The sequence below is a fragment of the Hirundo rustica genome, chromosome 4 (genome assembly GCF_015227805.2).
Source record: "Hirundo rustica isolate bHirRus1 chromosome 4, bHirRus1.pri.v3, whole genome shotgun sequence".
Taxonomy (NCBI): Eukaryota; Metazoa; Chordata; class Aves; order Passeriformes; family Hirundinidae; genus Hirundo; species Hirundo rustica.
Window position 1 is genome coordinate 35,630,721 of NC_053453.1, and position 143,043 is coordinate 35,773,763.

Sequence of the window (143,043 nt, forward strand, 5' to 3'; positions counted from 1 at the left end):
GAAGTTTTAGGGAAATAAAACTGTTGAAACAATATTTAAATGCAACTATCTGTAGTATCCCGTTGTATCAGAGGCATCTAAAAACTCAAAATGTCCACATCCAGACCCCTCTTAGTTCATGAGAGGAACTTCCACATCATATACAACATACAAGAAGGGATGTATGTAAATTATGAGGCTACTTGCTTAAAAGAGATATGTAATATTGTATTTCTGTTGAATAGGGTTCCTTCCAGTATGGTATTCTGGGGAAGGGGGCAGACCCAGACCCTTTCTCCCATACACTGACTCCAGCTCATTTAAACTCTTATGACTTGACAAGACCTTCTCTCTCTTATTCACAGAACAAAATTCTTGTGAGACTTAAATATGGATGCCTTGTACATTCTGTAAAAAAATTAAAAAGTTGATAGTTGATTTTGGTTATAGTTACTCTGTGAAATGGGAAAGGAACTGTGGGGTTATGCTGGAAACATGTCTCCAGAGAAGCAGGAGGGAAGTCGAGTATGTGAGCTTCATATTTGAATTTATTTGGCTACAGTATACATATTTATAGGCTCCTTGAAAGACGATCTGGACACACCACTTGAGTAAGCAGGGGAGAAAATACACTCAGGTGGTAATCCCATGTAAACATACCTGGAAACCTTCCCAAGATAATCACATGAAATCAGAGAGCTCTGACTTCAAGATAGAGTTGGGTGTTGGCAACATGGTAAAAATCACAAGGAGTGTAAAAACTTAATCTCGGTGAAATAACTGAAGTCAGCTTTGATACTGGGTAATCATGCAGCGTTATCTCATTTGGAAATTACACCACCCTCTAATGTAGCCAGCATAGTCATGGTTAAATGAGAGTATTACTGCATATAGGAGTGTTCAAAATGATAGATTGTTTCTGTGCCAGGTGCTTGCAAGTTAAAACAAGCCAGCCTGTTTGGCAATATTTGAGTTACATGTGACAGAATCAGTTTTTTTTTTTTCCTCCCCAACCTGCATAAAATTAAAAGATAAACTTGAATCGCTGTTCACAAGGTCTGTTTAAGCCAGCCTGGACTAGTAATAGTCTGGTAAACACAGTTGTGGGTAAAAGTCAGTACCAAAGATCAAACCCTTCATGAAATTAAACCAGCAGTAAATCTCTCGTTAGCATCAGTAGCTCAAAATCAGAGACTACCTGTCCAAAACTGACTGCTGGGGTTCTCAGCACTGCAGTTGGCAGTGACCCTTATGAGGAAGCGACATACACATAGAAGCCAACTGCTCTTGCTGCGAGAAGCATTATTCTCCTCCCAGTGTAATTTTGGATTGTCCATTCAAAAGTATTCATTAAAGTCAGCACTTGAGCATGGGATTTGTGGAGAAAAACCCGCAAGTCTTTAGGTGAGCTCCGCACCCGTGATCCCAGCCGGGAGCTGGCTGGGGCTCAGCGGTGCGATGCTGAGAGCAGCCGCGTTGCCCTCTAGTGACAGGCACAGAAATCCCTGCCACAAGCCACAGGGACGAACAACTCTCCACGCAACAGGTAGGAACCACCCTAAGACTGGCGCTTCACGGACGCAGTTGAGATAGGTAATGGCAGCAAAAGGATCTTCTGGAAAATTTTGTGGTTTTGGAGAACCGTTCACAGAGGAGGCCTTGGCATCTGAAATCTTAATCAGTGTTTTGTCATCTTTCATGCAGGATTCCTGCTCTTTCCAAAGATCTGGAAGAAAAAATAGGTGCACTACATTATAACTGAAGTGTCAAAATAGTTTTGGCTAGAAATTCAAAAAGAGGTTGCTAACAAAGATTAAATTTCTAAGAATCACCCCTGCTATCAAAACTCTCATCTGAAATCGTGTTCTAGACATACAGACTACAGCTACATGTTCTTTACCTTGATGTAACGTTAAGGACCTGACAATCAGATTTCTCTGGGGGGAAATCACAAGATAAAGGCTTTCTCAAGTGAGTTCAGTACAAGTGATGACACAGAACATGAACCTGGTAGGACAGCACAGTCCTGGATTAGCATAAATCCAGATACAAATCACCTGAGTAAACATCACTGAAGACATTCTGGTGTATAATATCTGCGCTGATGAATTAACTGGCTGATATTAGTATGGCACAAAATAGATTCCCTGCAAGAAAGAGAACTGAAGTATCAGAAATCTCTCAAACATTCACCAGCTGATTAGTGGTCTTTACCACACTGACAGTTCTCAGCATATTTGGTTCATAAATCTCCTCCCCTCCATCCCAGCATGAGAATTACCCCTGGAGAAGAAAGAGATGCCCTGCTGTGTCTGGTAATCTGCAATTAGAAAATTATCCCCAGGGGAACTATTAGCAGCTGGTACTGTTTAGAGCTGTCCAGACAAGCACTGCTTCAGCTGGAGAATCTGGAACCACAACCAGCTGCTTGACAATCCTCTCACTCATCCCATCTTGCAAACAGCAAAATCTGCATACACCAGAGATTTTGAGCCACTGTATGACAACGTGTTGTCATGCATTATGGCAGAACAGGTCAGTTCTGCTCCAAAGGGGTTGAAAAATGGCAACATGATCTCATTCAAGACAAAGGTCTTGAGTGTTGTGTCTTGGGTATTGTAATACAATTGTAACATTTTTCAGCTTTATCTTTCTCCTCATAAATTGGCTTATACTTGTCCTTTCAACAGTCCACACAGAATTAGATGTAATTTGAAAATAAATAATCCTTGGAATGGCAGGACCTAATTTTTCACCTGAGACACTATGTGTCCCTGGGTAGGTAAGAGCATGAGACTAGGAATAAGAAAAGCCAGAAAGGTTTGGTGGGAAGTTCAGTGGCCTACGGACAGATGCATCTCAGAGAAGTAAACAAAAAGAAGAAGGAAGGTGAGAAAAGTCCACAGAGGTCTTTAGGAGACAAGAGTGGCCTGGAAGGTGAAAGGGTCATAGATACTGTGGCTGAGAAAAAGCAATTGAGAAGATTTGGCAGGTGAGCTCATAGGGAAAAAGACTGAAAGTAGTCTTTCTGCTCAGTAACATCTTGGTAATCTGACCTCAGGGTAACAAAATTTGAGGGATTTAAGATGTTGATATAGCATCTTGTCAGGTCTGCTAATTTGTATATGAAATGCATTGCAGTTAATACCATGGAATTTACAGAGATCCTTAATAGCTGATTTCTGGTTGATATTAAGCAATACTTTTGAGCAATCTGAAGATTATCCCAACAGCTGCACTCATTTCAGCTTTAGCCATTTGGAAAATTTGTCAAGCTTTGAAATAGCATTTTGCCATTTTTGCTAAATACCTTCAAATCAAAATGTGTTTTAATTGCCATTGTCAAGAACAATCTAACACTCTTACTCACAATGATGGCAAGTCTGTCTCCTAAAAACAAAATTCCACCAGACCACTTAACATATCTGTTTCAAGAAATGATGGTGCCATTTCTTGAACAGGAAATTAAGAGCCTTTGCGGAAAATTTCATTGTGTAATAAAACACTCCTTTATTTCTGTGCGCTGATTTATGCATAATGGGTGTCTACACTGACAACCGAGTAAACAGTGTGCACTGAAATATCCTGTCAGTGAAAAGCACACATTGTGATGTTTTGCACTAACCTTTTTCCTTTTGGGAAAGAAATGAAAAGGGAGCTTTCCAGATATAAAATAGCTATGAATTTGCTGATTTGCAGTTTAAAAATGAATGCTTAGCGGTGCAATAAACAAAGATGCCACTTGTTTGACCGCAGTGAAAGCAGATTGCAAGACTTCTTGGATTAACCTGTACTGGCTGTGCACTGGTTAAACTGTCCTTTATTAAACTGTGCAGCTCTGTGTAGGCTCCATTTCTCTGAAGATAAGGGTATGGTTTTGTAACCATCTTAAAGCAACCTAAAACTGAGTTGTACTTGAGAGAGGCCACCCTACTATCTCCCTTTTGCCAGTGTAAGCACTTGAGCAGCTGTGTGCTCAGTTGGATTGGGGTACTGGTGCGTCTGGAAGCTAACCCAAACACACGCATACACCATCTAAAGAATCTCTGTTTTCACCTGGCTCAGCTGCTTAATCCATACAGGCACTGGCCTTTGCTGGGGGAGCACAAGAGCCAGATGGCTCCTGGAGGGAGAGAGTGAACTGAGGGTGAACTGCTGGCTAAGGGGAGGTACAGATGGGATGCCACAGGTCAAAAGAGAGTCTCTCTGGAAGAATAAGCTGAGCTTATAAGAGAGAAACTGTTGTGCTCTGCCTCTCTTCTGGCAATGACTCGCTCCCTAGAGACACATGAAGTGCTGTTACTTTCCTCCCCCACTAACGATATGGGAATATTAATGCTGAATTTATTGTATATAGATTATTAGTGCTATAGATTAATTAGTGCTTGTCAAACAGTCTTGTAAAGCCAACTAAGCAGAAATTTGAGTAAGAGAAGCCTCTTACAGATATGGAAACCTCTGCTACCCTTAGTCTGATACTGTTGCTTGTTTGGCATATAAAATGATGATATTATATGAATAGCTGCTCCATCCACATGAGCCTTCCAAAACAACTGTCATGACAGAAACATTATTAAGGTTATCTTGATACAGCTAGTATTTACAAACACAACAAAGCCTGCATAAATAGCACTGAAAATCATAACTTTTATTCACAAATGCTTAAAAGTGAAAGAAAAGCTGCTCCGATGGTGGCTACGGAGGCTGGCTAAAGAGCAGCCCTTATCAAGGCACAGCCTGTAGAGAGAGGACCTTTCAATACTAAGGATTTGAAGGTAGTTTATTTGCGGTCAAGAATATCTTAATCAGAAAATCCTAAATCAGGATGAAAACAGTTGTTTTGCTGACAGCAGGGAATTTTTTCCCCGCTAGTTCATCTTTTACAGAATTATTAGAAAATTATAAAAGTAGGGAAGACTTTATATGAAGCAAGAAAGACCAGGTAAGCTTTAATTTTGTCTTAGTTCACTGAATTTGTATACAATTAAACTTCCAATGTTATTTGTTTACAAATACTTTTAAGTGCTTTCTTGCTTTGTACTTAAACTAGATCACGAAAAAATAAACTTTTTTTTACAACAATGTTTTCCTAAAAGTAACCCCTCAGCAATTTTCCAGCCAAACCTACACACAGAGAAGATATATAGGATAAGGTACGCTTTAGCAGTCTTGGCAAATCTTTGGTTTGGATGTTTCAAAACAACACATTGCAGCAGGCTTAAGCAGACTCATCAGGCACCAAACTGAGACCTGAGCAAGCCCCAGATAGCAACAATTTCCTGTACCAGCTACAGGAGGAGACAAGTCTTCAATGGGTATCAGTGTCTTCATTTTTATTTTGCTAATATATGGCTGTGTAAATATAATATAAGATTCTCCCCTGGGAATGAAGATTTCAAGTGTTTATGAAAGAGTAGCCTCATCTCATTTGTATTAGTACGCCTTGTTGGCAGTCTCACACACCGGAAGCCTGAAAATACACAAGAAAAACTTTAATTCCCCAGGGAGCCTGTGGTAAGGAAATCTCTAAATTAAGATAACTTGAAAAATATTCTCATTTCAAGGCATGTATTCAAATCCCTTTAACAGATAGCAAGGCTGAACATAGCATGGACTGCAAAGACTGACAAAATCTTTTCAGTAGTTAATTGGTTTTATATAATTTTAATTATTATTCATCCTACAGGGGTTTTAATGGATATTTATGGAGCCTCAGTCTTCTGTTTTCATTATGCACAAAGTAGCTTTTTTGAGCATCTCCTTTGCGTGACTGCTCCCATGCAAGCCCAAATTTGTGGGTGAATGTCTTTGATCAATGATTGAACTGTTGAGGGAAGTATTTGGTCTTTAAAACTATCTTGTTGTGGGCTGACTGTCCTAGGGTGACTGAGTATCCCCCAATAGTCTATCGGGTGCAAAGGGGAGGGGAAGAGCGTTTGTTTTTCCCCAGGAAAACTCTGCTCACTGGAGTGACCTTGAAGCGGGGGAGCTGGAACACTGCAAGACGAAAGAAGCTCTGTTGTTTTTTCCCCGGCAGTTAGTTAGTTTAGTGCTAGCGTAGTGAGACCCTGTAGAATAGCTGAAGCTTTTTTTCCTTTTTTTTCTTTTTTCCTCTTTTTCTTTTTTTGCCCTCTCCTCGGAACTGTTCCAACCTCTCCGGACTAAGGACCTGGGGAAGCACCGGGGGCCTCCATAGGGGACCCACCCCACCAAGACCAGCCCTGCACATCTCCTTTTCTCCCAACGTCAGCGGAGACGGAGCGGTGGAGCACAGTGACTATCTTCAAGAGGAGACTTTCTTTAAGTTTGTTATCCCTCCGTAAGCGGCACGAAGCTCTTGTCATCGGGTATTGTGCTGGGAGTGCTTTGCCTGTTTAATAAACAGGTTTTTTCCACTTCTCTCTGAGGAAGTCTTTTCCCGAACCGGTTGGGGGAGGAGAGGGGGGCCCCGTGGGAGGGTTTCTCCCAAAATCTGCCTGAAACCACAACACTGACACTTCAAATTCCATTGTATATTTCTTCCATAAACTGCCATGGATATAGTTATTTGATAATTAAAAAATTTACATTTGCCAGCTTTGAAGATTAATTATTTCACCTTGTCCTAATATTCATAGATCTGGTGTACTCCAGGATTTGCGATTATTGTAAAGTAACTTTTCACAATTACAAATGTATTACAATGTAAGCCTAATCTGATTGCTGTTTTACAGATTCATGGAACAGACCTTAGATTAATGGTGGAAGATAGATGTTTTACAGGACTGGAATGTTAGCCAGTTCTTATGTGAACTGAAGAGAGTCCTTGTTTTAATTTTAACTATTGTAATTTTAAAAACTCGACTTATAGAAGAATCTGAGTTGACAGAACTTGCATTTTCTTCTAATCCTATGATGTAAGTTTGTCTTGGTTTGAAAGACAGGTATCTGCTAGGGAGAGGCAGGGCCTCTCTAGGAATGGGGAATTCCAACCCTTTCCCTCCAAATTGTTATAATTTAGAAGATTAAAGAGGCTTTTGAGTCAGAGCTATGGGGAAAGGAATAACAGTCCTTTACTAGTAACTATAACAGGACAGACAAACAACAACAACTACAGCAATAGTAATAATAATAATAATAATAATGATAATAAACAGAACCAAGAACCCTGAGGGGCTTTGTTTCACAAGCCCAGGGAGTCTGATCTCCTGGGACCCTGAGAGCACCAAGCTGGAGCAGTGGAAACTCGGCGCTGATGGCTGGAAACGGTGGGTTGTCCCGGCAGGCAAAGTGAGCAGTGCTGAAGAAGCCACGACAGCTGGGCAGGGCTGACCCAGCTCCAGCAGGGCAGGCAAAGGGGCTCCGAATTCCTGGGCGCTCCAGCAGATGATAGAATTCCCTGGACCGGACCCTCTGTTAACCGTGGACTTTTCACACAGCCAGCAGTCGCTGACCGTCCTCTCCGAAACAGAGAGCAGAAAAGACCACCCTCAGGTCCCAAAGCCCCTGAGCCTTTCCCTCCCCCCCCCAAACTAAGTGATCTACCACCTTCACCGCTTCTTTTGTGCAGGTCAAGTACCCTTTAAGCATCAGTATTTAGTCTCTTGGCAACTTATGGAGGGGAAAAATTCTATAGGGGAAGAAAAAAACCCCACAAAACTAAACTTAACGCCCAACAAAGTTATATTAATGTAAACTGAGTTTTCCTATTTTTCTTGGTTCCCTTAGATTCATAATTTACAATACTGGACCTCTACATTTTGCCTTGTAGTCTAAATGTAACCAAAAAGTGTGGTCACTTTTTTGTTTTTGTCTTTAAACAAAGGATTATTTCTTTTCCCTGCATGTGAAAACACTAAATATATTATTCCTTGTGTAAGTTTATATCTAGGACATGATTCCTTATAAGAGGACCAAAATTTATTTCTTCCTCTCCAGCCAGTGTTGTCCTAATTACCCTTGGTAATTCTGGTACTTTTGTCTAGATCTAGAATTACAAAAAAGATCTCTATCTCTATGTGTCGTCCAGCCTTTACCCAGCTGTAAATAGAGAATCTGAGCCAGTAAATCAAACAACCATATGTTCAACAACTTTAAACTTATGCCAAGGTTGTCTTGATTTCAATTACAGTTAAGATGATATGTACTATCTTGTAGGAGATAGAATAGGCTTGAGAGCTTTCATAGTTGGGACTTCTGTTCTTCCAGAAATGTCTACCTTCTGTAGAGCTTACATAATTTTATATTAAAACAGAAATGATCCATGGACACAAGCATCTGTAAATTTCTGTTGTGTTTTCTTTTAATGATTTGAGCTCACAATTTTGACCATTATTTTCTCCCATACGCTTTTGAAACAAAATTTTAGTGAGTTGCTAGGCCAATAGAGATTTATGAACTTTTGCTGTCACATAGGAACATATTATCTATGATATTATAAAAGATAATATCAAAGTTTACTCTTGTTTTAAGATTTTTCTCTGTTTATGTTCTATTCAGAACTGATTGACATAGAAAAAAAATCTTGGTCCAGTCTCTTTTGAGAATTAAAGATTTTTCTTTTGCTTCATTCAAGATTCTAGACTCTCTAGACTCAGTTTTGCATTGTCCTATGCTGTAATTTATGTATATGGAACAACTAAAGAGTGTGCAAAAGTGATAAATCAGCATTTCCCATACATTTGGCAATGATCTATTGATTGGGCTGCAGAGAATATGTCTACTATCATTTGGCAATCTGCAAAGATCGTGGCCAAGTAGTAGCTGGTACAGCGCTGTGGTTTGGATTTAGTAGGAGAATACTGTTGATTCCTCAAGGATGTTTTAGTACTTTCCCTACTTTAAGTCAAGGATTTTTCAGCTTTCCATGCCCTGTCAGTGAGGAGGTGCACAGCAAGCCATGAGGGAGTATGGCCAGGACAGGTGACCTGAACTGGTCAAAGGAATATTCCATACCATGGAATGTCTTGTTCAGTATATAAGCTGTGGGGAAATTGGACAAGCAAGGCTGATCACTGCTGGGGGACTGGTGGGGCACTGGTCAGTGAGTGGTGAGAAATTGCATTGTGCAACACTTGTCTTTCTTGGGATTTATTCCTCTCCGGTTTCTTATCTTCCTTTTCATCATCATCAATCATCATCATCATCGCAACTACTAAAGTGTTCCCTCAATGCACAAACCTTACCTTTTTACCGATTTTCCTTTTCTTCCCACCGCAGGGGACATAATCTGTGGGGGAGACACCTCCCTTCTCCTCCAGTCTAGTTACTACAACTCTTGCGAATTTCAAATATCCTTGGGATGTTCAAACCAGCAGTTTTATTGCTATGACTTCTTACTGTATTCCAAGACTTGTTGAACTATTAAAAAAACAAAACAAAACAAAAACAACAAACCACCCAGAGATCTGCACTGAGATTGGACAGCTCTGAGTGAATGGGTGTGTGGGATAGTGTGGGCAAGTGCCTAGGACAGTGGGCACCTCCAGCATCTTGGAACTTCCCCCTGAACAAGTGCAGGATCCAGAAAAACTGGGATGGGAAAATACTTGGGAAAAGGATGTCATCAACCTGGCAATTCCAGAGGGACACAGATCACTGCAACATGCTGGGTCCTGGCCAACCCAGCCCAGTTCAGCACTATTCAGGATCCTCAGGGGAAAAGAATCTCTCTGGATTTGATGACAAAGTGACAGGAACTGCAGCTGCTCCAGTCTGAACCCAGGGCCTGTGGCTGAACCGGAGCACCAACCCCTGCCCGTATCAGTCACCCCTTTTCACCAGAAGAAATGGACACAAAAGAGCTTGTTTAGTTAGGAGAACACAGCAGGGCCATGGCAAGAACAGGAGGAAGAGGTGGAACAAGAGGGAACCACTCAATCCCTATCTCTGAGAGGGATATGCAAAAAGATTTCAGCCATCACCCAGGTGAACAGGTGATCACCTGAGTGCTTGGATGCTGGGTAACAGGGCTAGGAGCCTGGAATTAGAGGGTGGGGAGCAAAGCAGCTGGGATCCCCTTCTAAGGAGGGGGTCATTGACAAGGCAATTGGCAGAGGGCCTCAAGTCCTCAGCCTTTGGGAGGTGACTTCTGTGGAGTGTGAAGGAAAGTCCAGGAAAAGGCTGCATAGACACTTTAGTTTTCAATGTTATCCTTTTAATGAAGGGACTTTTAATCTAATTTTCCACATGAAAAATCCAACCGAGGAACAGGTGTTCTGTCCTGTGAAGTGTCACCTTTTGATGACATGGTTCATGACTAATAACCTAAGCTCCTCGTTGTTACTTATTCCTTATTTGCACAGAAAGCAGTTGGTCAAATACAACTTTCCATAAATGGAAGCAAGAGCCCTCAAGTTCCTGGAACATATATACACTTATGTAAGGCCTGAAGTAAATTGAAACAGATTAGGCATAAGTTTCGTAAGGAAGGAGATACTAGGAGTAGAAAGTATTTGTATTAAATACTAGAATATATAGACTGGCTGAATGTATGTGGAAAAATGACATCAGGATACTAAAGTAAAAATACTTAATTATTAATGAAGGAGAAATACTAGAATATTAAAACCAAAGGGAAATAGACTTAATTTTTTGCTATGTCATGGAATTCAGACCCTGAGACTAAATGCATTCTTGGAACTGGCTATCTTGGCTCATCCTTTTCTCTGTAAAAAGGACAAACTCAATACATCCTACTTCAAAATGACTCAAAACCTAGAACCTTAGATTCACCTCTAGTTAAAACACCCAGGCTGTGCATGAGGTAAATTGACAGATTTTACAAACAGCAAAGGTAGAACAAAAGAGCCTTTCAGTAAAATTTCCTATAACTAACTCTCCTATCACAGAATGATACTGTCAGTTCATGACACTCAGAAAAGACTTTAAATTAAATCATCAGAGAAACTGCTTGTCCCACTAGTGTAAGATTGCTCCAGGACAGAGAACAGAGTTTGAAGCAGCCTTGTTTCACCTTTGGCTCTTTCAGCTTGTGATATAAGCAAAGATCAAAATTGCTGTTTGCTTATAACACATTTTACGAATATTTCAAAATGATCTGCCCAATGCTTGGGAAAATGAGACACTACATTATAATACACAAGAAGCACATGTGGTCCTTAAGTCTGTTCATAACTCTGTGGTTACATCCTGCAAACGAACACAGAAAAAGAGAGCCCTGCATGGAGTGCTGAAAACGCCGCTGTTTTGCCTAAACTGCCATGTATTCAATTTGGTTTTTTCTTACAGGTACTCTGCACTCTATTCTGTAATAAATGCCGTAGCTCTGCTGATGTTACTGTAGCTCCACAAGTGGTAAGGTAAGGCAAAGAAAGAAAAATGCAGACAGAGGATTTAAAAGGTATGAACATATTAATCAGGAAAATTTACTAGTTTTAAAATATTGTTACAACTGCCAAAAAGTGTTGTTACAATTGAGAAGGCGATTTGCCCAGTAGTACAGGATAAGGCCCTGCCACAGAAGTTTAAGGTGGCCCTTCACTTTTCCTGTGAAACAGATTGTTAAATCCACTGTTAGGTCATGCTAAGACTGCTGAAGAGAACTTGGGAACACCAGGCTCTTGCAAACTACGGTGCAAATAATTCTGAATAATGAACACTTTGAGTGAAGAGTCACAACATTTGTCCCTCATCAAACAATAATCATCTCTATCTACGGTGGCTTGTGGGCTGCCTCAAGCTGATCCTAGGTATTGCATATCTTTGTAATGACGAGGACTCTCTAGATAGCCTTTTGAACAAATTTCCTGAGCAGACTGACACGTGAGGCTCCCATACCCTTCACTAGCAGCCTTTTCAAAATCACCCTGCTCTGCAGGGGTATTTATCAATGTTCTGAAAGATTTAATATTGTCTGTAAGCCACTAACACAGCACCATTGCCTTCTGGTATGGGCTGTTACTGTGTTAGTCCTCTGTACTCACAGAAATAAGCTACAGTAGGGCTTTTGTCCTGTCTTTCTGGGACGCACATCACTCCAAGCCAATCTTGTCCTTTCACTTTGCTATCTGGACTGCTCTGAGGTCTAGGACACTGCAGTTTTGTTTCAATTTCTCTGACTATATGCTTTGTGATCCTGTTTCCCACCATCACTGCCTTTCCATTCTGGTACACATGAATTTGGCCTTAGAATTTTTTTTCAGTTGAAGGGAAAATTCTACAAAATGTGTCTTGTATCACCACCTTGCTGGTCTGAAAAGCGACGATGATCGGAGAAGTCTGTGACTCCATGAGAACGCACTGCAGGGACAGCCCATGGCACGTGGTTCGCTGTCCCCCGTCTGACAGCAGGCGCTATTTCCAACATTCCACACGCGGTGTTACTAAGGGCAACCAAAGCTTCCCCTTCCAGTGGTCTGCAAACGTACGCTTTGTCACTCACAAGAGCAGGAAGGATACTGCAAATATCATTTTAGCTAAAAGCTTCTGATGAGGACTGAGCGGAGGATCTCCTAGGAGTTATCTTCTATTTCCTCCCCGGCCCTGTCCTGTAATGACAGCTCCTGACCTGCGGATGGCCGCTAATACCGAGCACCAAAATCAACTGCTCCTTGGGCTAAGCAGTCCATTGTTAGCATCAAAACAACTTGCACAGCTAACGAAGTCATTATTACAATTAAAATGACCACTGTAAAAGCTCCGTTTGAAAATGCCTGCAGCTGTGGGAAGCCTCCGTCAGGAGAGATTCCAGGGATTCCCGCCATGGCTGCAATATGAGTTATCTCTAATTTCTGGAAAGGTGCCTAGCCAATGAATCCAGTAAAGGTAGGATGTTTTAGCAGGTACCTCAGTAGTTCAGCAGACAGCTAAAGGCATTAGTTTAAAGTTAACAAACAACTGCCTCAACTGATGAAGTTTGATGGTAATTTCTATTCCTATTGTAACAATAATCACGATCCTTCACAGAGATTATACTACAAATAGAGAATTTTTAAACCCTTTTTACATTGCAAAATTGATGTACACTACTTATTAATTTCTAAACAATCTATAAAGCCACATATGATTAAGTTAAAATACAAGCAATTATCTTACAGCTGTAGGTATAAGATTTGACAGATATTCTACACTGATTTGCAATTTAAGACAACAATATCAGGATAGTAAAACCATCCAGAAAGTTTTCTCTTGCTCTAATCTATCTTGACAGATAAACAACAAGATTAAAACAGTACATATTTTGGGTTACCACAACCTGAGCGAGCAGGTCAATTCTCAGTTGTATGACCCCAATGGCAACATACATTTCTTTTAATATTGTCGTACATTTCTAACAACAGTTAGGTTCTTTTAGCCAAAAAACCCAAACCAAACCGAACTAAAACACCAAAAAACAAACCACAAAAACAAACAAACAAACAAACACAAAAGCCAAAATCAAAACAAAACAACACCAAAAAAAACCCACAAAAAACAAACAAGAAACCAAACGAATCAACCAACCAAAGCCCAAAAAAATCCTCCAAAACACAGACTTTAGTTTTGATCATGTATTTCCTTTCATAAACATTTTCATCACTTTCCTTTCATAAACATTTTAAAATATTGCCAATATAGCCCAATATATTATAAAGTGACTTTCTTTTCTAATCTCAATGCTACAAAACTACACATGATGCTACACCAAGTACTTTTTACCATTATAAGCATTTCTAACTTTAATTAACTGAGTCACCTTTTCTTTTTCATAGTGCTATCCCCACGGTTCTCTCAGCTCTTTACCACTTCAGAATCAACAGCGTATATTTGAGTTCTCATTTTAAATGTCTCTCTTTTCTTTCCACTGGTTATTTTGCAGCTGATGTACACACTCCTCTCAGATCTCATTTATGCATTTATTCACATATTTGATTGAAAACATATTACTGATTTTCAAAATGCTACTGTCAATAAGCTTGAACAATTTTTTTTAATTGTAGTAACTCTCAGATTTGCTTACTTTGAACCCTTCATTTTAATTGCCTTAAAATTGCTAACAAGTGGGAATGTTTTTGCTCTCTTTTTCTTCCAAAGCTTTTTGGAAGCCATGTTACAGATTCCATTAATACAAAAATAAATCAGCAAATAAAATTATTTTTTTTTAAAAAAGAGACCCCAATAAAAATAAACACTTCTCTTTCTTCCATCTACCTTTTTTTTTTTTTTTTTTTTTTTTTTCTTTTTTTTTTTTTTTCCCCTGAGATCAGAATAGATGTATTGTATCCAGATTTCTCCATCATGCTGCTGGATAAGTCAATATCTGGCAGCTAATAATAAAAAGGATCCTAATATGCAGCAGCTTCCAAGGACTTCTTGTTCAGTTCTCACCCCAAAATTCCAATAGAACGGTGAACACTTAACAGTGATTAAATTTTTGCTGTGAAGGCCCCAGGCAGATTCTTTGTATAAATTTCAGATAATTCCTTTCTCTGGAGGTTTTCTTTTACAGGCTTATATTTCTCCAGGCTGGTATAGCTTTCCATGTTCCTGTTGGTAGTTTCTCACATGGTTTCTCTCTTGTGCCTTTTACTCCAAGAAAAGGGAGTAGAAAATTCATTTTCTTGTCCTGAAAGGTCTGTGTGTTTGGTGGAAGACAGCAGCCTGGTCAGCTCAGGAACAAGCCTGACCTTTCATATGAACTACTCGTACTGATCCCCAGCTGATTGCTACCTAGCTGTTTCCTGGGAACTCAAAGTTTCTAGTTTAATTCCAGCAGCAGCAAAGGGATAAATGGGAAACAGATTTCTAAAACTCACAGTCTCCATAAATTATGAAAGACACATTTTTAATATATAATTGGAATGCTGATGATCTTTTTATGTGTATATATACATTTAATGAGGTGTGCTTTAATTTGACAAAACCTCCCCAAATACTTATGTTTTGACTTTTGAAGCTAATTCTATCCCCATCCAAATAAGATATTTTATTATTCATTGTCTCCCTCTCAAACCTTCAAATACACATGCAGCATCTGTTACAATGCCTGGACTTTACTGTCTCGGTAAAGAACAGGGACTCACCCAGTTCAGAGCTAATGGCTTTCTATACTCTCTGGACAGCATCTCTCAATCTTCTTCCAATAAATCTTCCTCTTCTGTCTTTTTGTCACAACACACACAGTTGTGAGGAACATAAGATATCATTTTAGTTGATATATCTCTAGTTCAAAAAGTTCTGACAGCAGACATAACTGTGAAACTGTTCCCTGGAAATAAATTTCACAGCATGAAACTGTTCCCTTGAGATAAATTATAACTGATAAATTAATAAAGATTTCCAGTCTTACTGGAATGATGAGCAGCATTCAGGGGAAAAAAAAAAATTGCAATCAGGTTTAAAAACCAAGAACAAAGTCAAGGCCTGTTTTTGTTTAGTGGACAGATCCAGATCTGGATTACAGAAGTTCTACATGTTGATGTTGGAGTCATGAGAATGTTGCCCATACAACATTATCCATGCAGTCATGACTATAGGTTATTTATCTTTTTTAATGAGATACAGATAAAATGCATTCTTAGAGAAACTAACTTGATGGATAAGACACAAATAATTTAAATGCTCTAATGTGATGGTTCTTCTGGCTTTATTTGGAAAAATGCCATGAACTGTGCTTCTGTGATCACATGTCTCTTTGGTTTCCGAAATTCCTCATTCCAAAGTCATGGAGGTAAATCTGACACAGCCTGTGGAGGCTGTTTCTGCTCTGCCTTACCAGCAGTACCTGGGTGGGCTTGGCTTGTTTTGGTTTGTCTGCTGATCTCCCTGTAGTGTATATATATATAACTCCTTCTAACACATGGTTGTGTTATGGACAGTCACAGTGATCTTGTTGAAGGGGGTTTTTTCCTCTGTAATGTCTGACGTGACTCTGGTGATTCATCAGCAAAACTGAGGTCAAGAGAACTTCCTCTAAATGATAATGTACAGGAAATTATACCATCACATAGTAAAACCAGCCTTTAGACTGCTGCTACACTTGGCAGCCGAAGCAAAATAAAGCCATTTTCTGTTTCATGCACAGCTGGAGGACTCCAGGTGGGCTGTGTGGCCTTGGGAGACATATCCTGCCAGGGTCAGATGCCTCTAGATAGCCATTTACCTCCAGAGATTTAATCTAAATCCTCCAAACTAGAACAGCTGGTGCCTCAAGACCTAAAAATGCCATCAACAAGAAGAATGGCTAATCATAATTTCAAGCAAGATGGCTGCCAACAAGAGCAGCAAAGCCCAGCTGAAAAAAATTACTGTAGTCACTTTGGAAATTAAAAAACAGCATCCAACAATGCTGTTAGATGTTACTTCAGTTAGTTCTTCTTGGCAACACTACTGGGATAGACGAATGAACCTCAAGGGGGATATTTGTGGTGGAAAACGGATTTCAAGAGAACCCTGCCCAGATCCAGAAGTCTTCAGACAGATATATCCCCTGAACTAGCCAAATCCCTCAGCCCACAAAGAAAGACAAACCTGTTGGGGAGGATGAAGCCAGAAAGCCCTATAAATATGATTGCCTCTATTCTGAGAATGTGAAACCTGTAACTGAGATAGAATTGAAAGTAAGTTTTGATGTTTGAGATGTATTAGATACTGGATCTCTGGGAAAACAGTTATGTGACCATCTGAAAGTTACCTGCAGCCAGACCCAGAGGTCCAATGGAATGTTCTGTCTCACCCCTCAATGTATGGTTCATCCCACACCTGTACCCCTCCCCTGAAGTATCAGGTATCTGTAACCCCATTGGCCCAAGGCTTGTTCCAGCCCACCTTGAAGACCCCTGATAAGGGGTCCCAAGGGGGCTGGACGGTCTCTTTGCTCTTTGCTCTCTTTTTGCTTGCACCCTTCCCTGAGGACTTTCCTCTCTTGGAATTTCCTCTCCCTACTTCTCCCTTCCCCCACTTTCCTAGGCCTTGCCACGAGCTGCAGCCTAGCAGCTCAGAGCAAGGCCTCACATCCCTCACAATAAACCTCATCTTCTAAAACCTAACTTCAGAGATCTCTCGTCTACATTCATCTACACCGTCCGGGAGTCCTCAGCAGCAGGAAGAGGCATATTTCTACACAAACCCTTGAAGCTTGTCTTCCTGTTCCTTACAAAAGTGCTCAGATGCCTAGTAGGTGGTGAATTTAAATCCAGAAAACTTCTGCACCTGGCTCCAATTGCAAATACCTTGTACTGATATACTCTCAAATTATCAGAGTAAAAAAATACAAATCTGTCAAAAGAATTCTTTTGGGGATGCCACATTAAAAATAATAATTTCCTTTAATTTAACAAAACACATTATGGGAGTGTAATCACCCTTCTAAAAAGTAGGAAATCTGCCAGGTGGCAAGGACATAAACTTCTTAATGAAGCTTCCAGTTCAGCTCTACTTTCAGATCAGTGAGGAGCTGCATCTCTTCCAAAAGCTACTGGTTGCAAGTCTTTAACTTTCAACAGCTCACCTTCTAGAAACAGGAGAGTTACTTCTATTTTCAGTAAGACATCATTAAACAATGTTAAATTATAGCTCCAGCAGTCAACAGAGTGGAAGAAGAGATCAGCACATGATTCACACCATCTATACAATCCCCCACTAACCTATTTCTATTCTTCAACTGCCTGTGCTTTCCTATCTCCCCTTTCTCCCTCCCTTCTTTCTTCCCACATGCTCTTCCCTCCCACAGTTTCCACCACCCCGCCCTCCCTTTGATTTAATCCCTTATTCTCTATGCTTCTTTGCTCAGTTTCACGCACCACATGAATCCAGACCTCCCATACATGAACCTGGAGTGAAAAGTCTGTAATAAAGAATCAGTCGCTGGACTTAATTGTCCGTGCTTTTTGCTGCAAAAGTTTACAATTTTTCCCAGAAGTTACATTTTTCCCCTGACAGTTGAACCTTTGCTTTGCATGGCAGAAGGAGAGAGGCTTCCTGCTTATGAGGAATGTGGAAGGAGGACTCTGATGAAGCCTCCCACTCCCCCAGCACATAACATCTCACTGAGAACACAAGGATGTTGATGAGGGTATTCAGTCTGGAAAATGATAAATCACAGAGACAACATTAATGGCCAGACACATCCTCAGGGAGCCCGCCCAGCAAGTGTGGATGTATTTGCACAGTGTGATCACCACCAGAGTGCTCAGCACCCAATGTGCAGGAAGTGTCCAGGGGTAGCAAAAATGCCAGCGGAAACGGGGAGTGCTGCCCAGGTGGGCATCCAGCTCAGCTCCAAGAACTGTTCCCAGAAAGCCGTTTGTGGTTTAATCAGTGCCACAGCAAGTGGCTCTCACCAATGTTGCCTTCTTTGACATGCAAGACTCTGACCCTTCCTCCCTAGCCAGCAGGTTCGGCCACGCTGTCGTGTTTGTCACAGAGATTGCGCGGAGCAGAGGATGGGGAGGAAGGTGAGCACACTTATACCTCTGGTACGCTTTCTGTCTCCTTATAGCCTCTTCCAGTTGCCTGCAGCTGGTGCTAGTGGCCACCCCCACCCTTCCACACCCCTTAGTGTCCTTCTTCCCAGCTTTCTCCAGCTGTCCCACTGCTGCCGGTGGCAAGTCTCAGCCACTGTCTGGAGAAACAGCAGCTGGTGAGAACTGGTCTCTCTCCAGTATCATAGGAATTGCCTCTAGGGCAGGTTCCCTTCCCATACTGGCCTTATGGCTCCTGTATTGCTCGTGTACAGCCAACACACAGACAAGTTGCATTCTGCCCACAAACCCAGGCTCTGTCTGGGTACTCTCTTAGGCATCAGAAACGATTAATTCTTACATTCACAGGAACACAGACTCAACAGGAAGGTGGAGTAAGTCACAGATTAGTGGTTAGGCAGTCTCTAAAAGAGATGTGAAATAGGAGTTTGTTAATGCTCCCAGGACAGAACTGCAGCTCTGGGGCAGCCCTGTGGAAAAGGGGTCATGGTGTCACCATGATTTAAATGGAAACAGTAGCCAAGACTGCCTACTGGCGCATGAGAGAGGAGGCTTTGAGAGCAGACCAGCAGACACAGCTCAGCAGAGAATCTCTTGTTTCTGAATTCTGATGAGGTACAAGCAGCTCATGCATAAGACAGAAAACAAATTACTGAGCCCTGTCAAAATTGAAGTGTTTCTGCAAACGTCCAGAGGCTGAACCTTCGGAACCTTTGAAAAGCCAAGGATTTTAGAGGCCTCCCAGCTGAGGTCGTATGTGAGCCCTGGTCTGGAGGGTAACAATTTGTGTGCGGGTGTTCATGGTACACTGTGAATATCAAAGTTCTTCATATCACAGCCTTAGGAACTGATGTGATCTTCAACAGATGATGGTTCAGGTTTGAAAAATCCAGGGCAAAGTACAACACCACATTTGAACTCATCTCAATTATGATTGAAAGAATATGTTGCTGCCGCAGAAATTAGTTACGATTTGGGATGTATTTTGGCTTTGCTACTGGGTTGTATCTTGAAACTCTGCTTCTGTGAAGAGTAGTGGAATTGCTTAGGACTTTTGGACACTCTTTGGAGTGTATGGTATTTAGCAACACACAGTTGAGTAAACTACGAGAAAAACTTGAATTAGAGTTGCCTGGGTCTATAGCTGGGATTAATATACCTACAAGTAAGTGGGACTTTCTGATCTCTCACAAATAGTCCTTACAAATACAGTGAATATACGTGTAAGTGAAACACCCCCACGTATTTATAGTAAAATTAATTGTTTAAAATTGGAGTATTTGGGTGTATTGAGACTTGGTTATGAGCATTTCCCACATCCATACTGTTGAGGTTTAAGTCTCCTGTAGCATTTTTTCCCCCTCCCAAGTTGCTAGGAGACTAAGTGCTGAGTGCTTAACCTGGACAAAAGAACTGATAACTTAGTTTTGGGGGAGGGAAAAAAGCTGCCGGAGAGAGCGGAGGGTGGGGGGATCTCGCGGCTTTTCTTTTCTTCTTCCGGGGGGGAGCACCGATCGGGCCACGGCTGGCTGCTGGAGTCCACGGTTAACGAAGGAGTCTGGTCCTGGGAATTCTACCATCTGTTGGAGTATCCAGGAATTCGGAGTTTCTTTGCTGTCCTGCTGGATTTTGGGTGAGCCTGGGTCCAGCCGCTGCGGCTTCTCCGGCACTGCCACCTCTGCCTGCCGAGGACACCCCCTGCCTGCCGAGGACAATCCGCCGCGCCCGGCTTCCAGCCATCAGCACCGGAGCTTCCACTGTTTGCCCTCGGGGTTCTTGGTTCTGTTCTACTATTGTTATAATTGCTGTTGTTTTTTTGTCTGTCCTGTTATATTTACTAGTAAAGGACTGTTATTCCTTTTCCCCATAGCTCTGACTGAAAAGTTTTATTTTTAATCTTCCAAATTATAATAACACAGAGGGAAGGATTCAAATTCCTCATTTCCTAGAGAGGCCTGCCTCTCCATAGCAGACACCTGTCTTTTCAAAACCAAGACACATACAATTTTGGAGTTTACAAAAATAAACAGCAATGTTGAATTTATGGAGTTACATTTTCGGCGCAGGCTGCCAAAGTTGCCACAGTTTCCAAGGTTTAAATGCTGTATGCATGTCTTCACAACCTCTCTAAGAGTCTACCAAAAGTCATCAGTCACCAAAAAATTTCATTCAGTTCTGAAAACCCAATCAGTAGATGAAGAGATAGAGGGGTGTCTTACTGCATGGAGGTATGGTAAGGGATTGCAAGTTAAGGGGTGTGGAAATAGTAAACACTGTTTTCTAGGGAGCACTGCAGTGCACTTGGAAAGAGATGGGATTTTTCTGATGACTTTCCTTTACTCTCAGCTGCTCTTAGGAAGGTGTTTCAGGAGGACTGTGCCTCCTGAACCATTGAGACTGGCACCAACAGATCCACACATTTAAGCATGAGTTTCTTGACTCTGTTTTGCTCCCCTTTCACAAGGACAAACTAATTTGTAAGATCAAAACACAGTCGAAATGTTGGTGTCAGTTGCTTTCTCTAAACAAAAGATGCCAAGCAATATAGCTGAAAATTCTGCTGAACTTTTGCTCTGCTCAGAAAAAATAAGATGCATGGATGGATGGATGGGTAGACAGATGCAATAAACGTTTCACCCCGCACTTGAAAGCTAATGAAAAACACATTTTGTGGGTTTGACAAATTAACAGAGCAGAGCAACCTAGTTTTATATCTTATTTCCTGTTTTTCTAGTGAGTTTTGGCTTGGAAAGCAAACAGACTTGTGCACAGATGAATAATGTGTTTAGATTTAGATTTGGCCAGAAAAGGAAGTCACGGAAGACCTTTTTACTTGGATGGAAATAATGTATGTTACTCTGATGTTACTCTGTGGGATTCAGTTCTGTTGCTGCTTTCATAGCTGATTGCAGTGTGCTGATGTCCTAGCGCCAAATCTCAAATGGCTCAGTGAAGTCAGTGGGAGTTTTGACCAAGTCAAATCTTAATGACATCTGAAGAAGGATGTTAGGATTTGCTTTTTCACAAGATCTTCACTGGCACCCTAAAACCTTTACACCTTGGGGGGAAAAAAAAAAAAAAAAAAAGTATTTTGGAAGAGTATTAAACACCCTCTAACTGTGTAACTGAGATGGTTTCTGGAGCACAGACAGGCACTCAGGAAAACAGCTGTAGGACCATTTTCCAGTAACCCCACCAAATCACAGTGCAAAGAGCATTTCAAGGACAGACTAGAGTTTTACACACTGCACACGGCATTGCTGTCAGGCAAGCTCTCAGGGTGCACAGAGTAGCCTGCAGAAGACTGTCCATGTCAGACCCATTCGTCTTCTCATGCTGGCCCCTTTATATGACTCAGGAAAGAGGGATGATCTGTACAGCAGGATCAGGAATTCAGACAAAATCATCAGTTTTATTCTCAGCTGAGATTCCTGTTAATAAAAAGCAGAAACTCCTGCTTTAGCTTTTGTGGGTTTAATTATCACCTTCTGTAGAAGATATTGATCTGGGGGGAATAAAACTCCTGAGCCTGACTCTTACCAGGGCTCTTTTACAGTGTCAAAACCCTATTCATCAGTATAAAACCAAGTTCATGGTTTTATGGGATTATACAATGGCCTCAGTTGCTATTTATATGCTTTTTAAGTAGTTGCATTTTTCAAAAGATTTCAGGCCTGTGTAGCCAGAAAATGCCAACTGTATGGATTTAAACTAGTGTACGAACAAAAAGAACTTTTACTATTTTTAATTCCCCTATTTTTAAACTGCTCTCGTGAATCATCATGTTCTGGGGTCTCTGGGGCTTTGAAGGGTTGCAATTCACATCACTTCCCAACTCCAGAGGGTAAGAACGGTTCAGTGTTCTCTCCTTGAAATTTCCATTAAGTATAAAGATTAGCATTAGACTGCTATGACAGCTTTGTAATCAGAACTTCCTTTCTTGAGAAGCTGTCTGGAGCCACAGATGTTTCTCGTATTACACATCATAAAATACTCACCTGAATGTACAGATTATAGCCTTTTTTAGACAGTAATCTGGTTTGGGTGTTAGCCAGCTGGACATTTTTGAGGCACTCTGTTTGATCAACAGTCCTCTGCTTTCTCTTTACCCTTCCACAAGTATATATACTTATACACATACAGAATTATGTATTTTAGCTGTTCTGTTAGCCAGATTACTGTCTAAAAAAGGCTATAATCTATAGCATAGACCATGTGCAGGTTGACCCTGGCTAGATGCCAGGTGCCCACTGAGGCCGCTCCATCGCGCCTTCCTCAGGCTCGTGGGTAGAGATAAGGGAGAGATCGTTCACTCATTACTGTCACAGGTGAAACAGACTTGGCTTTTGGAAATTTATTACATTTATCACCAATCAAATCAGAGTAGGATAATGAGAAACAAAAGCTAAACCTTAAAACACTTTCCCCAAAATCCTCCCTTCTTCCAGGGCTCAGATTCACTCCCAGTTTTTTACCTCCTCCACACTGGCAGGGCAGGGAGATGGGGAATGGGGGCCGTGGTCAGTTCATTACATGCTGGTTTTGCTACTCCTTACTTCTCAGGAAGACAACTCCTCACACTCTTCCCCTGCTCCAACATACAGTCCCTCACACAGGAGACATTCCTCCATGAAATTCTCTACCACTGGCCCCTCCCACAGGCTGCAGTTCTTTGTGAACTGCAGCAGGGTGATTCCTTCAGGAACAAACTGCTCCAGCATGGGTCCCCCAGAGGGCCCCAGGTCCTGCCAGGACCCTGCTCCAGCATGGGATCGCCAAGGGTTCACAGCCTCTTCGGGCATCCACCTGCCCTGGTGTGGGGTCTTCCGCAGGCTGCAGGTGCATCTCTGTTCCACCATGGCCCTCAATGGGCTGCAGGGGCACAGCCTTTCCTACCATGGGCTACACCACAGGCTGCAGGGCAATCTGCTCCTGTGCCTGGAGCACCTCCTCCCCCTCCTTCTCTGACCTTGGTGTCTGCAGAGTTGTTTCTCTCGTGTATTCCGACTCCTCTCTGCTCTGACTGCAATTGCTCCTGTGCAGTTACTTCTTTCCCCTCCTTAAACAAATTATGTCAAAGCTACTTTCACTGCCGGGCTCAGCCTTGGCCAGCAGTGAGTCCATCCTGGAGTGGGCTGACATTGACTCTGTTGGACATGGAGGAAGCTTCTGGCAGTTCCTTCAAGAAGTCACCCCTGTAGCCCCCCTGCTACCAAAACATTGCCTCACAAACTCCATACACACCAGTACATGCACACACATTTTTCACATTGAGGGAAGTTAAACAACAGAACAGATTTTCCAGAGATGCTGGGCAGCCTCCATCTTTCAAAGTTTTCAAGACCCAGTGGAACAACCCCTGAGTAACCTTTTATGAACTCATGGCTCATATTGCTTGGAGCAGCCCCCGGGCTGCAGGCTTCCTGACATGTCCTCCAGTTTCAGTTATTGAGTAATCCTGGGGTTCTAGGACTAGATAGTGGATTGTTAGAGACATATAAAACATTTTTTTCAATGCTTTGGGGATAAATATTAAATAATCTACACATTGTTACATTATAAATAATGGTTGTGTAAACCAACGAAAACAGTTCAATATCCTTGTTTTCCTTGAAGTTACAATATTAACTATTCCAACTAACAATGAAGAGAGTTTAAATATTTTTACAAAGTATCTTTAAAAATACACATTGCAGTTATCCTTCCTCCCCACCCACCCTGGAATGCATAGGGAAAACATTTCAGTCTCTCCAGCTATTGTAATTGCAAGCTTCCAGTATACAGGACTACGAACGCTTTTAGAGGAGAAGTGTACCTGTTCAAGCACAGAAGGGTAGAAGTACAGGCGATATACCGAAGGGAAATCAGAACAGACAAAAGAATGATGAATGCAAGAGAGGGATAAAAAAGCCATTTGGTGATGTCTTCCCTCAGTTCAAAGGTTCCTTGCTGTCCTGAGTCTGTTGCCGGCCACAGACACAGCATACAACTCCTACTGATTCTCTTACAAAGCATTCCATGACATGTTTGCTGCATTACCCATTGTTCTCAGGTTAATATTCCTAGCTTCTTCTGTTCCTTTCCACTGCCTTACAAGGACAGAATTTTTCTAGCTCCTCAGTTTACAGCTACTCAGAGTTCACACCCTTTTCATCCTCTCTCTCATGAGCTTTTGCAGTGCCCTTTCCAGCAAAAATAAACTTTCAGATTGCACAGTGATTAGAGAGATTATCCACATTAAGTATTCCCCTTGCGAGCGGGAACACAACAAAAGCTCATTTGAGAAACTCAAGCACTCTGCTGTAACTGGGAAAGGTATTGCCTATCTCCTGCAGAAGTGGCCTTTTTATTCCCCTGTTAGATTTAATTAACCATTTGTGTCTATCATCTCACCAAGAAGCTATTTTGCTTCCTGAGGTTTGCATCAATTTCAAAAGCTGCTGCTAAATCACCAGAACTATTATATTAGTTTCTAGGGGCTTTTTAGGTTCCCTATCTGCTTATCTCATGCTGATCTCATCTCTATTCTGAGATCCAACTAACAATTAAAAGCTCACACCTATTTTTCAGGTTGGTAAAGCATTACCTAAAATATCTGAAAGCAAACAGAAAGGTCTGCTGTTTCTTCTGGATATCCCTCCCTGATGTTCCTCCTACCTTCATCCACACAGACACTAAAATGACACAATATAAAATAGAACCTGAAGAAATGTTCATTTTCTTGGAGATTTTACTCCAGTGCAGAGAACTGGGCAAGTCATAAATCTTTTTTACATAATCACCCCCCTTTCCCAGCCAAGTTTTCTGTTGTTCCAGCAAATTATCTACAGGACACAGTTTGATCAAATATTTTGTTTCTAAGATAAATATTTTGATATTTTCTCTCCTTTCAGAAAATACAGGCAATGAGTTGTTTTCAATTAAGGCTAAAGAGTTTACTGAGGATTTGGGAGATGCTTTTGAAGTTGGATAAAAAAACAGTTGAAAACTCTGATTGCTTTGGCGTAGCACCAAGCATTACAAAAGCAAAACCCCCATGTGACTGCCCTTTACTGCCATCTCCAAATGAAAGTGTTATATTGAAGTCTTCCCTCCTCATTTCTTAAGCTTTTGTGTTGAGTGAATGTGCTTCATTATGGCAGTTAAAGTCATCATAGCAGGTGTAATATCAACATACCTACAAGAAAACAGTTATCTACTGAGTACTTAAATGTTGGAATTCCCATAAAAATCAAAGAAAAATTAATAAAAAATGCCTGTAGTTCTCATATAATTTATGGTCAATATCGTCAACATATTAGGTAATATGTAAAATCAAAGAATTATTATAAAATTACTATTTATGTTAAGTGCACTGAACACAATAGAAAACATTTAGAATGTCTTCTATTTTACAAAAAGAAAAAAAATTTCCTAGATTAAGAAATATCTTTGACTGCATATGAAAATGTGTTTGTTCCCCATAATAGGAAAGAGAACAATTTTCATTTTGATCTGTGGTCCACGTTTCCTTGAACATATAGGTAAAAAAAAAAAAAAAATCACTTCTTATCAGATTAAAACCGAGCCAGCAGCTCAGTACACAAATTTAGCTCTTAGAAAACATTTTAAAACATAAGACTTTAATTTTATACCAGTTTTGCATAGGTGTTCTATTCCCACAAAAGAAGTATAAAGGACAATATTTTTTCTGGCCTCAAATGAAGAGAAAGCCGAAGACATAAGTAAAGATCAGGGATAAGCACTCTCTTAATTAATTTCTTTTTTAGGAAGTAAACTGTAATGCGATTTTTCAGGGTCTAGAAAGGACACATGCAAATAATGTGTTTAAAAAATTATATAAGTAAATTAAAATTAATTTTCCCCAAAGCAGAATTGTTAATCTGAGTCATCTGAGAATCTTCAAGGGGTCAAAAATAGAGAGTTATGCTGCCTACCCATATGGAGTTGGTAATGAAGAATTTTTTTGGTTTTTTTCAAGTCTTTTCATAACCTCACAGAACTTGTGGAAGAAATAAAAAAGCTTAATATAAGTTTTGGCACAGCAGACTCAAACAGAGATTCAGCACATACATAGCAAGCCTGTTTCAGTTTGTAAATATGTTATGGTCAGATGAAAAGAATACTTTTGGCTATAAAATTAATATAACCACTATTACAAAAATATATTTTCAAGATTATTCTTTCAATTATATATATAAAGGTCTTATTGTAAACTATAAATGCTTAGAGTTAAAGCAGTACCCCTGGAACTAAGGATTCTTATACTTTTTTTAATATTTGTGGTTTCATGGTGTTAACAGTATCATCTGATAAATGAGTTACATATATAATGTTTCAGTGAAATATATTTTTAAAATTATAGCAGCCCAAGAAGAACATTCACACTGTTTGAATTAAGGCACCTGTTTCAGGAACCTCCTGTTAATGGAATGAGTAAAGTTCCTCTGAAGGTTAACAGGGAATTGTGCTTAGAAGCCTATTACCAATAATTATGCAAAGAGCTTAAATATGAAGTATATGACACTTGTGAAACTACAGTGGACATACTTTCCTTCAATATTTTCATTGCAATTTTTTATTTTAAAATAGTCTTTGATAACTGCTCTTTTTGGAATAAAATCCATGCCTGCAGTTTGCACTTATCTAGATTCACTCTTTTACTGTTTCAACTATCTATCTTATCCAGGCCCAGATGTTTACTGTGTCAAATTGTCTTGAATAGTTGCTTATTTGAGGCTTCCTGTGTGATTGTTTATGCCTCTAAGAAAAAATAAATCAGTCTTAAGAAAAAAATAGATTATGAATAACAGTTCTGAGTTCCTTCTTCACATGGAAGTGTGCTCTCTGTTTTCATTCTGGCAATCTAGTGTACCCCAGTGCAAATGAATCACAGAAGATTTAGCTTTTGGAAAGGCTTTGTGAAGTGTTTGCCAAATTAATAGTATTCCTAACACAGCAATATCTTGTTCTCCCTGACTTTCAGATTTAGCTGTTGTTGTCTTAAAATTCTTTTTGTTATACTAGAAAAAAACACGTCCTTGTGTTATAGGAAGTATTACCAGCAGCGTAATTAATTTGATGAACACAGACATACAGATGCCAACAAAATATGGTAAAAAATACCAGAGTCCTTTCTGTATTTCTTTTGAACTCTAGGAAAAAACCTTACACCTCAAGATCTGATTTTATCTTGGCTGTGTATTAGTGAAGAAACAAAGGTCCATACATAACCAAAATTATCCAGAAGAAAGTGATGACCCTAATGGAATGCAGTTGCTGCGACAGCTTTATTTCAGTATACACTGGACAATAAAATGATACATCATGGGAAGATCATCTCATGCTTCCTTGTGGAATTCTTCCTCCGCTCCTCGGAGAGATTCAGCTTGTCTTTCAAATATATTATCGAGCTAGGAAATTGATTTATTTACAGTTCTATGATTTTTCTCAATAAACCAGAAAGAAATTTAATAACAAGAAAGAGGTTTAGTAACAGCTAAAAATGCCTTAAGTTAGTCTAACCATCTTTATTTTGGATATCCAACATTAAGGCCTTTTCCAAAGTATACATGTCTTAACAGAAACAATCACTTTATACCACGTCTTCATTCTGTAAAACACCTGAATAAGCTAAATAATACTGTAGAGGAAAGTGCACTGTTTTCTTCCAATGGGATATGCAGTACCAAAACATGCTCTGTGCATGTCTGAGATAAAGATATATTCCATATATAATGCAAGTCTCCATTCTAACACAGTTCCCTGTGTGAATGAGGTGAAGTTATTTGGTCCCTCTCCTCTTTGATTTTTTGTTTAGAAATATGAATAATATTGCTATTCTACATCCTGGGATATTATGAGAGCACAACCAGTAAAACCTTTGGCTCCAATATTAGGAAGATAGTGTCAGATATATAATTCTAGCTCAGAAAAATCCTATTAATGTGTAAATAACAAGTACTTGCATCCTTCTAGGCATGTACGTTGCAGATAACAGCACAAAATTGTCACAGAAATTAATAAAGAAAACAAGATGCATGTATTTTCAGGCGAAATATTAAAAGTAACAAAAAACTTCTCCACATTGAGAAACGCAAGATGGAAAAACTATTATGTAAATGCATGATTCAGAGTTTTCCTAAGGAAACAATTTGACCTGAAAAATCTAAAACTGGAATTTGGCAACAGCACAGATGCATGCCAAAAGCCTGATCTTTACTCCTTGTTGGAGTGTTCTTTAAAATTGCTCAAAGAATACTATATAGAGGTTTGTGAGATCCCCAGTCCAGACGACTTACTTATTTGACTTAAGTTACAGTGCCATCTACTGTAGTAATAGACACAGAGAGTCCAGATCTATTCTAAAATTTCCCTCTCCTGAGCTTATTTTTCATTTATATTCCACTGTAACTGTAATCAAATCAATCTATGAGCTTACAAGCACTCAAAGTCATATCATATATGAATATGTTCAGAAGTTCAGAATTACAACAGCAAAGATAGAATACAGTCTTAGAAACCTGACAGACAAACAAACTACAATGAAGACTTTTTGAGGGTGTATAAAACTTGCTTCAGAGTACCGGATGACCAAACAGAAGGATTTTTTCCTGTACTCTGCTCCTTTGAATGTACTTTCTGATAATCTTAAATACCCTCCTGTTGTAGCGCATTAATTGGGTTTATATTGTGTTTCATTTTTATATTGGGGTTTGTCATGTTTTTCTATTGTATCCCCTGTTCCCCTTGGAAACTGTATCACGTGGTTTGTCGCTGCTTGGCAGTGTCCATCCCCCACACTGGAATGTAACCCAACTCTGTTCCACTCCCACCTTGTCCCTGATTAGGCAGTGGCTTGTCCCTGCCCCTAGGCCCGTCCACCCTGGGAAAAAGCCCCGGGACGGCCAGGGCCTCAAGCTCTTTGGCATCAGAACAGGGACAGGGAAGGAGCTAAAGGAGCTCTGGACCAAATAAAGTGATAATTCCCACCTGGACAAAGAGCAGACTCTTGCCTTTTGCCATCGACGGTCGTCTGGGTCTCTCAAAAGAACCACCACACCCTCCTACCAAAAGAGATGCCACAGAGTTGAATTCTGTGCCCATTTGCTAGAGAAGGGATGCAAAGTTGTAAATTTCCATACACAGAAATCCCAATGCTCCAGTACAATGAGTACACATGAAATATTCCAGTACATTAATATTGCAATCTCAAAGACAGAACTGGACATGAAAACCTTGTCATTTTGTAGCTAACTGGAACACACTGAAAGGACAGACATCAGTCAGAGAGAGTTCTCCCGATTCAAGCAAGGTAAAGACAGGTAGAGAGTAGTCTTCAGAGATATTTCAGGCATGTGAGTATCATGACTGGGACATAATCAGCTCTCAGGACAGGTGCAGTTGACACACAACTCATGATTCTGCTGCCCAGGTTCATTCTGCTGCTGCAGTCTGGACAGCCCTGCAGAGTAATCAATGATATGCAATCATCTCATTTTTCTACGTGTTTGTTAAATCAGAGGTAATTATATTTCAGAGACTCTCATGCAAATGTGTAAATACGTCACATACCAGAATGAAGTAAAAGGTGATATTTCTGTATCAGGCTATAGTTTTCTAGATGCAAAGAATGAAACAATGACTCTGAAAAGTGAGGTTTGTAGGATATAATTTCTGTTTATACTCCAGATCACATCCGCTAATTTACTGGACCTGCAGCCAAATGGTATTTCATATTATCTCCTGACTTTGCTTCCAAGTAAAGTCAGGAGAATTCACATCCAAAATGCACCTGGTTGCACCACCAAACATCAAATTTAATACAAGACTATACTGCTTTGTGTCTTAGACTGATGGGGTTCCCTTCTCTCTGCTCTCTACTCCTTCAGCCTGCCCTTCCTGCTGATTCCTCAGACCTGTTGGCAGCTGATGGTTGCACGGCAAAGGCTGCAGAGATTTACAGCTGGTTAATTCCCTCTTTCCAGTGAACTGCATTGTGCACCCTGCTCCTTTTCACTTGTATTGTGAATGATTCCCCATATCAGCTGGTTTGACGCTGGGCTTTTTAGTAAGCTGGTGTGAAATATGTTACTTCTTGAAGGCACATCTGTTTGCAAGTCCTCTGTTCAACATGTTTATAGCACGTACACCTTAAGGAAACAGAAAAACAAATTTTCACTGGCTGTAGCACCAGAACTGAGGAAAAAAACAACAAAACTTCAACAAAACAGACAAACAAGCTAAGGTGCTAAGCAAGGCCTAATTTTCACAGTTGTTTGGAATCATAAACCAGGATCACCACTGAAAGAAGTCACCCTGCCCTCCCCAGACTCTTGCGTGTGCAGCCCCCACCATCCCCACCTACTCACACAAAGGATCCTAAAGCCGCATGTCAGCTTTATTCTTTGTACCCTTTTGAGTCAGATCAGAGCTGTGACCCAGTTCACCATGGTCTACACTAGTTAGGACTTTACTGCTAATTAAGAGAATGTCAAGCAGCGCAGAGGGACTCGCAGCTACTTTCTTTACAGCTGGTCCCCTCTTGAGGATGTCTCCTTCCTCTCCACAAACCCCTGGCCCTTGGTCTTGAACAGTTCACACATAGTACCATTGTGGCTCCAAGTCACAAATGCTCTTTTGTCTGCTTTTCCTCAGTTCGAAGGGTCTGAAAGAATGGGAGGGCCATGTTGCAGCTTACCAGGAGAGGTTTTTTTATTGCTTGAAACTGTGAGCATGTGTTGCACGCTCTGTGATAACATGGGCAGAGAGAGCATTGATAATAGGATAGAGGGACGCAGAATTAACCAAGTCATATCTGTCCGACGCAGTCAGGGGCATTCAGGACTAAACTGTACGTGAGCCAGCCAACGCACACAGGGAGGGTGCAGGCAGAGGAGGAGGGGTTGCAGAAGGCAAGCTTCCCTTCCTCCAGTGGCAGTCTCCACTTGAGTGCTTAGAGGACTTCAGCTGCTCTTGGAAGGATGCTGTGAATCTCATAGCAATGATGTTTAATAAACTTATAATCTTTAAGAAAGGGTATGTAATTCCAAGGAATTAAAAAATGCTGAGTTGGCTTTGGCTAATGTAAAAGATGGGTGAGCACTGGTGGGAATCAGTTCAGAAAATAAATCACTTGGTTTCAGTAAATCTGGCCTCTACTGCTCAGGGCAGGGCAATTGAGTCTCTATCATGGATGCAAGCCTGTCAACTAAAAGCTGTTGCAGTTCATCTGTGCAAAATCATATAGTGGTGATACTGAATCTTTACATGTTCAGCCTTGGGGCAGAGAATATCATTTGGAGTGTGTGGCGTAGACGGTAACCTTACTGCCTCTGCTAAAAAAATATACTGAGATTAACTTCAGAGCCATTCATTTTTAGTTGCCATAGAAACAGCCATTAGAGCCATTTTATATCTGGCTGACAAATCCCACATTTTCTGATATATATTGCCCTTTTTCTTTTTTTTTTTTTTTTTAATTCTTTCATGCCTGATTTTTAATTCAATGCAAAATGTCTGACAGAGACATAACTCCTACCTGAAACAGATACAATTTTTTTTATTTTTGTCTGTGAAATTCTCTTTTGCTCCTAATATATATGTGCTCAGTTCATAATAAAATTATATATTTCTACTTGAAAATAAGGAAAAGGAATAAAGACATATATAAAACAAAATTACAGTTTTAAGTACTGAGGTTTTTTCTCTTGCAGTAAAGTATCAGATTAATATTATGATGAGATCTTTCTTCTAATAGATTGCCAATTGTTCTCCTAGCTTGCTTCTCTTCAATTATCCCAAATGGATTCCAGGCACAAACCAGGAGTTTATATTTAGTTACTTCCATTTTAAATTAGTCAAATTACTTTTTTTTTTTTAATCATTTTTATAGATTGAGGTGTTCTTCCACTAATTCTGAAATTTTGTAGGTTTGGTTTGTTGGGGCATTTTTTTTGGTAAAGATATCTTGTGACCTCACACCTGCAGAAAGAGAAAATCAATATTTTTTTAAATGTACATTCATTTTGAGCAACTCAAGTATATAAAGATGCTAAATTTCAAAACTGTTTCCTGACTACTGATGATACTGCAATGACTGACATTCTAGATGTCCAATTCTCATAAACTCAATGGGGGCTTTTGGACATTTGAGCTCAAATGTCTCCTTTTGATTAAAATAAATATCATGGCATTCTTACCTAACTTACAGAGAGACAGTTAATGAATAAATCATAACACTTGTAAATTATGCAATAAATTCAGATTTAAAATGTTGGAAAAATGCTAAATATTTATGAGTATTTTGTGTATTTTCTGTAACTCAAAATGAATTTGGGCTAATTCAGAATGAGACCTTCTATTCCAGAAATATTACATAATCCTAAGATACCCTTAAAATTCCTAAAGAAATAACCCTGTTGAGAATAAGGAATACTTTTCTGCCACTAAGCTGTTAATAGGAAAAGCATGTTCTGTTCAGACCCGCGAAAGCAATGCTGAAGAAGTCCTTGAGAATGGCCTGGGAAACCATAACTTTGCTGTATAAGACGCAAGTATTCTGACAGTAAGCCTGGTGGTATCAGCTCAGTGCACAGGGCTTTCATTGACTCATATTCCGCTTCCCTTTGTGGTGGTTAAATTTAAACCTCTGTCCTGTAACAACTGTAATCAGTGCACACATAATTGTTTTATGGTATAGGCAGCAGCTGACTGCTCCTCCTCTGGGGTGAGTCTCTCATTTGTAGGGCAGCAAGAAGCTGCCACAGTATTTACAATGGTTATTTATTCTGCAGCATCCTCAAGATCAACCGCCCTGGCTCTCTGTACAGCCTCATGTCCCTGGCACTCTTAGGGATTGTTGGAAGGAAAACCTGACCCTTTGTCCCTCCCTGCTGTCTCTGTAGGCAGGATGGTCCCTATGAAAGCTGCAGATGAGAGTGATCCCTGCTCCCTGTAGCACTGCTGCTAAGGTGCCTGGCACAGCCCATCTTGCTTCACCTGCCTGCCGTACCCCAGCACAGCCACTCCTGAAAATGTCAGTGGTACAAACGGGACAGCCTCTCCTCCAAATCCTGGTGACGCAAATGAGACACTCAGCTTTTCCGGTGCAATCCCAGCAGTGGAATAGGGGTTGGCACCTGCTATACCACCCCTGTAGCAGGAGTGATGAGCTCACGGAGGGCCCAGGCAGGGGCATGCCCTCTCTGACCCTTGCTGTGTGCTCACGTGAACATCGCTCAGCAGAGCTGCAGAGACGTGGATCGGGGCCAGAGTGAGAAGGTTTGCCTGCTCTTTGAATAAGATACATTGCTTTCCAGTTCCAGACTAATTCTGTTTATTTATAACATGGTAATGAGAGATACTGCCCCTCCTGAAATCTGGAAGTGTTCAAGTTCTTAAAAAAATAAAACCTGAGTATGATGGAGGAGGCTTCTCTTCTCTGAAACTCTATTTCTAAATAGCTGAGCTTGACAAAGAGGAAGCCTGGAGAACAGACTTGTGCCAGCCTGCACTCAAAGCACTAAGGCACGTACAACGCGTGAGTGAGCAGTGAAGATTGTATCCAAATTCAGAGTGACTCCTGGTATAAGAAGCAAACAGAAACTACGTAACAAAGTTATCCTTGAGCTTAAATTCTTTGAAATATCAAAGAACATCTTAAAGTGGTCTTTGTGGTGCTGTTCCTTTATTTGGCGTATAGCCAATTCAGAGAAAGAAAGATGTGTTTAATGCAGTGAACAGGTTTAGGAGGTTTCGATCAATTTAGAAGAGGAGTTGAACTGCAGAAAGGTATTGCAAAAAATAGATTAGTGACAATCTTAAAGGTAAAAATGAAATTTTGGAGACAGGTTTTTAAAAAAGGGAAAGGGAAGCTATCAAAAAATAGGATGTGATATTAAGCTGGAAATTCAATTTCATACTTTTTCTGAAGGTAACTGAGACTCTGATTAGCAGCTCATATGAAAGTGGATTCAAATTTGGAGGCAATTGAATTTATTATCACCTTTTGCACTATACTTACCCCCTCCAATACACTTTTCTGCCTTGAGGTTTAGAATATGCATACCATTGGCAAACCATATCCTGATTAACCATAATTTTCACCCTGGCTCTAAACCACAGAGTGAACAGTTGAACCAAGAGATCGGCAGACTGACAGGCACTTATAGAGGGGGGGAAAAAGCTGGAACAATGCTCACATGTATGATCCCAAAACAATAGAATACCTATAAAAAGACAAATCTGAGCAAGCGATGAATAATGCCAGCTATTTTCCTACAATAGCTATGTCAGTAGGAGTTCTTGTAGATGCCCTTTGGAGGCAGTTTTATATTACACTTAATCCAATCTAACTGTGAGCTGCAACCAAAAGATGAGGTAATATTCCTTCTTTCCCAGCACAGGCTGTTGCTACCTTTGTTGGAAACACAATTGTCTCTTTACAAGTCAGCCTGCAATTACACAAGAGTTAACAAAACCTGAAATTTTGGCCTCTGAAAGCAAATATGCAGATTTGTGCCTATTTGCCATCTCGTTTTGAATGCAACATTTTTTTCTCATTTTTGTCTGTGGAATTTTATAAACTAAGGCGTTTCAGTGGAAAAGACAATTTCTTACAGCTTAGACTGTACAGACTTTTACCATCTGGATTATTTTACTGGGAGAAAAACAATAAAAGGGCCTGCAGAGTCACTCCAAGAGGATTAGGAAAGATCAAAGCCCTCAGGACTACAAGTAAAGGAACAAAACATATTCATTGCAGTTGGACTGACATAGCTTGGACATAAGTGCATACAACAAAACATACACTGCACTTCTCAATCCAGCTGAGGTCTCTTCGAATTTTGAGCACTATCCTGATTAACATAGCACTTTTTAATAGCTTATCTTTTCACTTTGTTGCCTTTAACATTACTGCAAGAACAGTTTCTGCTGATATTGAAATAAAAGTCTATTTGAAAATTCCTGCACCGTTCTCAGTCTTGATTCCTCAGGCAAATTCTACATAATTATTTTTTTTAATATAAATATAAATATATATTTTTGCTATGTTAATATTGGGGAAAATAGGTTAATGTTTAAAACTCCTACTATATTGAAACTGATTCTGCCACTCTTAACCAAAGTAATATATTTAAATATTTTTGAGATGATCACATACAATACAAAAAGGGTGGGAAAACAGCACACTTCCCCTTTGTCTTGCAGCAGGAACATTCTAATAGAAAATGGTCTGAAATGATTTGAAGAGGAAGGCATGGAGAGTTCTGTTGGCAAATAAAATGTGTGTCACAAGGTCCTCAGAGAACCAGCTGCTGCTTTTATGTTCAAAATTAGGATTATATCTGAATTTGCATCATTAACAGCACAAGAGACCAAAAGGAACAATATACAAAAAACCAGGCTTTTGTGTATCCATGAGAAACAGGGACTTGTAGGCCACCTTCTTAGGCAGAACTGCTACAGTCCCTTTTCCCCTTTCTTTTGCTATTAAGGGAGCTCTAGCTGTTGTCATCAAATGACAGAACATCCCACAGGACAAAAAAAGAACTGAAGGAAGACACCAATTCATCTGCTGCCATTTGTTCCCATGGTTGGCTAAGGGCTTGGAGGGTGTGCAATTACTTCATGAGTAGTGGCTCCTGCTGTCCCAACAAAACTTAGGAGCACACTTCTCCAAGACCATGTTGTCCTGCCAGGAATTCTTTCTCTCATGATCACACTTGTGTTTCAAGCCCTGCCTCATGTCAGCCTCCTACATTTTGACAAAATAATTTTAATGTGTACAATACAAAGAGCATTAACATTTTCACTGGAGTGGATCAACTCTGAAGTTGCTCCCTTGAGGCAAAGTAATTTACAAAGAAGCTATTGATGACCAGAAGAAAGAGGAAGACACATTTAGTAAGGCTACTCTTGGAAAGAATGAAAACACAACAGAAAATAAATAGAACAGCTTGCATAATATTTAGTCTCCTGCACTGCCTACAGAATTTGCTTAGTAATACACATACAAGAATAAAAATTATCATAATCTGTTCTGTAAATGACTGTGGACAATACATCTAGCAAGTCAAACTATTAAAAAAGATTCGGAAGTGGAAAAGCCCCGAGTATGAAATGCAGTCCAAGGGCTTCACCGATCATCTTTCATTATCGCAAAGAGCAAAGCAGAAGCTGATGTCTCTTCCTGCCTCTTCAAAGGCCCTGGATGAGATAGTTCACATGCTAGTGGCAATCCCTGAGGTGGTTCTGAGGTGGTGACGATGACATTTTCATTCATATTTCATTTCCTCGACCTTTTAAAACTATATATGGATAATACTCAGATGCATATAAAACATACAGTTGCACACAATCTACTATCTGCTGGTTTTTTAAATCTGATAATTAGAATAGTAAGGCTTAGATTTTCTTGATTTCAGCAAGTTTATTTAGCATGGCCAGGAGTGGTAACTGTCACAGTGCTTCACTTTATTCTCTAGAAGACTAGATACTAAATCAGTTCACCATTAGGCAAGTACATGAAGTCAACTAGATCTCATTACTTCAACAGTACCTGTATGGGACTGTGAGAAATCTAGAAAAGTGAATTCTCCTTGCAAAACCAATCAACCATTTCATTCACCAGCAACATGTGCATTCATAGATGTGAACATGTACTTTTAATCTGTGACCAAATGTAGTAGTGTAAATCAAAATTGCAACCAACTCTGGAAGTTTGATTAAGATGTCTTGTTTGTTTGTTCCTAACTAACACCTGTAAAACGTTTTTTTTCAGGTGATACTCTGAACTTTACCAAAGCACTCACAATCTGCTAGTTCGTCTCACCAGGGAACTCCAACAAAAAACCCCTTAAATACGGTATTTCTGTCTTCCGGAATTAACAGCAGGAATGACACAAGATCTGCAGCTGATAAATTTATCATGTCACAAGCTGGATAAAATCACTAGGAATAACCCAATCATCTCCATACCTGAAATATATCTAGACTGTCAGCGGGTGTGCTCCACAACGCATCTCTTGTTTTGGATCTCTGTTTTTCAGCTATTTTTTTGTCTATTCAGATTTCTTTTCCATGGACACTTCAGCGTGGGATTGCAAGATAGACAGGGATGATCTGCACACAAGTCCAGGACCCAAGATGAAGTCAGGACACTTTGGATGCTGATCCACACACTGCGAAGTACTCCCAGTCATGAAACAAAAAATTTGAGTCAAGCTAAAAGTAACATTTTTATTCATTGCAGTGATGTCTTTACATTATTTTAATTCTGTCTGAGAAGTACAGGCTTCTTATTGTCAGCTTGTGATAAAGTAAAAAACCCACAAGTTTATTTTTGGATATGGAACATAACGTTCAAAGCAGAACATAATCTATTATGTAGAGCATTATGTGCACTGTGCTTCATGTGCCAGGAGATGGTGTTTCCAAAAATCACCTGGAGCTTAAACATGAATCTGGGTAACAGAACACTCATTCAAAATTTATTTGAAGCTGTCTTGCGACCGTAACAGTTCTGAACGCACAACAAAAACAAACAAACAAAAAACCTAACAACGCTCGAATCGACACTAGTTATCTTCACTTTGTGATGTTAAAAATAGAGCTCTGCAGCATCACAGTGGAGAGCCCTAGCTAAATGCAGATCGGCGTGTGCCTGTTTTGTGTCCTTTCCGCACATTTTACTGCGCTCCTGAGCCCAGCGCGCCGCTGTTTCGAAGACGCAGCACGGCGCTCGTTTTTCAGCCGATAATTACGATCCTTGGCTATGGAGCGCCCAACGCGCTGTGACTGTGCTGGAGCTCCCTTCCTCGGAGCGAGGCAGCGCGGCACACAAGCCTGCGCCGCGCTCACCACGGGGCACAGGCCAGCACAGCACAGCCCCCGAGCCGGGCCGGGCCGGGCCGGGCCGGGCAGAAGCGTGAGGCGGCCCCGGCGGGCGGGGAGTGCCCGGGGCGGGGCGTGAGGAGAGACCCGGCGCCCGCCGCCGGCGGAAGCCCCCCCGCACCGCCGCGGAAGTGACGCTGAGCTCCGCCTCCCCGCTCCCTCCCCCTCCCGGCGGCGGCTCGGGAGCCGGGCGCGGCTGGCGGCGGCCCCGGGTGGGACCATGGCGGACGGCGTGGACCACATCGACATCTACGCCGATGTGGGCGAGGAGTTCAACCAGGTACGCGCGGCCCGCGGGCGCGGCCTCTCCGCTCCGCTCCCCTCCCTTCCCTCGCCCGCCTTCGTAGCCGCGCCGCCTGCAGGGCCCTCAGCGCGACGGCCGCGCCGCCGCCATTGTTCGGGCGCTCCCGCCGCCGCCGAGCGCGGGGCTGCGCGGGCCCGGGGCGGGCGCGGCCTCACGCCCGGGCCGCGGGTGCCGGCGGCGGGCACGGCCGGGCGGAGAGCGCGCCTGGCGCTGGGAGGCGGCTGCTGCCGGCGGGCTGGACGCGCCGGGGGCGAGAGCCTTCCTTCCTTCCCTCGCTTTTTCGCCTCTTGCCAGCCTTCTTCCCTCTCTGCCCTTGGTCCGCAGGGGCCGCTCCAGAAGGCCCTCCCGCGCCGGTTCGGCGGACGGGACCATCCCGGATGCGGCGGGGCCAGCGGCCGCTTCCCGCCGGCGGCGAAGGGGAAGCGCTGCCATTGTTCGCAGATGAATCAAAAAGCCGCCGAGCGGTGGCTGTTTCTCGGCCGCGCTTTGCGGGGGAGGCGGAATTAGTGCGGCTTTATTCTGCAGCGCTGGAGAAAGTATCCAGCTTTTTATGTTTTCGTTTTTTGTTTTTCTTTTTCATCATTATCTTCTACTTTAAAAAGCGGCGCAAGCGTTTTTTAAAGGACGGCTTCATATTTTGTTGAGGAAATTTGGATGACATAAACATCTTCTCTGGATTATAAGTAGTCCATTTCTATAGTGTTTTTTTTGTTGTTGTTATTGTTGTGGGGTGGTTTTTTTGTTGTCGTTGGTTTTTTTCGGCTTTTTTTTTGTTTGTTTTGTTTTGTTGCGATGTTAGTTTTGCATGCCATCTGTCCCATTAGCGAGTATTCTCCAGGTTGAGTTGCCCCAAATTGCTTTGTTCCTGCCCTAGAGCATAAATAACCGGGAACAACTGCACTTTCACACACTTACGGGGCACAGCTGTATGCCGGCTTGCCTTACAGAGAACTGGGAAATAGGTAATGGCTTTGGAATTCACAGGTAACTTTCTCAGTAACTTGTAGCTTTCTCAGAAGACAGTTTCTTCAGATATTGATTAATAGAGTAATTCTAGGTATTAATAATCTCCTAAAGGTATGCTATGAAATAATGCCATATGAAAAGGACTTTATGAAAAGCACTGATTTGCTCTTAGTTTGTCTGCATGTGAAGGCTTCTGCCTTACAGTTGAAGACCCACGATGTGAATTTAAATAGGAATGAACCCTAGGACAGATGCCATTTAGCAGAAGATTACATTTTTTTGAGATTCTGAGATAACTTGAATTTGGTTTAATCAATTCTAGATAAAACTGATAAAACCGCAAAATTTTCAGGGAAAAAACCCTTGCTTGAATCTGTTAGTGTTTGTGTAAATTCATATGTGCAGAAGCCCTCAGAGTTATGTGCTGTAAGTATAGTGTAAAGAGGTAGTGCCAGAACAAAAGTGATGGGGATGATCTGTTTCACTCACATGGTCCTGGTCTACTCAGGTAGATTACTGTCGATATTCTCTATAACCATGGTGCTGTGAATGAGGAGAGCCTTGTGATAATTTAGCTTAGCTTAATCCAGCAAGGCAGGGAACCCTTTCGCTTTTTTTCACTCTATTCATCCCAGTTGTTTTCCTGTTGGGTTTGCGTTTCTGCAGTGTGTTGCTTCAGTTCATAAATCTTGAAAAATATAGGACAGAAAGGTGAGGTTAGTGCCCTTTTTCCATCAGCTTGAATTTGGGGGTTTTATTTGTTTTAGGTGGTTTTCTTCTGTGATTTTGTCTGTCACACACCCCCCAAAAATTGCTGTTTGTTTTCCAAATTTCATTTCTGCGACTTTCTATTTAAAATAATATTGTTGAACTGAGAAAGTCTTGAGACAATATTAAAGTTTTACTATGAGAAATTGACACCTCTGCACTTCCCCATTTCCTTCTGTCATATATGAAAGAAGGTGAGTTGTATTAGTTTACTACCTCTTAATTCTGACATCCTTGAGAAAAGTTGTCTAGAAACTTTTATTCATCAGTTGCTGTTCCTGATTTGAAGCTGACAGCTTAAATGGATAAGATGGAACATAGTACTTCGGATGTGTGAAGATGACAATTAAGAAAATGCTTTAGGAAGAAAGTGATTTGCATTATTAATTTGTTTATGTAGAGGGCATTTGACAGAACATATTTGGAAAATAATTTTGTCTTCATCTGTTAAATGAACTTTTTTTTTTTATTTTGTTGCTCTACATTAATGTCACTTTAATATTTTTTAAATTGAGCTGTAGAAACCCTTGCCACTGGTTTTGGCAGTAATAGGGACTGAAAAATAGACCGTGGAGCTTGCTGTTCTTTTGGATGCAGGACATAACTGTATTTATACATAAGCTGGGACAAAACTTTTGTTTGCATCTGGAGTTAACCCTTCATTTAGGACTTGTGACTGGATAAACTTCCCTTGGTTGTTTTGTCTTGTTCTGCACCTCAAGGTGTAGAACCTTGAGGCCGTTCTGGCATTTTTTAAATGCCTTTTATTCCCAAGTAGGAGGAGGGTAGGGATGTTCCGCTTGATTAGCACTAAATGAACCATAGATTATAAAGGTGAAATAAAGACCACGGAGCCATGGGTTTACAAGCTGGCTAAGATGGATGACAGCTGTAAAATGTCTCGGGTTGTATTTAGTTTTGGTTGCAGTGGGCTGACTAACTTGATATCAGATCTTTTGAATGAAAATGCATCTTTCCTATTCCATCTGAAGCTCATCGTCTGTCAGTGTTACCTCTTACTCTTTTATTAAATTATTGTTCATCATAAAAATATTTTTTTGTCCTTGGGCTAACAGCTTTAGTCAATTTGGCTCTGACCAGTTACATTCTTGTTTATATTGTGGTTTCTTTTTTTTTTCTCTTTTTCTTGAAGAACTTGGTTGAGTAATTTTTCATTTTTTTCTTCTAAGCTGACTTCCCCATCCAGCAGTCTTTTCTATTTATTTAAAGTCTCATTTTGAGGTGATAGCCTCATAAATGTAGTAGTTCCTGCATGCATTGCTTGTGCCCTGTTAGAAATGGGTATTGCATGGAATATTTTACCTTGAGCATCTCCCTATGTTACACATCTTGCTCTTCAAGAGAGGGAGACCTGTGATGCTTGTTCGAACTGTCACCTGCATACAAATAGCTGAGGGTGGCGTTCTCTCAAGGGCAGAAGACCCCTCAGTAAGGTTGGGGTGCTTTAGCAAATATTAGGCTGTGGTTTTATACACAAAACCCTAGAATATTGCTGTGTGGTACAGAGATAATAAGGAGCTTGTGCAGAAGGCCAGTTTGGGTCTGACTTGAGGCTGCCTGCCAGTTTGGCCAGCAAACTGGGTTGGTTTTTTATGCTCATGAAGATTTGACCGTGCTTGTCAAGTTTCCGGAAGCGCTTTGCATTTTTGAGCTTCGGGATGTTTTCCACTTGTGCTCATGCGTGTAGTTAAACAGTAAAAACTTTTTATACATAAAAAAAATCTTTCTGATCAGAAAGAGGATGCAAAAGAATTTAAGGATATAATATTTTAATGCTGTGGAAAATGTGTTTGCTTTATACTCTTAATGAGTAAACTTGGATAGTTGCATTGTGGCTATGTCTAAACATGCATGTAGTGTTCTATTTTGATATTTAAATGCTAGCAAATTAGGGATTAAAGACTTCACTTTGTATTTTATAACTGAATAATAAAACTGATTTAGATGGAATAAGCAGTTAAGAGGCTAATTTTCTGAAAACTGCAGTATCTTAGGAATGCGTTAGTTACTGTCTTGACTTCAGATCTGTAACACAAAGGAATTTTCTGTGTGTGTGATAAATAATAAAAGCTAGCATTTAGTGGCCAATTAAAGCCAGTTATTAAAAGCAGCCTTTATATTGGAAAGACAGGTGTCTTATCATGGGATGGAATGGACACATTTTGGTATAATAAAGTTCTCATTAGGGCTGTCCTGGTAGGAAAATCATAAGCTGGCAGGCCTGCATGTGCTATACAATATGTCTGCAATACATGACAACATATGCATTTTGTCAGTTCTGCTGAAAGCGGCCCTGGGAAGACATAACTTCTGCATATTGGTAAATATCAGAAAAACTTCAGACCTGCTTATCTGGCACCTGTGAACAGTGATACTACGTATGTTTAGTTAGTGTTTTTGGCTACTTGTGAATTTGTAACTCTGTAATTACTCCGTAATTTTTAGTTACAAGGGATCCGGTTGCTTAAATTTTAGGGCTGGACTGGTTGTAGGGCCAAAAGCATTTGGACCTGTAGAGTAAACGTGAATCCTATGGTCATACAAACTTGTCCACTTCTGCCATAGGCTGTTTGCTTTCTTAGAAATATTAAATGCTGCCTTTTTTGTTAATGTTCCTATTAAACTATAACTAAACTATATTCAGACAGCTAATCAAGACCAGAAAGATTTTTTTGTTTATGTCTGTAATGGTTTTAATTTAATAAAACCAGGCAGAAACACCAATTAATGTAGGGGTTTTAGTGTTAATATTTTTTGTGGGAGGGAGAGATTAGGAGAAAAATAAAGCAGGCTTAAGCTTAAAAATGTACAAAAAATAGTTTTATTAACACACATTAAAAGAATAGAAAAAAACAGAAGGCTGGAAAAAAACAACTAAAACAGAATGAATCAAAAAACACGCTTCTTTCCTCTTACAAACTATTAACTTTCTTATTGAACAACATAGAAAGACACAGCTTAGGGTTTTTCAGTCACCACTTAGACATAACTACACATTACTTAGGAGAAGAGTCCTTCTAAGATCTTTTATGAAGACTTTTGCTATAAGACAAAATAGTCTAATGCTCTCTGTTACACATTCTGCTGCTGCCCAGAGTTTTCGCAGACTGTGATGTTCTATCCGCAGAGCTTCTCAGTGTATCTGGGGTATTATTTACAAATACTTCTTCTGATCTAAAATTATCTTTGTCTCAAAGGGCTGAGACCTCCTTTTTGACCCAGGAGTGGGGGTTTCAAAGTTCCCAAATAAATCTCCACTACCCCAGTCCTTAATTTTGATTAGAATAGCATTCTACCCAAATAATACTAAGATGCTGCAAAGAACAGTTCATTTCTTCATAATTTACCTTAGAAAAGTCCAGTCAAAAAATGTCCACTTCTTCAATCCTATTCCAATATTATTAGTTCTTTCACTTCTCATCTAACTGACTTCATGCAGTGTCTGTTTCATGTACCTTCTGTTTTCTTCTTTATTCTTTCTCTTGAGGAAGAATTGTGCTTTAAAAGTTCTGTGTTGCTAAGAAAGGGTAAAATTTGCTCGGGCTTGCAAAGGCCACGTGCGTGTGCTGGGCTGCAGGGCTGCAAGGCCGTGCTGATGGAGGAAGCTGGTAAAGGTCCTTTTTTTCCCCCACCCCTCAGTCTCATCTCAGGCAGTCCAGCTCAGAGTTGTTACGAAGCTGCAGGCTTGCTTTCTCCGCTGCTAGCGGTGATTAAGCTGGGCCATGTTTTGGCCCCTTCTGCCGTGGTCTGAGCACGTGGCCAGCACTGCCGAGCTGCAGCTGCCCCTCTCCCCTGCCAGCAAGGGAAAGGGGCTCAGCCGGCCCAGGCTCTCTCTGTGCGGGCAGCGGCCCCCAGACCCCCGGCCAGGCCCGGCCCGGCCGCCCAAAAGGGCAGCAAGGCCCGACCTGAGGCCTCCCGCCGCCTCCGATGTTACCTCACTGCTGATCCTAAAGCGAGAGACCACGCGGTCAGCAGCGGATCAGTTTTAAATGTTCCTTCCAAAGTCGCACTGACAGTTCTCATTGGTCAACTTAGCTGTCAATATCCCAGCCTGCTAATAGGTCCTTGTCCCGTCTCCCCCCGCCAACCTACGTTATAGTCCGGGCAGCGAAAAAACCATTTTACATTTCCCTATATCTAGAAAACAAAATCGTGCCAACCCATGATAATGTCTTTAACTTGTTATTCTTCAGGACCTACAATTTTTTTTTTTCCCTCAGTGAGGATAGTAACATTTGTTTAGAGTTTTTGACCACAAATATGGTGACTTGAGTGAAAAAAACAGTAAGGGGAAAGCTGGATAGTTTAGTTTTTATCTTTTTTTAATTTTTTTTCCCCAGAAGCAACAGTAAATATTTTTCATAAAGCATTATTTACTTCACTGATTTTTTTAATTGTGTTTTTGGAGGTGTAAGTTAGTGTTTAACTCTTAAATTGGACAACGGACTGCAGTAAAAGCAAGTCTAACAAACGTATGGACAGCTTAAAGAAGTTTTGCTTAACAACAACAAAAGCCATTTCCAAAACAGCACTTGTAAAGGAAGTAAGTGGTTCTCTGCAGCTCAGAGAAGTATGACCACTAAGTTCCAAAAAGAAAATAACATGTTAAGTTTGTCCCTTCTGGACATGAAGTTCCTTGTGTTCATGGCTTTCATATGGTAATGTTTCACCCAATTCCATCTATTAGCACAGAATGTGAAATTTCAGTCCTGATTTTATGATAAAGTCTTTCAGACTGTGGTCTAGTTGAAACATAGACTTCGGAAATGCATTGCTGCCTGATTTTCTTTTAGAGGGGGCCAGTACAGCAGTGCTCACTTGGTTTCTTAGCCTGTTTATCTACAAGATTGTGAGTTACAATAATTGAGAAGAAATATTTTCTCTTCGTGCTTGATATCCTCCTTGTAACTAAGGAAGTTGGAAGAGGTCAAAACAGATGAGACTAATGAAGTAACACTTACTGTACTTTTTTCCTCTTCTGCCTATGGGAAGGAAGGGCGTGTTTAGGTAAGTTTCCACAGAAAGCGAATGAAGGAGAAGGGGTTGTTGGATCTTGTGCAACCTCCACCAGGACATCTGTCTTCTATCACACTTGGAGTTGCTGGTTCAGATCATTCTTAATCATCTGAGCACACACCTTACTGACAGATTGGCAAATGAATGAATTCCATACTGGATGCAAAACCAGCATCCAATGATGTGAGCAGAAATTCTAGTGAACAACATGAGGTTTTCTCTAAATTAAGACACTAATGCTGTTGGGCTTGCCCTGCCCTCCTCTCAATTACATGCAGACTCTGCTACCTTAATAATTCGCTCCAGTGATGGAGACCTGAAAGCATGTATGATACAAAGCATCTGTTTGAGAGGAGTTTCTTGTTGCTAGGGGAGTGCAGCAGAGCTGTGGACTGCTACCCACTCTGGTGTTTTGGCAATGCTGACCTCAGAGAGATAGGTTAGTGTACCTATATCTGCTAAAACTTTGGTAGTTGTGTTTTTGCATCTGTCTACCAAGACTAAATTCTACTTCCCTGAAGTACAATTCATCTTCATATACACAGATGACTAGAGTTACTGCACATTTAGCAGAGGACTTCCTTAATTGCCTTGTGACATCAGCCTTAATCCAGCTGTAAGATGTCATGTTTAGGCCTGTCTCTGGTAGTTCTGTGTACCTGATTTCATTAGCTATGGTAATCAGAGGAATCAAACAGAGACTTCGTGAAACATGAAACCCTTAATTTGATTGTGATAAGCTTACCTTTAGAGAGAGATTTTTCTATTTAAGTTTATTGGGACAATGCAGTTTACTGAGGATTAAATGTACTTGATTGACAATGCCAAAACTCAGTTTACCTGTTTGTTGGGTTTTAAAAAAATTAATATTATTTGTTTTAGTTACACTTTCCCTGTGTGAGCAGTAGTTGATAATATTTTTATATATTTCAAGACAGTGGATCTTTTGATCATGGTCGTGGATATCTCGCATTTACAGCACACTGCCACCTTTGCAGCCTGTGTTTTGTGGAGTCCAGCTTGGTTCTCTCTAGCTGCTGTATATGGTACCTTGAACTATTCTGTCTAGGATGCTTCTATGAGTTTCTGGATACAAATCCATAGTGGATGCTGAAGTATCTCTGATACCAAAACCTGGTGAGGCAGTTTCTGTTCTGGAGCAGGGTATGAGAGTCCAGTAAACTGGGGGAAGTTGGCTCAGAGGGGTGATAGATGCTTGTGGATGGACTGGGCATTGGTCAGCAGGCGGTGGGCATCAGGAGTTATGCATCACTTGACTCGCTTGTGCATTATTTCATCTCTTTTTGTTGTCTTTTTCATCATCACCATTATTATTTTTATATTTTACTTTATTTCAGTTATTAAACTGTTCTCATCTCAACACACAGGTTTTACCTTTTTACTGATTCTCTTCCCCTGTTCCACAGAGTTTGGGGAATGGAGTGAGCAAATGCCCATGTGGTAGTTAGTTACCAGCCAGAGTTAAACCACAATGGCCCTTTTTTTGTCACCCATCATGGGGCTTGACAGGTTGAGAAAACAACAAGTCTTACTAGAGAACATGCTAGAACAAAGTTGTTGTAAGCATTTGTTATATTTGTTTAATAGTAGTTGGACACAATGTTAATTTTATGCTCTCTGTTGTTCTGCTTGTTCTCAGAGCTCCGTCATTTAACTCCTTACTTCCAGTGTGTGCCCCCTGTTGTGCTGTTTATTACCCGTTGGAACTGGTCTAAGGTTATTGTGTTGTGTTTTAACATAAGCAATCTCCTCTAATGGAGTATATTCTGCCTGCAGCAGAGGGCTAGGAACTAGATGGTCTTTAAGGTTTCTTCTAACCCAAGGCATTTGATGATCCTGTGAGCATTGGTGTATAATACAACAGAATTGCTGGTTGTGAAAGTAATCTGTTACTTGTACTCAGCTCTGCTGTCATCTTTGTACTTTGTGAGTGATCTATTGGAAACTTTTAATGATTACATCTTTTACCTTTCATCCTCTGAGCATTAACCTGTGGAGGTTACATGATCCCACATCTTCCCCTTCTCTGCCAGGCTAATGACAGTAGCTCTTGAAAATTGTGAGTATCCTTGGAGTGTTGAAACAAGCATAGCCGTATTGCAAGGAACCATGATTGTGTTCCAGGTCTTGTTTAGGGTTAGACAGCTATTTGCAGCTACTCAAACCCTGTGACAAGGCACTGCGGCTACTCAAACCTTGGTGGCAGGTGCTGCAGGTGCTCAAACTCTTGTGGTGGGTGATGCAGTTGAACCAGAGCACCAACCCCTGCCCGTATCAGTCACCCCTTTTCACCAGAAGAAATGGACACAAAAGAGTTTGTTTAGTTAGGAGAACACAGCAGGGCCATGGCAAGAACAGGAGGAAGAGGTGGAACAAGAGGGAACCACTCAATCCCTATCTCTGAGAGGGATATGCAAAAAGATTTCAGCCATCACCCAGGTGAACAGGTGATCACCTGAGTGCTTGGATGCTGGGTAACAGGGCTAGGAGCCTGGAATTAGAGGGTGGGGAGCTAAGCAGCTGGGATCCCCTTCTAAGGAGGGGGTCATTGACAAGGCAATTGGCAGAGGGCCTCAAGTCCTCAGCTTTTGGGAGGTGACTCCTGTGGAGTGTGAAGGAAAGACATCCCTTCGAGGAAGATGTTCCATGTCACCCAGGGCCACCACAGAGGTATCCAGTACCTTTGTTATGACCCAGACAGTGCATGGTCACCCACAGACCCAGAATAATTTCAGTGCACGTGAGCCTTGTGGCAGTAACTTGTCCAGAGCGTGCCATTTTCATATGCTGGGTTTGCAGGAGTGTATGGATCCTCTGGCCTGGCACGTCAGGCCTGCAGGAGTGGAAAGCTCTAGTGCACAGGGTACCCCAATGCCATCCAACTCTCCAGGGGCAGAATCTGTTTCTGGAGAGAGAAGGGGAACTGAACCGCTGACTGAACTGGAGGCTGAAGTTAGCCTGACTGGGAATGTGTGGCCGTGTCTGGCCTGGAAGTTCTGTGCATGCCTGGCACAGGCACTGTCTTAGGAGAGGGTATTTCAAGGACTCAGAAGCATACTGGTGGGTGTTCAGTACCCCCTCCTTGGAGGCAGAGGAAGTTAAGCAGCTGCCTGCCTTGCCTCTTCTCTCAGAGGACCCTTCTGTTGGGCTTGCTGAAGGTCAGAGAACAGGTGCTGGTCGTTACCACGGGGCTGCACCGGCAGCAGCATTGCATCGAGACTCCGATTGCCATTCACAAGCTGATTTATCAGCTGGAGAGTTAAGTGGGGATCAGCAGGACCATATGGCCAGTGTGAAAGTATAAGGGAGAGTGGAGACTAACAGTGAACTGTGGTGGCCTGAATGAAGTCATGCTGTGGCTTGGCTGAGTGTTGCCATACTGGACATGCTGGAACTCCAATATGAGCTGCAGTCAAAAGCTGCCAAGTAGTTTGCCACAGCTGACATTGCTGATGAGTTTCAATACCTTTGACAGGCCACAATTTGCTTTCACTTAAAGGAATGTCCAGTAGACCTGGAATCCAGCGCCCCAGGGGTTGAAAGGTAGCACTACCATTCTATGGACTGGTCCAGACTGCATTGGAACAGGGTGAAGCTCTGGAACACCTGCAGTACATTGATAATATCATCATATGGGGGCCATATAGCACCAGAAGTTTTTGAGAAAGGGAAGAAAATAGCTGAAATTATTCCATAAAACATAGTAAGGTGAAGGAACCTGCGTGGGAGATTTTTTTAGGACTAAAATGGCAAGATGGATGTTGTCAGATGCCAGTGGATGTGATCAACAAGACAGCAGCAATGTCTCCATCTACTAGTAAGAAACAAACGCAAACTTTTTTAGGTGTTGTGTGTTTTTGGAGAATGCACATGTTTCAGACTGCAGTCTAATTGTAAGCCCTCTCTATCAAATGACCTGGAAGAAGAATGACTTCAAATGAGGCCCTGAGCAACAACAAGCTTTTGAACAAATTAAATGAGACATAGTTCATGCAACAGCCCCCAGGCCAGTCTGGGCAGGGCAAGATGTAAAAATGTGTTCTGCACTGCATCCAGGGCAAATGGCCCTGCCTGCAGTGTCTGGCGGGAGACTACAGTCCATCTCCAGTCCTCTCTTTTGGAACTGGGGATACAGAGTATCTGAGGCCTCCTATACTCCAGCTGAATGAAATTCTGGAGCCTAATCAAGGGACTTGAGCCGGAAGGGATTGGTGTTGAAGCACAGCTCCCCTGTGACTGCCAGTGCTGGGCTGGATTTTCAAAGGAAGGGTCTTCTCTACACATCATGTAGCTGGTGCTACATGAAATAAGTGGGTTGCAGTGACCACATAATGAGCTCAAATAGGAAATCCCAGTTGCCCAAGAATCTTGGAAATGATAATGGACTGTCAAGAAGACAAAGATTTCAGAATGTCACCAGATAGCATGTGCTGAAGGGGCCCCATCTCAGAAATTAGATGCAGTATACCTAGTTTATTGATGGGTCCTTCTGTATTACAGGAAAGCATCAGATGGAAGAGCATCGTGCCCAGTACATAACCTAGTGGGAGTTGGGTGGAAGGGGCTGATCACTGCTCAGGGACTGGCAGTTTGTTTGAGTTCAGGTTTTAAACTGTTCTTATCCCACAGGTTTTACCTTTTTCAGATTTTCCTCACCCATCCCATGGAGTGGCTGGGGAGGGAGAAGTAAGCGGTGCTCACTAGGGGAGGAAGCAACTGTGTGGTACTTAGTTGCAATCTTGGATTAAACCTTGACACTTCTGCTTTCTAATGTATACAAGTCTGGGAGTAGGGTTTGTGGATTTTTTGATTTCTGCTTATATTACAAGGGCACAAGTATTGGAATGGAAAACAGTGGCCAGAAGTATTTTTTTCTGCATAGGTTTAGAATATAATAGGAGTCATAAGAATTTTATATGTTTTGATGTGGATGAAACTGGCGCTTAGCTTTTCAGCAGGGATATTGTGTATATGGTCGATCAGACTAACTGTGTCTGTGGAACATGGCAATTATCACAACTTTTGGTTCAATAAGTTTTAAGAGTAATATTAATTCTAATCAAGATTTCTTTTTTATTTCAGGAGGCTGAATATGGTGGGCATGATCAGATTGATTTATATGATGATGTAATTTCTCCATCTGCAAATAATGGAGATGCTCCAGAGGATCGTGATTACATGGATTCTCTTCCACCATCTGTTGGGGATGATGTAGGTAAAGGAGCTGCACCAAATGTTGTCTATACGTATACTGGAAAGAGAATTGCCTTGTACATTGGGAATCTCACTTGGGTAAGTATCTTAGTGCTGTTTAGTTGTAGACAGGCATTTTAATTATAGACATAACTGTAAAATTTTTTTTGCTTTAAAATGTTTTCTGTGAAATATTGTGAGTTTTTGTTATTGGTTTGATTTTCTTTAATTTTAATATGTGGTTGTGTGGTCATTTTTTTCTTTTACCTTTTGGAGAGCTTGTCTGGAGCTGTCATGATGTCTTAAAAATCAAGAAAGTCTTTGGTAAATATAAACTTCAGAGTTTCTGTCATGTTTTAAGTGTTATGAAGGAATATTTGTGCTGCTATGTTCTTACGGTTTTCAGAGAAACAAATGAAAGAAGAGAACAACTTTAAGCTATTAAATGCTTCATGCCTGTAGATACTTCAAGGCTACTAAACAAACCCAATTTTTAGTGAACTCTTACTGAAGGTTTTAGTTTAAAAGGAGGGAGGTTGAAGGTTCTCTGGGATTTTCTTGAAGTTACTTTTCACATTTTTCCAGGGCCTTTTCCATCGGCAGTGACTCTTTCAGCATAACTATTTTCAGGTATTTGTCTTGAGGCTTATTTCTCTGTCCAAGAAGAACAGGTTTATGATAACTCACTGAACTGCAGTCGCCCTTAGGACAATAATCTTTATTAGAATTAAAGCATTTTAAAATAAACTGCAGTTAAGCAAACAGTGCAAGAGCTAGTCAGTAGCTGAATTAGGTGGATCTTTTATCTGTTTACGTGAAATCAAGTTTTTCAGGACCAACATATGCGAAATTATATTTTAAAAGAGTGGTTTTCATTTCTGACAATTTCTTACTATAGGTTTTTTTTTCATTAGTTATTACAGTATTTCAGGAGCTAATAGGTAAGTAAAGGACCTGACTCTTGACTTAAGTTGTCCCATTTTGAAGTATGTTAATGGAATCAGTAAAATGTGCATGAATTGGCTGAACTAATTGTTGAATGGTAAAATAAAAATTACTACTCCAAAAATCAGAATATATTGATAGCCTGAATAAAGTATTCCTCTGGATCAATTTCACATACACACACTCAAAAATCCATGGAAAATTTAGTTGCCCTTTGCCTGGTGTTTTAGATAAGCTCTCATAGTTGAATATTAAAAATATTTTTCAGTGGACAACAGATGAAGACTTAACTGAAGCAGTTCATTCACTGGGGGTAAATGACATTTTGGAGATAAAATTTTTTGAAAATCGTGCTAATGGCCAGTCTAAAGGGTAAGAACTTGTAATTTGTTTTTTCTGTATATGGACTGAAGTTTGGGAGGGGAAGGAGTTCTGAATTTTCATAATTGTCAATCTTTGAACTGCTCATCTTAGCTTGTTGATCCAGAAAGGATTTGGCATATAATTTCATACTAGTGACTTGAATTTCAGGTATAATTTTTTGTGATGGTATTACATGTCCATTATTTTGTGAGTTAAAGCGTATTGGTCATCTTCATTTAAGACTGTTCCTAGATTTTTAGTTGCTGTGGTGGTGATGCTTGTTTTTCTTCAATGTAAATGCTATTCCCCCAACCTTCATTATTAGATCCTTCTTTACATCTTTATTTTCCATTAACTGCTTAAAGTAAGTGCTTGAACCCATTTTTCACTGACAACCTAAATTCCACTGCATGAATGTGCCTTTCTGTGTCTTTGGCAGCAACGAGCACACAGTGTATGCTCAATAACTTGGTCATATGAATTCATTATGTAGTCTGTTGATACTACACCAAAAAGCTGCCTTTGTTGTGATGCATTTTGAATTTTGTGTACTTGCTCTGTGGTCTCCTTTTATGTTCTAGGATAAGTTATTTTATCTGTTCTGAAAACTGGACTAAAATCTGTGAGACATTTTCTGTGTCTAGTTGTCAAGTATTGTTTTGCTTACTGTGTGTGATTTTTTTCATGAGGTGTCAGGATGTCAGAAAATGAACAAATTGTAGTGTAACTTTTTTTTTTTTCCTTTCAGGTTTGCCCTTGTGGGTGTGGGATCGGAAGCATCCTCCAAAAAGTTGATGGATTTGTTGCCTAAAAGAGAATTGCATGGGCAGAATCCTGTTGTAACTCCGTGTAATAAACAGTTTCTGAGTCAATTTGAAATGCAGTCGAGGAAAAGTAAGCTTTTTTTTAAGTGCTATCTTGGAAAAGTAGGAAAAGCTCAACCAATGGCAGGTTTTTAGCGCAGCATCTTTTAATTTCTACACAGTTTAAAATAGGCATAAAATACTTAGAGTCCAGACAAATTAAGTTGTATCTTTGTTTAAAGAAACCACTTCATACACTGAAGAGCTGCTGCATTCTGAAGGAAGGTTGCAGCTTTGTGCAGGTCCTGTCTTAACAGCTGGAGATGCTTTCTTAATTTCTTGTGGGTATAATTTAAAAAATACAAAACACAAGAGCATTTAGAAATTTAGCATTTGTAGGCAAACTGGACTAAATTCTAATGTGTGGACAGTCTGTGTTTATGATAGGATGGGGAAGAGAGGTTCCATGTTGTACTTTAGCACTGTGTCTTGTGTTTCCCAGTATGGCTTTGTCCTTTATTGAAGGAAGGACTGGCAGTCTCTCCAGATGCTCTTCCTTTAGTATGAAGCATAGTATTATAGCAAAGAATGTTTTCCTCTCCAAAAGCATTGGGTTTGGGTATGGGGAGCAAGCTGGTGCTCATAAGGTCATGCTTTAGCACTACATAAAACTTTTGATCAAATGTTGAAATACTTAGCTTATTTTGGTCTATGTAATGACATCTTTGCTTTTCCATTGCAGCCACACAATCTGGCCAGATGTCTGGGGAAGGTAAAGCTGGTCCCCCAGGAGGAAGCTCAAGAGCAGCATTTCCACCTAGTAATAGAGGTCGGGGCCGTTTTCCAGGTGCCATTCCAGGTGGAGACAGATTCCCTGGACCGGCAGGGCCAGGAGGGCCACCACCGCCTTTCCCAGGTAAAATTATGCATATATGGAGTTCCAATCTTACTTGTGTTTCAATGTGGCATACTTATTTGGGAAATGATAAAGATCAAGGCAGTTCAATAATAAGCCATAATCAGTTCACAGGTAGTTTGTAGGATTTGACTGTTCCTTTATTGATATTCAACAGGAAGTTTTACCTAGGAAATTTGGTAGCAAGACAAGAGCTTTTTTAGAGACATTCTTTATACTATGTCAATATACATATTTAAGTATGAAAAAAATTAAAGTAGGTCATGTTAGCAAGTAGATTTGGCTTTAGTGTAGTGTAGTTAAGATTTTCTGATTTGCTATATGTGCTGAGAATGTCGGTGTTGCAGAGTGTAAAGTAACTAATTTCCTTATTTTAGTACAAGTTTGCACGTGGTCAGAAATTCAGCTTTGATTCATGCCCACTGATAGGTCAGTTAGTACGCACTTAAAACACCAGAAATTTGAAGAGGTGAACATCGCTGTTTAGTTAGATAGCTGATACAGAAGAAATATGTTAAACAGTTTGGCTTGCACTGCAGTGACGTTCTTTTTTCAGCTGATGTATTTTTTAGTAAATGTAATTCAGTAATAAATTGTCTACCAACAGTCCAAGGGACATAATCAAATTGAAAAAACAGCAATGAGAATCTAAAAGAGGGTTTGGATACTGCATTTACATTATTTTCTCCAATACAGCTTCTCCCATATTTTTAATATGTATTTTATCTTAAGACCCATATGAAAGACTAGCTGCAGTAAGATGCAATGTTTTCTAGGTTTCGTAGTCTTCTTGTGGGTTTTGAAAACAGCAGCAGGTGATTGAGGAGGGGAGTTGTCAGTTTTAAGGAAAATGTTATTCTTTTTAGATGTCTCTAGATATCTAGTATCAATAGATACAGATAAGTTAAAACTTTTTTAAGCTACTGGACCTAAAGCAGGAACGCACGTCTTGTACGTGTTGCACAGTGTTCAGGGAGGGAGGGCTGATTTCCTTTTTATCATTGTTTTGAGGAATAAAAAAATGGAAGAATTTTAAAGAATTTTATTTCTTTGTGTTTATTCACTCCATTTTATTTGTTTGTTTTTTGTTTTGTTTTAATTTTAGCTGGACAAACTCCCCCACGTCCACCCTTAGGTCCTCCTGGCCCGCCAGGCCCACCAGGCCCTCCACCTCCTGGTCAGGTCCTCCCACCTCCATTAGCTGGACCTCCTAATCGTGGTGATCGTCCACCACCACCAGTTCTGTTTCCAGGACAGCCATTTGGTCAGCCTCCACTCGGGCCGCTTCCTCCAGGCCCTCCACCACCAGTTCCAGGCTATGGGCCACCACCAGGTCCACCACCACCTCAGCAGGGTCCACCTCCACCTCCGGGTCCATTTCCCCCTCGTCCGCCTGGCCCTCTTGGGCCACCCCTGACTCTTGCTCCTCCTCCACATCTCCCTGGGCCACCACCAGGTGCTCCACCACCGGCACCACATGTGAATCCAGCTTTCTTCCCCCCACCTGCCAATAGTGGCATACCCACTTCAGACAGCCGTGGCCCACCTCCGACAGATCCGTATGGCCGACCTCCACCATATGACAGAGGTGACTATGGGCCACCTGGAAGGTGAGTTCTTTTTGTCTAATGTGTTTGGGTAGCAGATTTTGCTCCTCTTGTTGGAAGCATATGATTTTTCCCTTTTAATGCAAATGTTAGAAAAAATTAGAAGTAGGGCCAGAAGGGATCCCACCAATCTTGTAGTTTGCCCTTTCAACTTCTCCAAGGGAATAAATCTGAGAAACATGTTTGCAGCAGGAGGAATATCCTGAAATGTAACACCAGTAATATCACTTCCCTTTTCAGCTCTGAACTGTTTGTCTTCACTGTATTTGGCAGTGTCATCATTCCATGTGTTCTACATGTACACTTTATGTATCACTTCTTATGCAGCAGCTTCTGATTGTGCTTCTGTCTTAACTTGAGATTCTGACTTTACCTGTATCATCGTGCTTTGCAGGCTGCCTTGTAAGAATGTTCTGGAGTTTTCTTTTTTGAATATGTGCATATGTTGAGGTCATACCAAGCTCATATCATTTTCATCTTTCAGCAGCGTTGCTTGTCCCCTTTTTCTTCAGGTTTTAATTAGAACTTAGTGTTTGTCTTAAAAGCCAGGTGTAAATTTACTGCAAGATTTTTACCTTGCTTTCCTATCAAGCTGTTTCTGCTCATTTAGTGCAGTCTTGCTGTGTTCGTAGCAGTGGCTTTTCCTGTGGTTAATCCTATTTGTGACAGAGTTCTTAAGTCCCTGACTTGACTTGTCAAGTTTTTTACATCTTGTTTGAAACATCTTTTTCATCTGTGATTTCAAGCATCTCTGTCTTGCTGCTGTTTCTTGATTTTCACCATATTTGTATTTGTCAAAAATTTTGGCATAAATTTTAAGAGACCGTTTTACGTAGTTAGATTTGAATTTCTCAGTAGTAATTTTACTGCTAGCATGAGACACTTTTCTGGCTTAAAATGTTTCCTGCAAAGATGCTGTGCTTTGGTTCTTTTTTACCACAAAGTTTAACCCCCGCCAAGCATTTTTACATGTGATGTTCATACAATAAAAACCTATAGAAATTCAAGAATTTGGCTTAATTGCCTGAAATATAAGACTATAAGGTGTTGGGTGTTTTTTGATGGACAAAATCAAGATTGTCTGCAGTTTACAGAATGTCTGGGGAGGGAAGGAGTGGGAATAGGACAGTATAACTTACTGTCCAGTATTTTCATTAATAATGTTGAAGCTATCATCCATAACTATTTAAATTGTCATTAATTATATATCATAGGCGTTTCACTGGAAATAACATGTCCATAAGAGAAAAATTACATATTCCATTCTATGGGAGGCACACGAAAAATAATACTCAAAACTCAGGGAGGTATGAATTTTTAGACATTTCCTCTTATGCTAAACTGGCTATAGGATCTTGTTCCACTTCTTGCAATTAAGAGGATAGCATTGCTTATTATTCTGCATTTTCTTTCTACCAGAAGAACTAACACTGTTCTAGAAATATTAAGCAGTGGGCCAGTTTGACAGTCTCAGCATTTATCTCTTAACACATTTCTCCAAATTTTCTATGTGACACAGAGACTGGCTAATAGGACACTGCAAAACTTTTGGGAAAATTGAGGTTTACTTCTGTTACTTTGCAAACCCTGTATAGGTAGCTGATAATTGAAGTGTAATGAGTATGAGGATTCTGCTTTATTGCTTCCTCCTTACTGTGACTAGTAGGGAGATTAAATTGGAGTACCTTGAACTTGACCAGAAATTTAAAAAAAAAAAATTGCTGTAAAATGCTGACATACTATTCAGAAAATCGAGTGTTTTAAAGATGATAACTTTAAATATTTGTTTTTCAAAAGTTACAGCATTCTGGTCTTAGTTAAGGTCTGGGAAACAGGATCATATAGTTCTGATTCCAGTACTGTTATGAAAATTTTCTCTAATTTTGCTCAAAACTGCCTTGCCTATGTACATGTATTTCCACATCCATTTAGTTGGGAATATCTATTTACGTACCTTCAAGGATTTTACGAAAATTGTAAATATTTGTCAAGCACAATATGAAGTGCTGCTGAATATTTGAAATAGATGGGATGAACAAAAAAAGTGTCTATTTATACAGCAATGTCTTAATTGTTACGGGGGGATTTTTTTGTTTGGTTGGTTTGTTGGGAGTTTTTTTGGTGTTGTTTTTTTTTTTTAAGCTTTCAGGATTTTATACTGTAACAATGATCATTAACAAAAACCAAACCCAGATCCTGCTTTCTTTTCTGTTTGTCACTGCTTAAAGTTGCAAACTTGGATTGTTGAAATTGCAATGATAGCTTCTGAAGTTCTCCTTAACCTTTTAAATACTAGTTTTGTTGCTTGCAGAGAAATGGATGCTGCGAGGACACCTCTAAGTGAAGCAGAATTTGAAGAAATCATGAATAGAAATAGGGCGATCTCAAGCAGTGCCATTTCAAGAGCTGTATCAGATGCCAGTGCTGGTTAGTAAAACTCAATTAATGTGTTTGCCAACTGAAAAGAATTTATAGGTTTTTTTTTTTAATTAGGAATCTGAAAGGCCTGAAGCCACATTTTCCTGATAGGACGCTGAATTTAGGTACAACCAATGACTGATTTTGTGCTGTGCTTCAGTAAGTCTCTAAGAAAACCTTCCAAGTACTGATCTAGACAGTAATATTTGGTGCTACAGTTAGTTATCTAGATGGCTGTTTAAGAGAAGATACTCAAAATGGTAATACTGTTACAGATAAAAATCTATGTTTTAAATTGTATAGTATTCTGATCCTGATCTTAAATCATTTTCAGGGGATTACGGAAGTGCTATAGAGACCTTGGTAACTGCAATTTCCTTAATCAAACAGTCCAAAGTATCTGCAGATGATCGTTGCAAAGTACTTATTAGCTCTCTTCAGGACTGCCTTCATGGGATTGAGTCCAAGTCTTATGGTTCTGGATCCAGGTAAAACTTTCCTCTTCCATATGCTTATAAAAAAGAGAAGGTAGAGTGCAGGACTAGTTTACAGAGAAAAAGCTAAAGTGTGTAAGAAGTCAGTGATTTGCTGAGTTGCACAGGAAATATGTGAAGGAACCAAATAAGGCTTTCCTGAACCTAGGAAAGCTGCCTTTTAATTAAGTCTCTTTTCAAAATTGATCTGACTAGCTTCAGTTTAACTTTTAGTTTTATTTAGTGGTTTTGGCCCATATTTTCCATGTGCAGATTAGCAGCTATGTTGTAATGATTGTTTGAGATGTGGTGCACTTCCCCCAGCCGATTTCAGTCATCCTCCATTCTGAGTATGCACTTTGACTTTTCCTTGCTGCATTATAAAGTGGATGCCTCTTACTGCCTGTAGCTGAATTCACAGCAACCACTGTTTGTACCAAGTATCCTTATATACAAAAGTTATATACAAAAGTATACCTGCATCATGAGGAGCAGATGTTTCCCTCATATCTGCTTTTGGTCAAATTCATACTCATAGGCAGAGTACAAAACTGGTGTGGGGATGACAAGTATTTTGAAGAAAAAGTTAATGAAGTAATTTCTTTTAGAAGACGTGAGCGATCCAGAGAGAGGGACCACAGTAGGTCACGAGAAAAAAGTAGGCGCCACAAATCACGTAGTCGAGATCGTCATGATGACTATTACCGGGAAAGAAGCCGTGAGAGAGAGAGGCATCGTGATCGTGACAGAGATCGTGACAGAGAACGAGACAGAGAGAGAGAATATCGTCACCGTTAAAGAAGGTGAGCATTTCTTTCATGTTCTTGAACTTTACTGACTTAATAAAAGTAACTGCCGTAGGTTTGAGATTATTTATACCATTCATGTCTGTATTTAAATGATCCTGCAGTATGTACTGCATCACCTTCTTCTTGCAGCACCTGACATGAACGTAGGTAAGTAACAACAGGTCATTAACTTGTCTTGGGAGGGAGCAAGTATTTGTACAATTATCTTCTACATTCTGCATGCTGCTTCATTTATTTTGGCTGATAAGTGTTCCCAGTTTTTATGAAATTGGATTGAACCACTTCTTCAAAGGGCAATAAGTCAGACTGTTCTCTTTGTGATCTTAAAAGACAATAGGAATTTTACAGTTCTATTTCTTATTTGTATTTAAAAATACTAATTTTGTATTTTAAAATATACTTCTGTAAGGACTGCAGCATTTAGCCCTTCATAGATTGTGTGTGGATTATTTCAATGTCCATACAGTTACTGTCCTTGCACAGGTACAGTGGTGATTTTGTGGGTTTTGGTATTTGTGGGTTTTGTTGTTTTGTTTTGTGTTGTTTTTGTTGTTTTGGTTTTTGGTTTTTTTTTTTGCTGGTGAGTTTTAGTCAAATTCAGGAAATATAACCAGATTTTGCTCTTTTTTTTTATGAAATGTGACCTGTCGGTATCTTCTACCATGTTAGCTAAATCCAGGTTTTAACCTTCAGTAAAATTATTATCAATTATTGCCCACCACCCTGATTTTTCAGTCCGTCCCCCTTCTGGTAGTAAAGTAATTTTCTGAAGACTTGTAAACAAATGTATGACACTAGAATCGATTTTTTTCTGATTGTTCACAAACTAATGCGCTCTTTCATTTCATGTATCTGAAGTCTTGTATGCATCAGATGTCTAGACAGCTAGAGTAGCATGCTAAATAACGGGTTTTTTTCAGTGTACTGCTCTAAAATACATAGGAATGTTTACTTTATATAATGTACCATTTTGAGGGTTGGGAATTAAAGCCACCCGTGATTCCTTATATTTGACAATTGAAAAAAACTTCAACCCTACCTAATAGTGAATCTCTGGTGGTCTTTCCCCTTTTTGAAAGAACTTCCAGTACATCTACACTGAAATTGAAGCTTGTAGACGTGCCTGTCTGCCCAGCTTCCATTTCTTACATTTAACCTCAGATTTAGTTTCCAGATCTGCATGTGTTTTGTATTCATGGAAGTTCATTCATAGATGTAACAGAGCAAAACTTACAAAGTCAAAATAAATGTAATATAGTCCTAAGTGAAAATACAGTTCTGTATGTGTTAAATGTCAGTTTTTCAGTCAGGCTTTTTGTGTCACTGACAGTCCTCTGGGAGAGAACAAATTACGATAGTAAATGCTCTGGTGTGTTGAGAATTAAATGGGATGTTGTCTCAGGTTCATGTACCAGCAGGGGACACAAAAAGTAATAACTGACCTAGAGAGGGGGAGTCAAAGGCTTAAATAGGAAGGTGAAACATGGTAGCTGCAATGAAGTTGGCAGTATATTTCTGTTAAATGCCACTTTTTGCCATTAAAAATGGATGGGTAAAAATATTTCTGGAATTTATTAAAAATATCAACTCTGGTTCTTAATTGTAAAATAAGAGAACGTAAAAATACAGATATAACAAAATTAAATGTAATTACTTTTGTTGAACTTTTACCTTTTATAATAACTGCATATTTTTGATACTTACAAATAGTTGTTACTAATAGAGGTAACCATTTAGCTGAGTAATGGATGCATTTCCAGAATATTTTCCTTCTGGTGGAGATGAGCAAACCATACTAAAAATTGTTAATAGCCTGGATTGAAAGATAATTTTTTAAACTCTTGGCATAGTTTACTAATCTAGCTTTAATTTTTGTTTATTTAGTGTTGTGCATGTAGATACAGAGTTACTGTGCCAAGTACAGATTTCCTACTCTCTTACCTCAAGAATATGTCAAACAGCATTAGGTTGCATTTTATAATTTCCAAAGCACAATTTACACTGAGGCTGTGATTTCACTCTCGGTTCAGATGGGAATTATATTTGCAAGATCCTTCAGCTTTGTTGTGTGCTGGGACTTATCTTTTCTTTCGAAAGGGTGTCTTGGTAAGATTCCCCTTGAGTGAAGAAAATAGGTCCTAAGAACTTGATTTAAATGGCAAATTTAGTATACTACATGTAAATGAAAGCATTTGGTATTTTTTTAAGTTAAGTTGTAAACATTTTGTCTTGTTGCTGTCTTAATGAAGAGGAGCTTTATTGTAGTTTTGTTTTTACATATTTATATACACACACATATAAAAGAAATACAGTTATCTCCTGGTTTGTATGTTTCATTTTCACTAAGATGTATGTTCCCATACATTTTTTTGTTTCATTTTTTACATTAAATAATATTCATAACCTGATTTAACACTCAGTCGTTTAATAAATATCAACAGTGCTGAAATGAGTTATTCCCCATATTACTGTGTTTTGCCAGAAAACATGAAGTTGCCTCTGTGCCTGAACCCTGTGAATGGCACCTATATTTCTCCTTGTTGTGTACCTATAGTCATGACTGTGATACTGTACTGGCATTTTTTCCAAAATGTTACACGTCTAGTTCAGAAGGATTCTAAGGGTCCATTGTGAAAACTTTTGTAAACAGTGAAATTCAGTTTGTACTGTATTACATTTATAGAGATGGGTTAAATTGGAATAACTTACAAAATATGTTTATAACAGTAAAACTCTAAAAAGTTTAGTTGTACCATATCAGGTGTTTACACTTCTGTTTGTACACTTCATGATTTAAACTTAAATTGCTGGAAGATTTCTGTGCCTTTGCTTAAGTAAGACTTCATATACATTGACAATCCATTCTCCTGAATTACCATAAACTGAATGCTTCCTTGGAGCATCTTGCCTTTACTCATAGAAAGCCTGTAAATATAAAAGACAACAATGGATTTATGACAAATGTCTAACCTTAATTAGTCAAAAAAACCTGTGAACCCAATAGAATGACATTTAGAAGAATTAACAGCAAAGTTAATGTGTACAAACAGAACAGTAATGTAACTTCATCAGCACAAGTCCTGACTTATTAGGCAGGATTTTTTTTTAACTGAAAATCAGTAATGTATTTCTAGGTGATACATTGTCCCAATCTGTCTGAATTTCTATAACTGCTGAATGTTAAGTTTTTCATTTTATGTTTTTGTTACTGGGTTGATGGATTATTTCCTATTTAAACTGGATTTGAATTGAATTGCAAAGACAAAACCACAACATTGTAACAGTTGATATGTATGTAGACTTTGTACTTCATATATCATGTTTATTCTCTGATTTTCTGCTCTCAAACCACTGTAAGCAAAATAATTTGAAGTCTGAGGCTCATATGCTTTTTCAAAAACTGCTCTCAGATCACGCTGAAATTACTTTCAGCTTTTGAGTGACTCAAGAAGTAACATGATCGGAATTTTTTGTGTCAGTAGGAGGAGAAATGGTACTGACGGCTTACATGGTATTAATTTTATTTTTGCTTCTCTAAGTTGGAATGATCCTGTAACTTTACTAATAACCACTTAAACATCAAGTGAAGTATGAAATTAGCCTTTCGAGAAATCTTGTAAAGAATTAACAAATGCCTGTTTTTAATAGGTTATTTTAATAATAAGCTTCTAGTTAATATTAAGTGAATCATGTGATAACATTATTCAAGAGCTGGGCATATATACCTGTCTAGAATTTTATCAGGTCTTAGTCTTAAGCTATTATGAGTAGTGTTTACCTAATATCTTTTTTTTAAACTGTGTGTTTTATGTAGGGCTGGCACTATTCTTTTGTATTTAGCATTCACCAGAGAAATAATGCTTTGTGCATCTGATTCAGTATTTGAAATCCAGCATAGCATGATAGAGGCAAGCAGTGCCCCTGGTTTATGTGCTTCTCAAAGACTGTTTTGCCATTGCTCTGGTGCTTTGCAGAAACGGTTTGTTTGTTAACGGTCAGTAATGAATTTGATTCTCTTGAGGGTGAAACAAGAACTTAAAAAATGAACGGAATATCTTATGCTATTTATTTTCAAATGCATAACTTTTATTACTTTTTTCCCCATGAATATGTGCTGTAATTGTATAGACTTCTGAGGTGTCTTTAGACATACATATTTTTTTTTGTTGTTCCTAATATCCTGGGCTTTTTTATTTGTGAATTCATTAGTTTTGACAAATTTGATCTGTGTGAAAAGTTCCCCAAGAAACTCCTAGGCATATGAAACACAGAAGTGAAAATGTTTGTTTGAGGCAATGTTCTTCAAAAAATGAAAAAAAAAAATCACTTTTTTTACTTTTGCTCATTGTGGTTTGAGAACTAAGATTTCTTTTTACAAAAAAAAAAAAAAAAAAAAAAGGAGACACATAAGAGATCTTCATTTTTATGTTTTCCTGTGGCAGCTCAATCTACCTTTTTGTCTCTTCCTCATATATTAAATGTGAAAAATACTTGCCAATAATTCATATCTTTCTAATTTGTAAACTAAAGATTGAATTTTCTGAATGCACCTCTCTGTTCATCAGTTAGTTTTGGTGAATAGACAGGCTGGGATAATAGAAGATACCTGACAGATGAAATTAGTTTAGGAGGATTTTCCCCCATGTAAAATTACTTACACAGTCATGAAATTGTTGTTGTGTTGATCTTAAATGACTGAGACTGAACAAAGCAGGTAAGTACACTCACAATAGGATGGGGGAACAGGCAGCAAATGTGAGAAGGTGCTAGTGCTAATAAAATAGTCTGTACGTGTATGGTAAGCAGAACAGAACCACATCTGTATCTCTGCTTGCATGATCAAAGACAAATAGAAAGTCAAGCTTGAAATTCCTTCTTTCTCACTATGTTATAGCTAAAGCATCGGAATATTTGGGGTATTTTGTGATGTTCTGAAATGTAGGTGAAATTAAAAAGAAAATTTGGGCTGATACTTTCTGTGGGATTTTTGGTTTCTGTATTTCTTTTTCTTCATGTATAGAATAAAATAAAGGAGAATTACATGAAGTAATTCATAGGAGCTTCTAGGATATAATAAATAATGTGTATTGTGCATTTTACTGAAATGTGAACATGTGAGATTGAAATTCAATCTCTGAAAATAAACTATTATAATAAGACTTGATGGGTATATGTATATACAGCTTTAAAGTTGCTGTAGAATTTTCAAAATTTTAAAGGCTGTTTAAAGCTTTTATGTGACTATTTGGATAATTGGAATTAAGGGGGAAAAAAATTAGAGCTGCTATTGCAAGATGCTTTTGAGATATATATACACACACATAAAAGAAATCTATTGGGGTTTTGTTCTAAGAGTGTGTCTTTGTGGGTAAAAAAGTGCTCCAGCTGCATCTTGCATAAATATAGAAATGTTTGATCACTCACGTTCCGGGATTTCGTTTGTGAAATGTTCTGGCATAAACACCTAACTTTTAAACAACAAAATTTCTATTCAACACCTAAGTCTGAAATTTGGATAGAGTTGGTAAATTTTGGTAGAAATGCTGAGAAACTGATTGCTGTCTGGCGTTAAACTGTGCAAATCTAACATGCGCTTGGGACAGATGGCTTATGTATGAGCCTGAGGCAGATGGAAAGATGCCAAGAAATATTGACTAAAGATTTAATTTTTTAAAAGGTTTTTTGTTGCTTCAATGTTCTACTGGCTTGTAGAATACTGAAAAGGGCTGAGCATGCAGGTATAATCCATACAGATTTATTTCTTTGTGGAGCCATAAGGGTTTCCAGTTTTGCCAAGATAACAGTGGGAGAATGCTTGGAACCAAAATGTATACCACTTTGGATTTTAGTTGGTCATGTTTTTAAAAATGAAGGCTCAGTGTAGTGCTGACCATCTTATGAGCCCTACACCAAAAAGCATTAATCCTAAATTCACTTTATTGTGCATTCTTTAGTGTTCCTGTAGTTCTATAAGTACATTTAAAAGCATAGCAAATTTTCCCAGGAACTGAAGCTTTCTTATGGCAGTATAATAAATCGTATATAGGGTGCTTTGGATCTGTTAACTGTTGCCATAAAGATCCATAATTCTGGCTGCAGCAATTGTATGATGAGAGCAGCAAATTGTGATGTGCAGTCTCACAGCTGTCAGGTACTGACTTTCTCCACTAGAAAACAGATTCTCTCTTGTCTGTGCTAGCTTAGCTCGCAACTCCAAATGTATTTTTCTTGTGGAGGTAGCACGTTGTCACTTTGCTACTAATTAATTTCAAAAGTATACAACTCCTATGGAAACATTGGCCTCTGGGGAAGGAACTTCCCCAAAAGTATTTACTTGTTGATGCCTTCAGGATCTGGGAACAAAATCTGTGAATAAGAGAAGAAATTTCACTCGCTGATTTGGATTAGTGTATGTGCATACTGCAGTGTATAGGGTCTACTTGGTTATACTTTGGATTTGTTTTTAAGTTATTGTTAACAGTCATTTTGAGGAAATGAAGAAGAAAAATTGCATATTTAGTTTTCCCAGCTTTGAAATTACCATACTAGTAGAAGAATATTTGACAGCTGTGTACTATTGCACGTTCATGAAATTGCTTCTCTACATGTCTTGGTTTTCAAATGAATAATTTAATGTGTTGGGTTTTTAAAAGAATTTGATTGAAACAATTTTGAAATTATTGAATGTTGAAATTGTGAATTATGAATTATTAATGAAATTAAGATAGCTAATTGTTTTGTAACAGAATTCAACTGAAATCCAGTGTATGGAATTATACCACCCCAAGTATTTTGTGAACTCTTACAGTAATTAACTTGAATTGTGTGGTTCCCTGATTTGAGGGGAAAATAGATGAGAATAGGAAGTAGGGCTTGGGGGTTTTTTCAAGGGCAAGTAGGTGAGGAAACCTGCAAATCTACATTGTATTAATTGAAAAGTGGGTTCTTGTGCAAAACTGCAAGTGTATTTTTAGAGGTGAACCCCATCCAGCTTGCCACTAGTCTTTTGAAGTACTGGTGTCAGATTCTGTGTGCTTTTACATGTTACTGAGCTTCGAGCCATCCACTTCATTATACAATCAATTACTTAAATGTCAAACCCGCATAAAACTTATGTCAGTAGACAGGGAAAAAATGTAAAAATCTTAATTGTGGTAAATTTACTTAAATTCTTGTTCAGTTACTCTTGCAGAATGCATACTTTAGGATGTGTTCTATATAAATTTTGCAGTCAGTCACAGAAGCAGTAGTTATTTCTTTATCATCAATTCTTTAACTGTGAAATTTATATTCTTTCAACTTTGTTGTACAATGACTTTAATCTTATTTTTAATTACTGTATTAGAAAACAACTTCAAGTGAGTAGCTACTGCTTCTGAGTGTTTTGTGTTAGTTAACATCATGGTGAAGTAGATGCACAAGTTGTGTATGTATAGATAAGCCAACAATTTTCTGTGTGTTTTGGGGACTAGCAAAATCTACATCACAAATTTTGACACATTACAGCTGAAGGAAGAGGAACAGCGTGCAAGACAAGATACATTCTTCAAGGAAAGATGCTTGTCCGGCAGTTTGCTTCATGTGATTGAACTGAGCCTGTAAGGATTCATGGATAATATGAACAGGAATAGATCTGAATAAAGCAAATCTGCATACATGGTAACCAGTAGCTCTTTTACTTTTTTATGTTGCTTAACTGTTTTATTTGAGGGAAACCTGTGTGATTTAAACCTTATAGCTTTTGCAACTTTATTACTGGTTATATACATTTGGCAATTATAATGTGCAAGCAATTGAAAAAAGTCAAGTAAATGCTTGTTTTTATAGTAGTTTGTTCATGTTAAACTGTTCATATAATGTCTGTACACAGCACCACTGATTACAGTAGATGTAGTGTTGTAATAAACTGTTTAATGGGGCTGATGTGTAAAGCTGTTCAAGTTATTTGATGTTTACACCTCAGGGAAAGTCATGTGTTCAGCAATATTTAAAGATAATGTTATAATGAAAACATTGATGCTGTCTTCAAAAACATCGCAATAGTTCTTGCATATGCCTCAACCTAATCTTGCATTCAGCGAGTTAAACGTACTAATGTTGCACACTCCCACTCAATTTTGATACAAAAATAGGTGGTTACGGAAAACCTTTAATTCTGTTTTGCTTTTTAGCAGTGTTTACCTAGGTGGCTTGTGAATTTGCTAATTGACTTATAAAACTGTAAAAACTGCAGCTCTCTGTGGTCAGTTGTTCTGAGGAGGGATAGTCCCCGTTCTGTGATTTTTAGCACACTGCAAATTTTGTCTCTCATACAGCCTTGATCCTGATTGACACTACAGTTAATATAAACTTAAACTGTTCATATGAACTTAAGCTGCCCATAATAAGGGGTAGAAAGGTTAGGTTTAAAACACCCCAAATCCTGCAGTTGTTTACAGTTTTATAGTAATAGTGCTTGTGTGTGTTCCCTGTCTACCCCCAAGGCCATAGCAGTCTGTACATAGTTGTATATTAGAAATGTGCCAGAAGAAACAAGATGTTACCGTTTTTATGACTTCATGGGTTTGGTATTTTCTTAATACTTTGGGATTTATTCACACATGGATATAAAAGAGAAGGTACATCTGTATGTCCTTGTTCACCAGTGGGCAATATTTAAATGTCTTAGCAAAAAATGGCACTGATTAAATTTGTCAGATGAGGTTTTGTAAATTTACCTAAAAACAAACGAATGGAATACTCAGTGAAAGTAGGCGTCAAATTAAAGAATTTGTTTTAAATTTCGTCAAGTGTGAAATGCAAGCAAAGAGAAATTCTATAAAAGCTGCAAAAGCTTAATTTCCGTCAGCCTTGGGCAAAGGCTCACTTTTAGTCTATTGTAAAGCATTATGTAACAGACACCTCTTGGAGTCATCACTCATTCAAATAGCTGCACTTAATGTTTTAAGTTAAGTTTCAAGACCTCAGATGGCTTTAAGAGGCAACTCCTAGAAGTCTCTTGATTTTTTTTTTTTTTTTTACCAATTTTGAAGATTTTACAGCTGACTTAAAATGTTACCCTGTTCAAGAAAGCATTTAAATGTTTGTTTTTCCAGAGCATGTAAAGCATGTGCTTACATTTCGTAGATTTCAAGGAATGTAAACATATGCTTTAAGTGTCATATTTGCATACATGAGTGATTTTTATGCTTTACTGAGTTGAGATCAGTAGCTTGTGCAACTGCAAAAGTATTGCATAAGCCTGAAAATCTCTAATATTTTTGACACCTAGCATTCAACCAGGTTTTTTGCAGCCAGGTTGATGCTGTTGGACTTGGTTACAGCTTCAGATTCGCCCCTTTTTCTTTTTTCCTAAGATTGTGTACCTCAGTTCCTCACGCATGGAATCACTGCTGTTTATTGAACTATTTGCTGCTGAGGAGATATTTCACATGTTTGTTTAATCCTGTTTGAAAATGAAAACTGCCTTTAAAATTTTTGTAAAACTGACAAGTTGTATCAAGCAAGTCATGAATCACTTCCTGCTCTTTTTTTTTTTTTTTTTTTTTTTGTGAATAGGTAGTGGTTACAAACAGTACTGTTGTAACTTTTTTTCTTTACTTAAAAACATTGTTTACTACTGTGTGTAATAAGTTTAAGGAAGAAATTACCTGCCTGTAGCAGTTGATTGGGGAATAGCTAATACTGGAAAAGCAGCAGGTAAGTAATATTCCATTGCGTAGATTTTAAACTTAAAAAAAAAAAAGTAATGTTATAAGCATTTTATGTAGAAACTGATATTTTAGTCCACATTGAAATAGTTTTGAGACTGTTGCTCTTTTTACAGAGTGTAATTTCTCACTCACATATTTCCATTGCTGGCAATGGAAATAGCAGGGGTTAAATAAAATAAGTTAATCAGAATGACCATTGTGACCTGAGAGATGAGATCCCTGTATGAAGCCCATTATATCTGCCTGTTCTCCAAATTCTTAGTTTTAACTGATAAATGTACCGTGTTGCAATTTAGATAATATTTAGATCTCTTGTTGTTGTGAGCTTCCTTTGCTAGATTTTTTTATAAAACAAAAAAAATGTACAGAAAAAATCCAAAGACCCTGATAGACACCAAAAAGGAATATGCCTAATGTACATCATGTATAACTGGATCTGTAGTAGAATTTTTACAGAGTCTTGGTTTACTAAAGGTTCCTGCAATTTCCTGTGCACATGGAGGAAATGGCAGTTTGGAAACTTTCTGACTGGTGGTGATACCATGATGGCTACTGCTGTTTAATATTCATTCAGTTGTATTTCATTTCCTTTTGCTGATGAAAGGATGAAATAATATGTGAGGAAATACTTCATTTTTTTTTTTTTCAAATATTGAGTTTATAAGTAACCTTGAAAATACTATCTTAAGGCTATGTCCTTTATCTTGAAAGACAAAACTAACAAGTAGTGGCTTAGGGGTGGTGGTGCTTTACCAACAGAACATATTTTGGTTGGTTGTTTTTTAGAAGTAGAGGATGCTTTTTTTAAAAGTAAAAATTTTACAGGACTGTATGTTTTGAGAGGTCAAAGTACTTAAGAAGAAGAACGTAGCATTTTGGAAAGTGTACAGTCTTTTTTTTCTTCGTTTTCTTTTTGCTTTCTGTGCCAATAATTTTTGTTCTGATAACATTTTGAAAAATGCTTGTCAGAACTTTTTTTTTTTACAGTGTGGCTTATGAGTTTGGATAGCTGTTTGTTTTTTGTGTTAAACAAGATATTTTTATTAAATTTAGACATTAGCATTTTTCTTTATGGACTGAGTACTTTCTGGTTTTGTTCCTTTGGAATTGGTGAGGCTTAGTTTTTCTAACTGTATTTTTTTACCTGATTGTTTAGTTGCATACCCAAACCCTTGTAAATGTTTTTTTTCCTAGTTGTACGTGGATAATTGGAGATTTAAATGTTGTATATACTTGTCATCTCTGTTTCTAGTAAAATACATGACAGTCTTTGTAGAAATACTTAATTCCTGATTTTCTTTCCTTATCCACTTGGTCTTTGTGTACAGGTTAAACAGACATTGCTCCCATTTTTTATTTATAGAATTTTATACGTAGCCTGTTAAAATTGTCTTTGGTTCTTGTGTGAACTGAGATACAGCCTTAAATTTCCTAATACAATGCTCATTAAGATACTGTCGGTCATGTAGATTTAAATATAAGACATGCACGTTTAGGACTGGTACTCTTCAGAGTTCTGAGACATTAAATTGCTTCTGCATTGAAATATAAACCCTTCTAGATTTTAGAGAAGGAGAATGCAGGTCAGTGTCTATATAAAAAAATGAATCAATTAGAATTCTTTCCGAAATAACAATTATAACAGAAAAGAAGCAATGTGGATTCAGTTGAGTTTCAAATTACTTCGGTAATTAACTGCACCGGTCTTGAACATAATGGTTGCAGCATGCTGATGAATCATGATGTTTATGCAGAAATACTGTCTTGCAATTATGATGCCTTGTGATTAATACTTCAGACTGGCTTGGGGTGGATGGGTGTGTTGAGTTGGGCGTTTTTCGGTTTTGTACTTGTTTTGCCTTCTTCCCCTTTCCTCCCCATAGCCCATTAAGGTCTGGCATCCCATGTATTTCCAGATTTCCATTCAGCTTTAGAGGATAAATGTACTAGGGAGCAGTTTGGCGTATAGAAGTTCATCAGGTTGATATTGTTGTAGGGTTTGTTTTCCCCCATGTGGGACAAAATACGATAAAGCTCCTTATTCCATTTGTATATGATATGTTTGTTAATTCTTGAACCCTTTCTGTAGCCCCAGTGATTGCAGTGGGTTCTGGGATTGTGTCTATGCCTGTGCTTAAATCTTCTAAATACACTAATTCTACAGAAGTCTCTTGAAAGGAGTAAACAGTATACCTTTGATCCTGATGGAATGGAGCATTTAAGTTGTAAAAATTCATATCTATTCATACCATGTAATGTGATTTTTACATGATTTCATAAATAACACTTTAGAGTATATTCAACTAACAGACTTCAGCCTCACCCTCTTGTACACAGTATTTTGTAACAGAAAATATTTTAAACTGTGCATATTATCACATTATGAAACAGACATTCCTTTGATCTTCAGTTGTAAGAAAATGAGGAATGTGTGTGCTTTTATAAATATAAGTGGTTGGAAATTCATATTCCTTACTACTGCAGTTGTCCTTTTTTAAAATAATAAAGAAAGAGGGAAAAAAAAAAGCCAAGTGTTTTAAAGGTGAAATACATTCCTATTTGGTAAACTGTAACATTTTTATGACGATTACCAGCACTGCTGACTTTCTAAACAAAAGGCTGTACTGTCTTCCTGTACCATTCCATTTCCTGGTTCCCACTTTGCACAAGGATATATGAGTAAAATACTCAAGAAATGGTTTGAAATACAGGAGGGGGATTGTCCAAGTTGGAATGCAGAACTGCAATGCAAAATGTATGGAAATGGATGCCTGTCAGAATGCCTGACTCCAAAGGATTTTATATATATAGTAAACAGTTCCCTGATGCTGGCAGGCCAAAGAGTCTGTTGAATACTGGAGTTTTTGGAGACCTACATTTCTCCACAAGGTAAGATGATATCCTAGTGAATGTGGATTTCAATACATTTTCAGGAGAGGTACTTAAGTTTAGGGATAATTAGGGATAAACTGTAAGTTTAGGGATAATTTCAATTTTTTAGATGTTATATTTGAAATATTGCACAACTTTTAGCTTTCATAGGTTTCTTTTTTTCAGCCTTTAGGAGACTGTTAAGCAATTTGCTGTCCAACTTTTGTGTTGGTCTTAAACTGCAATAGTAGTTTACCTTGTATTGAAGAAATAAAGACCATTTTTATATTAAGAAAGTACTTTTGTCTGTCTTCATTTCAGCTTGTCTAATTTCTTTGCAATTCTCATTATTGCCAGACTTCAAATTTTCAGACATTAAAACTTGTGGGGTGGGTATTCTAAGATAGTTAACAGCTAGATTCTGTGCTGTAATTACCTCTGAATCTAGAAGTAGTTTATACTAATTCTGGTCCTTATCTGGACTTTTTGCAGTGAGAAGTGCAGACTTTTTTTAAGCTAACCTTTTTTTGTGTGTGTAAAAAACAGTGACCCACATGAACTGTGTTAACTAAAGGGAATAAAATAAGCATGTGCATAAAACAATTTCAGTCTCTTAAAATAAAATTTTCAGACTCAGTGCAATACTGTTTGGGGCTGTGGGCTTTATAGGAGGCATTAAACCACTGATAATAGAACTTTTTAATCTGGTTTCTTGCTTTGACTAAATCTGGCAAATGTTAATCATTGCAAAACATGTGAATATTAAATGCTGTGACTGTATGGCAGGCTAAACTGCTGTCACCTCATTTCATGCAAAACGTAGGTTTGGTACCAGTGACCAAACTACTTTTGATACTGGATTTACATGGGCAAATGTTTTAACTGCTAAAGCAGAACATTGTGTTATGTAAAACACATCTCTGTGTGAGATACACAAAGCCACTTGCATTGCCATACTGTCAAAGTTCATTCACTCTGGCACAAAATGAGCTATATCCACTGTACCAGCTTAGATTACTGGTATCATTTTCTGTGCTGTGGCTCCACCTTTGGCCTTTGGTGAGCCTCTGCCATTTGACAGTGGTAAGATTATGTGAGAAGGCTGGTGTTCATTTGGGAAAAAATTATAGTTTCAAAAACAAGTCTAAAATTTAATCTGATTGGCTTGGAAGAACAAAAGATTCATGACTGTGTTTAAACCCAATGGGTAACTGTACAGGTCTCTGTAGAGGAAACTAAATGTTCATTAGAAAATTAACCTGAATTTCTTTAGGTAGTGCTCCAAACCTGCAATAACGGTAATAACATTCACTTAAAGGGCTCAGACATTATTTGTCCAAATAGCAAGCAGTAATAGGATAGGAAAGCCAACTTGGCCACTGAGTTTACTGTACTGTGTCAGAATTCACTGTAACAACCTGAGTTTTTAACGTGATTGTGTGTTGTAGCCTGGTTTCATTGACCACGCGAAAATTGAGACAGATCAAAAATGGTGTTGGGTTGTGGCTGGTGGAGTTCCCCTCTTAACTCAGACTGCCTTCTGGGTTAAGAGGGCAAAATCATTGCGACCTCTTGATTTTTGAAAGTATCTTCCTGCAATTTTCCTCCAGGTTAGGGTGTTGCAGTTTCAATCGCTGAAATGTGAGACAAGTGTAAAGCATCCTGTCCCCCAAAACATGGGATGTATACTCTAAGATAAACACAGTGAGGATTCAGTAGTACATGGATGAATTCATTGTGGAGGTGTTCAAGCCTAGGTCAATTAACCAGGATGCAAGACCATCAAGGTACGCTTTGAAACGGTGTTGGAGAATGGGGAAAGTAGTATAACAAGTATGGGGCTTGTTTTCTTCCATGAGGATTCCCTAGGGAAAATACTATCCTTTGAGTTACAGATGTGAAATCATTCGATAACGCTTACTAAGAAAATGTTCTTGCTCAATTCTGCTTTTAAGAACCTTGCCTCTAATCTCTTTCAGGGGCTTCTTAATAACTGCTGCAGATTGAAAGGCCCAGAGGCCTAGGTGAGCTGGAGGGGACAATCCTGGTGGAACCCAGGCTTCAGATTATTGTCCTTGCTTGTTTCTCCCTGACTGGAGAATCTCCAGTGCCTTGCGATGTGGAAGCTGACGCAGAAGCTTCCTCTCTGCCACCTCAGCAAAGAGAGCTACCTCTTCCCATTTATCATGTACTCTGATGGTTGGAAACAAGATAAAAATGCCAAAAACCCAAAATCACCCTCACCAGGATAAACCTGTTCCTGAACATGGCTGTACTTGGCTGAGTAACCTCACTGTGTGGCCCTTATTATTGGCTATTAGCTTTTTTGGGAGGAGAGGGAGGTGGAAGGCATTTGTGAGGTTTGGCAGGGGCGCCTAAAATAGTCAGTTTTGTGAGCCTTCTATTACACTAACTGCAATTGAAGGGAGATGACTGGACTGTAGGAACTTCTGTGAGGAAGCTGTGGAGTTCCTGTGCACATCTGCTGTGGGTTTTGCATGCCATGCAATGGGACAGCTGAGTTCTCTAGATGTTTTTACACGGAGAAGTCTTTCCTTTTGCTGCTGCACCTTTTCTGCACCAGCCTCACTGAAAGTACTACTGAAGTTTCTTTTCTCGCAAAGTTGGCATTTTGCTTTATTTGCTGGCAATACAGGAGTTACTGATCAGAGAGAGGCTTTAGTTTTAAAAATGTGTCTCTCTGGAACTGAGACATCTTGAGCACCTTCAGGGAAGCTGAGTAAGGAGTCTGGGCTGGAAAGAGGTGCTCAGTTTTGGAGTATTAGTGCTGTTCTCTGCCTTTCAATTTTCCTCCGGTTCATCATTCAGACAGTTTCATAAAACTGGAGCTTGTCCAGGAAAAACAGTAAGCTGCAAAAGTGAGGAGAAGCAGAAGGCAAATCAAACACCCAAATAAGCAGAGCAAAGTCTGTGAAGCTAGAAAAGGTAAGTTTGTCCTGTGCAGACTGAGTAAAGCAAGGCAGAGGAATGTGTGGAGTTCATGATCACAAAGAAGCCTTTTTTACAAACATTATTTCATGAAGTTCAGGTGCAGGCACCTGAGTGTGCCCTGAAATTCTGGGCTATAACAAATCATGGCACACAAGGTAAGGAAAAACTGGTTTAATAATTTTGGGGCCAGGACCTCTGTTTTACATTGAGGTTTAGCTGAGTCCCCTGGAAGGCCTGCAGTATCATGCTCCTAGATATAAAGTAGTCAATTGAGAAAGGAGTTTTGCCAAGTTATCATTTTTCTAAAGCTAACCTCCTGGTCAGCATAGTATATTTGTTAAAGGAATGTAGTCTGCACGCTCAACACCTCTGACAATGGGTTTAGTATATCCTAAAGTACTTAAAGCATGACACTACTTTCTGCATGTATCTTGACTAACAACAGGGATTACTCCAGACATAGTGAAGAATTTATGATTTTATGCTCATTCATGTTCTACGAGTATAGCTAAGGCTGCAGCTGCTCAGGAGACTTAATTATGTAATAGATGGACAGATAACTGGAACTGCATAAGGAGGAAAACTTATCTGTCACATTCAATTTTTAGCTGTTTTACATCTTGGAAGATACAAAAGCAGGTGAAGGCTTCTGTAAAATGTAAATAAATGTCTGGGAATGGGGAAATGATAAGCCTGCTCTGTGTCCAGGAAGAGTAACTTGCTGGGAGATGCACAAAAGAAACAACAGAGAGACCAAAGTGAGAATGAGGTGGGAATAGATTTCTTTTCTTAGCCTGGAGAAGAAAGGAGGAGTTTGTGAAAGATGCAGAAGCAGTGTTGAGGAGTGACAGCTGGGGAACCAGCACGTTTGTCAAGGGTGTTTGTTAAAAGCTCGAGAGATGTGCTGTCCTTGGGATGAGGGAGGGAGAAGGGCTGATGCAGTTAAACTCTTCTGCTGGACAGATTTTTAAAGACTTAAGTTTGAATGTGAAGTGAATCAGAGAAGTGACATAGTGTAACATAATGGGTAATATAGAAGACATGCAGAGCAGCTCACACTTTTAATGCTGAATCATAAAGTATATGGTGTTCAAAGACCTGATCAAAGATTTGCTAGCTTTTTTTCTTCATTCTTTCTTTTCCTGGAGAGACAGTGTGGGGAAAAAAATGCAGCCCAGTAGAAACAGCTCTTTGCTGCAGGTAGAAGATTGCTATTCCTTTCAATTAATTCAATTAATTCGCTTTGCTTCCCATCAGACTGGTGGAAGTCTTGAAAATCCTGTGCCCTTGGTGTAAATGAGAAGTAAAATTCAATTCTTCTCTAATAAGGCTTCTCAGCTTTACAGAAAGGATCCAGTGTAAACAGATGGTTTAAAAAATTATATATTACTGAACATTTTTTCGAAACTACTTGAGTCTACTTAGCACTGACAGTCATTAAGTAGATTTTTGCTTATATCCTGCATCTTAGTGAAGAGAGGCCCCTGAGTGTCCTGTAAGGGTACTTTCAAAATGGTGTAGACGTGATCAAAGAGTGTAAAACGGCTCTTTCTGCCATCTAGTGGCATCAAAAAAACCCTCTCCAGTCCTCTTCACTTAATAATCTCATTAATTGTGTCTGCATTGTCAGAACAGGGTGCAATAATCCTCAACTGTCCTAAATTTAAGAAGATAGGAGTGACTTTTACTCCCCTTTTCCACATAATAAACAAGCTGTATTTTTCTTGACACCTGTGTGTGTTTTCCTATATGATACACTGGTACTGAAATACTTTAAGGCTTAGAAATCTTTCTTTGATGTGGAGACATTGGGAAAAGATACTGTCCACACAGGTAGATAAAATGTTCCCTGTTGTGCAATGCATCTCTGAAACCCCTCTGAAGATGGGTGGGTGAAACAGGCAGCATTTGCCTCTGAAGGAGCAGTGAGCTCTATGGAGTTACTCCATTTCAGAATAGTTATTCTTATACTTAAAACTGATTTCTGAGGCTCACTGGTGTCCCATTTCCCTGTTAGACATTTACTTCTTTTGACAGGCAGCTACCCTTGCCACTTTTTACAATCTGCAGACTGTGCTTCTCTTAAAAAATAGATGGCTCTGCTTGGATGTCTATAGCTCCACACTGGTGGGAGGGGATAGAAACAGAGACCATTCATGCCAAACAGAATCCTTATTCATGGGTCAAGTTGTAAGGGACTCAAAAAGTTAATTGGAGCCTATATGTAATTAAAACTGCAGTTCTCATTTTCCTGAAAGTGATTTAGCCTGGAATATTTGCAAGATGAAGGTTCACAGCCCCTACTTTCTCAAAGACCTGTAGTATAAGGGTATTAGAAATGGTGAATAGTGTAGAATGGCTAATAGAACCCTGCAGAAGAAACTGTTGGAAATGTTTAAATTGTTTGGTGATTTTTTTTTTTTTTTTTTTTAGTATATAAGTACTTTGAATAAAAAGAGTCAGAGAAGGCCAGTGTTTCATTAGCAGCTCTAAAAAAAGCTCTATTTTGAACTTTTCTATGTAAGTATAAATTCTCCATAAGATTAAAGCTATCTGCTGGCTGGCTTCTATCTCAGCAGAAGTCCAGGAAAATTTTCTTGGTGCTAATTTCACAGTGGTTACAGTGTGATACTTCAGAAAAATAACTTATTTTGTCATGTAAGATTCCTACTGTGCCCTCTTAATTCCAAGTTATCCCCTGCCTGTTCTATTCAGTTAAGTAATTTATCATATTTTAAAATTAGTTTTATGCCTTTTACTCAAAAAGAATTTAGAAAGAAGACTTAAACCTCTACATTATCATCTCCTTTTTGTTTGAGTTATAATTACAGCAATAGCTAGTTCAGATTGTTAACTGTGATGCACTTGGCTATATTACTGAAGAAGGGAAGGTTTCTAAAAATGCAACTATTTAGGGGGAAAAGTAGCAACTTGCCAAAACCACATTACCATCAAATTCAATTAGTAGTCTGTTAAAACAATCAGGGTTAGTGAGAGAGATGGTGGTATACCATTCCTTGCTGGAGCCAGGTTTGTGCTACCTCCAGCTGTACTTGATCTTGGAGCAGGTGGCCTCTTCCCCTACTCTGTCCTTTCCAGGATTGGAAGAAGTTTGAGGAAAGTCTCACATGGCACTTCTGCAAGATTCAGCTCCTGTGAGATTTTACGTAATCACCTTAAAAAAAAAAAAAAAAAAAAAAAAAGTAGCCATCTCTTTTGAACTTAAAAAATAAATAATAAAAAAAAATCTTGGAATGACCTAACCTGGGTAAAGATGCCAAGGAACCTGGTAATTCTGCTGAGAAGCTGGAGTTGGAAGTAGTTTTTTATTTGTTGTGTATGCCAATATCCAGTGCTATGTGTGCCATCTGAGGAGAGCTGGCAGCTGAAGGGCTCAGCTCTGAGGAGCAGCCAGCTCCCTGTACGTGGCTCTTTCCTTTTGCAGCAGTGGCATAAGAAAAACCACCTAAACTGCGCACGTGGGCAGAGGCTGGGCAGTTACAGTTACAGCATGGTGGCAGATCACGTGCAGCAGCTCCCAAACCCAGGTTGGTATGAGCAGATTTCGGCACTTAGGTTCTTCAGGGTGCTCCCAGCCCTTTGCTACAGACAGGAACCTGCCTAATGTGGTCTAGTTCAAACAATCCCATCCATTTCCAGTCTCTCCCCTGTCATCTTGTTACGCAGATTCTTCTCATTCCACATGTTCCAACAAAGGTTTTTCCTTCACACCCACAATCTGCCTCTGAAATTCAGTGACTGCCTTGAAGCCTTCCCTATTTGAGATGATTTCCTTTATTTCAGTTGGCACAGAGCACATGTCCTGTGCCAGTTTCTCCAGTTCTGCCCTTCTTTTCTTAAACATGCTTCCATCTTGGTAATAACATTCAAGCCTGTGAATATTCAGATAATAAATCCATTAACTGTTCTTTTGGTGAACAAATCTTTGTATCAGGTTTAAAAAGGAATTTACTTACTTTTCAATCAACCTGTATCTCTGTGATTGGGTATACTTACAGGTAAAACAGGTTGGGAATTGTGTGGGTGTGTTTTAGCCTTCCATACTTCATTGCAAGGCCACACAAGAAAGCAAAATAGCAAGAAAGACTGGAAAATGCTGCCTGATATGGAGCTCAGTCTTGTCCTGGGGCAGGCAACTGTATCATTTAACTTCTTCCATAATTTATTTCAAAACCTCATAGGGTCTGTCTGGGGTGATTGCTCCTGCACATCTTACAGGACGTCTATATTCCTCCCATGCTCCAGGGGCTTCAAAAGGAAATTGATGCCTGAGTTTCTGCTTGGCTAGATTATATTAATTTCATTTTTGTACTGATACTGCTTGCCCTCTTGTTATTTCCCTTCCCATCTTACTTAACCCCCTAAGGCATTTTCAACAGCTAGTTAACACTTTCTCTACCTTTATTTTGGCAAATTTGTTTAAGGAGGCTCTGGCCTTCTTAGGGGTACATGGTGTTTACACCAGTTTGCCCTTTTCTTGCATATTTGCCTTTCATTTATTTTTTTGCTATAACAGGAGATAATACACTTGATATTAAAAATAAATTTCACTATGAGGGTGGTGAGGCCCTGGAACGGGTTGCCCAGAGAAGGTCTGGATGCCCCACCCCTGGAAGTGTTCAAGGCTAAGTTGTACAGGACTCTGAGCAGCCCGATGTGGTGGAAGGTGTCCCTGCCCACAGCGGGGGCAAGAACTAGATGTTCTTTAAGGTTCCTCCCAATCCAACCCATTTTACTATATACTCTTAATGGAAAGGTGCATTCTTTTCCAGATGGGGTCTTAACAGGGTTTGTATGATAGCTTCAGATGAAGTTTTTGATGCTCTTAAATCCTATTCTCGTTCTTACAGATTAACCAAGGTTGGTTACAGCTCTGCCTTTAAAAACCAAAGCAGAAACGTTCAAGTCCACCCTTCCTAAAGGAGATCTGTAGAGCAGTCATGAGCACATGGGAGGAAAAGGTTTCTATGGATGAGGAACTGCACCATTCCCCTTGTTCATCTCGTTGCTAGAATAGAGTCTTCCACAGAAGCCAATTATTAATTAGATTAGCCACAGAAAAATTTTTCTTTGAAGACAGAGCTTGACCACTTGTAAAAGTCTGGCACAAATGCCAGTCTTGCCAACTTGCTTTAATAGAAACAGCTGTAACATTTCAGAGCTGAGCAGTGCTGCTCACACAATCTAGTTCATACAAGGAACAGGGTAGGAAGTTGTTGCTTTCTGGGAGAGGGTTATGCATGATGTTCACTGTCTTGTCGACCAGGGGTCCCAGCACAGGCATTGGAGGGCCACGGGAGAGGGATGCTCTGGAAAATGGTTTGCAGGCAGGGTCTGGCTGCAGCTCCCCAGAGGAGTCCATTGAGTTCTCCGTGGACAGCAGGGGAAGATAGGCTGGGCTGACGAGAGGATGCAGCTGGGGAACGGAGCAGCTCCACAAATCAACAACCCCCTCAGACTCATCTCCTCCCGAGAGGGCTGGGGCCAGCCTGGAGAGAAGAGAAGCTCCGGGGAGGCCTCAGAGCAGACTTTCACTACCTAAGGGCGCCTGTAAGAGGGCTGGAAAGGGACTTTTTGCAAAGGCATGCGGTGACAGGCCGAGGGGGAACGGCTCCAAAACTGAAAGAGGATGCATTTAAAATTGGAAAGAAATTCTGCCCTGTGAGGGTGCTGAGACATTGGAGCAGGTTGCCAGAGTAGCTATGGATGCCCCATCGCTGGGAGCGTTCCAAGGCCAGGCTGGGGCACCCTGGTGTGGCGGAAGGCGTCCCCGCGCTAGGCGCGGAACCGCGCTCCCTGCCGCTCCCTTCCGTGCCCGTGCGCCCCTCCTGGGCCGGCCCGGCCCGCCCCGGCCGGCGGCGGCAGCGGCGCGGCCCCGCCCCGGAAGCCGCGGGGGATGGCGGGCGCGGGGCGGCGGCGGCGGCGGGAGCGGCGGCGGGGCCGGGCGGGGCGGGCGCGGGCGGCGGCGGCGGCGGGCGGCGCCCCCGGGCAATATGTTCAAGAGAATGGCAGAGTTCGGGCCTGACTCCGGCGGCAGGGTGAAGGTGCGGCCTCGGCGGCCGCCGGCGGGGCTCGGGCCGCGGGGGGCGGCGCGGCAGCGCCGCTCTGAACGCGCCGTGTCCGCTTGTGTTCCTTTTCTCTAAGGGCGTCACCATCGTGAAGCCGATCGTGTACGGGAACGTCGCTCGGTATTTTGGGAAGAAGAGAGAGGAGGATGGTCACACTCACCAGTGGACGGTGTACGTGAAGCCGTACCGGAACGAGGTACAGCGGAGCGGCTTCCCCGAAAGGCCGGTCGGGCTTTGGAACGGGCGGTCTGGGAAGGCGGGGAATTGCCATCCCTGGAAGTGTGCAACACGCCTGTGGATGTGGCGGCTGGGGGGCTGGCGGAGTGGTGGCCTTGGGTTAGGGGTTGGGCTCCGTCATGTTAGAGGTCTAACATCAGCCGAGCAGCGCCAGCACTTGGCGGTTTGAAAAGCCGGGATTCTCGGAAAGGGCGCGAGGGTCTTCGGCTGTAAGGAGAGAAAACACATAGGCTGGTGGGAAAACCATGGAAAAGGCATGCTTCCATTCATGTTTTTTGGAGTGATCTTTCCAGTTTAGGGGAAGACTGGAGAACACTCGTGGGGACAAAATACTAACGGACCTGTGTGCCAGAACTAATTTTTGGATTTACCATTTTGCTTTCCTTCTGTGCTTAAAGTCAGAAGAAATACTGTTTAGAATCAGAAGAAATGTTGGCACGTGGGATAGATGACTGAATATTAGCTTGATGTGCCGAATAATCAGAAATTACAATGTTCCTGTTTTAGGACATGTCCGCATATGTGAAAAAAATTCAATTCAAGTTGCACGAAAGCTACGGTAATCCTTTAAGAGGTGGGTTTTGCATTTCTGCAGTTGTTCCTAGAACTGGGCTTTTGTTCCGGCTTTATCATGGGATTAACGCTTCTGTGTTGCCTATTGCAGTTGTTACCAAACCACCATATGAAATCACGGAAACAGGCTGGGGTGAATTTGAAATAATCATTAAGATATTTTTCATTGATCCAAATGAAAGACCTGTAAGTACATTGAACTTTTAACAAAGCTTAAATAATTCATTATGGTGGCCTCCAGCTCGAGGAAATTGCTGGTCAAAATAAGTCTCATTGGCCACGGAAGTAATAAAAGTCTGTTCTTGTAGTAAATTATTTTAAGGATTGGGCACATTTTCCTCTTTTTGTGCTTTGCTCCTGGTATTTATGAGTGCTTTTCCTGTGCTTGGCAACTCTGACATTTACTAATACGTGACCACATATTATACCTTACCTGCCTGGGTTGAGCGCTTGCTGAGGGTTTCTCTTCCACATAGCTTCCAAGTTCTGGGAAATTTGAGTATTTTAATTTATTTTTTTTCTGTCAGATCAAAATCAGTCAAAAAGCAACAGGGCTACTTTGCTAGCATGAGTCTCTGCTTAAGAAGACCAGGTTGAAACAACTCTGTAGTTGCATAAAGTACTGGAATTAATTTCTTTCTTCCATTTCTGTGGTTTAGACTTATCTTGTAGGTTTGTTTATGCAGGTTTAGGTAGGAAACTTGATTACTCTATTTTGTGGGGAAAAAGATGTTTATTTCTGGAAGGATTGAGTTCCTTCTGTCACATGAACAATCCCTTTTTTTAATCCATTTTTTTGTTGAATGAGAGCGAAACTGAATTTTATGTTTTTCTTGAATATGTGGCAGTTGGTAACAGTGGGTGTTCCTGTCAGGCTCAGTAGCATCCTGACTTGTATTAATTCCATTCACAGCTCTACCAAGCTGTCCTAAGGTTGGTTGGGTGTTTTTTCTTTGCTGCTTCTTGGAAGGCTGTTTTGGAGCCTGTCACGTTCTTCCTTTCCGGGAAGTAACAAGGGGAGTCAGGTACTGCTCTGTTCCACCACCGCTCCTGGGCCTGTTTGTGGAAGGGAAGAAGCGTGGGCTGTGTGTGCTCTTCCCAGGCCACGGGCCAGGTGATCAGCGGCTCCTCGGGGCTGCACGGGGGGCTTCCAGTGCTCTCCCAACCCTGCCATTTGCAGTGCAGGGATGGAAGAGTAACCCCATTAAGAGAGATTTCAGTGAAAAGCAATTTACAGCCTCCCTGGTACACTGTTTTCTCAAGAATAGAGGACAAGGTCACTGAAAGCACTTTCTAAAACTGATTAATTGGGAAAGTCAGCTTGAATTAAATCCATTTGGAAATGTTTCAGAGAAGGTGGTATTAGTATTTTTTACCTATCAGTTCTAAACCACTTTCCCAGACGTTTTTAGTTTCAAGAGGCCTTTGGATAATTGGCGTGTTTTAACAGTTAACGTTAAAGCAATTCTACTGAAGCTATATGACATTTATATTTGCATTCCTAAAGCATTTTTAAATCCTATACAGTTATTTTGTAGGAACAAATACTACTTATTGATATCTAGAACAAGATTTCTAGTTCCCTACAATTTTCAAGCTAATAAAATTCTGTCTTTGCATAGGTAACTTTATATCACTTGCTGAAGCTTTTTCAGTCGGATACCAATGCCATCCTGGGGAAGAAGACCGTAGTTTCTGAATTCTATGATGAAATGGTATGAACATTCTTAATGTAATCCTCACTTTATTTTGAAGAGTATTATTGATACCATATATTTTTCTCCTTCATTAGATATTTCAAGATCCTACTGCAATGATGCAGCAGCTGTTAACAACATCTCGTCAACTAACACTAGGTGCTTATAAACATGAAACAGAGTGTAAGTTGAAAATTAAATTTTAGAAATAATAATAGTTGGGTTTGCTTTTTTTTTTTTTTTTTTTCCCCTCTGGGCCACAACAGTACAATGGATTTGGATGCTGCAAAAAAGTGATAATTTTGCATTAAACTTAACTTCGGCTTTTGCAAAGTTATTAACACTTACCTGAAAACTTCTAAGATTTTCTTATCCCTATGGCTGCTAAAAAAAAAAAAGGAATTTGGAATTACTTGGTATGAAGAGTGATGGCATGAACTACACCTAGTCTGCCATCTTTGAAATAAATTAATCCAGAGACTAAATGAAGGGCATCCTGTGGTACAGTTCTGTTCAGCACTGCAAGCGAAGGTCACATTTGAAGGCCTGAAGTACAGAACAGTTAGTGATGTTTAAATCAAAGCAGCAACCCTTTGTGGATAAAGAGTAGTGTTTGAAAGCTCTTTTTCCCTTCTACTTCTTTAACTGTAGGTAATTTCATAACATACTTCTTCAGTACAGTGTAATGGTTTTTGTGTCCTTTTATCCAATTTGTCTCCAAATATAAGCAAAAATATTGAGGGAACTAAGGAAATTAAATTAAAGATCCGTTGGTTCATATGTTGTAGTGCATTTAGGGATTATTTCTGTTCTGATTTGTATTTCATTTCTTACTTGCTTTCTGAGAGTAGAAGAGATATTACAAACTTTAATCCATTGCAATCCACCTCACCTGACCTTATGTTCACCCAGCAATACATTTGTCAGGTATGTTTTGGACAGCAGACACCTAGAGCTAGGAGTGGTGAGTAATTATGAATTTGTAGCTATTCAAAGTTAGGGTTCCTATTTGCCTGATGTCTGCTTGGCTGTATGGATGTGAGCTACTTGTATTTCCTGCCTCAGTTCAGCCAGTCTGAACTGAAGCAGGAAATACAAGTATGTTACTGTTGCATGTTGCAGTTTTTATTTAGAAAATGTTAATTAATATGGTTCATAAAAACATCCAAATTTAAGCTTTTTTCATTTAAATTTTTTGATATTCCTTCTGAGAGTAGGTAGAAACTTTCAGTGTGGTTTCTTTGTATAAATATTTCTTTAAAATGCGCTAATGAAGCAGATAATATTTGCCACCGCCCACAGTTACGTAATGTATGTGATATGAGTGATCTCCACAGCCTTCATAGACTTGTTGGCTTTACCATCTTTGTCCTAAAACTTCTGCATGAAAGAATAATAAAAAATAGGATACTTGATGTCAGATATTCGTAAAAGCAGGACAGCATAACCAAAGCTTTTGGATAGAATTAAACTCCAGTGAGGCAGAGAAAATGGTTACAGTATGTGGAGAAAGTAGCACAGAATGGTGGAGGCTTGTAGGGGTCTCTGGATGCATCTTGTGCACCCTTCCCTAGCAGGGCCACCTACAGCTGGCTCCCTAGGACTGTGTCCAGATGGCTTCTAAATCTGTCCAAGGATAGGGACTCCACAACCTCTCTGGGCAACCTGTGCCACCACTTGGTCACTTTCACAGTAAAAGTTTCCTGAAGTTCAGGAAAGTTCCACGTTTAAGTTTGTGCCAGTGGCCTCATGTGCTGTCACTTGGCACCACATAGTCATAGTTCTCTGTAGTTTCCCACGTAATTGCTGTCACCATATCAGGTTCTATTTTCCTCACCTAATATTAAAAAATAAACTGTAGAAAATTATTAATTGCATAACTATCTGCAAAACTGATGGGCTGAGGGCTGAATGAGGCTGCAAAACAAGCTTTTTTTTTAAATCCAGATTCTTATGTGGATTCTATTTTGATTACAAATGTTGAATCTCTAAGGCTAACAGTAACAGATTTTTTTTTCAGAACACATGCTATCCAAATTGCTGTTTCAATTTAAAAAAAAAAAAAAAAAAAGGGCAAATTTCATGGTGCTTAAAATATATTTTTTTCTTTATCACTACCACAGTTGCAGATCTTGAAGTGAAAACCAGGGAGAAGCTTGAAGCTGCCAAAAAGAAGACTAGTTTTGAAATTGCTGAGCTTAAAGAAAGACTAAAAGCAAGTCGTGAAACCATCAACTGTTTAAAGAATGAAATCAGAAAACTTGAAGAAGATGATCAGTCTAAAGATATGTGACAAGTGCTTACTTGAGTGTGTACTGAAAATGGAAAGACTTCAGTCATGGAATTGTATGAGCTCTCTTCAGTTCTGTAACTGAGACTATGAGAATTTCACTGGCAAATGATTGAAGTTTGTGGCAATCAACTCCATAAATGAAAAAAAAAAAAAAGAAAGAATGTATCCTTGTTTTATAGTTAAAATCTGTGGGTACTTAAAGATTTATTTCGAATGGAAGTGGTCTTGAAGACCAGACTACTTTTTCTTTAAAAACTGCATTTGAGTTGTTTATGAAAACTTTGTATTAGGTCTTGTATTAGTTCAGTGTGATTTTACAAAATGCTGGTGTTTACTTTTTTTACTTTTTTTTTTTTTTCTACTGATTGTTTAGAGATGCATCTTTAAAGCTAAAAATAAAATATGCAGGTTTTTTATTTTAATGTTTTTTGTCTCTGTCCAGCTGTGGGCTTCAAGAACGACTGTAAATAGCATACCATGATTTAAGGCAGAGGTTGAAATACAAAGGTGTGCAAGTTAAGTCTGGTTACAGTGATTTTTGGCATGTCTCTGTTATCAGCACAGTGAAAACACCTTCTGAAAACAGGATTTTAAATGGCTTGTATATCTACAGGTAGGAGTTTCTAGCCCCAAAGGTGCTTTAACACGTATAAATGCATCAGTGCTACAAACTATGCTCAGAAGCAGCAAATTATTCCAGTACTGTTTTGTAGGATTTTGTTTCATATTTGTACTGTACTGCAGTTACTCCATCAAATGTTATCTCTGCCACTTCTTCCTCCTCTCACTCTTCCCCTGCTCCAGCCTGGTGTCCCTCCCACGGGAGGCAGTCTTCCATGAATTCCTCCAATGGGAAAGCTTCTCATGAGCTACATTTCTTCAGGAAGCGTGAAGTCCCCCATGAGGTCACAAGTCCTGCCAGCAAGCCTGCACCGCTGTGGGCTCCTTTCCATGGGGCCACAGGAGCCCATCCAGTGCACACTTCCCCTGGGATCACACTCTGTTTTGGGCATCCCTTTGCTCTGGTGTGAGGTCCTCCACTGGCTGCAGGTGGATCTCTGCTCCAGCACCTGGAGCGTCTTCTTCCTCACTGACCGCAGTGTCTGCAGGGCTGTTCCTCACATATTATTCTCCCTCCACTCCTGTTCCCCCCTGCCCAAGCAGGTTTTTTTTCCCCTTTTTAAATCAGCAACCTATTGGGCTCAGCCTTGGCACGTGGCAGGTCCATCCAGGAGCCATCTGCCGTTGGCTCTGACGCGGGGGAAGCTTCTGGCATCTTCCCACAGAAGCCGCTCCTATAGCCCACTCACTACCAAAGCCTTGCCACATAAGTCACTAGCAAGTGTTCCCCCAAAAAATCAGTGCATGATTTTATCAATCCTTTGAGAGTGAAACACTCATTTCTCCATATCTGAAACTACTGCTGATTGATGGGCTTTTACATGGCTTGGTAAACTGAAATGAAAGTTTCATCAGTCAATATGTAGACTTTGGGTTCTCATTAAGAACAGCAACTTGGCATACTTGGTTTATGGTATTAATACACACAGGTTGAGGAACAGCTTGTACCGTGGTATCCGCTCACAACGTTCCTAGCAGCACAGAATATCCAAATCTGTCAATTTTTGGCTACCTAAGTGCTTTGGTTTCTTTATTCAGTAGCCAATTTAATTTTAAGCAGCAGCTGAAGAAGAATGCCGTTTTCAGAGCTGTGCACTGAGTAATATTTGCATGAGCTATGGTGAAACAGGAATGGAAGCACAATTTTTGGTTATTATTTTCACATTTGTCAGTTAAAATAATAGTAATGATGACCAACTAAAATGGAATATTAAAGAGATTTTGCAGGAGCTGTGACTAACGTGGACAGGTCTGCCAAAACAGACTTGAACAAACCAAAAAATAACGGAGATGTACCTTTTAAATCCAAGTTTTTTGTATTTTTTTTGTTTGCATCCAATAAACAGGCTAGTGTCCTAGAATGCAAGAGCAATGATGTTGGTTCCACTGCTAGTAGCCATCAGTATGCTAGACCACTGATGTAATTTGTTTGGAGTTAATGGTGTTGTTTTCCTCGTTTTTTCTTTCAGCTTCTTGTAATTTTTTTCTTCTTCTTTGCACTCTCTGCAAAGATCCTGAGGGAGTCATTAGACTTCTCTCTCAATAATAAGAAAACAGTCCTACTTTGCTAACACAGCTGTCTGTGTTGAGTAGTCACTGTCAATAGACAACAGGAAGAGCACCTTCTGCTCTACGAAGTTCCATGTTACGATCTGTGTTTTTATTAGAAAACACTTTTCTCAGATGCTGAGAAAAGCAACTGAGCCCAGTATTAGACAGTAACTAAATTCTGGGAGAAGTTAACAACAATTAATCATAGACTCAGTCATAGAGTATCCTGAATTGGATGGGACCCACAAGGATTGAGTCCAGCTCCTGGCTGTGCACAGGCCATTCCCAAGAACTGCATGGACCTTGGAGGTTGTGTTTGTTCCCTTGTGCTCTGCAGTTAAAAGTTACTGATACAAACACCTGAGAGTGTGTGTGTACACCGTAAATTTACAATAAGTGTTGATCTTCTAGTGCATACAATTTTCAAAGTTATTAGAACTGAAATGGAGTGGGTCACCTAAAGACACAGTTGCATTTCAACTCCATCACCTTGAAGAAAAAGACAAACCCAAATGCTACTCTCCACTTTATTTTTGGCAGCCCTACGAAGATGCAATTCCAGAAAAATAGTTCCAGTTTGTGCTTGCCAGGTTGCAAACTTAAATGCTGTTTATATTGCTGAGACTGACCTTAGACTGTGGCTTCATCCTGAGTTATCGTTGGGAAACAGGGTTGTATTTAAATCTTGCTTTGCAGAGAAGGAAAAAAAATCTCACTATGCTTTCGGTACTGTTTGGTATCACTGAATTGCACAGTGATTTGTTCAGTTGCCTATACTAAAGCTTTAGCCACCACTTGAAGCAACCGTTTTGCTAGGTAAAGATAAAGATGGTTTATCTCAGTTTGCATGCTTACTGTTAGGAGTTTTACCAGTGAGCATCAATATCAAATATACAAAGCTATTAGTGTCTGCCATTTCCACTATAAAGACTTGGGCATTTTGACTACTCAATACCCAGTATGATATATCACTAGTCCTTTTCTTACCTAGCTCCACTCCACATAACTCAGTTGTTTCCTTTCAGTTCAACAGTCAGACTGTGAAGTACTATAAGGCTGTTGCCCAGGACGTTTCTCACTGAAAGTGCCGTTTTCTGACAGATGTTTAGATACAGTTAAAGAACTTTTGTAGTCTGTAGAGATGGAACTGGAAGGAGCATTAAAGCACTGTGTTGATTTTCTTTCTAGACAGATGTTAATAATAACACCAACCTTTTGCTGCTTATGCATTTCATCCGTATAAATACATCATTGTGCGTTTGTGTCTTAAGGAGAATACAGACTTAAGAGCATCTCTGGTTGTATTCAGATGTGATGTTTTTCAAACACCAGGTGGCAGGAATGTCCAAAATATTCTCCAGTCCCCACAGCAGCGTAATTACTGGGACTTTGGCGGATGTGTGACATCTTTGGTTGAACTCATTTGTTTTGAGACTTGGTCATCTGATGAGAACACCTGTATTTGTTTCTGTAGAGGTGACCAAATTATCTCTTGCATGTTACAGAACTGTTCAGCAGCCTTGTCAACAAATCAAGGGTGCCAGGAAGCACAAAATAAAGCATGAATGTTTACAATTTTTCTTCATTTGGGAAGGGAAGGAACTTTCAAAATACAAATCTCAGGTTGCTTTTAGTGTTTTGTTTTGTTTATGGGTTTTTTTAGGCCAAGATTATGTGACAATATGAGTGCACAAAACATAATTTAGGCACTCTGCTGGGCTGCATACTTTGCTTGCACTCAGTTGCAGGTCCAAAATGGCAGGATTTTACACCAGTAAAAGTAATCACCTTTTACAACTTAAAGTTGATAAAGTTAATAAATTTTTTGACTACTTACTGCTTAATGAAAACTACAAATGAACCTTTGGCTTCCAAGTGTGTTGGAACTTCTCATTTTCCTGCATATAGCAGGGAAGAACAGTTTCACTTAAGAGGGGGAAGAAAAGAGAATTAGGATGGTAGAAAATAATCGCAACAAGAAGAAATTAATGTTTATATAAATAATTATATAATTTTATTATATAAATATATATTTAGTTGGGATTTATGTAACATTCCCTTATGATACATTCATACTATATCCATTTTAAAATGTTTTAAGCTAACACATGAAGTCATGTAAGTTTCTAGTGAAAGTCTTGCCTATGCAAGTAGGTAACACACATCCAAAATTAAAATTTATGTCTTGATTTTCATTGGAAAAATCTCTTGAATATCAGTGATTAGGCCACAAAAAGAGCTTCATTAACAATATACAGTATTTGTCCCACTCTGCCCCTAATAATGACTGTATTTTTAAGGTGTTCATTTGTTAAATGAGAAGCTGGCCCTTCTTCCCACACTTGTGGGCAATTATGTACTTTAGGACAGAAAACAAATTTCATTTGATCTACTACTGGCTTCTGCTTTGCAAATACTTTCACCTGAAGTGACCAATAGCTTTTTTACTTCTTAATACATTAATTCTGCAATGCTGGGCAAATCTCACTTTTTTTTTCAGTCTACAAACCAGCTTTTTTCAAATTGCACATTTTATCTAACCTCTGATCTAGAATGTTGATAAAAAGCATCTCTATGTTTTCTAAGGTAAGGATTAATCCAGGTTATTTTTGTTTTAATTACTGTCCTGAACAGAGTGTTAGCTGTGTTCCACCTATAGTTCCATTCAGGTCCCAAGCCACCTGAACTCCACGTAGGTAAAAAGGAGAATGTTGAGAAGTTATGTTTGAGGAGCTTGCAGTTAACTTTGCTGTTATTTCCTGGTTTCTTTATGGAAGTTTATCTAAAGCATTTACTTGGTAAGCTAAATATTCCTGAGTAAAACTTGAGTTTGCATCACACAGTTTTAGTTCTTCACCATGAGATCATGAGACTACTCTCCCATACTGCTGCCCAGTGAGCTGTAGACAGTCGGCTCTGCAAGGCTTCTCTAGGACTGGGCAGGGAACAGGCAAGGAAAACCATAACCTCATGTAGTGATTAGGGTATTAGAGAAAAAAACAGAGTCCTTTAAAAAAAAAATTAAATATATATATACATATTGCACAACTGGAACTGGTTTTTTTCCTTCTTGCTACAGGTTAAGTATGTTTGCATGGTGAAGAAAGACACAGAACTAAACTAGACAAACTGAACTTCAGCACCCATTACATAGTGTTTAAAATGATCAAAGCATCTGCTGCTGTGCAAAGCTTTGTGGTTGCTCTGAATCTTCTTTGTATAGTCCTTATCATGGACAAGAGCCAGGAGTGCAGTGTTAGATGAAGGTGGGCACTGCCTTGGATCACAACAGAAAGTCGTGGCCCATGTCAGAGGGCACGGCTGATTTGGGGTGCACTCAACTGCCAGCCCTGAAAGTCACCAGCCACAAGGCTGCTCCTCCTGGGTGGTACTTTGTGCTCCTGAAGCATCTCATCCCTGATTGGTCTGCTACTCCTGCATCCTGATAGATTCACTCAGCATTATTTAATAGTCAGGAGTCTACAATTTCAAAAAGCAAACACAGTCTAGCTGAATTTAAACTAAACAGTGTTGTGAGTTTTGCTTGTTTTTTATTAGTAAATAAGAAATGAGTCCTAGTCCTTGTGCATTTGCTGAGAATAAAGAAGATATGTTTCTAAGGTTGTAAATTCTTTCTAGTATTTTTTCCCCTCAGAGATAAAAGGCAGAAACAAAATCATTACTTTTTGGAACAGGCTGATGGAATGTGTATTTTAAAAAGGAAAAGCAGTAAAACTCTTCATGGATTCATTGTCTGAAAATACTTTGTTCATAGTTTAATCTGACCCCACGTGGTACTAAACACTTGCAATTGCTCTGTCTCTGTGTTTAGAGGTGGAAATGCTCAGTACTTCACTAAATAAACCTGACCTTCCATCCTTGTGATGTGAGTGAATTTCAATCAGACCTCTGGTGAAGGAAGGTGATAAATCAGTAAATGAAGAAGCCACATTTTAATAGTAGAAGGGACACTAGTAATGTTTTATATTCCATGATATTGTTTAGTAATGTTTTATTTTTCATGATATTTAAGACTTTAAAACATTCCTTTACAAGTATTAAGCTAAGGCTTTTGGCAATCTGAAGATACCCAATGCATAAATTTAAACAAACTACTTGTCAGTTTGTCACCTAGCCATTGCTACTCTATGCTCTCTTGCTGACTTCACAGTAAAATTATTTTTTGCACTGTATTTTGCACATTTGCCAAATGATTTGGCCTTTATAGGTTCCATCATTCTCCTCAGTTCTATGCTACAGCTACTTCACCACTCAATAAATACTAGACAAATTATCTGTAAGACAAAAAGCAGTGTAACTTGGTTTTGCTGCTGCCGTTAGTTCCTGAGCTTTACCTGATTCTGTTGCTATAGAGTGTTAGCTTCAGTCTTGCTTAAACCTAGTGAAAACTCTGGAAATGTTGTGACCATGGAATAGCTGGGCACACTCTAGCATGTTGAATTGGTTAGCAGCCATTCTATACCTGCATCACTTCCCCGTGGCCTTGTCTAAAAATACCCTTAAGAAACCAAAATGCTGTGGCTGAACCTCTATCCTAGTATCCCTGATTAAAAAAAAAAAAAAAAAAAAAAAAAAAAAAAAAGCTGATCTACTGTATTTTAATAATAGTAACATTTTGTAAATGCCATGTAATGCTAAGTCATTGATGTTTCACATCAGATGCTTGTTATCCTTACAGCTTTGGTAGGAATTTCTGTCTAAAAAATCCCCATCACCACATAAATCAACTCAGTTCATTCTGATCTCTTTACTGCTCCATAGTCATTAGGAGCAGTAGTCCAGGTTTTTTGAGGACTGACTGTGGTTTACTCTACTGGGGTTAGAATTGCATCCAGACTAACTTCAGTGAAGACACTTTGTAATTGCAAAGCAGAACTGGATTTGAAATAACATTCTCATGATCAAAGATTCCAAGAAGCTTTTGTAGTAATTGGAGAATAACAACTATATAAAATGTGCTTGCTTCTCATATTTAAATGAGGCATAAAGATAAAATGCATGAGAGGCATATTAAATGAACACACAGATACTTTATCTGATAAGACCAAAGCAATTGAGTGGGATTTTAATTTAGGCATTTGACTGACTTTGTGAAAAAAGAAATGTTTTTGAAGTAATGCTGGCCTCGCTCCACAATATCTGAAAGGTTCACTCAGTTGTGGATTTCTCCACAGGGCTATTCCCTTCACTGATCTTATTCATATTGTATCCTGAGAATACTGCACATGTTAAATGCACAGAGGCAGAGCTCCAGGCCTGAAGACCTGCAATCTGAATGGGCAATATGGGATGGGTGGTATAATAATTTGCAGTTCTTTACTCCAAGTGTAAGCAATGTCTTTCAGCTGTAAAATTATACCCTTCATCCACTTTGATCTGAAGAAACGTCCAATACAGTACAATTCTCATCCTGTGGCAACACAACTCAGTCTGACTATAGTGGGTAAGAGAAGCAACTGTTGTCTATGAATTTACCAACTTTAACAAATCAGACTTACTTTAAAAATCGTAGTATTCCAGGAAGTCACCTGCATGAAAAATGTTGTTATGGTTTTAAAAAAGGAGAGATGGAAAAAGAGTTGAGCAAAAATATTCTGCAAATCTGCCATTTGTAGCTAAAAGGCTGTTTGAGGGTTAAAGTGGGTGCATGTTTGGTACAGAGTTAAGTAGCCTTGGGAAAAAAACCTTAAGAACAGACACTCTAAGCATCTTGCTTCATACTTTGATAAAATAATCCCGTACTCACCAATTTTGAAAGCAGAACAAAAAAACCAAATACTTCCGGCTGCTTCACAGAGGTCTGTGCTGATGAGGAGCTCTCATTTAAAACCAGCATATGCAGTCTACCCTGAGCTCTGACGCAAAGAGCAACTAATTGAACATCTCAGGAAAGGCCAAGAGCGTGACAGAGAGAGTAGGAAAAACCCATCAAAGATCATCTATGGTCCGCAGTTACCAGTTTGGCTCTCCTGACATAATGAAGCTCTCCGCCGTGAGGGGCAGAAGTTTTCTTCGCAGTACAATGGACTTCCCCAAGAGGCAGGCTCATAAACTTCACCTTTTCTCACTTCATCTTGAAGGTCTGTTTCTTTAGGGTTCTTTAATGTAAATACAAGACTTCTTTTTAAAAAAATGCTTCATGAAAACAAAAACTGTTCTGTCATCTTTCCGTCCTCCTGCAAGCAGTGAAGCAGCAGGAAATAAACACAGTTGGGCAAATTTCTATTAATAGAGTTAGTTAGTCCCACCTGAACCAAACCGCTTCAGGAAAAGTCTTATGAGCAAAACTTCCTTGGTCTCCATCTTTCAGACTCTTCCCCATACTTGTTTCTGCATGAGGGAATAATGTTGGTATATATTTTGATTTTGTCCGTAAATTGCCTTAAAATGTAAGGTATTATATGCTACTGAAGGGAAATCTAATTATTTCTGCTTGAAATAATTATTGCTTAAAATATCATTATGTTAACAACTCTGCTTTTATTTCCCTTGTTTCAAGCAATTATGTAGTTTGCTTCAACTGGCTTATGTGTGAACTTAGGCCATCCTAAAAGTGAGAAATAATATGCTGGGTACAAAATGAGGCAGTGTAAAAACAGCTTTACATTCCATTACCAATAGTTCTGCCTTGCCACAAATCACCTTTTCTTCTTCTATGCCTCTTCTGAGGGAACATGCCCAAAGTTATTTCCACAGACTTTTACATTGGCTGTCTCAGGTCCAAGTTTAAAAGTTATTTTTTCAAGAGCCTGGAGTGGTTCATCACTTTGGATGGCCCATTACCTTCATTCGGTGGTTTCTGCACACATGGTAATAAAGTTCTTTTTTTCCTGAAGAAGCCCACTCCTTATATGATGGGGAGAAATGAAAAAAACCCTGCCATTTATGCTTTTCTTCTCTTAAAACATGGGGTATGTTCACTACTTCAGCAACAGCTACATAAACTGAGCCTTTCCCTAAGGAGGGGTGAGACCCTTCCGGGGCAGGGTAGGTGATACCTTTCAGAGCGCTCCAATTTCCACCTCTCTGTATAAATCACACTGCTTTGTTATCTACTCATGTCCAGATGTGATTTTGGAGTCTGTGGAGCAACAGCACATGAATGAAGCTGTGCCTGCTATACCAGTGTTCAGAACAGCTGACCTTGCACTTCCTTTGACCACTGCTTTCACTAAGAAATTACGATTAAGAGGCAGAAGCGTAATCCTGCCAGTGTGAGCTTGGGTTCCCTCTGTAGATTTACTGCTGAGTAGGTAGAATTGTTTTGGAATATAGAGAGTGTGTTTTACTGTTTCTCAACATGATAATTTGTCTTCTTCAGGGAAGCTTTTATGTTTTTCCTGAATTATTATATCCATCCCAGAGAAACTGCACTTATCCATGAGTCCAATTTATGTCACTATTTATACAAAAGTTCATTTGAAGTATTTTATTGAATTTTATTTTTTCTACTCCAGATAGGAAAAACATGGGATTAAAACAATCACCGTTATATCTGATTTTGTTAAGTCAGTTCTATCACTGCTAGGAGAAAAAAATTCAGGTTGCAACTTTAAATTCTTCCTGAGCATACCAAAGGACAATATTCTAGGAAAAGCCATGGTATCATTCTCATTGCACAGGACAGCTAATTTGTATGTAAGAGAGTTTCAGAAAGGCAGATACACAACTCCGGTATGTAATGTAGATTAGAAGTTAACATTATTTTCCAAAGACAGTTGAGTTATTCTGCCAACCTTAATGTCCCTTAGCTATGCAAATCACCAAGTAGAGCAGCGATTATCTGCCTGTGACAATGCGGGTCTTTCCACTACTGCTGAGGATAGCTTTTTGAGAAGGTATCCGCTGCCCCTAAAGGCACTGGTTGCCCGAGGGTCATTTTAATAATCTTTGAACATGAAAAAAAAATTTAAATGTAGTCCTGGAACCTGAAATGCTTCATTCACCCACTCATGAAAAGCTGTCTGTAAGCTGATGCAAAATTCATACAGTAAGAGCTGTTCTAGTAAAAGTTTACATCAGTTTGCCAGTTTTCTTCCCATACTGTCTCATGTTATCACCAGACTTTCTGCTACTGCCCTGCATTTACTGATTGGAAACCATAGCAGGACATATTCTTATAATAATACAGACCCAAGGAGAAAGTTATGTTTTCTCTCTAGTAGTCACCATTCATGATTTATAATATACACTGTGAAAAGACTGGAAAAAAAAATTGATTGATTTAAATCTGCCTTAATTTTTGACCAAAGGCAAAAACTCCACACACTGGTGCTTAATCATACTTTGCATCAAGTACAAGCATGCAGTTTTCCATACAAATTCCATAGGGTGTTTAATCTGCTATTGCAAAAATACTTATTTGCATACAATCACACCCTACTGTGGTTTCAAATGTTTTCTGAGAATACATTTTGAGACTATTATCTTAACCTCACTGCCTTTCTACCCACATACAGGCTAACAGACATGCAAACCCTTTAATTTCCATTCAGGCCTGACTGTAATTAAGTTGAAGTACATTTCTTCTTTAAAACTATAGGACTCAGCTTATTCCGTAAGTATTGCTGAGGAATACACAGTTGTTAAATTGCTGAGCTGTGGCAGGATTTTCAGCTTACAAATAAAAGTTCTTGTTACAGGAGAAGACAGTGATGGGCAGTTTGGGGTGCTGCTGTAGTCTGAACTGTTTGTTCACGCTGTGCGTGCCAGGTGTTGAACAGAAGCAGTCAGCCACAAACAGCATTACCTTACCTTTCAAAGATCTTAACCCAAGTACTAAGAAGCACTGACCCTAGTTAGACATATCAGGATGAAGAAGATCTTTTTACTGACTTTCTTGTTGGAGACAGGTTTGATCTAGGTGCAGATAATATGTACCTATACAAACACATCACAGGTCATGGCAGCACATGCTATGCCAGGTCAACTCTTCCCCATCATTCAGTGTCTGACAAATGAAATATGTCATTTGTTTAAAGAAGACGTTGGAAGTAAAAAACCAAAAAACCTTAGGAACGGACAACAGTACCACTTACTGACTCCTGCCATAGCTGCACCCTGACAATCAACTCCTCTTCTTGACATTCTGCAAAGTATTCTAGTATTTTGTCAAGCCACTAGACAGAAAGTACCGTAGCTGACTCTGGCTTTATTTATGACAAATCCAAAGGGTCTTAGCCCCACAATGTGCTTGAATTGCATTTTAATATGTAGTTGTTAGCCTGGAGCAATATATTCCATTTCTGTCATGATTATGCCCTCTGAAATAATGTATAGTTGGGGCACAAGCATGTGGTAAGAACCCATCTTAAGAAGCCAGAAGCCATAGGTTGCAATGGGCCTCTGGAAGCCACATAGGACAGGCAAAGCGGGGCCAGTCAGCCCAGATTGCTCAGGAACACGTTTAGTCAGACTCTGGGTATCTCCCTGGAAGGTCAGATGCCTCTCTTGGCAACTTCTTACAATATCCGACCACCTTCATGATAGAAAGAAAGACAGAAAGAGACAGAAAGAGAGATAGACTGAAAGAGAAAGAGAAAAAATAAATCTCTGAATCTAAGCAGAACTTAGCAGGATGTGTCCATTCCCTCTCAACCTATCACTGTGCTCCTCTGAGAAGAATTTGGCACATATTTTCATGTGGGCAAAAGCAGTAAGTTCTTCCTGTAGCTGCCTCCTTAAGACAATACACCCTGACCGTGTCGGTGTCTCTGTCCTATATTAGCTGCCAAATGGCCATCCTGCATCAGACTATACATGTATCCCTAACTCGCTTCTGGACTTAGTGACCGGGACTAAACAGTCAAGGGTAGAAAGAAAAGTCAGGTACAGCACAATTTTTTAATATATATATTCAGGTTTTTGTAAATCATTGACTAGGAAAAATCAGAACCAAAGGCCACTGTATTCCATTCAATTACTAGCTGCTAATGCACTGCTTTGCTTTTATTTCCTTTATTGGTTTTGCCTGCATTACTTTGCAGCTAGAGGCCAAATTTCCACTTCTAGTCTAACACCCATGCTGTTCAACAGGAGATCCTTTTGAAACTCGTTGCTGTCAGCTTCGTAGTGCACTACTGTGCAGGATTTTGCATCAGCAGCAAACTGTGCTGCTGCTTTTACTCAAGTCTCTTTCCAAGACCATTTCTGAGTATGCTAACTAGTGCAGGTCCCAGCATGAATCCCTGTGGGAGTCCAATCTACTCTCTCACATTGTAAAAAATGACTATTTATTGCTACCTTGTTAACCCTTCTCTTTAAGCTAGTTACTAATTCACAGGACAGGCTTCCTTCCTAGCCTGTGACAGCTAGTACTCTAACAGCACTGCTGAGAGACAGTGCCAGAGGCTCATTTGAAATCACCACAATGAATGTACCACCCTGGATTATCAGTTTGTTGCTTTCGTCAAAGAACTTCATGATTATGACAAAGCTCCTCTATCAAAAAAAAAAAAAAAAAAGCATGTTGATTTTTCCACAGTCTGACGTCTTTGTCTGTACGCTAAAGCCTCACCCCACCTCTCTTGTCACTGGTTAGCTTCTGTGACCTGAGACAAGTCTTGCTGACTATTCCAAACAGGAGGGCTCAGTTCCTGAAAATGGACACTTATGTTCCTTGAATCTGAAATTACTGTCTCAAAAATTCTCTCTCGGTTGTTTTCCAACTATGAAGGTGGTTACATTCCATAAATTCTTTCTTCAGCGATGTTCCCAAAACATCTCTGACCACTTTCACATGTACCTCCCAGCAAGCTAATTCTGCTCTTAAAATTCCAGCCCAGAAGTTCAATTAAGCAATTTCAGTGGATTGATTTCAGAGCTTAAGGAAGATATAATAACTCTGTGATGGCTATAGCACACCCTGAGTGTGTGGAAAACAATAATTTATAAGTTCACAGATTGAGGACGAAATGAAACCCATGTCCCCCGTGAATTTCAGGCTTTCTAATCACTGAACAACAGGAAAAGGACAGGCTTCTCCTAGCCTTGAATAGGCACATTCTGCACAAAAGGTGTCTAGGAAAAAAAACTGTCATGGACTCCAAGTGGAGCAAGCAGCTCCTTCCAGCTCTGTTATTTTGAGGATTTTGAGGGACTCACTTTTGAATTTTGCATCTGGACTTGCCTGCCTTGCCTGCCTTGCCTCTACACTGAAACACTGAGACACTTGCTGTGTTTGCAAAATGGAGTATTTGTCAGTGTCCTGGTTATGAACTCTCGGTGTGGACTTCACTGAACATTCCTGAATTAGCACTATCGTGGCTGAGGCAAAGGTGCACACACAGTCCACCCACAAGTTTTCCAATAGCAGTTGTAATACTGGCTCATGGGACACAACTGACACAAGCCCAGCAAGTGTCAAGATTATTTAGCACTATTCCCCAATCACTGTGACTTCAGTCACATAAATGTCATTTCACAGGGAAAAGTTTAGCCGGCATCTTTTTCAGAGTGTATCCCAAGTGGTCCTGTTCGTCTGCTTGCTTCCATCACATACCACATAGGAAACCTGGAGAGAGAAGCAGATGCAATTGAATTCACCCGCCACCAAGACTCTTCAACATTAACTGCCACAAGTCCGAGCTGTGCTGTACCAAGGCCTGCTGCAGACCTAACCCACATTTCCTTGCATGCAAAATGAAACTCTAGTGCTTCTCTTGCACTAGCATGTGCACAGACGTAATTCCACTAGTGCTAATGAAGTATCGACTAACACAATGACAAGTGTCCTAAGAATATCTAAGTATTTACTCACTAAATTAATAAGGCAAAGGGCACTTGTTGCATGCAGAGATTTAAAATAACCATTTCCTTCTGTGAGAGGCCTCTATTCTACCCCCCAAAAGGTACAAAGTAGAAAAATGCTGTATGATAAGCAGCCTAATTCTATCATACTTGGTGCCCACAAGGAAGTAAAAAACACAGCTGCACACGTTGCCTAATTTTTAAAAGTCTGTCATTGTGATGGTGTTCTTCAGACGCTGCTTTGGATAAAGCACACAGTCAGGTGTACGCAGTTCTGAGGCCCTTAATCAGGTTTATATCCCACTTGTTTATTACAGGCATATTAACCTGGAAATAGACGTGTACATTCAACAAGCTGATGGTTCTCCAGGGAAACTATCATCAAGAAGTTACAGGATCTGCATATGACAGCCTTTTTTAGGAAAATGAAACCAGTTTGATTTGGTTACACAGAACAGTAACTTGTGAGAAGAACTGAACTAGTATATATACTTGTGAGGCCCAAAAAGCAGCTTCACTTGCAATGATGTTTTTCAGCCTTTCAATATTCAAACATCTAGCATTTCTAAGAATAAACTACCTAATACCTCAGACAACAAGCTCAAACTAAAATGAGGGCAGAGGAGATATCTAAATTTAAAATTACATTTTTGCAACTCATTGTGTTATGTTTAAAAGTTTACTGACCAACTGGCACAACAATTATCCTGTTCTTCACAGAATATTACTTAGAATTCATGGATCCTTTAATCTTGTCAGTGGTTTATTTGTACAAGGACAAGACAAAACTGAGGAAAACCAAATTACAAAACATATAGCTATCAGAAGTATTCCTGAATGGTCAGTTCTGCTCCACTTTTCCCTGTAAGTACAGAAAGTTTGTCCTATTCCAGCAGTCATTTCAGGAAAATTTCACTACGTGAATTAAAATGTCCAGCTGCAAGACACCTTTATTTACTATTGGATTCATACTTTCTTTTTCACTTTTGAGTGAAATCACAACTAATGACAATACTCAATGGAGCAGTAAACTACAGATTTAAACTAGCTCAACTTTGCACTTCCTTCTGAAAAAAACCCCCCACCCAACTATTAACTTTACTGTGGAGGTGTGCTTTCATAAGAAGGGAAGGATCTGGCCATAAGTAGCTGCTCTATGGCCCTTACTGTATGCAGAGGGTTTGTTTGGTTGTGAAAACACAAACTTCTTGATGTGATGTACAAAGGGTTATTCTACTTGACATGCCACACATGAGGGGATGCAGAATGTGACGTGACTGGAGTTATTCTGTTCAGCTAGCACACTAAGTCAAACTCACTCTCTTTGTAAATTTGTTTTCCAGCTTCTGAAATGTTGTTATAGTCTGAATATGTGGGGTTTTATTTTCAAAAAGAAGGGTTTTTTTAGTGTTAAATGGATTTTTAATGTTGAATGTGGGTCAGAATACAAATACTGGCGGTAACCTCCTGTAGCAGAGAAAGCGCACAAGCTTCTGCACTGCATTTCAACCAGGCACATGCTTTCACCACAGTCATAAACCAGGAAAGAATGTTTATAGTACAGCCCTCACCTATAGCTGTGTTAGGTGGTGCCTACAGGAATATCAAAGGCCTTCTGTATAACAAAACAAAGTGACTGCAAAGTTCTGTGATTTGTCATGAGGCTGTTGCTATGATTTTATTTTTAAGAGAAACTGTATACTCTTCTAAATTTACTGCAAGAGCAGAAGTTATAGTTGAACCATTAAGGATCTGAGTCCATATTCATCCCCAAAAACATATCCAGGCTTTGTGCTGGTGTAGACATACCTCATAACAGTCAGAAAAGGCTTCCTTGAGAAGAAGAAAGATACCAAAGTTCTTGAAAAAAATAGATATAAGTCTTCATTTCATGGCCTTGAGAAGTTTGTTGCCATGAGTCTCTGAACATATGAAAGGAAACTGCAGAAACACAATGCAGAATTTGGAATTCTATTCCCCAAGAGTCCTCTCTTTGTCAGGTCCAGACATTAAGAAAGAATAGAAAATAAATAAGAAAACACAGTTTTAATCTGATAAATCACAGACTCAATTAGGTTGGAAAAGGCCTCTAAGATGACGGAGTCCAAACTGTAACCAACCACTGCCTTGTCAACTAGACCAAAGCACAAAGTGCAGTTGCCTCTTGAACACCTAAAGCAATGGTGACTCCACCTTCCCCAGCCAGTCCATTCCAATGGTTATCAACCCCTTCCATGAAGAATTTCTTCTTGATGTCCAACCTGAACCACCCTGGTGGAGCTTGAGGCCATTTCCTCTTGTCCTGTTGCCAGCTGTATGGGAAAAGAGGATGACCCCCACCTTACTACAGTCTCTTTTCAGGTAGTTATGGAGAACAATAAGGTCTCCTTTTTTCCAGGCTAACCAACTTCAGGTCCCTCAGCTGCCTCTCATATATACCCTCTAGACCATTCTCCAGCTCCGTTGCCCTCCTCTGGACACACTCCAGCACCTCAATGCCTTTCTTGCAGTGAGGAGCCCAAAACTGACACAGGACTTGAGGTGAGGCCTCACCAGTGCTCAGTATAGGGGGAAAAACATCTGCTGTTAAAATGTATGTGACTGGATTGTAGTCCTGCTTACAGAATTGAATACTGCCTAAATCAACATAGGCCAAGGGCAAAACCACTTGACTTGCAGAGTCCAAATTTTGTTATAAAAGCCACCAAAACATGTCGGTACCATCCTCTAAGAATTCAAGAAATGAAACAAGAGTGGTCTATGAATCAACACTGAAATACATTAGGACAGTGCTATAAGAACTTCTGGAAATACAATCTACCATATGTCTGATGCAGTCCAAATCTATTTCCTCTTAAAATACTAAGAATCTTTCCAAAATACTTATATGACCTAATTTTTAAATTCTGTTGCCTCAGAAAAGCCATGCATTTAGCACACCCTGTAGTAGCTGTATAATACTGTCTCAGTTTGAAAGACAGGTATCTACTAGGGAGGGACAGGGTCACTCTAGGAGTGGAGAACTCAAATCCCCTCTCTCCAAGTTATTATAATTTAGAAAATTAAAGGGGCTTTCAGGCAGACGTATTGAGGAAGGAATAATAGTTCTTTACTAGTAAATATAGTAAGGCAAACAAACAACAACAACTACAGCATTAATAATAAACAGAACCAGGAACCTCGAGGGGCTTTGTTTCACAAGCCCGGTGCAGTCTGATCCCTTGGGACCCCGAGAGCACCAAACTGGAGCGGTGGAAGCTCCCGGGCTGGTGGCTGGAGCAGCAGGATGTCCCGGCAGGCAGGGGGGTGTCCCGGCAGGCAGAGGGGTGTCCCGGCAGGCAGGGGGGTGTCCCGGCAGGCAGAGGGGTGTCCCGGCAGGCAGAGGGGTGTCCCGGCAGGCAGAGGGGTGTCCCGGCAGGCAGAGGGGTGTCCCGGCAGGCAGGGGGGTGTCCCGGCAGGCAGGGGGTGTCCCGGCAGGCAGGGGGTGTCCCGGCAGGCAGGGGGGTGTCCCGGCAGGCAGGGGGTGCGGGGCTACAGCGGAGCACAAAGAGCAGCGATGGAGAAGCCGCGATGGCCGGGCAGGGCTGGCCCAGCTCCAGCAGGGCGGGGGAAGGGGCTCAGAATTCCTGGGCACACGGGCAGATGATGGTAGAATTCCCAGGACCGGACTTTCTGTTGACAGCGGACTCCTCCCGCAGCAAGCAGCAGCCTGGCCGTCCCCTCCAATGCCCAGAGCAAGAAGAGCCCCCAGCTCCCCCAGCCCTGGCCTTTTCCTGCCCCAAAACTCGTGTGATCTTCCCCCTTCTGACTTTTGGCCACGTCTTTTGTGTTGGTCAAGCACCATCTAAGCACCAGTATTTAGTCTCTTAGCAACTTATGGTGAAAAATCCTATAAGAAGAAAACAAACAAACAAACAAACAAACCCCAACCAACCAACCAACCAACCAACTAACCAACTAAAAAACCCCCACAAAATACCATATAAATAATACCATATAAAAAATGCTGAAGCAAACAATTTGAAAAGTTTAGTTACTAAAATAATAGATTTACATATTTTATTGATGGATGAAACATTTATGGAAAAGCTTAAAGATGGTAGCAGCATCTAATTTTTAAAAGAGAGAGAATGTGAACTATAGTAAAACAACACAGAAGGTGTTTGACTTCAAAGTTGACCTAAAGAAAGTTTAGCAAGATCTAATAGAAATTAAGATGCCATCAAAGGACTTAAAGCAATAAAAGTTCATAATTTACAAAAGTCTGTAAGCAGCTATGTAGTCTTTGAAAGACTTCTAATTGATGCAGCATCTGGACAGAGCTGAAATAGTCTCAGTTTGGAATGACAGAAATGATTGCAGATATGAGCAGCAACAAATATGTCATGGATCCAAAACACCTATGTAGTGAGAACAAGAAGGAACAACAACAGATCAGAAATTCCCACCAGGAAGGCAACACAGCAAGGTCTCAAGAAGCAAGAAAATCCCCTGGAGAAAGATCTATAGTAGCCACAAAGTGCAGCTCCAACATCTAAATACTGAATTGGTGTGTCAGTAAATGAATGAGCTGGGTAAGGTAACACTCAGGTGTAAGGATGATCAATTTCACACATGGACAAACACAGCACTTCACCTTTGATGAAGATGTTGAACTTGACTGTCAAAGAGATGCTGTGCTATCCTAATTTGATACAAATCCTGACATAATTTAGGTGCAGCCATTCAAATGAAGTGGTGAAGGTGTGGGGAGAGCTAGAGGGAAGAGAAAAGAAATGAATGACCCAGAAGAAGAGACACTTTGAAACTTTGTTCCTTGCTCATCCAGACACTGCTGAAAAGACTAGGGGAAAATACTTAGTTGAATGCGCACTCACAGATCAGGATCAACAACTGCATCTGAACAGACTTTAAGGCCAGTCCTGTGATCTGAAGGTCACAAGGAATACTGCAGATGTTTAAGAACAGCCTATTGCTTTGAAGCACATTGGTAGATTATGTATGTTAGATGACAGTGTTTGCTACATGACTTCACCTACGTGACTCAGAAATAGGAAAATCCCATTTGCTTTGCTTTATCCATCTAGTCCTCTGGGTCCTGACTCACATGCACAGGAGCCAACAGCTGTTGTGGTACAAACATTAAACCACAGTTGTGCTCTATCCATCCTTTTCCTTCTAGGTATTACCACCTTTCTAGTATGTCCCTCTGAAGAAAATTTCTGCTTGGACTTCACCTTTTTCAGCTCTCACACAACCTACAGATTAAACAAATGTTAGGATAGTGGAGTACTATGATCCATTTCCTTTCAACATTTCTGCTACAAAGCAGTAACTGTTCAGGGAAGAGAAGAAAGTGAACAACTGTGAGAGCAAGAATTTCTATTCTCCTTATCATGAGGTAACTGAAACCGTCGAAAGAGGAGTTGCACAACCCCTGAGAAAGCCAGAGACACAGACAGACCTGTTCTATGAAGCAATGTAGTGGTGCAAGGCATTATTTGGTGAAGAGTTCAGAAGTTAGGTTACAGCCAAAGCAGGTGGATAACAAGAAGAGACAAAGCTGAATTTTATGCAGGCTGCTGGCTGCTCTAACTGTGAGCAGTGTGTTTGTGTGTATGTTGGGACAAAACCTACACGTTCAAAACTGATTGTAGATCACAGTGTCTTCTGGTCCAAGACCTGTCACACATATTGGTCGGTAAAGAGGGAACAGACATGGTGACACAGAGGTAGCGAGACCAAGAACAAACGCCTGGGGTTTTTTGCACTGGAGTGTTAAGCGTTTCCACGAACCTGCAGAAGTGTGGCACCTCCTCTGGTTCTCGTCTCCCGCATCAGTTGTGCTGTATCTTTGTTTTTAATGCGCACAGCCCGCCTTTGCGCTCAGCAGCAAGCAGCGCAACCTAACACAGCCCAACACCGACGGCTGTAGGTGAGGAGTCACCGCGGCAGCGGCTGAAGTAACACCGTGACACCGTGACGTGCTACAAAATTTACAGGAAACCGAGCCAGAGCTGTGCGTGCAATTACAGCTTTTTTTTTTTTTTTTTTTTTTTTTTTTTTTTTTTTTTTTTTTTTTTTTAAACCCGAGGAGTCACTAAGAGGCGTTACGCGGCCGCCTCGCTCCCGGCGCAGCCCCGCGGCCGCCGCGCCGCCCGGGCGGTGCCGGGGCCGGGACGCAGCAGCCACCGCCCCGCCCCGCCCCGCGGCTCCCCGGGCGCTGCCCCGGAAGGCGATCGCGCCACGCTCCGGAAGCGGAGCCGGGCAGGGTCCGGCCCAGAGCGCGGCCCTGTCGCTGCCGCGGTCGGAGGCGCAGCCGTGCCCCGGCCCGAGGCGGGGCCGCCGTCTCGCCCGTCACAGGCGGCCCGGCCCGGCGGCCAGCGCGGGGCTCGTGGCCCAGGTGGGTGCTGGTCCTCGCCCCTCCTCCGCCTCCTTCCTGCGGGGTGCCCGGTCGGCTCCGCTGCCGCCCCCTCCCAGTGGAGCCCCCCGGGCCCCGGAGCAGCCCCTTAGTCTGGCTTCCTCCCGCCGGAGCCGGGCTGGGACGTGCCCCGCGGTAGGACCTGCTTCTCGTTCCCCCTGCGTCCGGGCGCGGGAGCTCGGTGGCGGCTGGGCCCCCACGGGCACGGGGGGCTCCGGGCCGGGGCTGTTTCTGGGCGGGGAAGGCCGGGCACGGAGGGGGATCGCTGCCTTACTCTGGGCCTGGGGCGGGAGCGGACGAGCGGAGTGCGAGTTTAGAAACAAATGATGAGGCGATAAATGTGTCCTTGCTGTGGCTGTGTTGGAGGCAGGTTTGGCGCGGGGAGCGGTCCTGGCTGCCTGACCGCCTCGTTGCTCGGCGCGTCTGATGGTTGTGTCTCATCCCTTGTCACCTGTCAAGCCCTCGCACCTTCCTCTAGGTCAGCTGCGTCCGTCACATGCCTGCAGAGACAGGCGCGTTTGCTATTCCACGTCGCTGAGCAAACCCGGGGGACTTTCGAGGTGCGAGCCCCGAGAGTAATTGAGAGCTCTGTCGGGTCAGTGGGTTGGGACCCGCAGACAGAGCTGGCCAGGGATAGAAGGTCCTCCGGGCTTTTGGAAAGAGTGCTGTGTGTATGAATGAAAGCTATACCGAGCTCACTTCCTCGTTATTTTCGACTGCCCTCTGTTACATATCGCTACACATAAATGTAGCAAGGATAGATCTGAAGACACGTGGACGTCAAAAGGTGTCCCAGTGCTGATTTGGCTTGAGTGCTCGTCTAAGCTTGAAATTTTTGAAGAATGCATGTTTTTGCATCTTCCTGGTCACTGCATCTTGTTCAAAGTCATTGCATAAGATGTGATAAGCATGATTAGAAATCACTAGGAATGTTGTTGGACCGTGAAAGTAATGCTATTATTGCAATGAAGAAATAGTGTAGAAATCAAAAGATTTTAGTAAGTGTTGGAAAAGTTGCCAGCTGTAGTTTGATAGTAATATTTTTAACAAGCATTTTATTTGTGACTTTAAAATATTCCTGGATTTTTTTTTTAACTTCAAGGCCCAGTGACAAAGTGATGTTTAATGTAATGAGCTAAAAGAGTTCTCTGAATAAGTCTAATGGTGTTAGCATTAGCAGTGATTCATTTAATCTGTTCTGCTTATTCTACAGTATATTTGTATTTAGTGAAATGAAAAAATAATTTTTACAGATTAATTGTTCTGTTAAAAGTGGCTTGGTATTAACATATGCGGGTTCAGATCCAATAAGCGTTCTGTTTTTTTGTTGAAATCAGCAGAACTTCCAGGGAAATTCATTGTCTGTTTTCCTTGGTTAGCAAGTACATTTGAACAGCACACCTGTCTATGCCTGCTTGAAAGGAAACCCATATCATTATAAATCACCAGTTCAGGTCCAAGTACTGCTAACTCCATGCTAAAGGGAATGAAATTAAGAACCTTATTCCTTGACTGGGTGTCCCTGAGTTTATTTACTTCCATGTCAAGAACACCTTGAAAATGCTTGTTGAAACATTGTGCCAGCAGTTGTATGAATATATGGTTAAATAAATTTTCAGTGTTTAGCTCGCTTTCCAGTTCAGTGTTTTGTCTCAAAGTGTTGGTGGTGAATTGTAGTCAAAATAAACTGTTCTTACTTCTCTATAGTTTTTATAGGCAGAGTACTTTGGAACACTTTTTTGTCATACAAGAAATTTCTGTTAAAGAGAAGATCAGTTGTCCTATAAAATGCTGCTGTATGCAGGTGGTGGACTGTGGAAGAATCTAGCTTTGTAAGAGAGTTTCATTAACTGGAAAAATATAATGTATGGTGCTTGTGAAGATTGGTTTTCAGGAAAAAAGCATCGCATTCTGCACTTCAGTTCTTGAGCTGTAATGTTGATATGTCTTACCTTTTGAATTTATATGATTATATTTCTTTTCTTTGTTAACTGGATGAACATAAACAGACATTGCTTTTGCATAGAAATAGTTCTCTGCTAAATTTAACAATTCAGTTATAAATCCCATTGTTTATAAGTTAAAAATATCGTTGCTAACAGTCTGTACCCCTACTTATGATACTTCATTGTTCAGAAGTTAGCTCAAAAGTTTCTACATCCATGTTTATTAGGAGTCTGATTATGACCTCATTGAAATTAATTTGTTCATTTCTCTGATCATTGGGACTTGTAGTTCAAGCAAAACAACTTTTTGAATAATGGATGAAATTCGCTTCTGAGTAGAGAGGTTTGTTAGACGACTTTAATCACCAGAACCATTTAAATTCCTTGTAAGTACTAAACTATGGTTAAGGTAATACTTAACATGGCTGCAATGGTTTTATTCCATGTATGTTCTTCTTATGCAAATATCTGAGGTAATTTAATCAGTGATGTTTGAAACAATTATCTGGTAAAACTATCATTAAGTTAGAGAAACTAACGCTGTCTGTTTTATTGGCTATGAAGGGTGAAAGTGATTAATGTAGTGAACTGGCCTCACTTCTTGCTTTTTGTGCCCAAGTAGACTATGGCTGCTTAGGTTCCCACAAAGACTCTAATAAAGTTTGACCTTAGGAAAAAAATGATTAAAATAGTCACATTCAGCTGTGCAGGCAAGTTGAAATTTAAAATGTGGTGGCGTCTGAGTGTTTCCACAGCATCCCAAACTGATTAAAATTGGACCTCCCACCTTCCCAGCATCCTTCCTTCTCTTCCTTCCTTGTTCTGGTAAGGATTGCACTGGGAACTGGTTCAGGAGCTTGTACTGGCTGAAAATTGGCAACTTTTTTTTCTTGGTAGAATTAGTTTTCAGTTGACTCGGCATCCTGAACCGACTCACAGCTGTCAATGGCTGTGTGAGAGGAGGGGTGGGATCCCAGAGGGGAAGGGCAAGAGTAGCACACCGCAGGCCTGGATCTGCAGGACTCCAGCCTTCCACCTACCACTGCTTTGCATGGGCATACAGCTGGCACAGACCAGCTCCACCATCAAAAAACATGGTCCTGTTTGCTTCCACCCTGCTCTGCTGCTTCCTCCTTTGTGCAGGCAAATACTTGTATGGTTATGTGGTGAACTGGGCTGAGGATTGACCTAACCTGGGGGAGGGGCCGGCAGGGAAGGGTTCTCTTTGAGCTGGATCAGTTTGCTGCACAAACATTTGCGCTGGCGCGGAGATGGGGGTGGAAGCAAGCGGTAGGGGGAGCAGGGTGTGTCTGCTTCTTTTGGTGACAGTGACACATGATGCCAGTTTAAAGTATATTTGATATTGGCCTAATTCTGTGAAGTTAATATGGTACAGCATTAAGGGATTGAAGACATTGTTTGGTTATGGCTCATGAGAATATTTACATCTACAACCCCTTAAACCAGGATGGTGTGTGTCCTTTGAAGGCATTTTGGGGGAAGAATCTGGCCTTTTGTATAGCAGCTAATTAAAAAAAAAAATTAAAGAATAGTACCTATTGTTTCATACAACTGATGTTCATCAGATTACAAATGAATGTTTGGCATGTATGTTGAATTTGTAAATTTTAAATATTTAAATAAGGAAAGTTAGTGATCAGAGTGTCCACTAAGAAAATGGCAATGTATTTTGCAGTAACAAGTAGATAAAGAGACAGAACAAACCTATGAAAATTATGAGACTTCTGGAAGCCTCACACATTCTAACTTCACACAGTTTCTGGGGAGACAGTCTGTGACTTCCTAAGTAACTGTAATGATTAGTGGTTTTCAAAATCCATCTTAGCCTATCGTAGAGGTTGTAGTTAATGTTTTAGGATATGGATAGGCATTGATTTTTATGTGTTTTTTTTTTTTTTTTCCCCTCCCCTAATATCTATGAAAATTGTAGATACAGTGTCCCATATCCATTTGTCCCTCCTTCTCTGTCACAGATTGCCATGTGTAATAATCCTTTCCACCAGAGAAGCCATATGTGGTGTTACATGCTTTAGGCATGTAATTGGCCATTAAATGGACAATATTAGCTCAGCCTACCTTCAGTGGTCAGTTACCTTGATTAATTTTTCCCAAAGTGGTGTGCTCTTACATGATTCACTCTGTTGCAAGTCTGTATGGGTGGTAGTCTCTCTTTGCTCGGTGATGATGAGTAACTGGGCAGTAGTTACTGCTGGAAGAGATGACCTATCTGCAACTCTTAAGTAATGTTTTCTGTAAAAATGTAATGGGTTTTATTTTTGTCTGCTACTGTTTTTTTTATCAAAACGGTTTGAGGAAGTGTTGGCAGAAAAGTGCTGTCCAGAGATGTAGGGCATGCAGATGGTATTTTGCTTATGTATTAGTTGTAGAACAGCAGTTGTAATAGACTTTGAGTTTTCCACTCTTAAACATCATTTTTTGTTGTTAGCCCTTCTGTGTAATCAGTGCTAGATGTAACGATTCTTTTTAAACTTGAATTGGTGATGAACAGGTGTGTGGTGCTTCCTCGTATGTGTGCGTGAAAATGGCTGAGTACGTATGTCATGTATTCTCCAACTGTAGTGTACTTTTCAAAGCTTCATCTTCACTGCATCTGACAGGGTGGCAATAATCATGATGGCAAATTTAGTTCACTCTTTATTGTGTTCCTTCTCCCTGCAACCATGGGATTCTCCACAATTTCAGTTTTCCCCTCAAGCTTTAAATGACAACAAAAATAATTACCTCTTGGCTTAATTAAAAAGAACTAATAACTTATTTTTGATGTTTATACAATAAAAATTCATGATTATTGCATGCTTGGGACTGTTCTTTTCTAATTAGTGGAAATGGCATTGTGATTACTGACTGTTTCCTTCTCATGTCTTAGACTACTTTAATTTCTTGTTTTATTTTGTTCTTTTTCTAAAATGCTTTTACATCCGTATGTGGGGTAGTGAGATGAGAAGCTCCCTGTCACAGGAGTGCTATGTAATCTGTCACTGACTTCTCAGGCGGTCCAGGGTAATCCCTGAGCTTTTTGCTTGAATCTCAGTCAACAAAGTAATACTGGTAATTGTGTTAGGCAGTGTGTTCCTCTCAGATACTGCAAGTGTAAACTCATTGTGTTGCATGTCCATTCAATCATACCTGATCATGCTGGATGGGCTTTATTTACTTCAGCTTCTAGAATCAGCCAGTTACTAGATTGCTGTTTCTTCTCACAGAGCTGGGTGGTGTGGTTGGTTTTTTGTTGTTGTTGTTTGTTTGTTTGTTTTTGTTGGTTTTGTTTTGGTTTTTTGTTGTTTTTTTGGGTTTTGGTTTTTTTTTTTTTTTAGTAGATATTTAGGTTCTGTTTTCGCTGCTAGATAGAAACACCTCTGTGTTGGTACATTTCTTGTCCAGGATTTAAAAAAATACATTAAAAAATGTAGGTTTTAAGCTTACCCTTTTTTTTTCCTTTATTTGTGATAAATGTATATCTTATGGAAAAGGTGCACAATTATATCTTGCTATTCAGCTTTTTCTTACGTGTGTTTGTTACTTCTATGTTGAGAAAAATCTAGTCCAGAAACACGGTATTGTCTGTGCTTGTAGCAAATGTAAAATACTGTCAGGCAGTTGGCATATCTGAGATAGAGATAGTTTTCCTGTATGCATGCCCAAGTCAGGATAGACTGGAGCCCCGTGTTGTCAGTCTGAAGAACTGACTCTTTCCTTGGCTTTTCTTCACAGTGATTTTGGTCCTGGCAGGGTTGAGATGCTACTGCTGTCATTCACTCAGTGGTGATGGTTACTGTAAACCCCTGATCCATATTGGGTGCTGCTGATGCAGTGGTGAAAAGTTGCTTTAATTTCCTACCTTTCCAAAAGTAAAATAAACTCTCCATCCCATATATCTGGGCTCCTGTGTTTCTAATGCAAGTTAAAGATCTTTGGTCTCTCATGAGAGCTACAGTTTAAAATAGTGTGTTGATATTTTCACTGCTGCCACAGAAGTTAAACTGCATAGTAGTTCTTACCTGTTGGGATTGCACACCTTGGCACAGATGATGCGTTTGTCTTTCCTGAAGATTTTCTTAAATGCTTTGCACAGGGATATTACCTTCTTGTGTGATAGTATGACACATGGCACAATATGCAGGTGGGGACATTTCATTCTTACCATTTTTTATTGGGTAAATGTGATTGTAGTATTACTGCTTGTTGAGAATCATAAAATATGATTTGGAAGAGACCTAATTGTGTGGACATTGGAAAGATATTCATCAGCACAATATTAGATGAATTTCTGAGATGAAATGTCTTTATTTCATTACTTGTAAGCTGTTTGACAGGGTGGCAAGTTGACTGGTTTTGCCATGCTTTAGGACAGTGAGACATTTTTCCCTAATGGAGATGTTGAAGCGGTTGCTTTAAAGAGGGAACTCTCACTATTTCCTCTTTTTCTCCTGCAGAAATGCAAACTTTAGTTTAAATATAAACTTGAAGTGAGAAATGAACGATCTAGTGCTGTGTTCCATCTTGGTAGCAATGTATCAGTCTTATGCTGAGCTTGTCTGAACTGACAGCAGTAGCATTTTGCTTAGAGCATGGCAGAGCAAAACTGAGTTGACTATGCAGCAGTTATCCTTCAGACATGGCTAAATTTTTCAGTCTATTTATGAGTATCAACAAACACTTTGTGCATACTTTTGCCGTGCATTGAATGCTTCTATTTTCCTTTAATTTAGCTTAAAACTAGTAATGGAATTCCTGAGGTTTTGAAAGGAATAGCTCTTGGCAAGCCTAGGGTTTTGCAACCAAAGGCAAATTACGATACCAAGCAAACACAGGGAGGGCTACTTCTTCAGGGAAGTATGTTAAGATTCTTCTTAGCACTTGTTGTAGGGCTTGGTGTTGTTGTTTGGTTTTTTTTTTTTTTTTTTTTTTAATCTCTTTGAATTACTCCTTAAAAGCACAGTCGTTGTTATTTTTCTTTTCAGAAAATCTTAGTGAAACCCAAGGGGACTTTTTTCCCCTTGATGTCACTCCACAAGTTTAGCCTTTTCAGGCAACCATTACAAGTAGCGGGTATTAGACTACTTTTTTTTCCTAGCTGTCTGTATTTTTCAGTAACTCCACACTGATTTAAGCATGTAGTTAGAACACAAATTTTAGTTTAAATAAAATATGGTCTTGCTTTTAAATCACCACAAAATTTGTAATTGAAAGTAGTTGCTGTTGTGCATCTCGCAGGTGGTACAATAACACAATTTTAAAAAATTATTTACCTTTTCAAAGTGTAGTTGGGCTTTTTATAAAATGTGTAACTAAGCTGCTTTAGGTTTGTGGGAATGAAAGGATGTATGATGTAGGGAAACTTGCCTGGCTGTCCCAGCCTAGACCCTCTCCTGCCTTTGTGGTGCTGCTTGCTGCAAGCGTCTTCCCACTTCTGTACCCTCTTCCCACTAATCCTAGAGTGTGCAGTGTTCATAGAAATCTCTGCATCTCCTATGTTTAGGTTGCTGTAAACTTTGTAGAGTTTCATGGCTCTTTGTGTGTCTTCATTCAGTCATGCAAACATTTTGAATGTTTCAGAGCTCTTTATCTTCTCTCTCAAGCTTAACTCATTTGCCTGCCATTTGCAATGCTGCTGACAGTGTAATAATCCTCCCTTACCCGGGGAGGGCACTTGTTAGGGAATAGCCCTTTCTTTTTCTTCGCCTTGAGTCCACAGTCATGTTTTATTCATGTACTCCTTCCTTGTCCAAATAACGTTTTCAAGACCACATTTTCTTTTTCTAGCTTTGCAAATGAAGTTTCTGTATCTGCCATCTGGAGTACTTCAAGTACCTTCTCCCTCTGCTGATATTCCTATCTCTGCAATCTGTTCAAAATACAGCTGCCACGATTTTTCAGTAGTCTTTTTTTTCTGCTACTTTCCTCATCAAGCTGAAGCTCGCTTATTGTCTTTGAATTCAAAGACCCGCGTCTCGTATTTCTGCATCGTAGCCTTTTTCCTTGCTACTTTTGGCACTTGAATTTGTCTTTTTTATTTCCCCCCTCCCCCCGCCCCAACAGGCTCATGTCTTTACTTACGTTCCATGTCATATACTTTGATTTACGAAACTTCTAAGATGTTATATATGTTAATACTATTAAAAGAGCAAATGACCGCACCTCTGACCATTCTTCCTGGGTATTAGAGTATCCTGTTGTCTCTTGGCTTATACAGATAAATAACGTTTTAAACTATGTAAGCAGACAAGGATACATGTTACTTTTGGATCTTTTCTTCTAGGTGGTTTGGAAACATATATTGCTGTGTATCTTTTATATCTGGTTTATTTGTCCAGTGATTTTATTTCAGAGTGCACCAGTGGCATGCTTTAAAATTTGTTGTGTGATATGGTGTCATGGACATTTAGTATCATATGTGATTTCAGTTAGTAAATATTGTTTTCTGCCCTTCGCAGGTTTCTTTGGTGAGGCAGGTGTAATCTGCAGCTTTTATTGAAATAATACAACCCTGAATTAAACTGGCAATCAAAATATTATTAAGTGCTATGTCATATACTTGACTTATCACTGAACTAATGCTAATATTAACAAAAGTAATACTTTTTGTTGTTGTTGTTATTAAGGAAAGCCAAGTCACTCAAATATTTTTCTCATGTTTCGTGAAGCTTTGGTCCCAAGGTTTATGTGGTTTGTGTTTTGCATCTTGTTTGTGATTTTTTGAGAGGCGGGTTATTTTGGAGAAAGGTAAGCTGCTGTGGCTACTTGTAATTTGAGGTTTTTTGGCTGGTAATATCGTGAAAAAGTAAACTAGTTATAATAGATAAAATAATAAATTTTAATGTATAACTTGCTGTGTCTTAGAAATATTTTAGGATAGTATAGTTAAATCATTGTGAATCTCTTCTGTGTCATAGCAGTTGCCTTATGTTTTCTTCTCTTAAAATCTGCTGAGTAGACTTTCATAGCTTGATATTGAGAATGCAGTGTGTGTGGCTCATCAGTTTGTATTGCCATAAATGTAAAATGACTAGGGCAGTGATAGAGTGTTAATTCTTTCCAGTGTACCAATGTTAATACTAAAGTAAGCTGGATGTTTCCTGTCAGACTATACAGTAGATGTGTATCTAGACTGGGCATAGTCTTAAATTCTCAAACAGTTGCCCAAACACTATTTTTGGGCTACAAAAAGCATTTAATTGGCAAATATTTAGATCTCTGTATGAATGTGAATGCTTGCCTTCTTATCTCTCTGATAGCTATCTCTTTCTTCATTTTCTGTACAAGTTTTAGGTGATAGTATTCCATTCCTGAAAGAGCTTCCTCTGCACTTGCAATTTTGCTAGGAAGGATGCCATTATGTTAATCTTTGTTATTAAAAGGCATTTAGTTAAGACGTTTTATATCTTGAAAAGTGATGAACAAACTAATATTAAATCCAGTCCAATAAATTGTTATCTAAGGTTGAGCTTGTGGTATTTTAGTATTATGTTAACAATATTGTTGTCCCTATAGTTGGAGAAATTCTGGGTAATACATGCTAGCTGGTCAGTCCTGCTAGTCCATTCCTAAAAATTGCTGGACTAGAAAAGAATATATAGAGGACATGAAAAAGGGAAGGTGCTACACAGACCTCAAACTATTTTATTTTTTTTTTAATATATTTTCTTTCCTCTTCTTTTTTTTTTTTTTTTTTTTTTTTTTTCTTTTTCCCTTTCCCAGTAGAGATATGAACCTTTCTTGTGCAGTACTTATATTCTCCCTCCCTAGGTTCCAGAACTTTTTCTGATAACAGAGGCTGGGAGAGCATTTCCAGCTTGTCTTGTGGCTCTTTAGTTCTAGAGCAGTGTGTGTTTTGTCTCAGATATACAACATATACCAGAAACTTAGATAAGCTTCTAGTTTCTGTAGGACTCTTTGGGTTTAAGTGTACATTATGACTCTTATTTTAAGATGCTTATGGCCACTTAGGGTCTTGAAATATTTCTACTAGTAAAGTGCAACAAAGTGCTCTTCAAAATCTAAAGTTCAGGTTATTTGTCTTGGATTTTCTCTGCATACAGTGTTACACTGATCATCTGACCTTCACAAACGTGTTTTATTTTATAATGATTTTTGTCCCTAAGCGTCAATACATTTGCTTAAAAAATATTTATTTCTTCCTGCTTTAGAGTTCTTTATTCTGTTAAGTCCCCATTCACTAGTCCCATAGAGCACAACTTCATGTAGGTCTGCTAAATTTAAATTTACTTCTCTTGAAGAGTTTGTATTTCTTATGTCAGCTTTAATATAGAATTCTGATTGTTAAATGGATGTAACTTACTAATTGTTAATGGTATGGTTTTAAAATAGTTTCATATCAAAGTGAAAAGCAGTTTAACATTGTCAGTAGTATAAAATGAAAACTACCTCTCTGAAGGTTTGATTGTGCCAGTACCATATCAGTTTAGCATTACTGGTTATAACTCTTTATAGGAAGGATTTTTTTTTTGAAGCTGTAGGATGATGTCTGAAGAGAAGAAACATATTCAGCTGAGGCCTTGAGGTCAGACTAAAATACTTAATGATATGTGGTGTACTCTGGGGAAAGCTCTCAATAAATGATTAAATGTTGGCTACCAGGAGATACTTTATGCTGATAAGTAGAGCTAGAATCAGTTGTTCTGTGACATCAGTCTGCCCTTGCACTGGCGACTGGATGCAGTGGTACTATTTCCTTGGTGCTGACTTCGAAAGTGAGCAGTGCATTAAGGAGGGTGCACTGGATTCTTACCGGTAGTGTCCTATCATACTATATTAGTGAGCTTTTAAAGTAGTTACACTTTGGGTTTATTCTGTATGAAATATTATTTCTTGAGTGTGCTGTACTAGGGAAATGTCCTTCTATAATCTTGACTTCAAACCAAACCAGGGAGTATCACAGAAGAATACTTCTGATGATGGAATAATAAAGTCTAGCACTGGTGAACAGTAGAAGTTTTTTTTTTTTTTTTTTCGTAGTACTTCAAACAGTAAATATTGTGGTCTGACAGTGATTTGTGAGAGATCTTGGTTTACATTTATTGCAGAGGCTTCCTATTAATTAATTCCAATACCAGACTATTTCAATGAAGTCACATCGTTGATTACCTTTCAGTGTGAATGAACTGTTTTGAAGTGGGTAGTTGTAGGAAATTTTGTAACTACATAGTAACAGGTAAAAAGAATGTAAAACTGGAAAGAATAAGGGAGTGTAGTCTTTGAAATACAAGTCTAAAGTTGTGAATAAAATGCAACTAAAATTGTTACCAAAAATTGTAACCAAAAATGTTTGATGTTAAATTTCATATGGTAAAAGCTGTTTGCTGAGCTACTTATAGGCTAATCCTTAAAACAGACCTTACCTAAATTTTTGTGGGGCTTCAAATTTGTATTTGTGAATATATTACTCTTATGTTAGTGGTGAAAGTAAAACCATTGTTAAATGGAAATTTGGCAAAAATCTCAGAAATTTAGAAGCTGGATTTCCTTTGTTCTTTGCTAAGTATTGTATAATTTGGGACCAGGGAGTTTTGCTTTTTTTAAAAAAAAAAAAAAAAAATAGAAACACTTTATTTCCAAGGCTTGAGAGTTTTGTGCTGGTGTAGACTCACAGTGAGTAGATCAGTCCCCCTTTCTCTAACTATATTTTTAATTTGTTTGAATAGTACAGTTCTGCCCAGCAGCTGTACACTTGGGTGAAGTGTTTACCAGTTAAACTGGATATCAGCAGGTTTGAGTTAAGTCAGAAAAGGTGGTGGCATATCTTGGGGCAGGTAGTACGCTTTTTTCTGTAGTTTGTTTTGCAGTCCTCTTGCACATGCATGACTAAACTATTTGTAAATGAGTTTACAGTGTGGCCTTATGGTACTTTTTTGTTTGTTTGCTTTAAGAGGCCATGGTGTAAACTGCAGCCGTTTAGCAGATGATTAGTGACTGGCTCAGTGTTTGTCTCCTGAATAAGGCGGGGATTTTGGTGGGGGGCTGGCACCGAGTGAGTACTGTGAATTTCTCGGCTACCTTCTTGGTGATGGTGGTTGCTACTTCCCAGAACTTCATTTTATTTCCAAGAAAACTGTAAACGCTTCTCTATGAAATGTGTGCATTCACAGGCAGTCATTAGACCTGTACCTAATGTAATGAATTGTGCTAGTGGGTTTTGTGGTGCATTACAGCTTTTCATATGGATTTTAAGCATTATTTATAAATCTATTTTAATACTTTTTTAATTAACAAAGCTATTAGATGTGCTTCAGCTAAGGTCATATTTCACAATTGATGTCATAAGTCTATAGTAGTGACTCGGCAGAGATTTTGAACACTTAAAAATGTAATGAGGCTTCTGAAAAGTGTCCACTTAGAAGATGCCCTAGGGAAAGTCTCAAATGGGTCATGTACAGTACCACAGCAGGCTGAGTTCTTAGAATCCCATGATTGCTTCTCGTTCCCTATCTGATGACCATCAAGGAAGCCTAGATGTGCTAGAGGTTAAAGAACTCAGCGTCAATACATAGTAAGTTACAAAAATGGCTAAAATTAACATACCCATACAAATTTGTTCTATCCAGTTTGGTCATAGTTCAGTGAATATAATAGATAAAATGTATTGCCTCAGCAGTCAAGAATTAGGGCAATTTTGGTTGAATAATAAAAAAATTACACCACTGGGGTTAATTGATTCATGCTGCTTCTGTGTGGGGCTGTTAGAAAGGGCAAAGTTAACATGTGTATGGTCCTGTTTGAAGGTGTAATAGGGCTGCCTGCAAAAGTCACTGCTGCAGTAGCAGAATTTATATCAGCCTGCAGCACTAGGCAGGCTTCAGAATTTGACAGCAGTCCTCCTCGCATCGTACTGCAGGCTTTTACCACCTGGCACAGCAGAAGCAACATAGGAATATAATCTTGTGGTTCTATCATGTATTATCTAAAAGTTTTCTAACTGCTTCTTATCCCTTCTGCATTACATTTTGCTTTCCTCTAACTCGAGATGTTACAGGTGTATATAGGATGACTGAAATAATGTAAATTAAAAGTCCTCCTTGTTAAACAGTATTGACTTCCAACGAAACCAAACAGTGTTCTCCTGCTGTAGTTTAGAGGGTAATGTACAGAAATTGTGCAGCATATTCAGACAGTCAACATAAATGGGTTGGAATTTATGAAGGAGTGTAGGGATGCTAGTTTACTAATATTGAAAATGTTCAGAGTCAAGTAATTTACTTGGAGTTGTACAGTAGTATCAAAGCACATATGTTTACAAACACAGTAATAATTCGCTTCTTTTAATGATCAGCTATTAGAGAGAATACATCCAATTCAGATGTAGAACTGGACTTGTGAAAACTTGCAGTGTTTCACATAGGTGAGCAGCCTAAAGGTTGGTGGGTTAAAACAGAAGTTGTAGGAGCCAGGCAAGATAAGGTAAGGCAGTGATTCAGTACAGGGCAGTATATGGGAACTGGCAAAGAAAGGGGACTTGAAATCAGTTAGGGAGAAGTTTGATTTTTGGGAATTTTGTGTGCTTGATTTAATTTACCCTAATCTTGCTTATTACATATAGAATTTGAATTATGGTGTTTTACTATGTTAACATTAGCTAATTATTATGTTTCTTAGTTTTAAGTTACTTTCAAAATACCTGCAATATTTTTAGGCAGGAATAATGGCTTCTATGCTTTCGGGTGTCTTCCAGTACATACAGATGGGTTGCTGTAAGTGAATAGTGTATCTGGGGTTAAAGTACACTGTAAGTAGCATGATGATTATTTCACACTGCTTCTGTAACTGCATCTAAACTTCCATCAGTTCCTTTCTATTTCTGTTCTAGAAAATAATGTAACTTCTGCAGATTTTATTGTTGGGTTGCAGTTTCAGTAACACATGCTTGTTGACTGATTTTATTATTTATTAATGATAACATGTTGCTCTGACAGAAAATTATGTTTTATTTGCTTGTACAGTGTTAGACACACAGTTTTCATTTGCTTTTGAATTTTTATATTAACTGAAAAGTACAGATAGAAAGAACAGGAATCATGGTTTATCTTGGATAACCAAATTTGCTTTGGGACATTACTGCCAAAGGCAATTACTCTTAGTGATTATTATATTTGCAAAGTTGTTGTATTTTCTCAAACCACAGTTCTTGTAAAAGGATAATTAAGTTAAAGCTTGGGCTTTTCTTTGCAGTTTCTGTGCCAGTGCCAAAATATTTTCAGACAATGTATAGTTAAAATTTCAAAGATATCCTTTTAACTTTAAAGTTAAAAGCTAGAAGTATTGTAGTATGTTTTTAAACTGGTATTCAGTAAACTAGGACAGTGGTAAGTGTACGGTGAAAGCAAATCATTTATCTTGCACTGGCATTAGAAATCAGATATGAAATGTGAAGGTTTAAAGTCTATGTTCTTGCTCTGAATTATTTTTTCTCCTATTTATCTTTCACAGATGGGAGGACAAAAATCTTTCACTTTGTAGCTATGCTTGCTGAATACTTTAGTGATCAGGTTTAGCAACTGACAAACTTCCAAAACTTTCATGCTGAATGTTTATGTAAAGCATAATTTAAAACTTGATATCTGTAGCTGCCTTCTTGAGAAATGATGGGAATGACTACCATCAGTCAGCTGAAACAGCTTAACTGTCAGGAGCTTAATCTTAACTTGTACACTCAAATGAGGTTTTGTGTTCTTATTTTAAACAAAATGCAAAATTAAATGCACTTCTGTAAAAAAAAAAAAAACCTGTACTGGCTGAATTCACTAATCCTGTTCTTAAATATTTAGGAATTTTTGAAGCTGTATTTGTGCAGAATTTTTGACACTTACACTGCAGTTTAAATGGAAGTTAGAAATAGCACTGTTAGAAGTTGTAAAATACCAAGAAGCTGTGTGTGTATGTCTAGATTTAATAAGACAAATCAATACAATTTTTGATGTTGCAACTGAAATGCTGTACTTTGTATGTATAAAATTCTTCCCAACTTTTAAACAGATTTACATGATGCACATACCTTTGCCTTTATATGAACTTAGCTTTGCATAATGTATGTTAAAAGAAAGCAGTTTTAGAGGCTACAGATTGCTTTCTTTTCTGTTAGATTTCCTATAGGGTTCTGTAGAAGTGATACACAGATTTATTAATTTATTTTAGCAAATTCTGGTAGTATCACCTTCGATTATAATGAAACTTTATTTTCATGATGACTTTAAGATGGTTGAAATGTGACATGCTGTGAAAAAGGAAGGGTCTGATTTCTCTTTAGGCATCAGTCCAGCCTTCCTTTTGCTGGCACTGGTCACATTTGATCTGCAAGACCAGTGCAGTAGTTGGGATTGAAGCTTATCTGGCTAATTAGAATATGGCCAGAGAAGGAAAGATCATGTCTTTCAGCTGTCTCACCTTTAGATCAGCTGAGGGGAACATGAAATAGCATTCTGACAAAGAAAAGCAATTAATTTAAACTATCTCACCTCACAATGACTCTTTAATTTACAAAAGGAAAGCTTCACACTGCTTGATAAACATACAACTGTTTTTTATACATGTGAGGGAATGATACACCCTTGTCACAAACTGACTTTGTATTATCCCAGAAACATAGGCTTGGTTTTGAAAGAGATGGGGTTTTTTATTACCTCTTATTATGTCAGTTCTAGTAGACATTATGGCAGTAGAGAAAAATAAAAAAATTAAAAATAATTATTTTTGGCAGTTTTGGGCTTCAGTGTCAACATATAAGGAAGAACAAGTGGAGTAGGACATAGGTATGTAAATATTAGTATTGAGTCATTTGGACTTCCCTGTGATTTCACAACAGGGGTAAGAATTTAGTTGTTTTTTTTTCAGGCAAGCAAGCAGAGGTTGGCAGTGTAAAAATTTATGGAGCAGCCCAACTTAATATTTTGTGAGTGTTACACAACTGTTTGGTTACCAATATTCACTGTTTTGGCCTTTTTTTTTTTTCCTTTAAGTTGTACAGTCATCTTAAGTTACTCCCTTTATGTAACTAAAATCAGTGTGGTTAAAGTACTTCTTATAATGAAAATTATATTGAGTAGAACACAACTGAATTTCTTCTGTTTATGGAATTTTTTATGTCCTTCTTCCTTTCCTACTTCCCATTCATTCCTGTATGACATGTACTTAAATATGGCCAATGTGGCTTCTGGGACACATTTAATGTCATGTGGGTGTTGTGTTTGTTGTTTTTTTGTTTTTGTGGGTTTTTTTTTTTTTTTTTAATTATTATTATGAAAGAGAATACTTAAAAGAAACTCAAAACTTTAAAAAGTTTAGCTTTAATCTTGAGTATAAAGTCAAAAGAGCTTTCTCAGTTTCAGCTGTTTGAGAGCTGTCTGGCTGTAATGTTCAAATCTTTGACATAAAACACAGCCCTTATTAACATGAGCTTATAAGAGTAGAAAAGGCACATGTTTTGTTTTAACCTTTGTGTATTTCCTTTTCAGGTTAAATACTTGTTCCTACCTGCAAAATAATTGAACTTTTGGATATATTCTGCCTAGATTAGTGTTGTCTTGGATGTGCAAAATACATAAAAATGCAAAATGATTTGGTATTTCTCTTCACTTTTAAATTCAGAATGATGGAAAGATTACTACAGGAAAGTTATTTTTTTTTTAAATGTTAACTTGTAGCTTTACTGACTGTGAGGGGTGCTATTAGACACAGCTGTTCACTTATTTTCCCTGTTCTTCCCAGAAACATCCTATCTATCCTGGTTGCATGAAAACAGCAGAAACCCCAGGTTTCTGGGGTTGCAGTGAATCAGTAGTAACCTTGTGGTGTTAATTAGACGTTATTAACAACATCTGGCTTTGCTATTCCTACTCCTGTCTTTTTCTAGATAGACTAAATAAGCCAAGACCACTTCAGTATTTTGAATTTGGAAGCATCAGTTTCTGATAATCAAAGACATGGCTTTTAAGGAATGACTTGGAAAATACTTTAAGGAATAGATTTAATGGATGACTTGGAAAATACATTTACATTTTAACGGCATCCTTTAATGGTTTGTATTGTATATATATGTAATTTTTTGTGGGAAAATGCAGAGCATGAGATACATGGCTGTGCTATTGTTAATTTGTCTGGTTGTTTTTAAGTGGTGGTTTGAGGGGACTATCTCTTGACTCAGTGTGAAATGATAATCTTTCTCTTAGTTCTCACAGATCTGGTGCAACATTTTGGAGATCCATGTTGATTTTTATAGATATTTGTCAGAAAATTTGTCTGGTGCAGGCAGCAAGATAAATAGCAGAGGTGAGATGGAGGCATAGGCAGGCAGTCGGTGCCTTGAAGTTATGAAAAGCTCAAAGAGACTATTCCTTTTTATGAAGCTATTTCAGAGTTAGGAGAGCAAATACTGGATTTATATATGGTAAGATCACTTGTAAAATCTCCCCTGCTTAAAATCAGTGACACTGAGTAACTGGAAGTTCTGGTGTGTAGTAGACTTTGGAAGAAAGACACTACATGCTCAAGGTCTCTGCATCTCTATCACCATGACAATGAGTACAAATGATCAGGTCCTTCTGCTAGTTTATTGTGTAGTTTGGGTAAAGATTGAACTTTTTGCCTTAGAGACTGTTAATTGGAATAATTCTGTGTATTTTGGGAGTAGGTAATTATTGAATATTTCAATACAAGTAATGACCAAAGTTTTTTGAACCAGTCAAGTATACTTGTCAGTGTGTTTCCAAAATATGCCTATTTCCAAAATTGCAAGTTTGTTGGACCACTTGGGCAGATTGATGACATAATTTTTGTGCATTTGGTGGAAATAAGTAATCCTCAATACTGTTTATTCATTAAAGTTCTCACTGGGTATTTACAGTGTAATTCATACTGATTAGTGCTCAACTTCATTTGCCATGCAGTAAGTTTTTGAAAATTTTGATGGGTACATGTTCTGTTCACTCACCCTTTCTCTTTACCACATAGACTTTCTTTTGTACAACCTTCAGATTGTAAGGGAAAGGTGAGACTTTGTGACAGGGTCTTTTACTTTTACTTTAGTATGGACGAGCTAAACCCAAAAAATGGTTACAGAAAATACTTTAAATACTTTATTAATATATAATATTTAAAATATTTAATATATAGGACATGATTGAGTCTCCTAAACATGGACCTTTGGACTTAGTAGTTGTATGATCTCTAAGAATACAGTTGCTGTGAGAAAAGCAAACTAATTGGCACAGCATGCCTTGAGAGTCTCTTTATTATAAGGTCTTCCACCATTATGTTTTCTTCCCTTGTCTCTTGAACTATTGCAGAGAAAGTTTTTAAACATAAAAATAAAAAAGTGGATTTGTCAGCACTGTGCTGACTGTAAATAAGGTGTAGCTGTAGTTTCTTAGGAGGCTCTGTTTAAGCCAAGTTTACTGACAAACTGTACACTTTCCCTTTTAAAAGCCTCTACCCATCTATGTGTTTCTTTTTACAGTTTAGGGTTAAAGGGGTTATAAACAGTACAATATCAGGTAATACCTCTCTAAGTGTAAAATTGTACATGAACCCCCCATATAAGTTGTAAGCAAATTAAGGATGAAGTGCTAGGCACTTAAGCTGTATTATAACATTTTAACATAATTGAAATGAATCTGCTCTTTGCCAGTTCTTGGATGGAGAATATTTTCATTGCATGGAAACAGACAAAAGGAGGGTGGCTGTGCCATAAAATGGGGATGCCAGGTTAGACTGGTAGAGATGTTCCTGCCATGGCACTGTGGCTGGGTTTGAGAGTTTTTGTGTCTGTTACACTGTGTGTAATCATCAGCTGCAATCACATCTCCTGTAATAGTTGCAGTATATTAGGGCAGGTATTACAAACTGTTTTTTAACAGTGTAAATGGGTAAGATAGGCATGCAAACAAGAAAACTACATTATATGATTGTAGATTGACAGCAATGGTGGTAGCAAATTCCCGGATAGAAGCTAGGGATGGGCTGAACAAAGAAAATGGAGAAAGAGACAGATAACTGAGATGAGGTGTTGTGAGGGCGCAAGGAATTGAGATGGTACGTTGTTTCTCTGTAACAGAAAGCAAGCCTCTCAACAACATAGGAAAGACCATCAGTGAGCTGTACAGAGATTCTTTCCAGTGTCCTGGAAACCAAAAGTCCTGGCCTTAGTTGCCACCCTGCTCCATCTGACGCTGTCTCCACTGAACGGGGTAACTGGCAGTGTGATTATTACTGATTACCCTACTGATTTACTAACCCCCCCTAAGTTGGTACAAAAGGGTCAGTTGTTATTTTCAGGATGTCTGCCAGCAGAGGTGTATGTGGAGGTGAAATGCTATAGAAAAGAAAGGAAAAAGTAACTGAGATACACAGAAAAGGAAAAAACGCTATGTTCAGTAATTATGTTTTATGAATCAGTTGTCATATAAAATTGTTATCTGAACTGTTTGCTGCTGGAAAACCTCCTCTTAGAGAGTCCAGTGACATTTTCTCCTTTAGTGAATAGGTGAAAGTCATTATAAAAGATCAAAAGTACCAATTATATTAATGAAACATTGAAGTTTACACTTCAGACTTTGTAGCTTTGCTACACAGCAAACATTGTCGTTTTTTTATCCAAACATCCACATACTTTCAAAGTATTGGTGTTTATTGGTTTTATTTCCATGGTTCCATTTTTTTAAGACCCTCAGTAATCACTTCTGTAGTTTATGTCAGTCTACTATGTCACATGGTGTTATGCTAGAATTTAGTTCTTGCCAGGAATATATTTCAGCACAAAGTTAAAATATAGTTTTTATTCTGAAACTGTTTTTGAAAATTGCTAAATATTGGAGAAAGGGATTTTTTTTCCTTGTTTGGTTGGATGTTTTTAATCCCAGTGTTTATTCTTTATTGTAAATTGCTTGAGACTAGCATGCGTGAACCTATCTTGACTCCTTTGTGTTCTGATAAGACACTACATCTCACCTATTTATTGCAAACTGTTAAGTTTCTACTTAATTATGTATTCCAGAAAGTTTTTTAACCCTGATCTTAGAGCTCTTCAAGACATCAAAGCTCCACCAGTTTTCTTGTCATCTTCTTGCAGACATTAATTACCATGTATTTATTCTGTGTTTAATTATTTGGTAGTTCTTATAATTAGTGGGTTTAAAAGGTTTTTTCATTTTCAAACATTCTATCAAGTTATCACATCTAGGAGTGTAAATTTTTAATTTCCCATGTAGCCAATAAATTTTGTATGTAAATATTTATTAACTGTAATTTCTAATCCTAGAACTTGTTTAAGATAAAACAGCTCAGGAATCTGGTAATATCCTGTCCTAGGTTGCAATGTAAAATGTGCCCAAAGTATGTATTCTGTCACCATCTACATGAGCTGTTGAAACTAGGTTGGGCAGTGTTTCCCTTGCCCCCTCCCTCCAGACTATCTTCTGTTAATGGCCCATCAATGCCCTGCTGCATGACTCATAGGTAACTCCCTCCAGGAGCTATCTCTGTTTAATGGGCAATCAAGGACCCAATACTCATAAAATTATATCAGCCCATTGTGAGGTGCTCTGCCCAGGGGGAGGAGCCAAGGATTCCCACCTGGATATAATCTGGGATTTGGGACAGCACAGGCAGCCTTACCCACTGGATTCCCAGATGACAAGAGCTACCAGACCTTTCTACGGGATCACTGCTTCAACAAGACCCCTTCATCTGGACTGCTACCACCATGGTTTCAGATTGCGTTCTGACTCTGTCAGTGGTCTTTTGTACTATTGCATTTGTTTTATTTTATTTTATTTCACCTTTTTTTTTTTTTTTTTTCCCTCACCTATTAAATTGGTTTTTTTTCTGACTTGGAGTCTCTTGCTGGTTTTGCCTTCAAGCCAGCACATATTTTTGGTGCCCAACGTGGGGCAAGAGGTACTGAGATAAGTCAAAATTACAGTTTTGTAGTGAGAAAAAAAATCAGCTGTTCGCTATGATGCTCAACATGCTTTCATATGTCTTATACCTAGCTCTCTACATTTTCCTGCACATGGGGCAGTATTTGCCAGTCTTAATGCTCTTGTGTAGACCAGGGTATGGTACCAAAATTGCTTTATTGGTCTATTATGTTTATTGTATGATAACCTCTGAGGCAATGAGCATCATTTGGAATATATACTCTATTTTGTTTGCTTGTCCCGGTCCAGAATGCTACATCTCAGCTCTCAACAATCGCACCCAGCCCCTGTGGGGAGGGGTAAAGAATGATTTTTTCCAGTCTTTTAGGTATGGCACAGCAGTTTTCAAAAGTATTGAGTTCTCTCTAGGTGCCAAGGACAGCATAATAATGTTGTTAGTTCTGCTTTGTCTTCTCTGCACGGCCTGCACGAAGCTCACCATGCTTAGAAATCAAAACACTACATGGGGTGGTGCAGCATCTCCTTGAGGAAGAGGGAAAAAGAAACAAATGCAGAACAACGGCATCTATGTCTACACAAACTCACAGAGAAAACAGGAACTGCATCTACGCACACTGTCATAGAGGAGAAGGGAACCAAAAACAAAGCAACAATGTCAATGTCTACACAAGCTGTCACAAGGGAGAAAGAAACCAAAGGTGCCATCAGCATCTCCACACAAACCGTCACTGAAGCAGAACAACCTAAACCAGTAGCAGCTGCCCCTGTTCAGAAGAAGAAATCAAAGAGCAAATCAGTCCGCATAATGACTGATGAGGATGTGGCAGGACCTTCGCACCCAGAAGAAGAGACAGAGCCAGAGATCATCACCTGCTCTCTATCCTGGGTGAACTGCGTGACCTGCGGAGGGAATTCACCCGCCAGACAAACGAGTCCATCCTGACCTGGCTGCTCCACATCTGGGACGCCGCAGCCAATGACACCACTGTGGATGGAAGTGAGGCCAGGCAACTGGGATCGCTGTCCCGGGATGTGGTCATTGACCAGGGGATCAGGAGAACCCAACAAACTCTCAGCCTCTGGCGGTGACTGCTAACAAGTGTGAGGGACAGATACCTTGGTAAAGAAGATCTCCAGGCACACCAAGGAAAATGGAGCACAATGGAACACGGTATCCGATGCCTGAGGGAACTGGCTGTGCTGGAGATCATTTTCTCAGAAGACGAGAGATTTCCTAAAAGCCCAGATGATGTCCAGTGCACATCGCAGATGTGGTTGAGATTCTCACGGCTTGGACCAGAGACGTACTCCTGTTACCTGGCAGCGCTGCAGTGGAGGGAAGGTGGGGACAAGGTGGGCGTCTTGGTCAATAAGCTAAGAATTTACAAGGACACTGTCACTGCCCCATTTCGTACCCATGTCTCATCTGTGGAAACAAGGCTGGCTGAGCAAGTCCGGAGCTTGATTGAAGAGGGCCATCAGAAACTGAAAAAGGAACTTAAGGAAGAAATTTACCACATCTCGCCAGAACCAACAAGAGTCTCTGCTGTTAGGAGCAGGTATCTGCCAGCCAGGGAGAGAGAATATCCTCCACGGGGTAACCTCTGGTCTTTTCTTTGGGAGCATGGAGAAGACATGAGGAAGTGGGATGGAAAACCCACCTCCTCCTTTGCAGCCCAGGTATGTGAACCGGAGAGAGAGACACCACAAGGAGCTCATCTAGAGTCAACGCTGCTCCAGTCTCTCAGGCACAGAATTCCAGATGGTATAGGAAGGATGATATGACTGATCCTCTTGAAGAGACCTCAGGAACATATTTACAGGAAGAGAGCAACGTGTACTATGACCAGGAATAGGGGGGCCCTGCCTCTAGCCGGGTAGAGGAAAGGGACAATCGGATCTGTTGGACTGTGTGGATCTGATGGCCTGGCACATCTGACCCACAAAAATATACAGCTTTGGTTGACACTGGTGCCCAATGTACCCTGATGCCATCAAGGTATGTAGGAACAGAATCCATTTCTATTTCTGGGGTGACAGTAGAATCCCAGCAGCTGACTGTATTGGAGGCCGAAGTGTGTTTAACTGGGAATGGGTGGCAAAAACACCCCATCGTGACTGGCCCAGAGGCCCCATGCATCCTCAGCATAGACTACCTCAGAAATGGATACTTCAAAGATCCAAAAGGATATCGCTGGGTTTTTGGGATAGCTGCTGTAGAGACAGAAGACATCAGACAACTGAATACCTTGCCTGGTCTCTCAGACAACTCCTCTGCTGTGGGGCTACTGAGAGTTGAAGAACAACATGTAGCAATCACTGCAGCAACAGTACACCGTCAGCAATACCGCACCGACAAAGACTCTGTTATTCCTATCCATGAGATGATTCGTAAACTGGAGAGCCAAGGGGTGGTCAGCAAGGCTCATTCACCTTTCAACAGCCCTATATGGCCAGTGCGTAAGTCCAGTGGAGAATGGAGGCTGACTGTGGATTACCGTGCTCTGAATGAAGTCACCGCACCACTAAGCGCTGCTCTGCCAGACATGTTGGAGCTTCAGTACGAGCTGGAGTCCAAGGCAGCAAAGTGGTATGCGACCATTGATATTGCCAATGCCTTCTTCTCCATTCCTTTGGCAGCAGAGTGCAGGGCCCAGTTTGCCTTCACCTGGAGGGGTGTGCAGTACACCTGGAACCGACTGCCCCAGGGGTGGAAACACAGCCCCACCATCTGCCATGGACTGATCCAGGCTGCACTGGAAAAGGGTGAGGCTCCTGAACATCTACAGTACATCGATAACATCAGTGTATGGGGGAACACAGCAGGAGACGTCTTTGAGAAAGGAGGGAAGATTATACAGATTCTGCTGAAAGCTGGTTTTGCCATTAAGCGAAGTAAGGTTAAGGGACCGGCTCAAGAAATCCAGTTTCTGGGAGCCAAGTGGCAAGATGGACGTTGCCAGATTCCCACGGAGTTAATCAACAAGATCACCTCAATGTCTCCACCTACCAACAAGGAGACACAAGCTTTCCTAGGCGCCATAGGCTTTTGGAAAATGCACATTCTCAAGTACAGCCAGATTGTGAGTCCTCTCTACCTGATCACCTGCAAGAACAATTTCCTCTGGGGCCCGGAACAGCAACAAGTCTTTGCCCAGATCAAGCAGGAGATCGCTCATGCGGTAGCCCTTGGTCCAGTCAGGACAGGACTGTGAAGAATGTGCTCTACTCAGCAGCTGGGAACAATGTCCTGGAGTCTTTGGCAGAAGGTGCCTGGGGAGACTCGGGGCCGACCACTGGGATTCTGGAGTCGAAGCTACGGAGGATCTGAAGCCAACTACACTCCAACAGAGAAGGAAATCTTAGCCGCCTATGAAGGAGTTCAAGCTGCCTCGGAAGTAATTGGCACCAAAACGCAGCTGCTTTTGGCACCCCGACTACCAGTGCTGGGATGGATGTTCAAGGGAAAGGTTCCTTCCACGCATCACGCCACTGACACCACATGGAGCAAATGGATTGCCCTCATCACACAGCGTGCCTGTATTGGAAACCCGAATCACCCTGGGATTCTGGAAATTATAACTAACTGGCCTGAAGGTGAGACTTTTGGATTATCTTCTGAAGAAGAGGAGGAACAAGTGACACATGCCGAGGAAGCCCCACCGTATAATGAGCTACTGGAGACTGAAACACAATATGCCCTTTTCACTGATGGTTCCTGCCGAGTTGTAGGCGCTAACCGGAAATGGAAAGCTGCAGTATGGAGCCCCACATGGCGAGTTGCACAAGCTACTGAGGGACACGGTGGATTAAGTCAGGTTGCAGAACTTAAAGCCATCCAGCTGGCTTTGGATATTGCTGAACGAGAGAAGTGGCCAAGACTCTATCTCTACACCGACTCGTGGATGGTAGCTAATGCTCTGTGGGGATGGCTGAATCGCTGGAAAAAGGCCAATTGGCAGTGCAGAGGGAGCAGCCCATCTGGGCTGCTGAGATTTCGCAGGACATCGCCGCCCGAGTAGAGAAGCTGACCGTGAAGGTTCGACACGAGGATGCACATGTGTCCAAGAGTCAGGCTAATGAAGGGCATCACAACAACGAGCAGGTGGACAAAGCTGCCAATGTGAAAGTATCACAGGTGGATCTAGACTGGCAACACAAGGGAGAAGTATTCTTAGCCCGTTGGGCCCATGATGCATCTGGTCATCAGGGGAGAGATGCAACATACCGATGGGTCCGTGACCAAGGGGTGGACCTTACTATGGACAACATCTCACAGGTCATCCACAACTGTGAGACCTGCGCTGCAATCAAACAGGCCAGGCTGGTAAAGCCTCTGTGGTATGGTGGATGATGGTTGAAGTACAGGTATGGGGAAGCCTGGCAGATTGACTACTTCACCCTTCCCCAAACCCGCCAAGGCAAGCGCTATGTGCTAACTATGGTGGAAGCCACCACTGGATGGCTGGACACCTACCCTGTGCCTCATGCTACTGCTCGGAATACTATTTTAGGCCTTGAAAAGCAAATCCTGTGGAGACATGGCACCCCTGAGAGAGTCAGACAATGGGACCCATTTCAAGAACAGCCTTATAAACACCTGGGCTAGAGAACATGGCATTGAATGGATATCACATCCCTTATCATGCACCAGCTGCTGGAAAAGTTGAATGGTGCAATGTGTTACTTAAGACTACCCTGAAGGCGCTTGGCGCGGGGACTTTCAAAAATTGGGAAGTGAACTTAGCGAAGGCCACCTGGATGGTCAACACTCCAGGGTCAATCAATTGAGCTGGTCCTGCCCAGTCTGAACCCTTGCACACAGTGGATAGAGGTAAAGTCCCTGTGGTACACATGAAAGGCGTTTTAGGAAAAACTGTTTGGGTTAATCCCACCTCAGGCAAAGGCAGACCCATCCACGGGATTATTTTTGCTCAAGGACCTGGTTCTACTTGGTGGATAATGCAGAAAGATAGGGAAACCCGTTGTGTACCACAGAGAGACCTAATTTTAAGTGAGAACTGGGTGTGAGGTTTCATTCTGTGTGTGTGTATGTATAAGCATGTGTATATCTATCTAGCTAACTGTAAGAATGTATTAATTTGGGTATGATGTTGTAGTGGTTTCATGTTCACTAAATTCTGTTCTTAGTACTTACTCTTTCTGTGGGAGAGAGACTAGGAGAAAAACAAAGCAGGCTCAACCTTAAAAATGAACAAATAGTTTTATTAACACACATTAAAATAATAGAAAAAGAAAGTTGGGGAAAAAAAAAGTAAAACAAATCAGAATGAAACTCCAAAAACACTCTTCCCTCTTCTTACAAACTGTTAGCTTTCCTACAAAACAACATAAAGGACAAAACTTGTAATTTTCAGTCAGTTTCACTACTTCATAGTAGTCTTTCATTAATTCTTTAGGGGAAGAGTCTCTTTTAGAGTCATGGATCCCACTGACAACTTAGAACAGTTCTCTTGTGGGTTTTAAACTGTCACAAAAACAACCGCCCGGAGAAACCTGCCTTTGTGACCCCTCCCGTTAGCAGGTCCCCAAGCTGCTTATGGGTCATGGGTCTTAGACTTTTGCATACTGGGGTGTCAGCTTTTAAAGATGAATAACTCCAAAGCAAAGGATTCTTCATCTCAAGGTACAGAGATATCTTCTCACTTCTTCACTGGCGCAGAGAGCTTCTTACCTTTATCTCTGTTTAAGCATTTTATAAGATTAATATTACTTAATCCATCACAAACACCTTTGCTCAAATTCACACACAAATTAAAACAATTATCTCCCCAATTGCTTATCTTTCCCATGATTCAAAGGAATGATCTAAAGATAGAGTTCATTTCCATGGCTCAAGTAAGAATGGAACAACCAACTCTTCAACCCTCTGTACTAATAGTCTTTTCACTCTTTCTTCACTGACTTCATGCTGGTTTTTTTTATGTTCACTCTATCCTTTCTTACTCTCTCAGAGAAGGGCTAAGCTCTGGAAGCTTCATGTTGCCAGGAAAGGGTTAATTCTGCTCGGAGTCTTTGTCTCTCCCGCTGCAGCTTGTGGTGTTAGATGTTCAAGGCCGTGCTGGTGAGGGAGGAAGAACTCACAGAAACATCAGAGATCAGAGCACCCGGGTAGTCCAAAATCACAAAAAATGCCCTGCTGCATGACTCATAGGTAACTCCCTCCATGAGCTATCTCTGTTTAATGGGCAATCAAGGACCCATTGCAAGACTGATAAAATGATATCAGCCCATTGTGAGATGCTCCACCCAAGGGCAAGAGCCAAGCATTCCCACCTGGATATAATCTGGGATTTGGGACAGCACAGGCAGTCTTACCCACTGGATTCCCAGAGGACGAGAGCTACCAGACCTTTCTATGGGATCACTGCTTCAACAAGACCCCTTCATTTGGACTGCTACCACCATGGTTTCAGATTGCGTTCTGACTCTGTCAGTGGTCTTTTGTACTATTGCATTTGTTTTACTTTATTTCACCTTTTTTTTTTTTTTTTTTTTTTTTTTTTTTCCTTTTCCTCTCCTATTAAATTGGGTTTTTTTCTGACTTGGAGTCTCTTGCTGGTTTTGCCTTCAAGCCAGCACAATCCCATGTCTCTTATACACAAGAGAGCACCTCAAAAATAACTGCATTTCTTCACTCAATAAAATCATGGGTCTCAGGTGGCAGGGTGCTCAGCAGAAATTACTTTTAAATTATTATTACTAGTATTTTGTTATGGTGACTAGTAAAAGCCAGTCCTTTCTGTGGACAGTGGTAGTTCAGTTGAGCTGGTTTAGACTTTTTGTGTGTCATTCCTTGGACTTCCCTGAGCAGTTGAAATGTGCTATAGGGAGTGAGAAGATCCTGTAACTACTTTACAGGAGTTTAAATATTAACAGTGGTAAGAAGCAATTTCCCTAATTTCAGAAAAAAGCTGATAAAATATATAGTTCACTGCAGAAATGCTAATAAGCCGGAGTAGAGGAATATAACAAGGGAAATCAGTACTTTATATGTGTTACTGTTTTGCGTTTTCACCTAGAGATTAAATGTAGAAGGGGCTTAGTAAGTCAGTTATCTGTTGGATTTGGTTTTAAACTTGCATTCCTCTGTACTTGAAGTCTAGTTTAAGATACTGAGTCATGTATAAATACTACATTTAAAATACAAATCTAGTTCTTAGAATTGAGCGAATTAGGATAGATTTTGTTTTCTTTCCACTCTTTTCTAAGTAAATGCCAGCAAGTTTTATGGGCTTGTTATTTAAATGGGATTTGTGCCAAGTCTTATTACATTTCATGTTTTTAAACAAGTGGTGCTGGTTTGCTAGAGACTGCAGAGTTTTTACCCACAAAGGGCTGTACTTTCTGCATCTGTGAGTGACTAGCTTTTGTGTCCTTTTTGGGCAGCCTTCTAATACTCTGAAGCAGCAAATTGGCTGAATGAGCTATCTAACTAAACCTAACTAAACCTATCTGTCCTCTGCTAGAAAATTGTTGTATTGGAGTGGTATCCATTTTGCTTGTTGTAAATGCTTTAAAATTAAGCTCCAAGTCCTGTGGATTGGTCAGAACCATAACTTTCTTTTAATTATTCTGTTAAAAAGAACCTGCCTAAATCTGAATTCTTCTTTATTCTGTCCTTTCTTTCAGGTTTTCTGTGACTTTTCATTGACAGAAAGATGTGACTGATTACTTATCTGGAACATAGAATATCTAACTACAAAGATGTAGGCATGGTTTCAAAGAGCATTTCTCTTTGTGGTGCTGTTGGTGTAAACAGTGCCAGCCCCTGACTTGTGTTTGAGCGTTCATGTGGTGAACCTGGTCAGGAAGCTGGTCCAGGTTAAAAAAACAGCTGAGCAAGGAAAACAATGATTATTTTTAACCCAGAGCAATTATGAGTTATAAGTGACCTGCTGATGTTTGGAAGGGATGGGTAACTGGTAACATATATCTAGAAAGGAGAACCTGAGACAGCTGGAATTCAGGTAGGTATGGGGTCTTATTATTATTTTGTATTTTATTTCTCAGTAGCAATAAATGGTATTTTACATACATTTAGGTAGAGATGCATTAGCTGGAGGAGGAACATAAGTCAATTTATCCCCTTGCAATTCTTCACTGGCTCCTGTGAAGAGCTACTTGAACAGCAGGAGGAATAGGAGGGATGGGAAAATGAAATGAACCTTGGGATTGTGATCTTCAGTTGGAAGATTGCTGATTTAGGAGATGGTGGCTAACTTATGAATAGGGACTCTTCATGAAGGAGACAGCTTGTCTCTGCCTTAGCCCATACTACCTCAGAATCGACAAATCACCTGGAGGTCTGCAGGGTTTTCAGAGTATTCCATTTGTTATTTTGGTTTCTTGTTTGCAAGGTCTTTTTGAAATTTAATAATAAAAAATCAACAGCAGAGCTACTATTTGGACCTTACAAGCTAACGTGTTCTGCCAAGTGGTACTACTTCTCTGTCCATTAGATAGCACAGCTGGCATACAGTAATGAGAGTGTGATCAATTTGAGTAGTGATTTGTGAAAAAGAGTATCATATAAATATGAAGAATTAATGCAGTGTACTCTATACATGCTAGTCCCCCTGGCTTCAAATTATGTTTTCTACTGTGGAAGTTCATCAGAAAAAAGCACAAACTGTGTAGCTGTGGAGGGTAAATTTTGGAATCTTGAGTCCCAAGTAAAGACAAGACCCTGTTGTGTAATTGATAGCGTTTTCAAAGAGTGCTGTGGGTGCTGCTTTGGTGCAGTCATGGTTAGTAATGGTAGTAAAGTTTTGGCATCTTCAGCAGTTTCTGGAATTAATTCTTTATGAGAGAAAATGGGCATTCAGTATAGCCATTAGATGCTAACAAAATGGATGGGCAAGGACAAGCTTGTTCATGCTAGCTATAAATCAAATCAGTTTATTTTCTATATGCAAAAGTGTTTGGAGTTTTAGTGTGGTATTTTAGACTACATCAACCTCTTTCTTATTATCTAAAAGTTACAGAAATTTGCAGCACAAAAGACTGAGCCACAAAATAATACAGAAACATATAGCCGGCGTGAACTCGTATGTAGAGATTACCACTGAATGCAGTTGTAGAGAAACAAAACATCTGTATGGAGGCTTTGAGGGCTACAGTGTTCCAGGTGATATTTGACACTCTGCAGTGCTTGGAATTCCCCGTGGCTGAGAAGAGAAGGTGTGTGAGGTTTGTCTGAGGCTGAAACTTATGGCTGCTGTGCCTGCACTGGGAAAGTTCAGGGCACTTCTTTAGACCTTTCACTTAGGAGTTGGTGGTGGTTTTTCTTTTTTTTTTTTTAAACCAGATTGTGTCACTTGTTTATTTGGTCTTCATAGGTACTTTTGAATCCAAATCTTGGATATGGCTGCCTTGTGAGAGCATGTAGTGCACATATTCTGGAATCATAGTTGTTGATTAGAAAACATGTATGTGTTATAAAAATGAAAATCCAGAAAGGTTTCTTTTTATCCTTAAATATCTGCCACTTATGACAATAGGAGATAATTTCAGTACAAAAAAAGTTAATATGATTTTTCTGTGTAGTTGAATGTACCAGTGCTTCTAAATGTCATGTGACACACGAAGTTGACAGTTTAATCCTAGAAATCTCCCACTACAGGCTCTTCCACTGGTGGCTGTTCTGATCAGGCCTTGCTGCTGGGGGCACTGCTCTGGGAATGGTGCTCTTCCTTATCAGGGCAAGCTAAGCTTTAATCTTTGTCCTGCTCCTTCTTCTGGTGTGTAGTTATTGACATGGACACGCACACACTGACGACCACATTTCTATTGATACATGTTCTCCTAATATTACTTTTATAGCTTTTTAAAATAGTAAAAGGACAGTTAAACAAAGCAGACAATATGGTTTCTATAAAAAGGTACATTTATTCTTTGTTAGAACAAAATGGTGCCTGATCTTAACATTGAAGAGCAGTTGTCAAATGTGATGTAAATCATCCACAACAGAATAAAGCTTTGTAGGGCTCTGTATTGAGAGAAGTAGGCTAATACAGATGTTTCTGTAGTGTTTCAGCAGTGATCAAGAAGAACACATTTTATAAGACCCTAAATGGAGCTTTTTAAAAACATAGAAGTATAATATAAGGAACTGGACCTTTAAAGTGTGTTAATTATAGAGGACTATGAATAAAGGGTGGTTTTTTAAAATGAAACTTTGCTCTCCATTGTACAGGTAGATCAAACTAGTTCTTAGTAGCTTGCATCTCAAATAGGAAAATAATTTTTAGGGCATGGATCCACTAGACTAATGGGGAGGGTGTTAAATCACTAACAAAGAAGTAATCAAAGACATAGTTGTTTAATTACATAAAATTGACTATGAGATTCAACAATGAAAAGAAGAAAATAATTGCTTGGATGCAAAAATATGATTATAATTGGGTTTTACTTAAATCTGCCATTCACATCCTAATATTCAGAGTTTTAATGAGTTAGTGTAGCCCAAAGCACAGACAGACATCTATGCAATCAAGTTACCATGATTTAGCAAATCAGCCACATAATGTTTTAGTGCTCTTTTTCACTGTGAATACAAATAAAATAAATTTAATTTAAATCTGATTTTTGGCAGATTCTGTTCAGTGGTGGCAAAAGATACCCTAAGACTGTGGATTTTACTTCAGTGACCAATCCGCATAGTTTTGATTTAAAGGCGTAACTAGGTGTTGTTAATCTTTCCCTTCTGTGTAACAAATTGGGGCCATGGGGTAGCTAAGTTTAAATGATTTTTAGAGTGTCTCCTTAAAGTAAGAAGAAAAAATGTGCAAGAAGCATGTGAGGAGATACATGAACAGAACTAAGAAAACTGTGAGCCTTTCAAAAGTGATGGGAAGAGTTTTGTGTGGAAAATGGAAAAGTGGTAAATAAAGAAGGCAAGTTATTTTTTCATAGCTTTAATGAGATCTTGAGAGAATTCACTTGCCAGTTTTCCAAGAAATAAAAGCTTGATGTTCAAGTAAGGCCATATTCCTTGTATCTAAGTGCTAAGAACTTGCTGATAGTGGAACCAATGGATAGATGAAGGGCACATATTGAGAATATATATTGAAATGATATAAATACTGTGTTTATTTATTTATTTTAATAAAACACAGTGGCATGGTCTGAGTTTTGATAACTTCTTACTGAATCTGCTTAACATTTCAGTAAGAAAGACCTTGTAGGCTTTCCAGAGTTGTATCTATTACTGTATTAGAAAATTGTATGTAAAACATATCAAAACCATAAAAGCAGAACTTAACCCTTTCTGAAATGTTTGAACAAAAATATTTCAAAGATGAAAATATTACAAAATATAAACTCAATTCCCTTTACTTAATTACAAGATTTGGCACTTTACTGGCTTTGAAAACTTGGCAAGAGCTGCAGGCCTCAAGTTGTAGGAGGCATTTGTGGTTAAATATTGGAGAACTGACTCACTATTTAAACAAAATCAAGTCAGGCTTCCTTTTCAAGAATTAAGCTAGATTCTCTCTTCTTCCTCAGCCCAATTACTTAATCATTGTAGTCTTCCACTGTATTTTCCCATCTCCTTGCCTTACTTCTTGATCCTGTATTCAAAAAGCATTTCCATAGCACAGCTCTTAATACTTCCCATTTCTGCTGTTTTATTGTTGTGTAGAAATGATGTTTTCAGCATATGCTATTCCTTAGAGGATGTTTTAAGAGAGATTCAGATTTTCCAAGAACAAAATAATTTATAATTCTTGCTTGTCACCCTGATGTCATGGTTTGAGGTTTGATGTTCTGCTATTTCTTTTAAAAGGATGCAGTTTATCTGGCAGACATTCACAGAAAACAATATGGTGGTGTGGATCTGGAGAAGTTGTTTTACTAAGAAATTGAAAAATAAATTTGCATGTGTGTAAGTTGTTTTAAAAATGATACCAAGTAAAACATAAACTTTCTCTGGAAGTTTAGAGTAAGAGGATCATTTTTTGAGAGCAGTTAAAGAGTCGAATGAGCAACAATGTCCACATCCTCAGAGGGAGTAATGGGGACGGTGAAGCAAACAGCTTTTGTGCTCCTGTTCAAGATTCATGTTTCTTAAAGGCCTAGAGTTTTCAAAAGGCACTGAGTTGAAAATTTGAAACTCTGTATAAGGCTGTATGTGTGTCTGTGTGCACTTGTTGAATAGAACAGTTGTACCAACTAGTACCTGAATGAAATGTGGTTGCCCTTTATATTGCATTGGGAGAGGCCAAAGTGTGGGGGTACTGCACCTCAGGATAAGGGAAGGCAGTTCTTAGAATGTCTTAGAGCAGAGTGGAGAGGTGTAGGTGTTACATAAATTGGTCTTAAACGCCATGAAGTATTTAGTGTTGGCACAACATTACTGCCTGCTGCAGTTCTCTCTGCTCATCTTAGCTCAGCGACTTGACCTGGTCTTTAATCTTCACTTCTGCGGTAATTGTGGTGAATATAAGAGCTTTTCTGTCAGAATGAGCATTTGTTTTTAAGGAATTACTGTTGAACAGTGTTCCTGCAAATGTTTAACTATTTCACCTAAATTTGAGTGTTTTGGTGAAATGATCACTTTTAAGGAGAACGGTAGAGAATTAATTTAATAGTAGCATACCATTTCAAATTTTTGCATAATGACGCTTCAAGATCAGTTGCTAGTTCTGAATTTAAACAAACAACAAGGCTCCAAGTTCACTTTTCCTTATTATGTTTAATTTTATTTCATTTTAGTTTTATTAAATATTGGCTATTTTTTATATGGCACTAATAAATAAATAAAAACTTGCTGTTCATTTTGAATCCAAATATATGGAAACATATACAGCAAAACAAATCGAGTTGTGAGGTGATCTGAGTGTTAAAAAGCAGGAGTAAGAAAAAAAGAAAGTCTCCTGTGAGTTTGAGCAGTTGGCAGCAGCAGAAGGTGCTGGCAAAGGAATGCTGCTGAGAGGGTGAGTTCTGGTGTGATCCTGCATCAGCCTCCTCAAGGCGTGTTCAAAGAGGGCTCTGAGAGCACTGCACTGAAATGGCAAGCTGGTCTGCTCAAGCTGGTGTGTGGTTGCAATAATTTTGTTTTCATTGGAGCCAGAAAGCTTTTACAGTTTAGCTTGGTTCTGTCAGTTTTGTTGTTTTGTTTTTGTTTTTTTTTTCCTTTGGAAAGGGCTTAAGAGAGAAAAGGAGTGTACATTTGTTGCTGTGTTTTAATCATAAGTCTGACAACATGCTCATTTAATAAAAATATTGAGGGAAAACTCCACCTGTTAGCATAAGCGAAGTTATAAACTAGATTCTGCAATTTCACCGCAACCCTTCATACTTTGTTTTTCTTAATTGCAGCCAGCGGCACCAAACTCTTTCTCAGCATGTTTAGTTTCTTCTTGGATCTCCTTCGTTGTAGTTTTTAACTCTGTTATGGTTTGTTAGTACTGCTTTTTTTCATCCTTCTAAGGTACTGAGGCACCTTCAATATTAATTTTCTTAGTAATCGTTGCCAAGTGGATGAAGGGCAAGGACTACGTCTGACCTTGGTTCAGTTTGCTTTACTGTTAAAGTGCCTTCTTCCCAAAACACATTTTCTTCTTGGGTGTGAGTTGTTGTTGTTACATTGTTGTTTGTCAAACTGTGCAAGGCAAGAGCCTTCCAGAACACCAGAAAGAAGATGAGGAGATTTGAATGATGGTGGCGGGCATGGGCATGCAAGGAGAACATTTTGTGCTTCTTTTGCTGTATTTCTCATGGGTTTTTCCCTGTTCTTCTGAACAGTCATATGCCATTAAACCCCTGTGTTTCCATGGGAGAATATTCCAGCTTTGGCATTTATTTTGTCTGTTATGTCTCCAGACATTCAAGCCAGTCTTTGCTGATGTACAGATTTTTTTTATTATTATTCCTTTTGGTAATTATAAAGTGAAGAAGTCCTTTTTTTTTTGACCATTGGGGGAAAAAAGGCTCTTGGATTTTAAGGCCCCACTTAATAATTACTAGCTTTATTTTGGTGCTTCATCTCTTATGTGCATGTGAGGCCTGGTATGTGGGAGTCCCGTGTACCAGAAAGATTTTTTTTTCCAGTTCAAAAACTTGGCTTCATGGCAGTGAAGATATACTAGCCAAAATAAGCAGAAGGTCAAAGTATGGGTGGTTTTAAGTCCGAGTAGGATACCAGGATTCTTAAATCTCGTAGAATTTGCCAGCATGGGTTACATCCTGACTCTAAAGACCTGGGATATAACACATTAGGTACAGAGGTTATCCATTTAATCTGTTGCATTAGCCAGCTGTGAAATGGGCAGTTTTCAGCTACCAGCAAAATTCAAAGGACTGACAGCAGTACCATTCAGCATCCTTCACCTACATTCTGAAATGAACAGCATGCCAATAAAACAGTCATTGTCTTACTAAATAACATTTTTCTTACATGGTAAATGGGTTTCTCTTATTTGTCTGTTTGCTTTTATACAAAGTTTGGGGTTTTTTGGTGTGGAGAGCTGAAAGCTGCTTTGCTGTAATGACTACTCTGGTTAATGAGCAGAGGGTGTAATGAGTTACTTAGAGATTTCCTATGTATAACCTGAAATGTTCAGATTTATACTCTCACTTTCCAGGGTAAATTATCACCTGCTGTAGAAAAACCATTTACATGAGCTCAAAAACTGAGATAATTAGTTACAATGTATCTTTAGGGACTTGGCTGTGTTTTCTTAAAGTATTTACAATTTACAAGTGAGGTTGCAGGATGTGCTGGGCAGGTGTACTGATGGTCATCATGATACTAAATTGGGTATTGGTACTTCTCTGAATCCCTCTAGAAATGTAAACCTCTACATTCTTGAGGGCCAGGAATTTTGAACTTTGGGAGGAAGTTATCCAAGTTAGTTTTGCCCCTTTCAGTGTGTTCAATTGTCTAGCACACTATTTGTGGTATTTACTCCCAGTGTCTAGTTTACATGCAGTTTAGGCAGCCAACATCTGGACTCTGTTTCCTACACAGTAAATGGAAAGGCAGAAAAGAGGACCTAGCACTGTGGCAGCTAGTGATTTGGAAAGCCACTTTTTCATTCGAAACAACTGTGCAAAAGATGGGTTGATAGACAAGGCACCCTTGCTTCTCCCTGCCTTTTCTATGGGGTGCTATGGTTTGGTTTTTTTTTCCTCTCTGATTTTTAGGAGAGGGAGAGGAATTCATGTGTACAGAAAATATCTCCCAAAGTTAATGTTTGATTCTGCAACCAGAGCACGCAGAACTAAATTAAAACCAGCTTTTAGATCAGCTTTGCAACCATGAGCTGACTTTAATGGGGTGACCGTGAGCAAATGAGGAGTATGATAGCAGCATGTCTGTGTGGCCTTTCTTACACAAGGGGAATGCACACCTAGTTTGGATCATTCCCAGCTTGAGGAGACTGCAGAATTGGAAATGTTAGAATATCACAAGCTTTTGACTGTGTTGTTCTTTTTAAAGTATCTACTCTTGTTTACACTGATGCCTTTTGTTCCTCGACTTCTGAGAGATTAGTGTAGCTTGTTGGCCCTGCTTAGTCTGTGAGGGAAAGAGCCACATTTTACTTCACAAAGCCAATTAATAAATCTTCATGAAATTACAGCAGTTCTACCTTGCATTCCCATTAACAAGGCTTAGATGAGTGCCGGTCCTGGTTTGTCTTGTCTAGGATTTTTGCCTTGCAATGCAGTAATGAATGTGTTAGGGGGAAGCAGAAAATACTCTCCATCCCTTTCCCCCTCCTTGCATGACTGCACACAACCGCCACTGATGCTTTGTGAATGGGAAATTACAGCTACTAAATTTGACATCATAGACATAACTTGGGGTTGTGACTGTGAAAATGTCTACTTCTTCTTGTATGTTTAAGTTTGGGTAAATATTTTGCAATCTGGGAAAATTTAAGGAAGTCCTGAACTGAGTAAATAGCCAACTTGTTTTGAGAATTTTGTTATTGCTTTGCATTTGAAAGAAGTTAGGTGCTGCAAGTTTGTGTGCTTTCTTGAATCCATTATAGAACTCTGTTTAGATTGTTTAAGAATCATTCTTAGGTAACTGAAATAGGCTAGTCTGCTTTAGGTAACCGAACCATGTAAAAGGTTTAAAACTGTGCTAGAAAAATACCAAGGTAAAGACCAGTGCAAACATACCTGCATTAGGATAGTTTGCCTATGAACTTTTTTATTTTGTTTTTCTGATGACTACCTCATTAGATTTCACCAGAGTGGATGGGTCAAGTTTTCTGCTCCCTCTTTCCGTTCTATTCTGAAAAATTTTAGTGGGGAATTTGGTAAACTTCAATCCCAGTAATTAGTGAAGTGGCTAACTTTTTGAAAACTGGATGGGGTGACTAAGGCTGTGATTCTATCCTCACCTGGCTCTGGCACTTGCTGGACTCTCTGCTAGCTGGTTTGGTACGTTAAGCCAGCAGAAATCTTAACCTGACCAAAATCAGAGTTTAGTAATACCAGCTAGAT

The 143,043-nt window shown here is 39.7% G+C and overlaps 2 protein-coding genes across 5 annotated transcripts; both read left to right on the top strand.

Moving 5' to 3' along the window:
* The first annotated feature begins 38,426 nt into the window (after window positions 1-38,426).
* CPSF6 (cleavage and polyadenylation specific factor 6) lies at window positions 38,427-71,124 on the top strand. Of its 4 annotated transcripts, none has more exons than XM_040061171.2 (11): window positions 38,427-38,556; window positions 50,455-50,664; window positions 51,779-51,882; window positions 52,622-52,767; window positions 53,419-53,592; window positions 54,698-55,202; window positions 56,414-56,506; window positions 57,511-57,626; window positions 57,952-58,105; window positions 58,699-58,893; window positions 66,406-71,124. In XM_040061171.2, exons 1-10 carry the CDS (start codon window positions 38,497-38,499, stop codon window positions 58,886-58,888), a joined length of 1,752 nt encoding a protein of 583 aa, XP_039917105.1. In that variant the 5' UTR covers window positions 38,427-38,496; the 3' UTR covers window positions 58,889-58,893; window positions 66,406-71,124. The 4 variants fall into 4 exon arrangements, with proteins under 4 accessions (XP_039917105.1, XP_039917109.1, XP_039917106.1 ...); XM_040061172.2 differs by having other exon boundaries at window positions 38,448-38,556; window positions 58,702-58,893; XM_040061175.2 differs by lacking the exon at window positions 56,414-56,506 and having other exon boundaries at window positions 58,702-58,893.
* A 9,271-nt stretch (window positions 71,125-80,395) lies between these two features.
* On the top strand, window positions 80,396-85,952 carry YEATS4 (YEATS domain containing 4). The gene is made up of 7 exons (XM_040063320.2): window positions 80,396-80,500; window positions 80,601-80,720; window positions 81,269-81,335; window positions 81,426-81,520; window positions 82,957-83,049; window positions 83,127-83,214; window positions 85,155-85,952. The coding sequence occupies exons 1-7, from the start codon at window positions 80,450-80,452 to the stop codon at window positions 85,322-85,324; spliced, it is 684 nt and encodes a 227-aa protein (XP_039919254.1). The 5' UTR covers window positions 80,396-80,449; the 3' UTR covers window positions 85,325-85,952.
* The last annotated feature ends 57,091 nt before the right edge of the window (window positions 85,953-143,043 follow it).

Bases quoted from the DNA above. Each gene is read 5' to 3' on its own strand.
- YEATS4 (XM_040063320.2), top strand. From the start codon at position 80,450: ATGTTCAAGAGAATGGCAGAGTTCGGGCCTGACTCCGGCGGCAGGGTG. The intron at 80,501-80,600 runs GTGCGGCCTCGG...CTTTTCTCTAAG, and splicing joins ACTCCGGCGGCAGGGTGAAG to GGCGTCACCATCGTGAAGCC. The intron at 83,215-85,154 runs GTAAGTTGAAAA...TCACTACCACAG, and splicing joins TTATAAACATGAAACAGAGT to TTGCAGATCTTGAAGTGAAA.
- CPSF6 (XM_040061171.2), top strand. From the start codon at position 38,497: ATGGCGGACGGCGTGGACCACATCGACATCTACGCCGATGTGGGCGAG. The intron at 38,557-50,454 runs GTACGCGCGGCC...TTTTTATTTCAG, and splicing joins TGGGCGAGGAGTTCAACCAG to GAGGCTGAATATGGTGGGCA. The intron at 55,203-56,413 runs GTGAGTTCTTTT...TATATATCATAG, and splicing joins GACTATGGGCCACCTGGAAG to GCGTTTCACTGGAAATAACA.